The sequence below is a fragment of the Carya illinoinensis genome, chromosome 16 (genome assembly GCF_018687715.1).
Source record: "Carya illinoinensis cultivar Pawnee chromosome 16, C.illinoinensisPawnee_v1, whole genome shotgun sequence".
NCBI lineage: Eukaryota > Viridiplantae > Streptophyta > Magnoliopsida > Fagales > Juglandaceae > Carya > Carya illinoinensis.
The window spans coordinates 21,622,661-21,766,269 of NC_056767.1; the positions used below are offsets into that span (position 1 = coordinate 21,622,661).

General features: G+C 34.6%; 10 protein-coding genes across 33 annotated transcripts; 5 read left to right on the plus strand and 5 right to left on the minus strand.

Moving 5' to 3' along the window:
* The first annotated feature begins 19,997 nt into the window (after nucleotides 1–19,997).
* LOC122298906 lies at nucleotides 19,998–20,474 on the plus strand. The gene has a single exon (XM_043108749.1). It carries the CDS (start codon nucleotides 19,998–20,000, stop codon nucleotides 20,472–20,474), a length of 477 nt encoding a protein of 158 aa, XP_042964683.1.
* An 8,844-nt stretch (nucleotides 20,475–29,318) lies between these two features.
* LOC122298585 lies at nucleotides 29,319–34,975 on the minus strand. 8 transcript variants are annotated; one of them, XM_043108402.1, is made up of 11 exons: nucleotides 34,822–34,927; nucleotides 33,213–33,219; nucleotides 32,609–33,021; nucleotides 31,841–32,044; nucleotides 31,490–31,728; nucleotides 31,093–31,302; nucleotides 30,876–30,968; nucleotides 30,687–30,782; nucleotides 29,967–30,575; nucleotides 29,813–29,855; nucleotides 29,319–29,520 (listed from the first exon to the last, which is right to left on the minus strand). In XM_043108402.1, the coding sequence occupies exons 3-9, from the start codon at nucleotides 33,015–33,017 to the stop codon at nucleotides 30,222–30,224; spliced, it is 1,605 nt and encodes a 534-aa protein (XP_042964336.1). In that variant the 5' UTR covers nucleotides 33,018–33,021; nucleotides 33,213–33,219; nucleotides 34,822–34,927; the 3' UTR covers nucleotides 29,319–29,520; nucleotides 29,813–29,855; nucleotides 29,967–30,221. The 8 variants fall into 8 exon arrangements, with proteins under 8 accessions (XP_042964336.1, XP_042964338.1, XP_042964334.1 ...); XM_043108404.1 differs by lacking the exon at nucleotides 33,213–33,219 and adding an exon at nucleotides 34,418–34,423 and having other exon boundaries at nucleotides 34,822–34,909; XM_043108400.1 differs by lacking the exon at nucleotides 33,213–33,219 and having other exon boundaries at nucleotides 34,822–34,975.
* Nucleotides 34,976–41,009: 6,034 nt separating this feature from the next.
* On the plus strand, nucleotides 41,010–41,474 carry LOC122298907 (pentatricopeptide repeat-containing protein At3g04760, chloroplastic-like). Its single transcript, XM_043108750.1, has one exon. The coding sequence runs from the start codon at nucleotides 41,010–41,012 to the stop codon at nucleotides 41,472–41,474; it is 465 nt and encodes a 154-aa protein (XP_042964684.1).
* Nucleotides 41,475–52,609: 11,135 nt separating this feature from the next.
* On the plus strand, nucleotides 52,610–58,810 carry LOC122299667. 2 transcript variants are annotated; one of them, XM_043110066.1, is made up of 11 exons: nucleotides 52,611–52,853; nucleotides 52,967–53,067; nucleotides 53,157–53,277; nucleotides 53,400–53,468; nucleotides 53,602–53,695; nucleotides 53,829–54,337; nucleotides 54,599–54,713; nucleotides 55,118–55,173; nucleotides 57,448–57,554; nucleotides 57,720–57,807; nucleotides 58,270–58,810. In XM_043110066.1, the coding sequence occupies exons 1-11, from the start codon at nucleotides 52,710–52,712 to the stop codon at nucleotides 58,528–58,530; spliced, it is 1,665 nt and encodes a 554-aa protein (XP_042966000.1). In that variant the 5' UTR covers nucleotides 52,611–52,709; the 3' UTR covers nucleotides 58,531–58,810. The 2 variants fall into 2 exon arrangements, with proteins under 2 accessions (XP_042966001.1, XP_042966000.1); XM_043110067.1 differs by lacking the exon at nucleotides 53,400–53,468 and having other exon boundaries at nucleotides 52,610–52,853.
* Nucleotides 58,811–60,125: 1,315 nt separating this feature from the next.
* Nucleotides 60,126–68,077, minus strand: LOC122299200 (leucine-rich repeat receptor protein kinase HPCA1-like). Its single transcript, XM_043109260.1, has 19 exons — nucleotides 67,572–68,077; nucleotides 67,085–67,208; nucleotides 66,855–66,926; nucleotides 65,779–65,853; nucleotides 65,594–65,665; nucleotides 65,345–65,506; nucleotides 65,138–65,212; nucleotides 64,972–65,043; nucleotides 64,787–64,858; nucleotides 64,619–64,687; nucleotides 64,443–64,517; nucleotides 64,242–64,313; nucleotides 64,014–64,148; nucleotides 63,452–63,924; nucleotides 63,194–63,346; nucleotides 62,928–63,067; nucleotides 62,628–62,847; nucleotides 62,172–62,407; nucleotides 60,126–60,903 (listed from the first exon to the last, which is right to left on the minus strand). Exons 1-19 carry the CDS (start codon nucleotides 67,654–67,656, stop codon nucleotides 60,394–60,396), a joined length of 2,892 nt encoding a protein of 963 aa, XP_042965194.1. The 5' UTR covers nucleotides 67,657–68,077; the 3' UTR covers nucleotides 60,126–60,393.
* A 5,213-nt stretch (nucleotides 68,078–73,290) lies between these two features.
* LOC122299202 lies at nucleotides 73,291–78,522 on the plus strand. Of its 7 annotated transcripts, XR_006239620.1 has the most exons (9): nucleotides 73,809–74,032; nucleotides 74,124–74,217; nucleotides 74,346–74,439; nucleotides 74,522–75,102; nucleotides 75,863–75,918; nucleotides 77,032–77,201; nucleotides 77,293–77,399; nucleotides 77,563–77,649; nucleotides 78,469–78,522. XR_006239620.1 is itself a non-coding variant. In XM_043109264.1 (5 exons), the coding sequence occupies exons 2-5, from the start codon at nucleotides 73,989–73,991 to the stop codon at nucleotides 75,145–75,147; spliced, it is 858 nt and encodes a 285-aa protein (XP_042965198.1). In that variant the 5' UTR covers nucleotides 73,291–73,741; nucleotides 73,915–73,988; the 3' UTR covers nucleotides 75,148–76,148. The 7 variants fall into 7 exon arrangements, 5 of the variants coding, with proteins under 5 accessions (XP_042965198.1, XP_042965197.1, XP_042965199.1 ...); XR_006239621.1 differs by lacking the exon at nucleotides 77,032–77,201 and having other exon boundaries at nucleotides 73,808–74,032; XM_043109264.1 differs by lacking the exons at nucleotides 77,032–77,201; nucleotides 77,293–77,399; nucleotides 77,563–77,649; nucleotides 78,469–78,522 and adding an exon at nucleotides 73,291–73,741 and having other exon boundaries at nucleotides 73,915–74,032; nucleotides 74,522–76,148.
* Nucleotides 78,125–85,794, minus strand: LOC122299199 (leucine-rich repeat receptor protein kinase HPCA1-like). Its single transcript, XM_043109259.1, has 20 exons — nucleotides 85,479–85,794; nucleotides 84,810–84,933; nucleotides 84,580–84,651; nucleotides 83,581–83,655; nucleotides 83,389–83,460; nucleotides 83,138–83,299; nucleotides 82,903–82,977; nucleotides 82,741–82,812; nucleotides 82,396–82,467; nucleotides 82,228–82,296; nucleotides 82,052–82,126; nucleotides 81,862–81,933; nucleotides 81,631–81,768; nucleotides 81,069–81,541; nucleotides 80,810–80,962; nucleotides 80,543–80,682; nucleotides 80,243–80,462; nucleotides 79,791–80,026; nucleotides 78,845–79,267; nucleotides 78,125–78,358 (listed from the first exon to the last, which is right to left on the minus strand). The coding sequence occupies exons 1-20, from the start codon at nucleotides 85,561–85,563 to the stop codon at nucleotides 78,272–78,274; spliced, it is 2,895 nt and encodes a 964-aa protein (XP_042965193.1). The 5' UTR covers nucleotides 85,564–85,794; the 3' UTR covers nucleotides 78,125–78,271.
* Nucleotides 85,795–113,479: 27,685 nt separating this feature from the next.
* On the minus strand, nucleotides 113,480–118,124 carry LOC122298908 (60S ribosomal protein L7-1-like). Its single transcript, XM_043108751.1, is given in 8 exon segments — nucleotides 113,480–113,567; nucleotides 113,665–113,719; nucleotides 114,175–114,277; nucleotides 114,753–114,855; nucleotides 115,393–115,491; nucleotides 116,936–116,938; nucleotides 117,920–117,955; nucleotides 118,033–118,124. Coding segments are annotated over 8 exon segments (579 nt in total).
* LOC122299203 (polyadenylate-binding protein 3-like) lies at nucleotides 115,419–135,484 on the plus strand. 10 transcript variants are annotated; one of them, XM_043109275.1, is made up of 10 exons: nucleotides 115,419–116,104; nucleotides 116,474–116,543; nucleotides 121,385–123,987; nucleotides 126,049–126,166; nucleotides 126,258–126,351; nucleotides 126,474–126,567; nucleotides 127,971–128,026; nucleotides 129,402–129,508; nucleotides 129,672–129,759; nucleotides 130,095–133,813. In XM_043109275.1, exons 4-10 carry the CDS (start codon nucleotides 126,123–126,125, stop codon nucleotides 130,122–130,124), a joined length of 513 nt encoding a protein of 170 aa, XP_042965209.1. In that variant the 5' UTR covers nucleotides 115,419–116,104; nucleotides 116,474–116,543; nucleotides 121,385–123,987; nucleotides 126,049–126,122; the 3' UTR covers nucleotides 130,125–133,813. The 10 variants fall into 10 exon arrangements, 9 of the variants coding, with proteins under 9 accessions (XP_042965209.1, XP_042965211.1, XP_042965203.1 ...); XM_043109277.1 differs by lacking the exon at nucleotides 130,095–133,813 and adding an exon at nucleotides 134,750–135,484 and having other exon boundaries at nucleotides 115,421–116,104; XM_043109271.1 differs by lacking the exon at nucleotides 130,095–133,813 and having other exon boundaries at nucleotides 115,428–116,104; nucleotides 121,385–121,569; nucleotides 121,673–123,987; nucleotides 129,672–129,911.
* On the minus strand, nucleotides 130,166–137,234 carry LOC122299201 (leucine-rich repeat receptor protein kinase HPCA1-like). Its single transcript, XM_043109261.1, has 19 exons — nucleotides 136,869–137,234; nucleotides 136,374–136,494; nucleotides 136,144–136,215; nucleotides 135,216–135,290; nucleotides 135,031–135,102; nucleotides 134,780–134,941; nucleotides 134,573–134,647; nucleotides 134,393–134,464; nucleotides 134,049–134,120; nucleotides 133,881–133,949; nucleotides 133,705–133,779; nucleotides 133,516–133,587; nucleotides 133,285–133,422; nucleotides 132,726–133,195; nucleotides 132,467–132,619; nucleotides 132,200–132,339; nucleotides 131,900–132,119; nucleotides 131,448–131,683; nucleotides 130,166–130,891 (listed from the first exon to the last, which is right to left on the minus strand). The coding sequence occupies exons 1-19, from the start codon at nucleotides 136,951–136,953 to the stop codon at nucleotides 130,394–130,396; spliced, it is 2,877 nt and encodes a 958-aa protein (XP_042965195.1). The 5' UTR covers nucleotides 136,954–137,234; the 3' UTR covers nucleotides 130,166–130,393.
* Nucleotides 137,235–143,609: the final 6,375 nt, after the last annotated feature.

The following is a 143,609-nucleotide window of genomic DNA, read 5'->3' on the forward strand; positions in this document are numbered from 1 at the left end:
TGTCATGTGTCATTCTTCTTTAGATCTAAAATCAAAGAAGTTAGTCTTGTCTCCCGTCATGTGTCTTGAACATCCACTATCTAAAAACCATTTATTTTTGCTTGTGAATAACTTCATGCATACCTATAAAAACAATTAAAATGATTTTTCTTGGTACTCAAATTCTTTGGGTCCTTTATTTATTAGTATTAGAAGAAACAAGATTTTTACGTACCCATATGGCCCTAATAATCATTGTATGATTTCTTCTAATAGGACAAGTATGATAATTATGACCATTTTTATTACAGAAATTACAAATAACATGTGACATATATGAAGAACTTGAATGATTATAATAGTATCATTTTTTGACAAAATTATTTTTATAAAAAGAATTTTGAATAGTGGACTTTGATGTAGAAGGATTATCAAAGAAGTTTTTATAAGGCTTGTATTTTTGTTTTGGCATATATAACAAACTTGCTTTGTCAAAAATACATCTTTGACTACCAAGAAATTTTTCAAAATTTCTTTTTCCATCTTTAAAGTTTTCAGCAATAGTTTCTAAATCAATTTTTTTCTTCTTCAATTCAAAATTTTCATCTTTCAAAACGATATTTTCTCTTCTTAAATTATCAATTTCATTTGTTAAAGAAGAATTTTTCTTTTTCAAAGCAGTATACTTGATACCCAATTTTTTAAATTCCTCGTATACCTCTTCTAAAACATTTTGTAATTCTTCATATGAAAGATTTTCAATATTATCAAGATTTGTTACCTCAATGTCATCTTTAGCTATAAGACAAAGATGTGCTGATTCTCTATTGCTTGCTTCACTATTTGAGCTACTTGAATCATCATCTCATGTAGTTTTAATTGCTTTATTGCTCTTGTTTCGATCTTTCTTTAGCAGGGGACAATCTGGCTTGATATGACTTATTGCATTTCTAACAAATTAAAGTATCATTTTTACCTGAATCTTTCTTGGAAAACTTTTTGAAGGATTTCCTCGGAGAAGTTCTATTTTTCTTCAAGAACCTCTTAATTCTTCTTGTTATCATCGCAATTTCTTCATCTTTATCGTCATTTTCCTCATCTTCATCACTTTCACTTTCATGAGGAACAGCTTTAAGTGCTAAGCTGTTCTTTGGCTTTCCTTGTTCTTCTCCTCTTTTCAATGTGTACTCATGGGTGATAAGTGACCCGATGAGTTCATTGACTTCGAGCTTCTTGAGGCCTCTAGTTTCAAGAATCGCTGTAACTTTTGATTCCCAACGTTTTGGTAAAGAGTTGAGAATTTTTCTTACTATCTCCACCTTAAAATAAACTTTGCCAAGAGCTGTCAAGCTGTTTATGATATTAGTATAACGAGTGTGCATACTAGAAATAGATTTATCATCATCCATCTTAAACATTTCATATTCATGAGTAAGAATATAAATTTTTGATTCCTTGACTTGCGAAGTTCCTTCATAAGTTACTTCCAAGTTATCCCAAATTTCCTTTGAGGTAACGCAATTCATTATTCTATTAAAATCATTTCCATTAAGAGTATTATATAATAAATTCATAGCAATTAAATTTAAAATATAAAGTCTATCGTCTTCACAATCAAACTCTTCTTCTTCCTTTTTGACCTTTACTCCATCAACCACTTTTGTTGGAATATAAGGTCCATTTACAAAACATTTCCAGATTTCTCTACCTTGAGCCTAAAGAAATATTCTCATTCTAACTTTCCAGAATGAGTAATTATCTCCACAAAAGAGTGGAGGCCGACGCTAGACTGACCTTCACCAAATAAAGCTGCAATGTTAGCCATAAGATCTTAACTCAAAAGATAGTTAATCTTATAATAGGCCTCTTAGCTCTGATACCAATTGTTGCCCAGATGACTAACACAAGAGGGGGGTGAATTGAGTTATATTTAAAAAATAATAATTATAAATCAAATATACAATATAAAATATAAACAAAATATGAAACAATAATAAATATAAAGAGTAAGGTTAAAAGAGAAGCAAACTCAGTATGTTAACGAGGTTCGGCCTCACTGTCTACGTCCTCGCCTCAAGCTACCCCTTGAGGATCTCCAAATTCACTATGCAACCTCCTTCAGGTGGAGATAGAAACCTATTACACGTTTGAACAACACCGCTACAAAGGATCCGTGTAGAACACCCTCTACACTTACAATCACCTTACACGTGGTAATTTAACTATTCCCTGTGTAGAACACTTTCTACACGCACAAGGGTTATATACACATTTTTACTGATACAAGAGCTGATAGTGGGTAGGTTATCATAAAACACTCTTCAATGAGTGAAATAAGAATAATACAGCGCAAACTATATCTCTCAAAATGATCAAGGATTAAGGCTCAATACTTAGAGAAGAGAGAATGAAAGCTTTGAATGAATGTTGTATGCTCTTGGTGTTGTGAATGTGAAGCTCTCAAATGATCTATTTATAGGCATATGAGACTTCATATTCAAATTTAAAAAGATTCACATGTCAAAGACAATATCATTCACTTTTTCAAAAAAATTCAAACCTAATCTTTTACTTTTGGCATATGACAAAAGGAACACACTTTCCTTTTAAAAAAAAAATTCAAATCTAATCTTTTACTTTTTGCATATGACAAAAGGAGCACACTTTCCTTTTCAAAAAATTCAAACCTAATCTTTTACTTTTTGTATATGACAAAAGGAGCACACTTTACTTTTCAAAAATTTCAAACAAAATCATCTACCTTTTGTATAAGTCTAAAAAAGCATCAATCACTTTTGAAAATATTCAAATAAAGTATGCACATGTGAAAGATGACAATCAATCATCTTTAATATTGTCAAAGTTCAACCCTTTAATCAAGGTATGCACATGCGAAATATGACAATCAATTATCTTTCAAAATTTTCAAAAAATTCATGCACATGTGGAAAATTTATTTTAATGCTTTATGATAAAATATTAATTTTGAGCCTTAATCCTAATTTCAAATTTTTAAGAGATTTACAACATTACTCTATAATTTTAATATGAACTTGTTCCTTTCTTGCTCATGCTTGTTTCCTTAATGTGCTTGCTTCCATTGTGTAGACAACTTGAGCTTGAGACTTCTTTATTCTTTGAATTCATTTTTTATCATCAAAATCCATGTGTAAATATATAATTACACAAATCTTGAAATCTTGGGTTCAACAATCTCCCCCTTTTTGATGATGACAAATACTTGATAGAACCTGAAGTCTGTAGTAATACTTAAGCTCCCCCTGAGAATGTGCATTAGTTTTTCAAGCAAAAATATAAATATAATTCGAATCATATATAATAAATTTAGCAATTCAAACAATGTAAATATTCTAGTCTAACACTTCTCCCCCTTTTGGTATCATTAAAAAGGATCCGCAACAAGTAAACAAATTGGAGAAAACGGTGCGTGAGTAGACACTGTAGATAGTTGAAAAAAAAATTGGAACCTTCCGTGACCCGACAAGTGTGGCTGGAGATTTGAAAAAATCGCCTGATGTTGTTGACAAACAAGATTGAAGGCTCCGAGTTTCTAAAAAATGTCATTTTCACCAATCGGGAAAAAAAAAACATTGCTCTTTGACTTAGATGATAGCTGGTCTGGTTCATCAAGTTTTCTTCTCATTTCTATAACTCATCTGCATTCCTTCAACATTCTTGTTTTAAGCCTTCTATTCTTTTCTCAATGGCTCATTCTTCTAACATTTCTCTAGATCCATCCATGAGGCATTCTACACCTCAACCTCCTGTCCTTTCTGTAGCTGCCATTGGTGCCATGTTGCAACAAGAAAATAATAATCTGACTAATAAGTCAGATTCTGATGCTATCTATGACTTGATGAGTCTTGGGACTCACTACTCTTCCTTTATTGTTGTTTTTTCCGAGCGGCTACAAGCCAAAAATCATGAAGTTGAAAAGTTCAAAGAACAAATTGTTGTACTTCAACAAATTGTTCAAGAGTCTCACACAAGGGAAGGAATTATTCGGCAGAAGAATAAACAGTTGAAATCTTTATTAGATTCTTAATTCCGCTTGCCAATTCCCATAGATAAAAATGACATGATATTGTATGAAGAGAATGAGCGTCTCAAGCATGAGGCTAAGAATCTCAAGTTTATGTAAAAGTATTTAAAAAAATCTATCTCTATTTTTATTGACTCTAGTCTATCTTTTAAGAGATATTCATAACATGCATCATACCTATTTCTCTTCTGATCATACATAATCTATCTTCTGGTAAAGGTTTTATGAAAATATCTGCTAACTGATCATGTGTGTTTGTGAACTCTAGTATTATATCGCCTTTCTACACATGATCTCGAAGAAAATGATATCTTATTTCAATATGCTTAGTTCTAGAATGTTGTATTGGGTTCTTTGAAAGATTTATAACACTTGTATTATCACATTTGATTGGAATGTGATTATACATGAGTTTAAAATCTTAAAGTTGTTGCTTCATGTAGAGAACTTGAGCACAACTGTGATAACCCTCTTTTACGTGTATTTTCACTGAAGGGTTGTTTTTAATTTAATTAATATATTGGTTTAGTTATTTTAAATTATTACATTTTAAATTGATTTTAATTTATTTAATGATGTGTTTTATTTATTTAGTCATTTTACGGTTTTTAATGTCTTTTTCGGCGGATCTGTTTTGGTTTCCGGAGTGAGGACTGGACCTCATTTCTTTTCCATCATCTTTTCTTTTTCTCTTTTCTTTTTCTCTTTTCTTTTTTTCTTCTTTCTCTATTTTCTTCTTTTTCTTTCTTTTTTTTCTTTCTTTTTCTCCTCCCCGGTTTTCTCTCCCGCGCGAACCCCTCTCCCGTCCATCTCTCTCTCTCTCTCTCTCTCTCTCTCTCTCTCTCTCTCTCTCTCTCTCTCTCTCTCTCTCTCTCTCTCTCTCTCTCTCTCTCTCTCTCTCTCTCTCTCTCTCTCTCTCTCTCTCTCTCTCTCTCTCTCTCTCTCCTTCACTCTGAACACACCAACTGCCCAGACCCGCCGCCGCCGGCCACCGTGAAGCATACCACCCCCACCATTTTCTTCCCCTCCCTCAAGTGAACCACCCCACAAATTTCCACCGCCAACAGAGCCGCCGTTTAGCCGGAAAAAGCCCATCAAGCCACACGATTTTTGCTCCGATCTGCCGCTGTCGCTCTACCTCCGGCCACCACCTCTTCACCACTTCATCACTGACTCCTTGCCGTCCTAACCCACCCATTTCCGGCCTCTAACAGTCGCCAGAACAGCGCCCACGAGCTAGTTTCCGATTTGGGCATTTCATCCCTTCAACCACCATTTTCGCTGCCACCCACGGCCAAACTCCACTTCCACTAGCTTCATAAACATTCTTAGACCATTCCCTATCAATCCCGAGTATTGGTTTGTCCCCGTTCAAAAGTGGGTATTTTACAACCCACGACCACAGTGAAATCTCACTGTTACGTTGCTTTTCTTCGGCCGTTTGTAACGCCGCGAGCTTTCTAAAAATACCATATAGCGTTGTAAGTATTTTTCAAACCCTACTTTTAGATTTAAATCTTTTTTGCTCATTCAATAATTATTTGTTGTTGGTTGGCTGATTCCAGACTGAGTCCGAGGAGTTCGGGGGTCGAATGAATGGAGGATGGAGTTGCTTGATTTATTGATTTATGGTTGGTTGATCGTTTTGTGCATTGAAATCGCATTTACATGGTGCATGCACGTGCGTTTTATTTAATTTGAGAAAATCCTGTTTTATTGGCGTAAGTGGATTTTCGGGTGCGTGTGTATCACGACCCCAAGCTGGGATGGGATATTATCCCGGTGGAGCTCCTCTGGTCACTCAGGAGCATAATAAACTGAGTGACGTCCCCTGAGTTGTCGCTGGGCGACGACGGGAGCGGGGGCTAGAGGATGCTTGGCTACAAACGTGCCGGGCGCGAAATCGGGCATCGCTCTATGCACCGAGTCCGTGGCCCTTCACTAGCGAGGGTAGAGGATGCTTGGCTATGAATGCGCAGGGCGCGGAACTAGGCATCACTCGTTTAGGTGACATATGCGTGGTCGTTACCTGCGGTGTGGCACTGGAGCCAGGGTATGCGGATGACCCCTAGGGGAGTTCATGGTGCATACGGATTAACTGGTTAATGATTTGAGTTTGATATGGGACAAATGTGACTTTTGGTGTGATAATTGGAAAGGATATGTTTTGGGCCAAATAGAATTTTTGGCGTGCGTGAAAAAATATGGTTTTATGGGTTTTGTGCATTGGCATCCTTTCATGCATATTGTTTGAGTTTTATATGTTTTTATCTGGTGGTGTTTGGATTTTACTTACCTGCGGCATCATTTTTTATACCGTAGATTTTGGTGCAGAGATCGAGAACGAGGAGGAGGAGGCTGAGCCCAAGGTTGCGGCTCCGCCGGGGTGCCGAAGTTAAAGTTAAAGTTTTGTTATTTGGTTTAAAACTATATTTGTGTTTTGTAATATTTTATTATGTATGTTTTAAACAGCGTTGTATTAAACTAAGAAAATTCTGGTACTTAGTTATTGACTTTGCTTTTCGCTGCGTATTTCTCGTGCACATTTGTTGCTTATACACACACTTGGCACACGTCGATAGGGTGGTGACCCGTGATGTCATCATCCGGACATCTCGATTTCCCTGTGTCTGTGCGTGGGGATTTGAGGGCGTCACAGGTGGTATCAGAGCGATTTGGCTCTGGGTAAAATCACATGTCCCGTAGGTAGTACCAGAATGTTTTTAAAGTTGTGTTTTAAAAATTATGTTAAGTAAAGTTGTTATTTGATTTGTTTTAATTGTTTGAACTTGGTTGCTTGTTTTTATTTATTTAGTTATGTTTTTGCAAGCTGATTTCTTTTTATTTCTTGTTATGTGGTGGTGTTTTTTTTTGGTTTTGTTTTTTTTTTTTTTTTGGTTTTATTTGTTTTTATTTTCTTAAAAGGGGTCAAAGGTTGTGGTGACAAGAAAAATAGTGAGACCAAGGAAATCTACTCAGGAGCTACGGGACGATACATCAAGAGATGACTCCATAGCCCAAGTAATACGGCAGATGATGGAGTTTATGCAGCAGAATTTTAGGCCACAACGGACAGGGCTTGGCCACAACAAGGAGGACCTTGGCCACAACAAAGGGGTCCCTGGCCGCAACAAGGAGGCCCTTGTCCACAAGAAGGAGGGCTTTGGCCACAACCAGGAGGTCCTTGGCCACATCAGGGAGGGCCTTGGCTATACCCAAGAGGACCTAGTAGCATGGTACAAGCCGGATGCACCTATGAGCGCTTTCTGGCGCATAGAACTCCACACTTCACTAGAGAAGAGGATCCACTTCAAGCTGGAAAGTGGATCAAAGACTTGGAAAGAACTTTTGAGGTGTGTGGTTGCGCCGAGGCGCAACAAGTACTCTACGCCAGCTATCTGTTGCAAGGCACCGCTTCTGATTAGTGGGATACCAAGAGGGTGATGCTGGAATCAAAATTGGGATCTTTCGCCTCTGTGACCTGGCAACCCTTCAAGAAAGAGTTTAATGATCGCTTCTTTCCTACTTCTGTAAGGAAGCAAAAGGCAAGAGAGTTCTCAAATTTGGTCCAAGGGAGCACGACAGTGGAACAGTACGCCCAAAGATTTATAGAACTTGGGCGACTTGCTCCCCACCTCATCGCCACAAAGGAGATGCGAGCTGAGCGTTTCCAGGAGGGACTATGCCCCGATATACGTCGTATGGTGGTCAGTCATCGGATATCTACTTTTCAAGACTTAGTGGATGTGGCCACCCTTGTGGAGCGAGAGAATAATCTGAGTATGGACTCCCCTCCGGGTCATAAGAGGTGGAGTTTTTCTGGTAAAGGAAGCAGCTCGGGTTCACCTCAGAAATTTATTCAGTGGACCAAAACTCGACCTCAAGCGTCCTCAGGTGTTGATATGGGAGGACGGGTGCCAATTTGTAGAGCATGTAATAGAGCTCATGGGGGCGAGTGTCGGCTGAGTGGTAGACCCCAGTGTTACCGATGCGGCCAAGTGGGACATATTGCTCGTGAGTGCCCCGTCAAAGTTCAAGGAAGTCGTGAAGGTAGACGTGGTGGAAGAACAAATCCAAGACAATCAGTGCAAGCCCAGGTTTATGCTGTCACGTCCAGAGATGTAGATGATGAGGCGCCAGCAACCCATGATGCTGGAGTAATTACAGGTATGGATTTAATTTAATTTTATGTTGGATTTGATTTTTTTTGTTGTGCTTTGATTTCTTTGTGTATTTGGATTTCATGGGTTATGTGTTTGGTTCAGGGAGAGTCCGTTTATATGAGTTTTATACTTGCACTTTGTTTGATTCGGGTGCGTCACAGTCATTGTATCTTCCACGTTTGTGCGGAGGTGTAATTTGGTCACGGAACCTTTGCCAAAGTCATTGGTAGTGGCTCTACCCGATGGTGAAATGGTGTGGTGTTCCAAGGTTGCTTTGGGATGCCCGTTAAATTTTGATGGAAGGTTCTTGGATGCTGATTTTGTGGTGTTTAAGCTGTTGGGTTTTGATATCATCCTCGGGATGGATTGGCTATACCGATATTCTGCGAGTATTAATTGCAGAAGTCAGGTAATTACCTGTCAGCTTCCAGTGGTGATTGTCTGGAATTTGTGGGAAGTAAGTTAAAAGAAAAACCGGTAATTATATCGGCAATTCAAGCAAGAAGAGAGATTGCATGGGGAGCGGATGCATTCTTAGTCCAGATGGTGTCCACGCCGTCTGAGAAGAAGTCTTTGGTAGACATTCCAGTTGTGGAAGAATTCTCCGATGTGTTTGTAGATGACTTGTCTGGACTACCCCCTATTCGAGAAATGGAGTTTGTTATAGACTTGGAACCTGGAGCGGCTCCTGTACATAAAGCTCCTTATTGCATGGCACCGGCTGAATTAAAAGAGTTGAAGATTCAGTTGCAAGAGCTGGTAGATAAGGGGTTCATTCAGCCTAGTACTTCATCGTGGGGTGCGCCAGTTCTGTTTGTTAAAAAGAAAGATGGAACCCTCCGTATGTACATTGATTATCAGGAATTAAATATGGTGACCATAAAAAATAAATATCCTTCTGCGGATAGATGATTTATTTGATCAACTTCAAGGAGCAGTTGTATTCTCGAAGATTGATTTGAAGTCGGGATACTACCAGTTAAGGATCAGGGACAAGGATGTGCCCAAAACTGCTTTCAGGTCGAGATATGGGCATTATGAATTTAAGGTGATGTCGTTTGGGTTAGCTAATGCCCCTGCTGCTTTTATGGATTTAATGAATCGAGTATTTCGATCTTATCTGGATTCCTTTGTGGTAGTATTCATTGATGATATTCTGATTTATTCCTGAGATATTGAAGAGCATGTGTATCATCTTCGTCTGGTACTTGGGAAATTGAGAGAACACCAGTTATATGCCAAGCTCAGCAAGTGTGAATTCTGGTTGGAGGAAGTCAGATTTCTTGGGCATGTGATTTCCCGAGATGGAGTGGCTGTTGATCCTAGTAAAGAGGAAGCCATTTTATCATGGCAGTGTCCGACTACAGTGCTCGAGATCCAGAGTTTCTTGGGGTTGCCAGATATTACCGAAGATTTGTGGAGGGATTTGCTCACCTATCCGGTTCTCTCACAGCGTTGATGCGGAAGAATGCAGAATTTGTTTGGTCAGATAAGTGTGAGAGAAGCTTCCAAGAATTGAAGAACAGGTTGACGACGGCACCAGTGTTAGCACTTCCAGAACCACACAAGCCATTTGTAGTCTTCAGTGATGCGTCTAAATTTGGATTGGGTTGTGTCCTTATGCACGAAGGACGGGTTGTTGCTTATGCATCTCGTCAACTAAAGGACCATGAGAAGAATTATCCGACGCATGATTTGGAATTGGCTGCGAATGTTTTTGCTCTCAAGATCTAGCAGCACTTTTTGTATGAGGAAGCATGTAAAGTATACACTGATCACAAGAGCTTGAGGCATTTGTTTTCCAAAAAAATCTGAACATGAGGCAGAGGCGATGGCTAGAGCTAATCAGTGACTACCAGTGCGAGATCAAGTACCATCCGGGGAAGGCTAATATAGTTGCTGATGCTTTGAGCCGAAAATTGCACTTAGAAGATGAAGCCGAGCCGTCAGAATTGGATTCTTTGATTTGTGGGATGAGAAGGCTCCTTATTGAAAGTTCACAGCAAGAAGAGATTTTATCTTCAGTTCTTGATATTCGGGTAACTGATTTTGAAGAATTGAAGACTCTTCAAAGGAAGGATCCGAAGCTACTGAATATCAAAAAAAGAGTCAGAAAATCTCGAGGGCCGTTGCACTATAGTATGGATAAAGATGGAATATTTCGGTTCCGAGATCGCATAGTGGTCCCCAAAGATTCAGAATTCAAGGAGTGGATCATGGCAGAAGCTCATGCGGCCCCTTATTCAGTTCATCCTGGCAGTACAAAGATGTACTGGGACTTGAAGAAAAATTATTGGTGGGATAGAATGAAGAGGGATATTGCCTTTTATGTTGAGAAATGCCACACATGCCGTCAAGTGAAAGCCGAGCATCAAAGACCCGTAGGTATGCTCTAACCCCTCCCTATTCCTGAATGGAAATGGGATGACATCACGATGGACTTTGTAGTGGGCTTGCTGAGGGCGCCTAGTGGGAAAAATTATGTTTGGGTGATTGTTGACCGGTTAACGAAGAGTGCTCATTTCTTGCCTGTTAATAACATTGATTCCTTGGGTAAGTTGACACACTTGTACATGAAAGAAATAGTGTGGCTGCATGGCATACCAAAGAGTATAGTGTCTGATCGAGACCCAAGGTTCACGTTGCAGTTCTGGAAGAGTTTGCAGGCAGCTTTGGGTACTAAGTTGAAGTTCAGTACTGCATATCACCCGCAGACAGACAGCCAATCAGAGCGCACCATTCAGACCCTTGAAGACATGTTGTGAGCATGTGTCATGGAATTTCAAGGGAGTTGGGAAAACCATTTGCCGTTCATAGAGTTTGCATATAATAATAGCTTCCATGCGACCATTCAAATGGCTCCCTATGAAACTCTTTACGGGAGGAAGTGCAAATCGCCCTTGTGTTGGGATGAAGTCGGGGAGAGTAAGATTATTGGACCCGAAATAATTCAAGAGATGCAAAGCCAAGTTTGGATCATTAGAGATAAAATGGCGGCAGCTCAGAGTCACCAGAAAAGCTACGCTGATACCAAGATGAGAGAGTTATCTTTTGAAGAAGGTGATTGGGTTTATCTCAAAGTCTCTCCCATGAGAGGAGTTAAGCGTTTTGGTAAGAAGAGGAAACTAGATCCGAGGTATGTCGGCCCTTTTCAGATTCTGGAGAAGGTATGGTCCGTCGCCTATAGAGTTGCTTTGCCAGAATATTTTGGGAATATTCATGATGTCTTTCACGTATCATCCCTGAAGAAGAGCTTTGAACAACAAGAGCCACGCTTTGTCGACCCAGAGAGTATTCAGTTGCAACCGGACCTTACTTATGAGGTTGTTCTGTCGCAGATCATGGATTGGAAGGAGCAACAGTTGAGGTCCAAGCGATACCTTTGGTTAAAGTGGCATGGGGAGATCCGTTAGCTCAAGATTTCTCTTGGGAGCGAGTAGCGGACATGAGGGAGCAGTACCCATACTTGTTTTAGTAATGAAGGTACGTATCTTAATCTTTGTCACAGGTGGTTTATGTGATATTATGTGACTTTTTTTAAGTTGGTGGTTGATCCTACAAATTTCGAGGACGAAATTTGTTTTAAGGGGAGAGGATGTGATGACCCGCTTTTACGTGTATTTTCACTGAAGGATTATTTTTATTTTAATTAATATATTGATTTATTTATTTTAAATTATTACGTTTTAAATTGGGTTTTAATTTATTTAATGTTGTGTTTTATTTATTTAGTCATTTTACGGTTTTTAATGTCGTTTTCGGCGGATCTGTTTTGGTTTCCGGAGTGAGGACTGGACCTCATTTCTTTTCCATCATTTTTTCTTTTTCTCTTTTCTTTTTCTCTTTTCTTTTTCTCTTTTCTTTTTTTCCTCTTTCTCCTTTTTCTTCTTTTTCTTTCTTTTTCTCCTCCCCGGTTTTCTCTCCCGCGCGAACCCCTCCCCCGTCCGTCTCTCTCTCTCTCTCTCTCTCTCTCTCTCTCTCTCTCTCTCTCTCTCTCTCTCTCTCTCTCTCTCTCTCTCTCTCTCTCTCTCTCTCTCTCTCTCTCTCTCTCTCTTTCTCTCTCTCTCTCTCTCTCTCTCTCTCTCTCTTTCTCTCTCTCTCTCTCTCTCTCTCCTTCATGCCAAACACACCAGCTGCCCAAACCCACCGTCGCCGGCCACTGTGCGGCACACCACCCCCAACATTTTCTTCCCCTCCCTCCAGTGAGTCACCCCACAAATTTTCACCGCCAACGGAGCCACCGTTTAGCCGGAAAAAGCCCATCAAGCCACACGATTTTTGCTCCGATCTGCCACCGTCGCTCCACCTCCGGCCACCACCTCTTCACCACTTCATCACCGACTCCTTGCCTTCCTAACCCATCCATTTCCGGCCTCTAACAGTCACCGGAACAGCTCCTACGAGCTAGTTTCTGATTTGGGCATTTCAGCCCTTTAACCACCATTTTCGCTGCCACCCACGGCCAAACTCCACTTCCACTAGCTTCATAAACATCCTTAGACCATTCCCTATCAATCCCGAGCTTTGGTTTGTCCCCGTTCAAAAGTGAGTATTTTACAACCCACGGCCACAGTGAAATTTCATTGTTACGTTGCTTTTCTTCCGCCTTTGGCAACGCCGCGAGCTTTCTAAAAATACCATATAGCACTGTAAGTATTTTCCAAACCCTACTTTTAGATTTAAATATTTTTTGCTCATTCAATAATTATTTGTTGTTGGTTGGCTGATTCCGAACTGAGTCCGAGGAGTTCGGGGGTCGGATGGATGGAGGATGGAGTTGCTTGATTTATTGATTTATGGTTCGTTGATCGTTTTATGCATTGAAATCGCATTTACATGGTGCATGCACGTGCGTTTTATTTAATTTGAGAAAATCCTGTTTTATTGGCGTAAGTAGATTTTTGGGTGCGTGTGTATCATGACCCCAAGTCGGGATGGGGTATTATCCCAGTGGAGCTCCTCTGGTCACTCGGGAGCGTAATAAACTGAGTGACGTCCCCTAAGTCATCGCTGGGCGACAACGGGAGCGGGGGCTAGAGGATGCTTGACTACGAACGCGCCGAGCGTGAAACCGGGCATCGCTCTACGCACCGAGTCCGTGGTCCTTCACTGGCGAGGGCTAGAGGATGCTTGGCTACGAACGCGCGGGGCGCAAATCTGGGCATCGCTCGTTTAGGTGACACATGCTTGGTCGTTACCTGCGGTGTGGCACTGGAGTTAGGGTGTGCAAATGACCCCTTGGGGAGGTCATGGTGCATATGGATTAACTGGTTAATGGTTTGAGTTTGATATGGGCCAAATGTGACTTTTGGCATGATAATTGGAAAGGATATGTTTTGGGCCAAATGGGATTTTTGGCGTGCGTGGAAAAATATGGTTTTATGGGTTTTGTGCATTGGCATCCTTTCATGCATATTGTTTGAGTTTTATATGTTTTCATCTGGTGGTGTTTGGATTTTACTTACCTGTAGCACCATTTTTTGTACCGTAGATTTTAGTGCAGAGATCGAGGACGAGGAGGAGGAGGCTGAACCCGAGGATGCGGCTCCGCCGGGGTGTTGAAGTTAAAGTTAGAGTTTTGTTATTTGGTTTAAAACTATATTTGTGTTTTGTAATATTTTATTATGTATATTTTAAACAGTTTTGTATTAAACTAAGAAAATTCTGGTACTTAGTTATTGACTTTGCTTTTCGCTGTGTATTTCTCGTGCACATTCGTTACTTATACACACACTTTGCACACGTCGATAGGGTGGGGACCCGTGATGTCATCATCCGGACGTCTCGATTTTCCCGTGTCCGTGCGTGGGGATTTGGGGGCGTCACAACAACAACTACCTGCAGCAACATATTCTGCCTCAGCAGTACATAGTGCAACAGAATTTTATTTTTTACTAAACCAGAAACCTAGTGCATGACCAAAGAAATGGCATGCTCCACTAGTGCTTTTTCGATCTATTTTACAGCCAGCATAATCTGTATCTGTGTAGCTGAGTAGATCGAAATATGTGTGCTTAGGGTACCATAACCTTAGGCTAATTGTACCACTAAGATATCTAAGAATGCGCTTAACTGCAATTAAATGTGATTCTTTTGGAGATGATTGAAAGCGTCCACATAAGCACACACTAAACATAATAGCTGGTCTACTGGCTGTTAAATATAATAAGCTACCAATCATACCTCAATATATTTTCGAGTCAACTGGCTTACCGGATTCATCTTTATCAAGTTTAGTTGATGGGCTCATTGGTGTTCCAATTTCCTTAGCACTTTCCATCCCAAGCTTCTTCAGTAATTTCTTAATATATTTTGATTGATTGATAAGTATCCCACTTTTTGCTTGCTTAATTTGCAATCCGAGAAAGAATGTAAGTTCTCCCATCATGCTCATCTCAAATTCTTCCTGCATAGTCTTAACAAAAACTTGACACATATTTTCATTAGTAGCACCGAATATTATATCATCAACATAAATCTAAATTAAAAAAATATCATCATTTTCATATTTAATGAAAAGAGTTGTGTCGATTTTTCCTCTTGAAAAACCTTTTTCAATCAAGAAACCACTGAGTCTCTCGTACCAAACTCTAGGAGCTTGTTTAAGTCCATATGATGCTTTTGTTAGTTTGAAAATATGATTTGGGGAAATATGATTTTCCAAATCTGGAGGTTGCTCAACATATACCTCTTCATTTATAAAACCATTTAAGAAAGCACTTTTAACATCCATTTGAAAAAGTTTGAAATCTTTATAACAAACATATGCAAGTAGCATTCAAATAGTTTCTAATCTTGCAACTAGTGCATATGTCTCATCATAATCGATTCCTTCTTCTTGATTAAAACCTTGGGCTACAAGTCGAGCCTTATTTCTAGTAATGACTCCGGACTCATCTTTCTTGTTTCTAAAAACCCATTTTGTTCCAATAATAGTATGATTTTTGGGTCTAGGAATAAGTGTCCAAACATCATTTCTTCCAAATTGATTCAACTCTTCTTGCATAGCTAGAATCTAAGATTCATCAAGAAGTGCGTCATCAATCTTTTTGGGTTCAATCTGGGATAGAAAAGCAGTATGATTGCAAATATTTCTAAGAGATGATCGAGTACTTACACCTCGTGAAGGTTCTCCTAAAATTTGTTCCACTGGATGATCTTTCACAAATTTTCACTGTTTTGTTATATCTTGTATTAAATTTTGATGACCTTTCCTGATGGTTCCATGTTGAACTTCTTCTATTGTGTTCTCTTTGTTGAGATTGAGACTTTCCGTTTTATTTATACTTCCTGTTTCTTCATCAATAGATTTCTTGTAGAGTAAAAAATTAGATTCATCAAATACTACATGCATAGATTCTTGTATAGTTAAAGTCTTTTTATTGAATACTCTATAAGCTTTACTATTAGTAGAATACCCGAGAAAGATACGTTCATCAGATTTTGCATCAAACTTGCCTAAATTATCTCTGTCATTCAAAATAAAATATTTGCATCCAAATACACGAAAGTAACCAATGTTGGGCTTTTTCTCATTCCAAAGCTCATAGGGGGTTTTATCTAATTTAGACCTTAGCATAACTCTATTTATAACATAACATGCAGTACTTACTGCTTCGGCCCAAAAATAACTAGGCAAGTTGTTCTCATTGAGCATTATTCTTGCCATCTCTTGAAGAGATCTATTTTTCCTCTCTACTACCCCATTTTGTTGAAGAGTTCGAGGAGCAGAAAAATTATGTACAAAACCGTTTTCATCACAAAATGTTTCAATATTTTTATTAACAAACTCTTTTCTCCTATCACTTCGGATACTTGAAATAGTATAGCCTTTTTCATTTTGAATTCTCTTGCATAACTTGGTAAAGGCATTATGTGCCTTATCTTTATGAGTAAGAAAGATGACCCAAGTATATCTAGAGAAATCATCAACAATAACAAATGCATAATATTTTTCTCCTAGACTTGCAACTCTATTTAGTCTAAAAAGATCAATGTGTATCAGTTGCAATGGTCTACTAGTGAAAATATATTTCTTGATTTTAAAAGAAGTTTTTGTTTGTTTACCAAATTGGCATGCATCACAAATTTTATCTTTAAGAAAATATGTTTTTGGTAAACCTCTCACAAGATCATTTTTTGAAAGTTTGGAAATAAGTTCCATGTTGGCATGACCTAGTCTTCTATACTATAACTAACGAGTTTCATTTTGAGCTAAAAAACAAATTGCATTTTGTGAAGTAATTTCTTCAAAATCGATTATATAAACATTGTTACTTCTAAAAGTAATAAAATAAATATTACAATTATGATCATTTAAAATAATACATTTATCCATTTTGAAAGTAACTGTAAATCCTTTATCACATAATTGACTTATGCTCAAAAGATTATGTTTTAGACCTTCAACAAGTAGAACATTTTCAATTATGAGAGAAGATTCATTACCAATTTTACCTATTCCCACGATCTTCCCTTTCGAGTTATCTCCAAATGTCACATGTCCTTCTTCTTTAGATCTAAAATCAAAGAACTTATTCTTGTCTCCAGTCATGTGTCTTGAACATCCACTATCTAAAAACTATTTGTTTTTGCTTGTGGATGACTTCATGCATATCTATAAAAACAATTAAAATGATTTTTCTTGGTACCCAAGTTCTTTGGGTCCTTTATTTATTAGTATTAGAAGAAACAAGATTTTTAGGTACCTATATGGCCCTAATAATCATTGTATGATTTCTTCTAATAGGACAAGTATGATAATTATGATCATTTTTATTACAGAAATTACAAATAACATGTGACATATATGAAGAACTTGAATGATTATAATAGTATCCTTTTTTGATAAAATTATTTTTATAAAAAGAATTTTGAATATTGGACTTTGATGTAGAAGGATTATCAAAGAAGTTTTTATAAGGCTTGTATTTTTATTTTGGCATATATCCCAAACCTGCTTTGTCAAAAACACATCTTTGACTACCAAGAAGTTTTTCAAAATTTCTTTTTCCATCTGTAAAGTTTTCAACAATATTTTCTAAATCAATTTCCTTTTTCCTCAATTCAAGGTTTTTATCTTTCAAAACGATATTTTCTTTTCTTAAAATATCAATTTCATTTGTTAAAGAAGAATTTTTCTTTTTCAAAGTAGTATACTTGATACCCAATTTTTTAAGTTCCTCGTATACCTCTTCTAAAATATTTTGTAATTCTTCATATGAAAGATTTTCAATATTATCAAGATTTGTTACCTCAATGTCATCTTTAGCCATAAGACAAAGATGTGTTGATTCTCCATTACTTGCTTCATTATCTGAGCTACTTGAATCATCATCTCATGTAGCTTTCATTGTTTTCTTGCCCTTGTTTCGATCTTTCTTTAGCAGAGGACAATCTGGCTTGATATGACCAGGCTTTTTGCATTTATAACAAATTAAAGTGTCATTTTTACCTGAATTTTTATTGGAAAACTTTTTGAATGATTTCCTCGGAGAAGTTCTATTTTTTTTTTCAAGAACCTCTGAATTCTTCTTGTTATCATTGCAACTTCTTCATCTTTATCGTCATTTTCCTCATCTTCATCATTTTTACTTTCATAAGAAACAGCTTTAAGTGCTAAGCTCTTCTTTGGCTTTCCTTCTTCTTCTCCTTTTTTCAATGTGTACTCATGGGTGATAAGTGACCCGATGAGTTCATTGACTTCGAGCTTCTTGAGGTCTCTAACTTCAAGAATCGCTGTAACTTTTGATTTCCAACGTTTTGGTAAAGAGTTGAGAATTTTTCTTACTATCTCCACCTTAGAATAAACTTTGCCAAGAACTGTCAAACTGTTTATGATGTTAGTATAACGAGTGTGCATATGAATTATCATTCATCTTAAACATTTCATATTCATGAGTAAGAATATAAATTTTTGATTCCTTGACTTGCAAAGTTCCTTCATAAGTTACTTCCAAGTTATCCCAAATTTCCTTTGCCGTAGCGCAATTCATTATTCTATTAAACTCATTTCCATTAAGAGTATTATATAATAAATTCATAGCAGTTAAATTTAAAGTATAAAGTCTATCATCTTCACGATCAAACTCTTCTTCTTCATTTTTGACTTTTACTCCATCAACCACTTTTGTTGGAATATAAGATCCATTTACAATACATTTCCAGATTTCTCTACCTCGAACCTAAAGAAATATTCTCATTCTAACTTTCCAGAATGAGTAATTATCTCCAGAAAAGAGTGGAGGCCGACTACTAGATTGACCTTCACCAAATGAAGCTGTAATGTTAGCCATAAGATTTTAACTCAAAAGATAGTTAATCTTATAATAGAGCTCTTTGCTCTAATACCAATTGTTACCCAGATGACTAACACAAGAGAGGGGTGAATTGAGTTGTATTTAAAAAAAATAACAATTATAAATCAAATATACAATATAAAATATAAACAAAATATGAAACAGTAATAAATATAAAGAGTAAAGTTAAGAGAGAAACAAACTCAGTATGTTAACGAGGTTCGGCCCCACTGCCTACGTCCTTGCCTCAAGCTACCCCTTGAGAATCCTCAAATTCACTATTCAACCTCTTTCAGGTGGAGATAGAAACCTATTACACCTTTGAACAACACTGCTACAAAGGATCCGTGTAGAACACCCTCTACACTTGCAATCACGTTACACGTGGTGATTTAACTATTCCCTGTGTAGAACACTTTTTACACGCACAAGGGTTATATACACAATTTTACTAATACAAGAGCTAATAGTGGGTAGGTTATCAGAAAACACTCCTCAATTAGTGAAATAAGAACTATACAGCGTAAACTATATCTCTCAAAATGAACAAGGATTAAGGCTCAATGCCTAAAGAAGAGAGAATGAAAGTTTTGAATGAATGTTGTATGCTCTTGGTGTTATGAATGTGAAACTCTCAAATGATCTATTTATAGGCATATGAGACTTCATATTCAAATTTAAAAAGATTCACATATCAAAGACAACATCATTCACTTTTTCAAAAAAATTCAAACCTAATCTTTTACTTTTGGCATATGATAAAAGGAGCACACTTTCCTTTTCAAAAAAAAATTCAAACCTAATCTTTTACTTTTTGTATATGACAAAAGGAGCACACTTTCCTTTTCAAAAAATTCAAACTTAATCTTTTACTTTTTGTATATGACAAAAAGAGCACACTTTACTTTTCAAAAATTTCAAACAAAATCATTTACCTTTTGTATAAGTCTAAAAAAGCATCAATCACTTTTGAAAATATTCAAATAAAATATGCACATGTGAAAGATGACAATCAATCATCTTTCAAAATTTTCAAATTTAATTTTCAAAAAATTCATGCACATATGGAAAATGTATTTTAATGCTTTATGATAAAATATTAATTTTGAGCCTTAATCCTTATTTCTAATTTTTAAGAGATTTACAACATTATTCTATAATTTTAATGTGAACTTTTTCCCTTCTTGCTCATGCTTGTTTCCTTGATGTGCTTGACTCCATTGTATAGACAACTTGAGTTTGAGACTTCTTTATTCTTTGAATTCATTTGTTATCATCAAAATCCATGTGTAAATATATAATTACACAAATCTTGAAATCTTGGGTTCAACAGTTGTAGTGGCATGGAAGCTTTGGAAGAGAAGAAATGAAATGGTCTTCCAAAAGGTATTTACCAGCCCCTCAACCCTATGGAAATAGATACAGCAAACACTCCAAGACCTCAGATTGATCCACAACACCAATTCAGAACCTACAAGGGACATGCTAATCCACATGAATCAGTGGAAAACACCACCAATTGATCACTACAAGATAAACTGGGATGCTACCATTGACCATAAAAAGTGCAGGATAGGAATTGGCACCATCATCAGGAACTGGCAGTTGCAAGTTATGGACACCAGGAGAATGAACAAACCTTTTTTTCCTGATCCTCACCTTGCAAAAGTATATGCAGCCCTGCAATCAACACTACTGGGACTTGACATGGGATTGACGAAAATCGTTCTAGAAGGCGATACTCTTAATGTTGTGAACAAGATCAATGGAGCCAATGAAAACTTGTATAAGGCAGGAATGATCATCTTAGATGTTAAAAACTCTCTAACAAGGTTTAAAAGTTGGCAAGTAAAGCATGTCAACAAATCCTCAAACAAAGTAGCGCATTGTTTAGCTAAGGATGCACTTAGTAAAGACGATGCATGTGTGGAACTTGAGGAGTTCCCAAGTTGTATTGCTACTATGCTTTGATTTAATATGAGGAATTTAATATATGGTTTCAAAAAAGAAAGTATTGGATTAGCTATATCAAAAGTTAAAATTTGGCGAATATGTTATTTTTTGGCTTTTAGCTAACTATTCAAAATTTGAACTCCACATTGAATTAGCCATTGCACTCTTTATATAAAATAAATATATTTTATATTATTATTTTTAATGCAATTTTTTATTTTTTTAATAATTTTTTATTTTCATTTTGATAATGTGCTACAATATCCAATAATCATTTTCATTTTCACAATTCAACAATATAGTTGTTGTCCAAAATTATCACAAAGTACACATTTTTCCCATACAACATTCTGCCCATACTGCTACCAACATGGTTGCTGCTCGCATATTTTCGCAAAATACACATGAGCATATATTTTGCAACCCAGAATGTCCAAACAAAAATAGCTACATATATATCTCAAAGAAAACTGGTCGCCTTAATTCATCCAGTGGAGATTATAGGCATAGAGATTAACTCCTTCACTGTTGGAATAAATGAATTCCATCAAAAGTAAACAAACAAAACCAAGCCTAATTCAACCATTAAAGGTAAACAAACAAATCCAGCAACCTAGCTGGAAATAGTAGGACCAAAGTTCACATGCTTATTCATCTAAAACAACAGAGCAAAAAACATGCATTTATGACTCATGTGCATAACTGAATATCTGGAGCAAACAAATCTGGATTTTCCATACTTACAACCCAAAACATAACAACAGTAGTACCCATAGTTGCTAGTCAATACTTACATCACAAAATATAACAATGGCAGTACCCATACTTACAACCCAAAATAACAAAAAACCACAAAGTAGAATGGCAATAGTTGCAACCCAGCCCAATATCTATGTCAATACAATCATTCCTTTGCACATAGTTGTTGTCCAGCCACATGAATGGCATCCACATGTGGCTACCAAGCCACTAAAACCAAGACAATGTGTTCTATTATAATATTAAATAAATTAAAAAAAAAAAGCCGCAAAACATAAACAACAAATGACTACACACTCCCCAAAGGTTGAGATGTAGATGTAGATAAAAGCTGCTTCTTTGACTCCTTGAAAATTTCTTTGTAAAGATTTTGGAAATACTCTTGTTGCATTGCATTCATGGCAACAAGATCTAATCTCATAATCTCTATATCAATCTTCCTCTTCTTTTGGGCTAGCAATTCAAATCTATTAGAGTTCGCCTTGCTGACCACTTTTCTTCTCTCCACCATGCACGTGGTTCTATCACTACTCATGTGAGTTAAGGTAGCACGGAATTCAGAGTCTGAAGCTTCTCTAGCCTTCATCTTTCTCTCCTTTTCTTTCTCAACTTTCTTGCCTAGAGGTCTCTCATAAATGACCTTGACGTTGTCATCTATTGTGCCATCTCCTAGTGGATTCGAGTTCGTAATAGCTAAGCGTTTCCGGTGTGGCTTCCTTCTCGTTGACAACATAGACATATGTTGATGCCATTTTGGTTAGTGTCTCAAAGATACCAATAGTGTTCCATGGTATAAGTGGCCTTCTTAGTCTCTCTATACATACATAATTTTCACATTTTCAATCTAAATATGCCAAGTGAGAATGTGAGAAGAGAATTTCTCGAAAAAAAATTTCAAAATTAATGAAGTTGGAAATTTATACGTTGTCTTACTTCATTGCACCATTTGGATGTAATGACTCTACTTGGGCTACAGCAGCACAAAACTTATTTGTTCATTTTTTGATCACCGACCATCAATTTGTCAATGACACAATAGAACATTCTGGATTATTAGGTTTTTTATATTTATTGTAATAATTACTAATTCTTTCCCACATTTTTTTGGATCTCTTGTCAGTCCCCATTATAGCAAATGTTGATCCAAGCTGACATGAGGAGATTGTCCTCCTCTACAATGAAAGATACATCTCATTGAGTTTTCTTACTAGGTGGCCTTTTTTCACCATCCAATTGTGTTGTTTGGAGTACAATATTATGATATCTACTAGCCATTAGGCTTATGGAGATACCTTATTCACCACTTTGCAATATAGTGGTGAAAATGGGATATTTATCAAATGTGGTGTCCATCCTTGATTCAAGTATAATTGTACAAAATTAGATCTAGATTCATAATTTCAATATGCTAAGTAAACAAAGTCTCATACTACCATAAACAATTTTACATTTAAGATGAAATGCTCAGTAATGGAAACAAACACAATAATGACATTTAAGCTGCGAAAACACCTGCTATAAGTTGCAATGTGACAGTTAAGGCAATTAGATGGTGGAATGGGACAGTTTTTGTAGATAAGAGTAAGAAGTGTTCTTAAGCCAATAAATTTTTTTTGGCAAAATCTATAATCTATATGAAGTTATTTCCCTTCATGGTTCATGCCAAAAGAAAATATATTTATATATTGCTGCTTTTATCTCACTTATCTCAACTCAACTAATTGATATTTGAAAGTTGAAGACCCAGATAACTCATCACAAACTATTTATGATTTGTGGATTAGTTCCAACAATTCTCTCCTCATTAGAAAAGTTCAAATGCCTTGTACTATCAACTTGACATTACAATATCAAATCCATACTTTTAAGAAAGAAATAAAGCTGATATAAGCAAAGCTCACCACATTGTAAATATCATAGGTCCAAATTAAAGGGTTTTCTAGATAACCATCGCAATATAACCAAAACCTCCAACTAATACTCTTAAGAATAATGTCCTTGCCTACTTAAGAATATGGCAAAGCTTTAGAGAAAATTTTCAAATTTCTCACATTCAAGAAAGGAATTACTTTGCAGTAGAAGCTAAGTAAAAAAGAATTTGAAATATATGCATGGTTCATCACCTAAATAAACTTTTGATCTTCCTGAGAGGAAATAACTTATAAATTCCTAGCCAAAATTAACCTTGAATTGATACATCAAAAATTTAAGCACAAAAAAACTTAATTTTCACCCAAATTTCACTCAACGCAAATTTCACCCAAGAACACGAAATATAAGAGAAAGAAAGGAAGAGAAGATGAAACCTACTTCAGCCTATACGAGAATCATCCTACCAATACCTTTCCCCTTTTTTAAAACACATAACCATTACTGTGTTTCAGCCATGGACCATGACCCTTCTTTAATTCCCACCAACCCACTAGTTTCAACACGATGACATGTTAACCATCAAACTTAAATACTACCAACAAATTTCACCCAAATTTCACTAACGAATTTCACCCAAATTTCACACAGAGTTTCACTTAAGAACATAAATGAAACATTAAGAGAAAGAGAGTAAGAGAAAACCCACCTGTGAGAAGGCCTTCGGTTTGAGAATGTACAATTTTATGTTTGAGAAGGGGCTTCGGTGTGAGCAGTGCCAAGGAGGAGCTGGCGACAGGAATGAGCAAGCGATGGGGATGGGTTAGTGATAGAGTTGTCTATGGCAACGAGAACTTATCTTGGAAGGAGCTTTTTATGGCGACGTTGACGAGTTGGAGAGAAAAAACACAAAAGGAGGGAAGAACACATTGGCCTTTCCTTTCTTATCCTTGTGCACGACCTTGCAAGCCTTCAACTAGTGGATTTTGCATCTACCATGGCCATAGCCAATTATTGTACAGTTCCAAAAAGTAGCATATAGTCATTAGGTCTAGCATCGAGGCAAAAAACCAGTCATTGGCTAACAAGACTACCAAAACTCGTCTTGTTATAATCTCTTCTCCGTGAGCTTGGTGTTTCCTTGTCTCAAGCCCCCACACTATGGAGCAACATTAGTGCACTGAACTTGGGCTTAGGGGCATGTTGGTGATCACTCTCCAAGTTTCTTCACTTTCATTATTTAATATTCAACCATTTATGCCTCTTATATCTTCATAAATAATCAAATTCAATAGCTAAAGATTTGAGTCCAGACTAAATCAAAATAGAAACTCCAAACAACTTGGAGCTACAACTATATCAGAGAGGCATATTTGCTTGAATTCAATTGCACTTTTCATTACCTTTCTGTGTGTATTTATACACAACTTTACAAGATGCTAAGGCATCAAGGAGAGAATAAAAATAGTTACAAGAACTTGAGAGAATAACAAACAAAATTATCTACTGCTGGCAGCAGTATCCTCTATGCTAATACGCCCCCTCAAGTTCAATGGGGTATCAACAACATTGAGACTCGTCCTAAGTTTGAGAAGGTAATAGATTAATGAGATAAACAGTCGTGTCAAAGGCTTCGGCCTAAAAATGAAATGGAAGAGAAGCATGGGCCAAAAGGACAAGCTCAATTTCAAGGATATGCCTATGTTTTCTTTCAACAAGTCTATTTTGTTGATGTGTATGAGGGCATGAAAAAGGGTGATGGATACCAAGTTTTTGGCACAACGGAGTGAGAGGTTTGAATTCACCACCCCTATCGGTTTGTAGGGTGATCAGTTTGGTATTGAATAATCTTCCAATATAAGGAAAAAAATAGAAAATATGTTTATAACTTCAGATTTTAATTTCAAAGGGAAAAACCAAGTAAACCGGGTAAATTGATCAATAGAGGAAATATAGTACTTGTGTCCATTTCTAGAAACATTAGGGACTGGATCCAGAGGTAAGCACAAATTAATTCTAAGGGCTTAGTAGAGGAGGCCCAACTAGTGGAGAATAAGAGTTGATGACTTTTGGCTAGAGGACACTCGGTGCATTTGAAGATGATAGCTGTGGGAGAAAGCTTCAAACAGTTGGTGTGTAGAATGTGAGAGATAAGAGTGAGTGAGGGATGACCTAGCCGACGATGCCACTGAACAACTGAGGTTCTCTCCAAAGTTTTGAATACTATTTCGGTAGCTGTTTCGGTTAAAACATTGGAACAAAATATTTTGGTACCGATACCATTTTGGGATAGTCTATATATAACAAACTAATTATATATGTATAAATTATATTTCAAAATAATATCAATGCAAGTCTTAAAAATTTAAAACATATATTTATAAAACTCAATAATATTTCTAAGTTCTCAATCCAATTATTTTAAAAAAATAATTACTCATTTTTATCACAAAAATGGGAGTAGTGATTTGATTTTTAATCTTCAAGAAAAGGGAATTAAAAAAAAGTTATGAAAATAGTCTTTAGATGTGATAATTAGAGTGAAAGTTATTATAAAAAAAAATTAGAATTTTTACATTAATTATAAAAATTCACTAATTTCAGCTAGTACCGGTACCTGTACACCAAAAACTGGTTGGTATTGACTGAAATACACTGATACTGTTGATATTTGACCGAGTATGAAACAAATGCATTTTTTGTACCAGTCACTATTCCGATATGAAAAATACCAACTGGTATGGTACAACATTTAAAACTTTGGTTCTCTCCCATAGATAAGCAGGTGGAGAAGAGGAAGAGGCCAACGCAAAAGGAAAAATATAAAGTCCATCACGGATTGGTCCTCTCAGGAGGAGCTTTCCCATTGAGGTGTCCTTCACAGAAAGTGAAAGGCATGAAACTCGAAATAACAGGAATTATCACCACAGAATTTTGAAACCAAAATTAAATTTTTGGTAATGCTAGGGACATGAAGTAAGTTGGGAAGCAAGAAGGAAGAAGGGGGGAAGAAAGAGAGGAGTCACCAATATTTTGAATAGAGAGGCTCAAACCATCACCCATTCGAATCTTTTCACCACCATCATACTATTCAAATGAGAGGTTTAGGTGAGATCATGGGTTATCTGGTGCGTTGCAGCAGAGTTTGGGTACCATGTGAAGTCGGAGAAGATGCTTGGGCTTGTAAAATTTGCATAGAAAAAAGGAGACGCATATTGATAACTGAGATAAAACCGATGTCGACACTGTAGAGCTACATGGCAAGATTTGTGACACACTTGGCATGTTGGTTGTTGGTTTTATTGTTGATTTGGTTGGGCAACAGGAGTGAGATTTCTACCACCACGAGTAGAGTAGTTTGACCTGCCTCACCCACAACGGCCATTTCGACCGCCACGAGTAAAGCTTCTACCATGACCTCCAGTAGTGGTAAGAAGGACTGTAGGTTCAAGAGAGGTAGTACTCTATGCATTTTGTGAGAGTCTACTTTCATGAACAAGCAACAATTGATAAAGATCATTAGAAGAAATGGGCTCAGCCCATGTGTCTACAGATGTTATAAATGACTCATATGTAGAACGAAGTCCAATGAGAAGGTAAGTAACAAACTCTTGCTCGGGTAAGGGATCACCAATCGCAGCAAGTACATCTACGAGAGAACAAACCTTGCCAAAATAATCGGTGATGGTTTGATCACCTTGTTTGAGATTAGCAAGTTGAGACCTCACTTGAAACTAGTTGGCTTGTGAATGTGATGCAAACAGGGAAGCAGGTGAAAGCCAGACCTCACAGGAGGTGTTTGAAGAAAAAACATGGCCAATTATAGATTCTGAGAGGGAGGGGAACAAGATGTTGAGGACCATTTGATATGTACGTTTCCATGAGGAGAAGTTTGGGTTGGGTTGTGGAACAGAGTGGGATTGGATGGGTAGAAATTCAGCTAGACATGAAAGAGTGCCATCAACGTAGGGATAGAGGTCTTGGTCTCAAAGGTTAGCATTAATCTGCACTTTTCACAAAGGATAGTTTTTTGTGGTTAGTTTAGTGGTAACGATATGAGAGAAGGAAGAGACAATGGAATGATTTGGCGAGGGAAGAGGGGATGGTAACGCCTTGGATCAGTGGGACTATGAGTCACAACTCTCTGAGACCATATCAAAGAGGCATTTTTGCATGCCTGAATTCAATTGCATTTTTCATTACCTTCCTGTGTTTATTTATACACAACTTTACAAGATGCTAAGGCATCAAGGAGAGAATAAAAACAGTTACAAGAACTCTTAAGAGAATAACAAATAAAATTGTCTACGGTTGGCAGCAGTATCCTTTATGCTAATAAACTGAACCTGTGCAAGCTTTTACTTTTTATATCCTTTAGTTTTTACCCCAATTTCTTCAGTTTTCTGACGTAATTTTTCACCATTTAACCTCTTCATCTTCGCATAACTAAAACCAAAGAAAGAGCACAACTTAAAGCTCTAGAACTAAAAGCTAAAAAATTAAAAATATATATATATTGCACTGCATCAAGTAAGCACAAGTCAACACACTTCTAATCTACATCATTTACCCTATGTTTTCACTCATTTTCTCCTCAATTCAGAAGCCTCTATAAACTTATTCCTTCCTATTTAGACCATGGCAGGTGTTTGTCCATATGCATGAGCCAAATTGGATAAAATATTTAATTGAACAAAATGCACATTAGCACGGCAAATAGGGCGTAGTGACCTGTTTTGATTTAGAATTTTTGTTTTGTGTTCATCCCTTACATAACAGACCCTACCCCTTTCCTTGTGTCTATTTATTTTTTCTCTTCATTTCCCCAATATTAATTTGCCATAACATCCGTCATCACCTAACAAGCTCCAACAGTTTCACCCTTCACCTCTTTTAAGCTTCTCTTTGCAGATTTAGTTCCTCGATTGCTATGAAACTCTAAACACTTCTCTTCCTTCCTTGTCTCCCTTTCTAAATATTTATTTAGATTCCTCCGCCAAACGAAACTCCAAACTCCTTACAATGGGTCAAGATGATTTTATTCTTATATTACTACAAGAGATACTGCTTTTTGTGGCCAAATTTTTTTTTGCCTAGCAAATTATTTACTTATAAAAAGTCAAAAATCACTATTATAATGTACTATTTCTCATAATACATGGAATATGGTGATATATTATCGTCACGAAAATTATATCTATGCTTATTTTTTCATTGTTTCCCACTTTCACCGCAAAAAATATTTATAGCGATAATGCATATCATGACAAAATATTGTTAGAATATTATTTTTTAATATTATTACTATTTTAAGATTTAAAAAAATTAAACTGTTTATTATATTTTATGTAAAAATTTAAAAAATTGTAATAATAAAATAAAATAAGATAAAATATTTTTACTATCTAAACAGCGCTATTGACTTTAAATGTTTGTAATTACCAAGTTTATGACATTCATTAAGGAGTAAGATCCACGTCAATCGGTCGATATCACAGCTACATGGATAGTACATTCTATACATAATATCTTAAAGAGAAATTTTATAAAAGTCTTAATAACACACCTACGAACTAATGTCACACTAGTTGCCATGCACTTAAGATTGGGTTTAGGTGTTGAGAAATGTTAAAGTATATTTTGAATAATAGTAAAAAAGTAAATAAAAAGTAATAATTGAATATTGAATAGTAGTAAAAAGTAATAAATAGTAATAAACAAATATAGAAAAAATAATAATAAAATAATAAATAATAATAGAATATATTGAGAAATGTTGAGGTATTCTCAAAACCCACGCCAAATTCATTGAGTTGAAGGAAATTCATTGCCCCTTTCCTTGTCTCCAAGAAAAGAACGAAACAGATTCCTTAGACAAGAGAAGGAATTCACAAAACAAAACAAAAAAAATATTTATTTATAATTAAAGGTTTTAGCTCTTTTGCATCCTCTTCTTTTCCAAGTTTTTTTTTTTTTTTTATCAGTTATTCTTTTCTTTTTTTGGTGGATGTATTCACAAATCTGTGAACTTTCTTGTCCAATCTCAAATATTGTTGCTTCTATGAGTTTTGGAGTGATTTTCTCAAGTAAATTTTTGGTAGATACACGTCAAAGAGAGAAGCGTGGGACCAAATTGGGGGGACAATTTGGATATTTACGTTTTGCTTTTAGAAAAAATAAATTAATTAATTAAATTAAATAAAACTTGTGTGGGACCCAATCTACTACTAGGTGTACGATGTAAGACTTCCTTATAAAATTATATAAATATATATATATATATATAGGAGGTTCATACCAGCAGTCTTGTACAATGAGATGATATATATACATGTACAAGACAATCCTGTTGCTGTAAATTAAGGCTGACTGATATCCGTTCACATATCCAGCTTCATGGAATCCAGTAGTATGCTCTTCTGGAATCTGATCGTTCCTATTCAATAACAGCATTATGCGAAATTAGAAGCTCGTGGCCATAATTCCTACCAGATCTATGCATGAAATTATAATCACCTTGAGCATCCTACAATTTTTCTTATAGATTAATGATAACAAGAGGTAGAAAATTGGTTTTTCTGAGATTCAAACACAGTTCATTTATGCAGAAAATAAGCACGACCACCTCAATGGCTTGGTTTATGCTGTTAAATCATTTCAAGGTACAACTTAATTCCTTGTATAAAGTGGGCCAAGACTTGCATCCAGACCAGACCAAGGTAGCATACCTGATTCAACTATGGCACCTTTTCAAAAATCTATGTCAGCTTCCTACAAAAAAGTAGTTCATATCATTATATGGGAAAAAAAGAAAATCAAATCCAAACTGACTTGTGAAACACTACATATCATTAAGAATATCTAATAATAATTCCTAGTTACCATTAATGAAATCCCCCAGCACAATCTTGAGCATCAGGCTTGATCATTCACGTAGATATAATAGGGTTATCATCTTTGATTACTAAGTACCACCACAAAAAACCTTTTCCCTTTCTTTCTCATGACACCTGCCGTATTAAACAGAATTTTCGATGCTGACCAAAATCCATCTTGGTTCTTCCCATACTTTTCAGCTCATCTCCTCTTCAAAATAAGCAAAAAATCAAAAAAAGGCCTTGGCTCCCAAAATGTAGCCTAAACATCCCCCGGAGCATCTCGTTGAGACTCTCTGTGGGACTTCATTTTTGACATGTAGGAATTGATTCGTTGATCAAACTGTTTCATGCGGTTCCTAAGGGCTAGCAAATCACACTTCAATGTCTCAAACTGGTCCTTGTGGTATTCTGCATTGTTGAAATTTTTCTCATTTTTGGCAACAATGCGGTGGAATTCAAGGCTGTTACACACAGATGGAGGTGCTCCAGGTTTAACGGAGTGTCCCAAACCTCGCACATAGCCCGATCCCGGCCCCTCTCTGAATGCAGCTGCTGCAGCATCATTTATATTTTCATTCTGTTCCATCTCATTCAGTGTTTCAACCACTTGATTCTGGGTCTCATGCAAGTTATAAGAATATAATTTATTAATTGTGCCAGTAGCAGGGAAAAATAATCTGTATTCCATGGATACTTTTTCAATGTTGAGCACATGTTTACTCACATGACTGTGTTCAGTTGTAGCATCAACAAATGTAGACTTCTTCCTCGAGCAGTGTATTTCCTTGTAAGATGCTCCCAGGTTTGGACAGCCCTGACGCTAGTAAAAAATATTCAACAATGGACTCATTGTTAGTAATGACATTGATTCATTACAAGATCACGACCATGTCACCAACAATAAAACTATTACCTTCTCTTCCATCATCCTAACAAATGATTTTCTCCCACAAGTGTGCTTCACCTTTTGCTTCTGCCTATTAGCAGTGTTTTGCAAAGACACCTTCTGCAACCATCTCTCATAAACTTTCAAAAATGATTACTCGTGCAAATGGGAAAGAATATTGCTGCAGTAAAAGATATTGAACCATCACAGGCTCTTATAAACCTCATCTTCCAAACTTAATTACCTTGAATCCTTCGCTGTTCCACCTATCACATAACCATTCCCAGACTGGCTGTTTTACCAGTGTTGTCCCACTAGACAGTGCAATTTCATGTGAGCCATACTCCAAATATTTTTGGCGCAACTGATAATGGAAAGCATTATACTGCCGCGAAAGTGCCCTTATCACTGTTTGACGATGATTGGCTTTTGTCCAATCTAATATAAAATCATCCTAATTAAAGAAAACATTTTACCAATCAGATTGCCAATAAATGAGCAACAGATAACATTAGAAATTATTAAATGACTATATATATTTTTTATAAGGATTTTTTTTTTAATTTATTAAGCGAAGCTCTGTATGAAGTATTTTTAACGACTATATAGATGTAAAAATCATAAATTAAATCACTATTTACCCGGACACGATCAATTAATTCCTCTTTCTCATTTTCGGGTACATGAGTCCAGCTAGCTCGCCTCATTTCCGCATGCAACTTCACAATCCATGTCACTCGCCCAGCGAAGATTGTGGCATTTTCACACGATGGAGCTGTTTGGCCCTCCTTAATTTTCAGCGGTATCTTACCTAGCTTGCGAAGGCGATCAAACCAAGTGCTCTTGGCTGCACCACGACCACGTTTCCTTGTGGGTGGAACTATAGAATATGCAATCAATTTCTTATAGTCAATTTAATTAGAATCAGAGTCCACCCGAATTTCAGTGTTTCTAAATCCTTAATTGGGGAAATCGATTACAGTAAACCTTACCATTCACTTCCACATTCGGCTGTGCCTCGGTTGCATCATTGGACCCCTCAATCTTCTTTTCAGGTGCTTGCGCTGAGTCATCAGAGCCTATGCCAACCTCATCTCCTAGATGGCCTATGGGCTGTTGTGATTGTTGGGACATGCTTCTGGCTGCAGACACTTGGGTACCTTTCCTTCTCACTTTCGAGATATGCACCATTTTTCCTACAGACAAGATAGGGTTAGGCGCCATCCACACACCTATAGTGAAAAAAGAAAGTTACAGCAAGGTAAAAGAGAAATCAAGAGAATTGCTAGGTTGTTCCATCTGTAATGCCAGAAGTTTCTACACTTGATACAGCGTTGGGCAGAACAAATGATTTTCTCTTTCACCGATAGTTTTATCAGCTAGCACATCCAGCTATCATGCATGAGCCTTTGTAATTTATTTTACTTCACAATCCCAAACTGCGGTTAACTTGACTAAATAAGGACTAGAATTTCTGTGGTTAAAGTTCATGAACTGTGCAGCTATGGTTCCATCACTTCCTGATAATTTCAAATTTTCACATCTAACCTTTCGGACACTGCTAGAGTTTCTTTCTCCTGTGCAAACAGACCCAATAGACTGGACATGTTTTTATATCTAATCTTTCTGGCGCCACAAGCAATGGATTGCAAATTTGCTAAAATTTACTGAGTGTAGGGATTAGAAAACTAAGGAAAGTGCTTATGAAAATTGCATTGTGTGAAAACGCTTCAACAATTGTTGAAAAGTTGAAGATTCACCAGTTTGGAATGTTGGATCTTGAGTACCTCCACGATGCCTTGCAGAATTATCCATAAATGCTCCAGCTTGAAGGCCTTTTGACATATCATCCATGTCGTCAATGACATCTTCACTATCATCTTCACTGTCATTGACATCTTTACTATCATCTGAAAAAGTAGTATTCAATAATTCTTCCTCCCCATGAAATATCCATTTTGTATAACGGGGATCAATCCCAATTATGAACAAATGATCCTCCACAGTCGCTATTGGCTGGAAGTAGTAATTACGGCATCGACGACATGGACACCTTATCCTATCACTTCCACGTGCATTGGCCAATGCCATAGCCATGAATGTCCTGACCCCTTCATCATATTCATTGGATCTAAGCCGATCAGAGATATGCATCCAAGATTTGTCCATCTTCCTGTCACATTAACAAGAAGCAAAATTGAGGAATGCAAGAAAGAACCAAAGTCCAAAACCCCTTACTAATACACTTACATATGTTCTACCTAAAATTAGAAGCAGTTCTATCATGCAAATGATAGATATCAGAATTTTAAGTGTTAACAGTCCATATATTGCGATTGTTCAGCTAAAGAAGTGAAACCTAAACTCTTATCTTCCTCAAGTATTCCAAACTCAAATAGCCAGTGAAAGTCAACAATCACTCAAATATGAAGATGCAAGGAAAAACTCAAAGTATTATAAGATGTAGATGGTGAATAAAAAACAGTGAACCTAATAGTGCTAGTTGCATACTCAGTTATTAAAAAAAAAAAACAATGAGTGGGCCTCATGAAAAATCATACTCACTCTGGGCATGGCTGCCTTCGCATTGAACACGTGGTGGAGAACATATGTAGTCAGCAATTGCTAGATTTTAACTTCTCCAGGGTGACTTAAAAAAACTTCTCTACCATGACAGAAACTTTCAATACCATTTAAAAACAAGTTCTATTGATGGTAAATGACGAAAAGTCAAGTTTCAGCCAAAGGGGGTCCCGAATTAGTCATCATGTTTCTAGGGGAACACGGCCACATTGGGAACAATTGAACCATATTGCTTAGGAAGAATAAGTTCTTGCTCTTTATAAGGTTCCACTGGAACTCCAATTGTATCATTGACTAATCCTTTTGGAGCATAAGTCATGTCTAGGCCTTCCATTGGTTAAAGCAGGAAATATGAAATCATATCTTCCAAAATAAATTAGGGAATGAAGCATTATCCAGAAATGCTATTCTCACTTTTTATTATTACATAGGTGTTTTTGCTGAAGCATTGTCCAAAATTTAGGAAATGAAGCATTATCACATAAAAGTTTTTTTTTTCTTTTTTTGCCCATGGGAGAGAGAGAGAGAGAGAGAGAGAAGAGGCGCGCCCGCGGGGGGGGGGGGGCGGGGGGGAAGACGATGACTAATACTACAGGTTTGCACCTGTGGATTTTGAGTGGCAAGACCCCCAATCGCATCCCTTTTAGCAGATGTATTCCACCCCTAGCAGATACTTTGGAATCACCCTAATAAAATTCATAGTTCACCAACCATGTAATTCCTAATCTTATAAGAGGTACGTAAACGTTGGGAAAACTATGGGCCCGTCTGGTTATGTTTTCAAGAACCATAATTTGATTACTATTTTAAAGATACAAAAACAAAACTTACAAATATGATGTTTTCAAATGTTTTTTTTTTAATTATTATTTTTATTATTATCTGAAACTGGTAAAAGAAACAGTTTCGAACAACAGCATTAGTTGACTCACAAAGTGAACTAAATCGAGTGAATTTACATTAGGGATAAAAGTGGACTCGCTTACCTCTATCTGTGAAACCACGAACATCCCAATGTAATCAAGAAAAAAAAAATTGTTAGAACAGATTAACAGGAATAGGACCTATACCAAGAGTTAATATGAAAAATGATTCATACTAATGCTCCATTTTTTCCCATAAGCTACTAATATTCATACATGGAAACAACAGAGAACAAGATTTTAGAGTACAGTTTTCAAAAATCTGGACACACAACAGATGATGGCTCCAGGACATTGAGCCCAATGAAAATCAGATGGCCGAAATAAATCGGGCGCCCGATCGGTTATAAAAGAAATGAACGTTAAACCTAAATTTGAAAGTGTTATCCTATTCACGTTTCCTCACCAAACGAGTATGTCGACAGTAACTAAAGAAGAACAATAATCAAATGCGGAAAGTTGATGACCTCTCTGTATACTCCTCAAACCCTAACGTTGCCATTGCCCACAACAAATCATTGCCATTAATGATCTTCCTCTTCTCCTTCTGGCACTTATCGCTGGCAACCCAACAAGTTACAGAAACGCCAAATAGTATATAAACTCCAGTTCAGAAATTTCTTTTTGGCGCGCATTTTCGTTGTTTTGAGCGCTAAAATCTGAATCAGTATTTTTCCTTTACCCGTTCGGAATTTTAAGTCTAATTTTAAACTTAATCCAAAATTTAAGTCTAATTTCCTTTATCCTTTCGGAATTTTAAGTCTAATATCTAAATATTCAATTCTCAAATTAATAAATTCATCTCAATTTCTCTTTATATTTAGGACTTATAATTTTTTTTAACTTAACACCTCTTTACAAGCGGGATCCAGAATATTTTTCAACTTCTCATAAATATATCTGAACTTAATATAACATCTAAACTCACTACTATTTATAAGGATTTCACTACTTAGGTGGATCCCATAAAACTCACTTTACGATCTCAACTCATTATTATTTATAAATAATTTAATTCATCTTAACATGTAAACGGGACTTAAAACTAGCAATTTTAGATATTTTTTTATCTTGAAATGCTATTTATCATCACAAATCACATATTATTTTTTATTTTTCTAGTTAAATATATATATATATTTACATATTACTATGTATATGTTTTAATATAATGACAATAGCTATACTAATAGTCTACTATTAATACTAATATGCTATTATATAATTTATATAGTTATACTAATCATAATAAGTTAATAACTAAATCACTATAAGTATAACTATATATATTTAGTATGAATATATTATTTATATTCTTTAATGTATAACTCTCATATATAGTAATAGTATATATTAATATTTAACATATTATAAGAGTTATAGTATAAATTATAATATAGAAATTATAATATACTAAATCACTATAACAGTATAACTAATATTAATATATAGCTAATACTAATATATAACTATACTAATAGTCTACTATTAATACTATTAAATAGTTATACTAATCACTATAATTAATACTAATATATAGCTATATATATAGTATATTTATACAGTTGTACTAATACTATTAATCTATTATATAATCTAAGACTCTCAGGCTATATAGCTATAACTAATATTAATATTTATATTAATACTAATAATATAGAATATAGTTATACTAGCTGACTAATTCAACATAACTAATATTACTAATATAATATAACTATACTAAATTACTAATAGTCTAATACTAATACAATTATATAGTTATACTAATAATAAACTCATAATAACTAAATCATTATAGTCTATAACTATATATATATATTTAGTATCAATGTATTATTATCTTCTTTAATGTATAACTATTAACTATAATATATAGTACTAGTATATATTAATATATTAACATATTATAAGAATTATATTATAAATGATAATATATAATATATTTATAAATTTATAATGGTATTAGTATAGTTAAATTAATATGTAATATGTTAGTATTTAATCGCTATAACTATATAGAGTATTACTAATATAGTATTTAGTAAGAGTATTATTATTATTTAATATAGTATTACATAGAGTATTAATAAATGCGTGGGGTTTAAAAAGATATAGTAATACTAATATATTACGTATAGTATTATTATTACTACATATAGTTATTAGTTATAGTATTATTATTAGTGTATTATTAGTTATAGTAAATAAGTTAATAACTATTACTAATTTACTATATACTAATAGACTAATAATATTAGCATATTACTAATATATATATATAAATAATAGTATAATATATGTATATATATTAAATATATCACAATATAATTATATAAGTATTAAACAAAATGTCCTTAGATTAAAAAAAGATGGTGGACCGACCGGACTAGACTGGCCCAGTCCTTAGGGAGTTCGGTCCAGTCCAAGGTGGGAAAACCCTGTACTGAATAGGTTTGGGCCGGTCCACAAAATCTTCTAGGATCGAATTAGACCGAACCGAACTGCCTCTAAAAAAAAATTGTTGATTTGGAAGTATGGAAATATTCTATTTGGAAGCCGGTCAAATCATACCTACTATTTTATTGACATGATAAGACCTGATTCGTTAGAAAATTTTAAAATTAAAAAATAATGTTAGATATGGTCTTAGAGTGTACAAACTCAGCATATTTCTTTTGAAAAAAAGGTGAGGTTTATCATTAAAAATTAACTTTTTCATATAGATTTCCGATTTGTTCATTTTTTTTAAAAATGAATGCATGAGACTTGCCTATCCTAAAACTGCAATTTTTTTTTTTCAAAACTTTGAACTTTCAAACTTCTTGTAATATTGACTATGTGCACATGTTTATGCTATTTTGGAATTAATTGCGGGAAGTAGTGCCAAATTTGAAAGTTAAATAGTTTGGAATATGTTTAAGGGAAATGATGTTTCCACCGAGGAATATTATCGACAAAAGCTACCGATTGGGTTTTTTTTTTTTTTTTACTTAATATTTAAGAAAATATTTTTTAATGAATTTGTAATTTTTTTTAAAAATATTTAAGGGATTTAAAAAAAATGTCTGAAAAAAATGGCCTTTCGGTGGGAATTATAGGTGGAGGAGCCTCGGTAGGTGTAGTAACCAAAATTTTAAAAACCATTCTGTTATAGTCAGAAGTGTCGAAATTTTTCGTGCCGGAACAGTAACCAGCGCAATGTAGGTATATGTTCTGTTTTGAGATCAAATTCTGGCCGTTCTAGCCAATTTCGGCCGAATTCCAGTATTCTAGCCTGAATGGTAATTCTGGTTCGAAATTAAGTTAATGTTGAAACAATGACTCTTTTATAAATAAGTTGAAGAATGAGGAACAAAATTGTATTTTTATAATCCAGTCAATTATCCCAGCTTCTAATCTCCCCTCCCTGTGCGAGACTTCTTCCACAAATCCTTGCCAAAACACTTTTCACCCTTGACTTGTCACCCAATGTCTGACACTGAATGGACCAACTCCATCTTGTCTAGTAAAAATTTATATATGTGTGTTTTTGAATTTTGCAACACCCCAACTTCAAATTGCCACAAAATTTAAATTTATAATACTTTATACCCATTATAAAAATTCTATACCGTGCAAGTCAACTTGGTGTGTTTACTATAGTTCTAAAAATAAAATAAATATATCAATAAATATGTGTTTTACATATATGTGTTATTTCAAGATTTGTATTAAAAATTATTATTAAGTTTCTCAGTATATATATTTTTAAGATTTATATTAATGTTATTTTGAAATATAGTTTATATATATAATTTATCCATTTAATATCTATCCCGAAAGGTACCAGTACCAAAATATTTTTTTCCAATGCCTCAACTAGAATGGTAAACGTAATGGATTTCAAAACTTTGGTAGCAATACCCTATGTTTAAAATACTTATGAATTTATTAATGTGAAATATACATTTTCAAAAATCATTATGTGAGCATGTTATTTATTATTAAGCCTATGATGTAGGTATCTTTGTGACTTATTTCATGCTTGTCATGACATTATATCTCTATGGTATTGTATATTCATCCACCCATGATATCATGTCTTTTTATGGCACGATATCTTTGTGATATATTAGTGATTTTTTGTTATCATGTGTCTTTGGATAACATGTTTGGTTGAAATTTGTTGTTAAGATAACAAATTGTATTGCTCACAGTATTCTTGATTTGGAATCTACAAATATTTTATTTAAGAAATTATATTTACAGTTCATGAGTGTGCAGTCTCCGCCTACTCCATTTGAAAAAAGTGAATAAATTTAAGATCCAAAAACTGTATATTCTAAAACTATATATAGCATTACTGATAGTTGATGTTGGAAAATAGTTTGGACACTTGTCATTGAAATTTTGTGAACTGGGTAAAAGTCCAAATTGTAATGGAAACTTGTCCATTTTCTCAATTAAGTTGTCAAATTGTTTCCTAATGTGTTTAAGGGTCTTTTGTGAACAAAATTTGTGTGCTTTTTTGGACACTATTATTTTGACCTAAAGTTTTTCAAGCCACTTCAAGTTCACATCCTTCATAAATTGAGGGGAAAAAAAAAACCAGCAGAGTTCCACTAGAGAAAACCAACGTTGAAGAAATCATTCATAAGCTCTAGAGTTATTGAGAAAAAGATGTAAATTACATCAGTTTGTGAGTTTACTTTTATAAAATCTATATATAGTGGTAATGCTTCTCTTTTGAACTTATGTACGTTTTATTCTTGTAGTTAATTGGCTTTTTAAATTTGGCTGCCTTGAAGATTTCTTTTATAAATTGAAGAGTTTTTTCATCTTTTTAACGAATTCTTGCATATGCTTGATTTAATATATTGTTTGCATAATGGTGATTTATGAGTTATAATAATTTTAACGGGGCATAATAACAAAAATATGGTCAAAACCCTTCAACACTTATTCAACATACTTGGCCCCGTTTGGATATGCAATTAAACTTATCTCATCACGTCTCATTTTCTCATCTTAACATCTAAATATTACTCAAATATAAATATTTTTCAATTTGTCTTTCAAACTTGTCATCTAATCATTGTAACTTTCTCAAACTTCTATATAAAACACAAAAAACAATTCAATTTTTTTCAAATCAGAAAATAAAAATAATATTCTAACAATATTTTAACGTCATAATATTTTTATTCAACTTTTTTCTCTTATTTTTCAAAACTCAATTAAAATATTAACTTAAACTATTTCACTACTATTTATAAACTATCTTACTACTATTTACAGATAGGGGTGTAAACGGTCTGGTTCAGTCCATTTTTCAAAACTGATTACGCACCAGTTACCCTCCTAAACCGGTACTCTAGTTTGGTTCAGTCTGATTTTTCAATTTTAATGTACTATATTATATATTATACAATATAATATATTATAGTATATAATACTTTAGTAATAATATATTGTAGTATATTATAATATATATTATAATTGTACTATATACTATAATGAAATATTATAATATATAATATAGTGATATATTATAGTATATATAATATATAATAATATAGTATTAGTATAACTATCAATATGCACTATATAATATTAGTATGACTATTAATACAATAAACAAAATTATATAAGATTTTAAAATTTAATATTATATTAATTAGTAATTTATCATATAATACAAAACTATTTTATATATAATTATATATTATATATAAAAATTATATACAATAGAAAAAATTAAAAAAAAATTATATATATGAACCGGTCTGATTTGGTCCGATTCGGTCCAGTTTTAGAAAAAGAAAAATCGAAACTGGACCCATTTTGAAAAATAAAACTGGTATTGGACCGAACCAAACTTGGGACAGGACCAATTCCACCGATTTGGTCCGGTCCGGTCCGGTCCGGTTCACATTTTTTTTACACCCCTATTTACAAATTTCTCATCTCATCTCACTATGGAAATGAGGCCTTATTGTTCTAACTTAAAGTCGTTGAGTAATTTTCAATGTTTCATAATATAAATAACTTCTTTGTCAATATTTTTTTTTTTTTTGGAACAACATGAACTTTTTTTATTTGAGAAAAGCTTCAAGTCGGAACTGATGTAAAACTTAAAATTACACCAGCCAATAAATAAGAGACACGTAAGAGTCTCATGTAAAGTATCATGATCCACATATGAGAGGATTGCTCTCAATTCCGCAGAAGTCTTCATTTCACAATTTATTTCACATGTCACTGTCATTTTACACTTCATTTCCACTTTATTTCACACGTCACTGTCATTTCATACTTCATTTCACAATTCATTTCACACTTGCACTCTCTCTTTTTTGTCCCTTACATACTATTTCTCTCCCTTTCGTTGGTTTCTCTCGAAATTATTGTAATAGGTACTTTTGTTGGTTTTCAGTTTTATCTGCGATAGAAACAATGAGTTCGAGTGAAAATGTAAAATCAGGAAAAATGGGTATTAATGGGATTAGACCGAATACGATTCGAAAGGAGTTCAAGTTGGATTCAATGAATCTAAGTTTATCTATTTCTTTAGTTACTAAGATTTTTCGAGTTTTGAGTTGCAAAAGAGTGTTCGCCTTGCATTTCTTTGCTTGGATTCTTACCCGTTTTCATTTCAAACAAGGATTCCATTATGCGTTCTGTAAGAAGAGTTGTAGAGATGCTGAATGAAGTCGGCGGGTCATGTCGAACCTCCAGGGTTCACTCGCTGATTGAAATGCTTAACAGTTTGGGTTCCTTTGAAATGACGAAGTTTGTGATAGAAATTACTGAGAGGAAAACCGGTTATTACAACATTTTGATTAAGTGTTGGAGATGTGATTTTGAAGGAGCCAAGGGAATATTTGATGAGATGAGGCAAATGGGTAGTGATCCAATTGTCAACACTTACAAGTACCTACTTAGTAGTTTATGTAGAAGTGACAAAATAGATGAAGCTTGTCAACTACTTGAAGAAATGCAAGAAAGGAATTGTCTTCCAAATCCATTAACCTTTGAGATTTTCATTTATCACTCGTGTAGACTTGGGAAGTTCGATCTTGCAATCGAGTTTCTTGATAGGATGATTTCAAATGGTCTTGATAGTAGAAATTGTTAATAAAATAAATAACAAAGTGCAAATAGAGATATGAGCATGTGAATATTTTCACAAGAATATAAATAGAGACACGAGCATGTGAATACTTTCACAATAATAAAGTAACAATTACTTTCACTTTAAAAAGGCCTGCAATACTTTGGTAACGATTAAAGTAGTAGAACTTGTTAATAAAATAAATAATTAAATGTAAATAGAGATACAAGCCTGTGAATACTTTCACAATGATAAAGTGACAAGTACTTTCATTTTAAAATGGCATGTGAATACTTTGGTTGAACTTAAAGTAGTAGCATTAACATTAACAAATGCAATGGCTTCTCAAAAGTTGTCATTAACAACAATCCAAAATATGTCAAACATTTCAAAATATATCAAAATGGTTTCTCAAAATATGTCATAATCCACAAAGCAACTCCAACAAAAGCATTTCATCCAAAGCTTGAACATGAATGAATTAACGATTTTGTGATGCGTGAAAATTCCACGAAGCACCAAAGTCTTGATCCTGTGACATGGTCAGATCTTGAGACATGTCAAAAGCAGTTGCATAACTTTCCGGCATATTCCTACAAACAAAAAAAGAAGTTCATATTAAAAGATGAATAAATAAAAAAATTAGAAATACAAATAAACCAAGTGGCATAGTATTCAAACATGTCAAATGCAGTTGAAATAGAGCCCGGTTGTGAATCTATGTGAAATATAGTTGAGCTTGGTTCCCCCATATGCCTACAAAAAAAAAAAAAAATTAGATTCCTTAATAAAGTAAAAAAACTAGATTTAAGTAATTAATTAGAAACATAATTGTCACATTCTAAGTACCTATTTGATGTACAATTAGTTCTAACATGGTCCTTTTGTTTACATATACTACATCGTCACTTCTTGGTTGGACCATTTTCCTTTGGGTTCTTTTGGCGTAACGATTTGGGCCTTCCTTTAGGCATAATATGTGGAGGATTTTGTAAGGTGAAATTTGAGAGTAATTGCCTATTGACCGGTTGTGCCTCCTCAACGTTCCTGTTATCAACATTCATTAATTGAAGTTCTTACTAAATATTCTCTATGCCCCTTGAGACATGCTCATATCTTTGAATAGACTGCGATCCCATTTCAACAACTTCATAAAACTGCCTTATCAAACGATGTTTCATGACAAATGTAGTTGGGATTGTGTCCACTGGCCCCTCATCGCCACATATGCCATGTATCACGCGACTCTTTGCATTGATTGTCTACCTCTCTAAGACATATGATTGCAGTATGATGTTCATCATAGACTTTTTTTTCCCAAAATATGTAGGCTGTGGCGGCATAAAAATCCAATAAATTCAAATTGACAACATGTACAAGAAACATTGAGCTTCTCCCTCCCAATTGTTACTTCATATGCAGGACTTTCTTTCCCATCATGTGTCACCAAATATATTTTCTTCCCATCTTCCTCACGTGTTTTAGAGGCCTTGTATCGTTGGCTTTGAAATAGCTCTTCTTGAAAGTGAATAAATGACCTTCTTGTATAGATCTTAGCTGCTTTCTCTTCCACTTTGAAACAAGTTCTCATAATTGGTTTCGTAGTTTTTGTCTTCACATCTTTTTCTTTCTCACTGAGATAATGAGTGTTCAATGCTTTATCATATTGATAGACAAAATCATGAACCATTGTACTTGAATGAACAAAGTCTTTAAAAAACTTGTTCATACTCTCACTGCATTGAGTTGTAGATATTCCAGCACAAAATATGCCTCTCAAATAAGCTGGCACCCACTAACTATGGTTTGTCCTGCAACTAACTATTGTCTTTCAATTTGTACTTTAATAATATTTTAGTCCATTCAAATTCAAATTCTTCAATTATGAGTGTTTTATGAATACAATGGTAAAAATCTTGCTGAAATTGTGGGTACTTATTATAGACACGAGCTAGATGTTTAGGAACTTTTTGTAATATATGCCATAAACACAATTTGTGAGTTGTATTGGGCAATACCTCCGCGATGGCCTTAGCCATTGCATTGTCATCATCAGTGATTATTGTTGTTGGAGCATGACCAAGCATCGCCTCTAGCCATGTTTTCAGCAGCCATTTATAAGACTCCACTGTCTCATTTATGAGTAAGGCACATCCAAACATCACAGATTGATGGTGATGATTAACTCCAGTGAACGAAACAAAAGGCATCTTGTAGCGATTGGTGAGGTACGTGGCATCAAAAGTCACAACGTTTCCAAAATATTGATATGCATCTCGTAATCTAGCATCTGCCCAAAAGCAGTTTCCTATCAATCCATTTTCATCAACTTGGATCGAATACATAAAGCCTAAACTATTACGTTCGCTTTCCAAAAAATAAGTGTACAGGCTTTGTACGTCTCCCTCTCCCAGAAACTGTCTCCTTCGATTGCTCAAATAATTTTGAACGTCTTTATTAATGCAGCCGATATTATAGTCACCACCAGACTCCTTACTCAAGAAGGACATTATTTTTTGTGTTGGTATCCCCGACTCATTTAGTGTGTCTATTAAATTTTTTTGCGTTGGTGTTACCTGTCTATGCCCGCGAAGAAAACTTGTACTCCTAAGTGTCAACAGCTCATGATTATGCTGGAGTACAAATTTGGATACAACTCATTTTTCTCCATCCTTCCTTATTGTCATCATTGCTTTACACCCAATCTTTGTTTCTGCAGTCTCAGGTCTTACTCTATCTTTCGATTTCAAATTCTGGCAACGGAACCCCCTTCCCTTGAACAAACATATTCTACCCCAATTAGTGATCTGTCTTCCTTTGCCAAAAGGGTATGGTTTGTCGAATGCTAAAACCAGTTCATCTAGAGAAGGCTTTATAGCAAGTATGTGCATCTTCTGCATCGTCAAATTGTAGCCCCACATACGGCTCCACATATGAAGATGACCCGATATTTGGTTCATTGGGCAAGCTCTTATCTTCTTCAACCTCAACATCCAAATCTTCAATTATTTCAATTTCATCGGCACTAGAATTTACAGAAGCAAATACCTCAACATTATCCCTAGAAATACTCATCTTTCAAATTTTTACTTCACCTAATATCATGAAAAATGTTTCATTTAGAGAACAAAAATTTCATGCACAATAGTTAATAATTTAATGGAATTGTACCCAAAAATAAGATTGGCTATAAACATCATTAATTAAAATAAGGTTGCACTACTGGGAACATACTTTTAGTTCCAATCATTATTATAGAGGAAACAAACAAGGAAAAAATTTGGTGGTTCTATACCTTAAAAAGTAATTTAAACATTATTATCATAATGCACTTTTTCAACTTAAACATATTTTATTCAATCATGCAGGTAATCTCAAAAGTTTCTGGTTTGGGATCATGTTCTTTACCATTTGAGTTTTATTAAATTTTTGGTGGGCCATTATGTTGCAGATCAGTAATTTGTAATAAATTTTTTATTTTTATTTTTCTTCATGTTAGTGGATATGGCTTCAACAACAATCCAAAAAAGTCATTTTCAAATATATAAAAACAAATTTTTTTGTCACAATGCTATGCTACATATTATTAAGTTACCGAGACATTTTTTTTTTGTCTTTTTTTTTTAAAAAAAAGGTTAATGATAAAAAAAACAAACTTTTTTTTTTTTTAAACTTGACAAACTGTTTTGTGAGACAGGTTAATGCTACAAACTAAACATATTATTTTGCAGTACTTATCAAAGTAGAAAAAGAAAGCTTAAAGCAAAATATATACATATATATATACTGGAGCACGTAAAAAATTTCAACACGTTTGAGCACGTACAAAATACCTCAGTTTGATCTGAAGAGAACAATAGCGTGTAAGGAATATGTCTGAGGAGAGCGACAGCGAGTGCGAGAGGGTAAAGTCTGAGAAAGGGTCCAGTAACTTCAGTTTATTCGAAGGAGCGAGATAGAGATATTTGGGAGGGGTGGGGGAGGGTAGGGGTGGGTGAGACTGGTGTAAAGAAAGATAAAAGGTGGAGAGAGAAAAAAAAAAGTAAAAGTTTGAAAGAGAACGTCAGAAAAGTGTAAGTCCCGAGAAAAACATTAATTGAAGTGTAAAAGATCTCCTACATCTAAGTTGTATTTTACTTTTAAAGAAATCATTATGTGTCATCTTGTGATTGGTGGGTGTAAAACATATTACACCAAAGCTGGCTGTCAGCGCACTCTTTTTATTTTATAGGAAGAGTTTATTATAAAACTGAGAATTATAATGAATTCTTATCCACCCAAACAACTTGGGAGATAGGAATAAGAGTAACATTTTCCCACTTGGCTACATCATCTACATGCTAAGCATAACGAGCCAACCTATGAGTAGCCTCATTACCTAATCTATGGACATGTTGGATAATACAAGCATTAAACCTTCTCATTAAACTCTTAGTTTCCTATAGCAAATGAAGTAAAATGAAGAAGGATACTGCTATTTCATCTTAAATAGCCTTGATTATCATCAAACAATCACTCTCCAAAATAAGTTGTATAATGCCATATTGCAGATAGAATTGTAGTCCTCTGAGCATTGCTAGAAGCTCCACTGCCTCAAGATCTGCAACATCTTGTTCTTTTTTACTAACAGCAAGCGGAACCTCACCCATTTGGTCTCTTAGAATTGCTCCCACCCCTGCCCTTTGTTGATTTGAAAACATAGCTCCATCAACATTTAGTTTGACACAACCAGATGTAGGGGGTTGCCAACTGTAGTGTGATTTCAGTTTGGATTGTGGAGTAGTCAATTGCTCTTGAGAATATTTTTGCATAAACAAGGCACGAGTTATTGTCTACTTAGAACTTAAAAATTTTTTATCATGCACCATCTTCTTTATCCTAAACTAGAAGCCCCAAGCCAACAAAAAGAACAACCCCACATCTTTGATTGAGCATTTTCCATGGATATCCAGTGCAGTTTCTAAGAAGCCTCTTTGAACCTCATTATCAAGCACAACGGACAAAACTGCTCCAAGTGGTTTGAGCAGAAGGGCAATGTAATAAGGCATGTGAGATACATTCTAGATCTTTTCTACACAAATTGCATATAGGGTCAACATTGACATGTTTTTGCTGTAAATTCTTTATAGTAGGTAGATAGTTCTTACAAGCTCTCCAAGTAAAAATCTTCACCTTATGAGGGATTTTGGGCTTCCATAGCCTTTTCCAAAGAGGTAGCAATTGCTGATGATAAGAGCTTCCAACATCTGACCCTATCTCTCTTTCTATCAATAGCTTGTAAGCACTTTTTACACTGAATCTTCCATCATTTTATTTCTTCCATATTCTTTTATCTCCCCCCCCCTCCCCCCATCTGGACTAAGTATAATATTTAAAATATTTGTAGCAATGCTTGAATTGAATAGAGCTATAATCTTTTGGACATCCCACCATTTTGTATTGCTGTCAATGAGTGTGTCAACCGTTTCATTCTTCATCTGCTCTAATGTTAAATTAAGATCTTAATTTAGTGAGCTATGACCAAGAATCCAGCAATCTTTCCATACATGAATCTTCCTTCCATCACCTACATGCCATTGACATCCCTTTAGCAAACAATTTTTAGCTTCCAATATTCCCCTCCAAGAATAAGAAGGGTTGTATCCCAGCTTTGAGTCAAAAAATCAGAGTGTGGGAAATATTTTGCCTTAAATTGCTTGTGCAAAAGAGTGTCCTTTTCTTTAAAATCATTCAACCTTGTTTTTCCAAAAGAGCTATGTTAAACTTCTTGAGGTCTTAGAATCCCATTCATTCATAAAATTTAGAAGCACATATCTTGCTCCAACTCACCCAATAGATTTTCCTTTCATTTTCTTTTTTGCCCCATCAGAAATGTGCCATCATTCCTTCCAATTCCTTACATAAGCATTCAGGCAACTTGAATCAACTCATAGCATAAGTTAGAATATATAAAGCAACAACTTCAATAAAAATCTCCTTGTCATCTTGTGATAGTTGTTGTTCTTTCCGAGTTTGTAGTTTTTGCCACACTCAATGCTTAATACCAGAGAAAGCATTAGCTTTTGCCTTGCCAATCATAGGTGGTAAACCCAGGTACTTTTATATTGTTGAACCATGCTACCCCCTATAGTGCCATGCTGTCCTCTTTGAGCTCAACCCTTGTGTTTCTACTAAATACCAAAGCAGTCTTCACTTTGTTGATTTTTTGACCTGAGGTTATCTCATACTTTTCTAGTAGCTCTTGAATTTGTATGTTTGCATTAATGTCAATTTTGCAAAAGATCACACTATCATCTGCAAACAATAGATGGTTTATTCTTGGTGTTCTTTAACAGATTGGTATGTTTGGTATTGATTGATTCCTGTCTGCTTCTCTCAGAAGATGGATAAGTCCTTTAGTACATAGAAGAAAAAGATAAAGGGATAAAGGATCCCCTTGTCTTAACATCTACTAAGAATTATATGTCCAGTTGCCAAACCATTGATTAAAACATAAAAAGAAATAGAAGTAACACACTTCATAATTATATGAATCAGTTTAGCATCCAACCCAAGATTCTCTATCATTTTTTGCAAAAAATCCAACTCAACCCTATCATAAGCCTTGCTCATATTCAGCTTAATGGACATATACCCTCTCTTCTCTACTCTTTTTTGTTGTAAGAAATAAATGAGCTCATATACAATGAGGACATTATCAATAATTAACCTACCTGATACAAAGACACTTTGTGAATCTGAAATAAAACTAGGTAGGACCTATTTCAACCTATTTGCCAACACTTTTGAAATGAGTTTATAAGTTACATTACAAAGGCCAATGGGTCTAAAATCAAAAACTCTCATAAGAGAGTATTTTTTGGGAATCAGGGCATTAAAAGTCTTGTTCAAAGCTGAAGGAAACTCACTACCATTAAGAACATGCAGTACAACCAGCTTTGGTCACAGAGTCTCCAACAATATGCTAGTAGTTTTGGAAAAAAATAGGTGACATGCCATTAGGTCCTGGTGCTTTAGTAGAGAGCATTTGTTGTAAGGCTTTGTAAACTTCTTCTACATTGAAACTGGCAGTCAACTACTCATTCATTTGGTCTATCACTTTCTTCCCAAAGTCTGATACAAAAGCCATCAAGCCTATTTGATATGCAAAAGTAAAGAGGGATTGAAAGTAATCCACAATAAGAATGTCCCTTTAGTCTCCTTCTTTTCTTATACCATTTTCATTCTGCAGCCACTTAATGTAGTTTTTTTTTTCTCCTATAGGATGCTTTAGTATGGAAATATTTGGAATTTTTATCTCCAACCTGTAACTACATAGCCTTTGATCTCTGGTGCCACATGATTTCTCCTTTACCAAGCCGTTTTTGTACTTCTTCTCGAGCCTGAGCATGTATTTCCAATCTGGATAAAGTGGGATTAGGTTCTAGAACTTTAGCAAGTTCTTTTTTGGCCAACTCTAGGTTCTTATGGACTATACCAAACTTGTGCTTATTCCATTGTTTTAGCTTCAAGCTGCACCCTTTGAGTTTCCTCATAACTTCTTCAAAAATCCCATCCCTCAAGCCACCATTCCACACATCTTTAATAATATGCTTACACCCTTCCTCTCCAACTCACATAGCTTTAAACCTAAAAGGCTTGCTTCCTCTCCTTATCTCACAGCCACCATCAGTTTCTAATCATAATGGAATATGGTCAGAATAGGCCACACTCTTATGAGTAACAGTAGCATAAGGGTAACATTAACACTAAGATGAATTTGCTAAAAACCTATCTAGCCTTTCACTAATATAAGCTCCTCTCCCTTTTGTCGCACCAGGTATAAGGAACCCCATTGTATTTTAAATCTCTCAGCTCACAATCATTTAGCATGTTTCTAAAGTCCCTCATCAACCCTCACTTCTCATTGAAGTCTCCAAATAGTAGCCAAGGAAGCCCACCCCTTGTATTCATGGATCTGATCAAATTCCATATAGCCATCCTTTAAGTCATATCAGGATGTCCATATACACTAGTTATGTGCCACCTAGTGTTGTTTGAAGCATTTGTAGTGATTAAGGCATCGATATGGTGTTTTGAATAACTAAGCACAAGCACCTTTACTTCATCCTTCCATATCAATGCAATACCACCACTTTTACCCTCACAATCTACTACAAGGCAGTTAGAGAAACTCAATCGAAACTTTCTTTCTATCATCACCTTAGCAAACAATTTTGTCTCTTGAAGAAACAAAACTTCGGGACCTTCATTTGAAATTAAATTCTGAAGAGCACGAAGCCCACGTGAATTCCAGCTTAGTATTTTCATGATGTCTGGTGGGGTTTGGAACTAGCCACCACGGATATCTCTTTGTGTTTTTTCATTGAGTCAACCCCAAGTTATGTAATACTCTTCTTTAAAAGCCTCGTATATTTCTCCTCCTCCTCAAGAGTTGTTCTTTTCCTTCTACTACTTTTACCCACCATATTGTTATCTCTAATCACCCCTTGTGCCATCTTCCTTTTACTCATTCTCAAGCGTTTCTTGACAATTGACATAATTTGATCTACTGGGCTCTTTTCATTTTGATCGATCCCCTGCATGACATTCAATTGTTCGTGGCCCACATTTGGATCCCTCAATGAATATGGCATCCACACTTGATTCCTTATGTAACACCCCAACTTCACCAACAAAGTCCATTGTTACCATCTTGAATTTAAAAGCTTCCCATAACCGTTGCACCCTTATTTCCAGTGATATTGTCGGCTTGGTTTTGATTATTCTCACCATAAGACATAGCAGTTTCCAAATCAGTTTCAACCCTGACTGTTGTTACTCCTTTCTGTCCCACAATTTTCTCCACCTGTCGCTCTTCATTTTGTTGAGATGAGGAGAGATGATTGTTTCAATGACTGCTTTTGGACTCGATTGGCAGCACCACAGCCACCTACAAACCCTACACTTAACCACTACCCATAAGTGAATCCTGTAACTACACAATCATCCTTGAAGGCCATCCATTTCTCACAATCCTCCATGTCCTAAGCAGCCATAGCAGTAGCAGAAGTCAGGTAATCTTTCATATGTAAAACGAACCCAACATACATGGTTAGAGCCTATTATAATTTTCTTCATTCTCAAGGAAGGTTTAGAGATGTCAAGATTAACTTGAAGCTACATGTATTCACCCCATGCCAATTCATCATTCTTCAAAACTACTTCCACAACCTCACCCAATGAATTCCCAACCAGATTGCCCACATACTAGTTTCTTGTCATAAGGGGAAGGTCATGGATCCTTATCTAAAAAGTTGCTTGTATAAATTGAATGCAATGGACCTGCTGCCTTTTTTTCAATTCTTGCATGAAAACAAGTTTTTATTTATTTATTTATTTTTACTTTTATTTTTATTTTTTTATTATTATCAAAAGATCATGGGCCTTCACATAAAACACGATCCTTGTCTCTTAAATATTCAAACTCCACCAGAATGAGGCTCAAATCCAAGTCTCAGAACTTCACCCTTTTAACTGGTCTCCAAACTTTCTCCATAGTCTATTTGAACATCTCCCTATGATAATACTTCTTCGTAAACAACTTCATGATAACATATTTGTTGCCTTTCGATATTGCATCTTCCAAAAAACTAGCTTCCACATGAATTTCTTATTGTTTCTTCTTAGTGATTGACATACATTCATATAGTGTACTAAGTTCCTCTACCATAACCACACCACCACCAAAGTCGCACTGGATTGAGGAGAAAAGAAACCTGTACAAAGACAGAAGAGGGCCTCACTGTGAGAGCCTAACTTCTTTTTCAAACTTAGAAAGCTAATAAATAAGTCAAAATCATTGAAAAAAAAAAAAAATGAATCGTGAATATAAAATATAACTTGATGATAAACTCGATCTTAAATTGTGTTTGGACGAAAATTAAATGACCAAAGACTGACAATGCATTAACGTTAAATTCAACTCATCTACACATATGCATACCATGCTTCATTGGTAACACCACAATCCGGGCATTTGAATAATGTTTGGACCTAAGATCATTATTAATTAATTAATTATTTATTTATTTATTTTAGTAGTGCTACATTTATCAAGGATGTAGAGATCGGTCTTAAGAAGAACAAGATTTTTTGATTTTTTTTTCATATATTTTTTTATATTCTTAAATATATATATATATATATATATATATTTTTTTTTTTTTTAAAAAAAATTCACAACATTACTAAAAAATATTTTCTTAATTATTAAGTAAAAAAAATTAATTGGGACCCATTTGTCGGAGAGTGTAGCATTTTTATTTTTTATTTTTTCAATTGGGAATCATTGATGATTGCTTGGCAACATTATTGATTTTTTAATTTTTCAAAGATATTATATTACTGACTTACATTCTTTTTATCTTCAGCACTTTTCTATCTTTCTGCCGTATGCGTCACTTATAAAATTAAATCCGCGATTTCAACTTTTATTTTTTATTTATATAAAATTTGACATCGTATTTGGGTGTTGATAATCTCTTAACACTTCTCAACATACTCTATTGCTATTTATTATTTTATTATTACATTTTACCTACTTGTTATTACTATTTATTATTTTTTACTATTATTTAATATTTTATTATTATTTTTTCACTACTATTCACAATATATCTCAATACTTCTCGACTTTCAAATCCAATCTGAAACTCCTTTGGGTGTTGATAATAAAAAAGGATTTTTTTTAAAGAAATAATACTTACAGCCATGAGTTTGCAAATGTCATGCAGTCATTTTGAAATAAATAAATAAATATAGAAAATACATGAAAAGAAGATTAATTTTTAATAATAAATTTTATTTTTTTTCAAAATGACTGTACGACACTTATACATTTACGATTATACATAGCATTATTTTTTTTTAATTTTATTATTATTATTATTATTATTATTATTATTATTTTATTTTTTATGCTTGTCCATTCACCATAAAATCAAACAAAAATTTTACTGCCTTAAAATTGGGTTTTTTACAAGTACTTTTTTTTTTTTTTTTTTTGGTTTTTTAACTCCCATGCGGCCATGCCATGTGTAGCTTTCGTTGCAATGCTACATGTCGTTACGATGGAAGTCGGCTGGTGTTTAACCGACCTCCAATTATTTCAGAACCCAGAAATGAAAGGCTTACAAGTTACAACAGAGTAAAGAGAGTGGAGTTGTGGGAAGAGCCGAAGCAGCAGTGCCAGAGAAAGAGAGTTGGGAGGATTCGGGAATGGGTGGCGGTATATCTTGGTGGTCGGAGAAGCCTGTATTTTTCAAGATTAACCGGAAATCGGAAGCCGATTCCCTTCTCAAGTCGTCCATCTCCTCCAAGCTCCATGACTTCCTCTCTGATTACTCCGACGACGTTCTTTCCGTAAGCGATTCCAGAGTTCCTTTTTTTGGTTTTTTAATGATTACCCACCCATCTGCCCCAATCCAAGACTCATTCGGAACCTGTTTTTGTTTATTCGACGATGAAACCAACAGGAGTATATAACGGTGCTTATTTGCAACGGAAAGCATCAATATCAGGCGAGGGATGATTTAGACGCATTTCTTGGCGAGAGGACTGCCGAATTCGTTACTTGGTACCCTCCCTCCCGCTCTCCCTGATTGATTTTCTTCTTTACTCTTTCTTCGGCCACTTCTTGGTTATGTGACTTGTCTTTCTTTGTAGGCTATGGGATTTCCTCTTGAGTCAGGCTCTTCAATCCGGTTCAGACCTTATTGCTTTATCAGATTCAATAGATGTCACCTCTGTCACCGCCAAACATGACCATGCTTATCCCTCATCCTTGGTATTTTCTCAGAGACTTGAGCGCTTTCTCTCGTTCTTTTTTGGGTCAGTGTATTATGTGATAGATGCATGCTTAATTTTTTCTGTGAATTTTTTCATAACGTGGGTTCGCCCCAATGGCAGACCAAAATGGATGAGGGTATCAATGCCGGACAAAAAAGCATTCAGTTTACTAATAAATCTAATAAGAAGGTTTGCAATAACTTAACTTTGAGTGATTAGTTATTGGAATGGGGTCTTTTCAGCGATTCCTTGACAATCGCATTTTATCCTTTTGTCGAAGTTGTTCATAAATTTTTGTTTTGCTCTTTTCATTGTAGAGCAGGTTCTTTTACACGAGTCCAATCGGTCACCTAAACAGGTTTTACAAGAAAAAATTGTAAAAGCTCCTTCTAGCCATTTTAAATCCTCCTCATCAGGTGAGATTTTTTTCCTACATGTTGAAATTAATGTTGATGATGGTTCATTCAAAATCCATAGCAATTTGTATGCAAGTTTGTGGTTGCTTATATGCCAACCACATTGAGCAGCACGTTCACTTCGTCCTTGCAGGAAATGCTCATCCCCGAAATTCTGCTAATAATGTGACTGGAACAAGCCTCTCTGCACATGCAACTGTTGTGGTATCCGAGTCTCACCACAATGAAAGGACACGGGGCAGTGTTTGGGATAGACTTGGCAAGCCATTGGACGATGCATCTGAAGGGAATGAGACTGTTGATGCGAGTGCTGTTGCTGATATTAATCAAGATGAGCAACTACTTAACTGGCGATCACCAATGCATACTGCACTGAATGGTGGACATAGTCGGACTGTGAGAGGGGAAGTTCCTGGTCTTAGTAAGAATGACCTTGTTGAGGGTAGAACATTACAGCACAAGCCTCATCCACAGCATGCTGCAAATAACATCAGACGGAAGAGACACTTTGGTGACATCAGTCTTGGCCTTGGTGCTGGTTCAGTTTCTTCTGTGGGTGGGAGGAAAACAGGTCTCAAAAGCAAAGAAAATTTACAGGATTTGAAAAAACCACATAAGACTAGTGCTCCAAACTTGGCTTCGGTATGTTCTGTACTGGCTAAACTATGCTCATTGACCAATGAATAAAAACAAAACTGCTAATCATATTATGAGAACATTGAGAGCAATGACATTATGTAATGGTGTTACTCTGTTAAAAAGAACTGATTTGTGTATTTTTACATGGAATTATCTTTTCTTTTTCATGCTAGAAACTTGATTTTGTTTCCTTCAAGGACATCCCATAGAGTTGGATTCGTACAGATGGAGGGTTTACTTAGTTCATTGTGTTCATTTATACAGGAAGTTTTAGATGTGAAACAAAAATTGCATCAAATCGAGACGGAAATGTCTAGGCTCCGATCAAGGCAGATGGAGATGGAAAAAGATGGAAAGCCAAATTTATTGTTAAATTTTGGTAAGGCCATCCCAGAAAATGCAGCAAGTTTTAAAGTTTCCTTCATATTTTCGAGCTGAAACAGTTTCTCCACCTTTTTTTCCTGTCCTTCACCTCCTCTATTGGGATATCACAGTTTTTATTTTTGTATCTTTTCTTCTTCTTCTTCTAATGTTAGAATAAATTTAATCATTGATCTTTCTCAAGATTTTGACATGAATTGATCAATTAGCTTCCTGTTAGGTCTTTAAGGATACTTTTCTTCTCCACCATTGAATAAAATGATCTGGCTTGTTGAACCCTCTTTCTCTGAAGTTCTTATCTGTAGTGAGCTTTAACTAGTTGGCCGTGAAGCTCATTGAATGTACTGTATAATACCAAATGCCCAACTTCATACTGAATTTTGTTCACTTGGGACTTTGCAGGTTCGTCGAAGCATCTGAAAGAAGATTCTGAATCAAGAACTGTAATTGTGACAAATGTAAACTCATAGAACCTTTTCTGGGTGCCTTTTATTTACTATGAGAATTGTTTCTTAGTTGTGCTTACAATTTATGTTGCAGTCTTCTGTACCTTTCCATCTTCACAATGCTTATTGATGCATACTGTATTGTTATCCAGATATTTCTAGGTCTTTTGTTTCTAGGCTGTTTCTAGAACATATATATTCAAATTTTTCTATAAATAGAATGGCATAAATGTTTATGAGAATAAATCATGTAATAATTACTTTAATGGCAACTAAAGTCACTTCAGAAATAGATTTCATATTCTTTACTATTAAGTGCAAGATCATATTAACTGCAAAGGGTTACTTATAAAAAAAATATTAACTGCAAAGGGTCATGAAGAAAGAAGAAAGAAGGCCCTAACTATTAGTTCTTGGGGCTGCTTAACTCTGCTGTATTGTGGTCTAAGGATGGGCTTGGGATGAGCCGTAGAGTTAGACATCCTGAGTTTGGTTCTGCACTAAGAGTTTCTATGGATTATCTAATACAAAATTCTGGTGGATGCGGTTGCATATCTGGGTTTCACTCCCCAACAGTGAGTCTGATGGGCCGTGAGATTCCACGCATCAAGAAGACTCTGTTGTCTTTTTGTCTGAACAACAGTAGTTGATAGCAATTTGTTAAACTATTGTGATTGTAGGGAGAAAATACTAAAATGAGAAACGGGAATTTGTGTGAAGGACATTGAAATTTTTATGAACTTCCAACCGTTTTCATATGAGATGTCTAGATTGTAAGTTGGGTTTTAAGCTTTTAGGATAATTACATGGAATCTAATGGCTATCTATATGCTTGTTGCCGGTGCTGATAGACAATGCTGTGAAACAGCCACCTTAGCACAATTTATTTATTTTTAGTAGCATTTTTCTTTTAGTCCAGTACCAAATTGACAAGGGATGGAAGCACCCCAAATGGACACTGGGCAGCAGAAGCAACATGGATATTGAGGTTTTAATTTTCTCGAGGTTGAGAAAGGGGAATAATGTTGGCAAAAAGCTATTGATTAAAACCTTATTACAAAAGTAAAGATTCTCGTGGATAGGGCTTGAATGATTATAATTGGGGTAAAAGGACTTAATGAGAAGGCTTTAGCAGCAAGAGTTACAACATAGACTAGCACCTGATGGTTTCATTAACACCCAATTCATGTCATGGATAACATGTTATAGGGATGGACTTATCTCACCACCAAGATAGACTGAACCAAGTATTGATTGGGAAGCTGCTCTTACAATTGATTAGTTATACTCCTGGCTATGAAGTCTGCAATATTGATGATCCTATTCTTTTCATTCCGCCAAAGACAGGGAGACACTGTATATTTTTGGAAATCCCATGCCTACACACGTATAGTAGGCTGCCTAGCGGTCATGTCTTCCCTTAAAACTACAAATTGTGAGGCCTGTCCTCCACATAAGAAAAAAGGTTAATTAATTCTAGGACATAACTGTAATCAACATCAGGCATCACTTTTAGACTTTCAGAAGTGTCACACCTAAGGTTTCCTCATTGCTGCCCTCATTTTGGGAAAGAGAGCATTACATTAATCTTTTTGATATATGGGTAAAAGGTGTGGATTGAGGGTAGTCTACCGAGAGCATTACGTTAATAAACACAGAATTCAAGAAGCTAATCTCTAGGCATGACACCCAGATTTCCTTAAGTATCATGGTATGGTTCTATTGTTCATACATGATTCTAAGAGTGCGCGAACCTCTTCTGGATGCCAAAAACTGCCCTCAATTCAATTATAAGACTTCAAATATTCCTCTCAAGAATATTGAATGTTAGCAGGGTCTTTCTCATCTATTAAGGAGAGTGACCAAAAATGGATGGGCTGATTCTAATATAATTAGTGATCCCAGGCCCTGCCTATAAACATATGTCCTTGAAAGAGGGATTAATTGATTGGAAGATAAACCCGATATTGCATTACTATCCAAAAAACAAAAGTTAAACCTGATTTTAGTAATCCTAGTTCTTTTAGGACATATACTCCAAGAGAGTCACCAGTGGAGGAACCTGATTAGGCCTTGCATTTAAGGTTCTATTTGTTGAATGTGTTTTTAATTGGGGGACCATAAATTATTCCTTAGAACTTCAATGTGAACCGTTATCAAAAGTAGAGCAAATTCCGTATACTAGTTTTGGACAAGTTTATCCTTTAGTTTTCTTTTTTTCTTTGTCAGCATCACTGTCGTCTAGTAACTAATGGACTTGTACATTGGTTGGTTTGGAAATATCAGGTACACTTTGCAGCCACTAAAGAGGCATTATCCTTGTATTTTGCCAAATGTGGGTCAGTTGTCAACGTGGTGATTCTGACTGATGAAGCAACTTCACGACGAAAAGGGTAATAACATTTTCTCAATTGTTTTATAATTCTTACTGTGTACATGTTCTATTTATATATGGTATATTTTTTCCTTTTAAAAGTAACAAAACATTATTAAAAACACAAAAAGCACTTCAAAGTATACAGGGTGTATACAATATAATGAAATTAATCTTCTTTTAGGTCTGCTTATGTTACTTTCGTTAGCAAGGAGTCTGTTGACAAAGCATTGGAATTGAGTGGAAGTCAGTTTTTTTCAAGGACCATAAAGGTAAACAATGTTCCTTTTGTTTTATCTCATATATTTCTATTTGATCATTGATTGGTATATGAGGATTAAGAAGTGACAAAGGACTGGACTGAAAGTCTTGTATGGATCAACCCTGTTGACTCTTTTCTTTTTTGTTTATGTAATATTTGTTTTAGTTGATTGAGCTTTAAGTGACAAAGGTCTTAAAGAAAACCTGATAGTTGCATGTCCCCTCAAACCCAGGAGGGTGGAAATGAATTAAACAATGAATATCCTCTTCCATCATAAGCTACTTTGTTCCTCAATCCTCCCCCTATTTATATAAAGTCTTTGCACTTTTTAAAAAAAAAAAAAAAAAAAGGTATTTGCAACTGCAGATAGGTTTAAATCCTTTGTTGTCCAAATGACCTTAATTGTTGTAGTAGAGATTAAAGATGCTTGATATTGAATTCATTTTTAATTACACTTGTGATTCCTGTGTAGGTGCTGAGGAAGGCTGAATCAGCCACTGCAACACCGGGACCAGCCCAACATGCTGGGATCCCATCCCAAGCACCTTTAACTCACATCAACAGAAATTTTACCACTAACAAACTACATTGTTCGAGCTCTCATTTACAGTGGCGAAGGGTGGACGTCTCTGTTCCATCAGACCCATCAGCTACAACAAATGTTAAATCGAGAGAAGCTGGATCCTCTGCCTCCCAACAACAGCTTCCCGGCTCACCTACATCAGTGAAATGAGATCTTTGTCTCGAGAGCACCCTGCGGCTTTCTAGTTCTGCTTATAGTCACATTTACTTGGCCTTTAATCTTTCTTTCTTCTTTTCTCTTTTTTTTCTCTTTTTTTTTTTTTGAATTTTGGGTTGGGGGATCGGAAGATTATTAGGGCTCTGTGTGTTCTAAGCAAATGCTGACCACGGCTGGCTAGTGTTTGGATGTATGGACTTGATGAGCATCAGTTGATATGAAAAATCTTGTTAACCTTTGAAATGCAGATAACAATGAATCAGATTCAAAATTATTTTCGTGCTTTCTTATTCATATATAGAGTTTGCACAGGATAAAGAAAATGATATACAGTTCAACGGGGCACGCCGAGGCGTTGCTCTTGTATATGTCCTGTACACTTTGGCATTTGCTTCCTTTTGATGGATAAAATTTTTTACCGATATATAAAAAAAAAAAAAAGAAAAAAAAAAAAAAGATACACAGTTCAGCAGGGCCATTTGGACAGGGACAACAATTTCAGTTCCAAAATTGTACCCTTGGTTTTCAGGGAAAGTTATTTAAGTAGTTCTGGAGTGCCGATGACGAGGTACTCTTAGAATAAAGATTACGTGGTAGTTTTATCACATCTCATTACATATTATGTAATTAAAATTTCTTATGTAAATACTAATTTTAATTGACATGACATTCTCTTTTTATTTCTCTTTTGGTACCAAGCTTGATTTCTCACAATTTTTATGTACTTACTAAAAAAGAGACCGTAGAACTTTCCCCCAAAAAAACCCCCGAGTTGTGTTTTTAAAAAGAGATTGTATAAAGGGAGTCACTGCTTGTGCTTACATTCCCTTGTAAGGGAGTATTTATCTGGATTAGTTTTAGGATCCTATGCATCTTTTGAGCTTGTCTATGGGATCCATTTCAGTAAATCCCAACTTTTGCTTTCAAATTCAATCAAAGTGATTTCAGAACATCACCATTTAACACTTCACAATTTGGGGATTAAAAGCGATTTCAAAGCATCAACAATTATTGTTACAAATTTAGGAATCACGATCGTCTAGATTTCTTAGCATACGTTATTAGGTAAATTGGTTTTTAAAACATGAAAACCGAGACCGAACCGATTGAAAACTGGTTTCGGTTCGTAGGAACGAAACCAACCAAACGGGTTGGGTCGGGTCGGGTCTCGGGTTTTTTCTTAAAGCTCTATTCTTTGTATGAATTTTCCCAAATTCATATTTTAACACTTTCAAACCTACTATGGTAAATACTAATGTATTAAATATTCGAGTTTCCAATGATAAGTGTTAATGTTGCAAAATTCCTACCGCAGAATTGGAAGGCAATGATAGAAAAATAAAGAAACCCACCTGGTAGACTTCCCTAAGAAATCTGCAATCATTGCTGTCAAATTTTCATACAAATTCAAATATTTATCACCCTTATTTTATCATACCAATTACCATGAATTAAAAATTCAAATATCCACCATCTTTTTATTTTTTTTTTTATTTTTTTTTTATTTTTTTTCATGTTTTGGAACTCAGCTCCATAGAATAACATACTGCTGCTGAAAGCTAGTCTACAATCAACTGTACTAATGAATATCTTTCCACACCAACTATATATTGAAATCATATTAATCGCAATGAAGTTGTATTTTGAATGTTAACTACCCTTTCCTTCTCGTTTCTCTAGAGCCAAACATGGCATTCTCAAGTAGTAAGTTTTGTCTTGCCAAATTTTTCTACATTCTAGACACATCAACCATTGGAACAAGTAACAGTTTTCTTTATACAAAACATTAATTTTCCCTAAAAAGCCAAAAATCAAACAGCAAAAAATTAAGCAAATGTAGATCATAGAGAGTATATGTTACTTGGGTTCGACTTTAGCAGAGAGGGTGTATCCACCACTGTAATCAAAGGCATCACTGTCAGTAACATCCTTTTTTGGTAAAGAGTCCTTGTAAGGATGCTTAGAAGCACCTTTTGATGCAACAAAATCAGTTGCAGAAGAGGATGCAGAAGTTGAGTTTGTGGCCATCCCATCATTCTGTAAAATAGTTTCAAGTGCCTTTACCACTTCACTCATTGTTGGACGGTCTGCAGCTGAATCTTCAACACATTGCATGGCCAACTCAAGAAACCTCCCAAACCCTATAAGATTTGTTATGTTTCTAATGGATGAATCAATCATGCTCCTCAAGCCATAGTACTCATCATCGTTCTTATTCATAGCCGTCAGCACCTCACGGACGACGTACTTTCCCTTCTCAATTGGTTGCTTGGCTGTTACCAGTTCAAGCATAACCACTCCAAAACTGTACACATCGCTTTTCTCGGTTAACTGTTGAGTCATGTAGTACTCAGGATCCAAATAACCCTGCCAGTAGAAGACATTTTAGAAAGAAAAAAAAAAAGAATTCAAGCGAGAACTCCAGTGAAAATAAATCATTCGAGCACTTTTACTTTCTGTATTAGGATGGGAAGGATCCAATGTATGTCTGATTTTCACATACATGAACAAGAAAAAAGTAACAAATAAACATTAAAAATGAATTGCAAATATTGTTGAGACATTCTAAGGTACCCTCCCTCCAGTAATCAATCTATCAGCACAATTATTATGCCGAAGAATCCCAATTCGTAAGGTACTTGCTTTGGTTGATCACAACACTACTAGTAACTGAACATGGAGAAATTAACTTTCAATTTATGAGATGATTTTGTAAAGAGTTTTCAAACAAACAATTTTCTGAGCGGAAGGAAAAATGAAAAAGAAAGAAGAATGAAGATCAAAAGTTCAGGCATTCCTTTAGCATGTGAATAAATTATAATACATGCATGCGTGTTTGTTTGTAGATATGTATGTGCATCAGCAACTCTGCATATATTTCTTTTGGCTTTCAAATATGTTCCATTCTCTGAGTTTTGAAAAGATTTAACCTTTAATGAGCTTTGGTCCTGTTAATACAGGTTAACACCTCTCATTTCTCTCCCATGATTTGGATGGAATTCATAGCATCAAACTGCTGCAACAATATCTAATACAAAACTTCTGCTTTTTTAAAATCATGACCTTTTAGTTTTGTAACTAGTGGGTTATCATAAAAATTATTGAATTTAGATGAAACTAAAGAGCTTAAAAATCTCAGCCGCTTTTTCATTCAAGCAAAGCTTCTAAAGCTTCGCATCACTGACATACAAGTATAAGGAGAGAGAGGAGAGAGAGTGTTCAACCAAATTTTGAATGTTTTATTAAAGGTTTGAGATTCTATTAAAGGTTTTATGTATCATGAAATGACTCAAGGTATGCTCACTTAATTACATATAATATTTTTTATTCACTACGTTTAACTACTTCCTGCATATTGGGTGGGTATGAGGGTAGTTCTAAATTAGTTTGAACTCATTTGCTGTAATTATGATGATGGGCCACATTAAATCAGATTATTTTTAGCAGGATGCGTTGTTGAGGAACTTGAGGATCAACATGAATTTAAGGAAGTAGCAGGAAACCTAGAGTATCAAGACAATAGAGAAAAGATTATTTTCGCTCCTCTGCATTAAATGCAGGAAAAAATAAACTGTTCACTACAGCTTGTCCGATTGAAAACCTTAATAGGCTAAGAGATTCTATAGATTACTTACCAGTGTGCCTTTCACTTGAGTTGAAACATGCCCTTTTGAACCGTCCGATACCAGCTTGGACAAGCCAAAATCTGCAACCTTTGCTGTCAAATTTTCATCCAACAGAATATTGGAGGACTTAACATCTCTGTGGATTATAGGAGGATTAGCAAGCTCATGTAGGTAAGCTAGCCCTCTGGCTGAGCCAAGAGCAATGCGGAGTCTTCTCTTCCAATCGAGATAAATGCCAGATTTCCCTACAGTTTATATTTCAACACAATTTCCAGTTAGACTTTGTAAATAGGTGCTAACAAGTATTTTCATTGTGGATTTGGTGTAGATTATTCATAAAACTTGAAATATTGCCAAGAAAAATGATTAATTTATTTTACAAAAAAAAGTTTTGATAAACTACTAAGCAAGAATAGCTGATGTGGGTGCTTGCCTTTTTGATTAACTAAAATAAAATGAATGTACCTGACAAGCTCTCCCTAAGCGTTCCATTAGGCAAAAATTCATAGACCAACATCTGTTCTCCTTGTTCAAAACAAAAACCCACAAGGCCAACAAGATTCTTGTGATGAACTCGTGAAAGCAACTCAATTTCAGTCTTGAACTCAAGTCCACCCTGCATTGATCCTTGCTGAGCTCTTTTGATAGCCACAACTAGCCCATCAGAAAGCATCCCTCTATAAACCTAAAAGAACATTAAAATGTCATAAAACAGTGCTTGGAAGCAAATTTTCACAATAATTGATTGAATAGTGAGACATGTACCTTGCCATACCCTCCAGAACCTATCTCATTGCTTTCAGTGAAATTATTGGTGCACTTTTTGAGTTCATCATAAGAAAACCATCTTGCTCCCTTTAACTGCGGTGCACCCCCACTATCATTACCACTTGGTGCCCAGGAAGCTGGAAACATAGAGTAAATTAGCGATATGGACAACAAATACATAATGTTTCATCTTACCTACATACAGATGCCTGAATCTTGGATTACAAAATCAAACACAACAAATTAGTTTCTATATTAATTACCAAATGGTCTACTTAATCCAATGGCTCTTTCTGCACGTTTCTTTTGCCGAACAGCATATATCCCTACTCCAACAAGGCCCAAAACCAAAATGGCACAACCAATTGCAATCCCAACTATTACAGGAGAGCTAATAGAAGTTGCCCCATGTGTGGCTGAAAAACATTTTCATTGTCAGTTGCCCATTTTAGTACCAGAATCCCATACAATGTGAAAAAAAATTTTCTCAATGAGAGAGAGAGAATAGATGTCATTTGAACCTGGGAAAGCATAAGGAGATGCAATAAAATAATAGGGCCCAAACTCTGGAGGTGGCTTGTATGTTTGATTACTCAAGTCGAACCCAATTCTCAGAACTTCTGACCTATTAAAATATTTTCCAATTGCTGGAAAGAGTGCTAGCTGCACTTGAAGATAGTCATCAGTATTGAAAAATGGGTTTTGAAGAGAGACTGAACCAGGAGTCAGGCCTAGTTTTACCCACAAGCTCATTTCCAATGAATGAAATATATTCACATTGGACAATTCCCTGAATTTGGGTCCTCTAAAATATAATGTTCCTGCATATGGATAGGCACATTCACAACTCTGAGGGCTGAGCTTTTGATCTGGAGGACATAATGTACTTCCACAATTAGCCAGGCTGGTAGAATAAGGCTTTGTAGGTTGTTGCTGAAGCTGGCAGAAGTTTGTATTTGATAGATCAGCAGTACACACTGGGTTTCCTATTAATCTGAAGTAAATAGAATAGACAAATAAGAATGCCGATTTTGAGAAAATACACTATCAAAACTGAAGATCAAAGGCCATGAGCTCTCTCACATTAAAATTTTTGTGTAGCCAGAAGTCAGTGTTATTGAGGAAATATCGTTGTTTTGCAAATCAACAAGCTGAAGTTGTGGGCCAATGTTTTCACCCATGTTCAATGTGTCATTAAATGCATTGTTTTTCAATTTCCTGAACATTAAAAGAAAAAATTGAATTGTCAAACTTAAAGTTTCTACATATATCGTCATGGTCTAATGGACTCTTATTCTGATCAGAACTTACACTTGTTGTATCTGCGGAAAGCTGAAGAGTTTTTGTGGCACAGCCCCTTCAAGTGACCCATATTCCATAATCCTGCACATCAATCACATAAGGTCATGCTATAATTCAAAGAACTAGATCTCTCATTGGCATGATTTTTTTTTTTTTTTTCTATGGAGAAAAGTTGGGAGAATTTTCCTTTGTTAAATACCAAAGACTTACAGAGTGGTGAGTGATGGCAAGGTTGAGAACCAAACTGGAGCTTCTGATGGGTCAAACGAGTTGTTACTAAGGTCCCTGGTTACAATAAGCAACAGAACAGGATTCCTTAGTATATGGAAAGAACATGTTAATTAGAAAATTAAACTTTCGATGGAAATTCCATGCCATCAACTTACACATAATTGAGGTCCGTCAATTGAGTTAAATCTGGTAAAGCGCCTACCAGATTATTATGGGCTAAATTCCTAACAAACACACAGCAGCAGGAAGGAGAAATCTAAGTACCCACCAAGAAGATTGTAATAAAAGAACTGACTACATATAGTAAAGAAACAAATACCCACAATTCATTGATGCTTGTAAGGTTGCCAAGATTAGACGGGACCTCTCCTGTAAGACCATTTCTGTCGAGTCGACTATTGCAAATATGAACAAATTTTACTCCAAATGTCAGAGAGAAGACATGTATATGAAAAATGGGTGTAGTTAAAAATGAAATAGAGATTAAATTAAGGTGGTTTTTACTCACAGAACCTCAACAGTCTGTACAAGCCCTAAGGTTGATGGGATACTTCCAGAAAGTTGATTTCCATCAAATAATCTGTGTTTCATTTTTTATTTTTTTGAAGAACCACAAGCATTAGAACTAGAAAATTGAAAAACATAAAAATAACTGATGGGTGTTATCAACTTACATGTGTATCAGTACCATCTCAGAGCTGAAAAGTTTGGCCGGAATGGAACCTGAAAGCTGGTTCTTGTTGAAATGGCTGCAAGTTCATAGAAATCAAACAATTGTTGGGCAACATTGTATTGCCTTAAAAAGCATATTAAAAAACCATAAACTCATCTAATATTTTGGCCGCATGAAAGTAAACAAATAAAAAAGAGCAAATACCCACAAATGTTTAGCCTTCAGAAGAAGGTCCAAGCCTGGGGTAGAGGAGGTTGATATGGGGAGGGATCCTATCAACTGGTTATTCGCGAGGTCCAGCCAGTAGAGTTTGGAGAGTTTACCCAAAGACGGGGGTATTTTACCAGTTAAGTTGTTTGAATTGAGAGCCCTGAAAGTGAGCAGAATAGAATATATCAGACATGAAATACCAGAGTACTCTTTCATGTAGTTATCTTATAACATTGGAAGATCTTACAGGAAGGAGAGCTCTGCAAGATTTCCCAATTCATCTGGAATATCACCACTGAAGCTGCAGCCTGCTAGGATTCTGAAAGATGACAAACAAAAACATGTATGCTTGTCTGAGTTATTTAATTGTAGCATAGATACAGAGTTTCTTGAATGGAAGATAGGAAAATTAGCTTGCTTATTGGATCTTACAAGATATTAAGCTTTTGCAGATCCCCTAGGCGTGGAGAGATAGAACCTGTCAGCCCTCGGTTAAATGACAGGTCCCTGGAAATGAATAATGTCAGTACTTCATTGAACAGACCAGAACATGCTGCTTAAGATTGCATTTGTCTCCTCAAATGATCAGGAAAACAGAATATGTTTGGTGATAGTTATATTTACTTTATACAAGAATGAAAAGATATACATTTTAAATCCAATTCAAGATGAAAATATATGGAACATTGTGTTTTTGAAGGACCCAAGATATTCAAGGCATCTATGGTAGCAAAATATCATGGCTTACAGATAATAACTTTTCCTCTGTAACTGAAAACTCATTTGATAAATTGTGATTGAGGGGAGGACAATGAAGAGAAGGGAAGAAAATGGTTTGAAGGGACAACAGAAGATGGAGGAAGGTCATGCAGAAGTTTCAATATTAAAACTCTGCTTTTTTTCTTCCCCAAAACTCAATTCTAGATTTAGATAACAAATGACATTAAATCTTCTATTTTACTAGAATCCATACATATATTTTTCAGGTTTCCGATAAAGTATGATTTTCTTTTAGCTTTTTTAGGGATACGGATTATTTCTAATTTTCCTTGTAGGGAAAGATATATTTAGATCATTTTTAAAGATGAGGGAGGAGTTTTTGTGGATATTTGAAAAGAAATAATATTTACAATAGTAGCATGTGCAAATTTCGCGCATTTCTTTTTAAAAAAAATTGGTAAATCTGGAACCTACATGAAAATGTCATGTTTTTAATTATGGACCTCACTTTTTTTTAAATGGAGTGCGTGGGAACTTGCACACCATAAGACTCTATGCATTACCCATTTATGAAACTATTGGGGTGTTTGGGGGTGGGGGGTATTTAAATGTTTTTTAGAGGTGGGATGCCAACTTTTGCAAAATAACTAGAACTATGAATAGATGCAGTTACCTATTCCTATTCCTATACATTCTGATTAAATCAATTCAATCAATAAAACTGGATAAATTCATACTGAAATAACATAATGGAATTCATACTAAAGTAAAAGAAAAAGAATACTCACAAGGATCTCAATTCAGTGAGTTCCCCAATGTCACCACTAAGTTTCCCTTCTAGCCCCATTGTGGATAATCCTCTGAAAAAGTTTGAAAGCAACACCAACTATAAATGATATTTGCAATTACAGAGTGCCCGTGTACGGCTTTAAAATAAGGATAATGTATAAGGAATTACCCAAAAAGTGGAGACAAAAATAAATCCACTAATTACTGCTTTGAAAAGAAGGATACTTACAATGCAGTAACCCTAGTATCGTTGCAAATTACTCCATCCCAGGGTGCTCCACAAGGATCTTCTGAATGTCCCCAGCTTGGTGGTGTATTTTTCCACATGTCCTTCAGGGATTGGAGTGCAGCGGCTGCACCAATCAAATGTTTAATCACTAACCAGTCTTGAAATTCTAATTAAATGAATAAAAATATTAAATAAATATATGCGTATTACAATATCCACACTATTGACATGACAGAATATGATCACCAACACAGATGACAACCACTGTTGAAATATACACACCCATAAGGCATACTACTACAGATCAAAGACGTGGGATCAAATTGAATATATATATATATATATATATATATATATATATATATATCCAGAGAAGAAAAAACCATATATGAATGAAGAATATATATAAATCAGCAACTACTGTATGTAGAGTACATGTATGAAGAATGAAACCAGATATATCAATGAAAACCGTTCTGATATTTACCATCATGAGAATCTGTAAGTGAGGAAATGACCAGAATTCTTGAAGAGAACAAAGCCAGAAAGATCAGCAAACAGATACCCGCCATTGGTGACTAGCTTTCTGCAGAACTCTCTCTCTCTCTCTCTCTCTACAGGCTATTATCAATGAATTAGCACTCAAAGCTATCACAAAAAAGAGAAGAAAATGCTTCTTCTTCGAATCGTCGTAAAGAACCACATAGCACTTGCTTGATTGGCAATCTAGGAAGATGACAGTGGCTATAAGAAAATGAGAGGTCAGCCGCAGGAAAGAGAGAAAAAAAAGGCACTTTTGGTCTTCTTGTAGGAATTGATTTTCCTTGTCTTTGAAGCCAAACTTGCCATTCCACTAGTCTCCAGTACTCACCCAATGCCACTAATACTTCACTGATCTCTCTGTCTCTCTCACACTCTTTTCTTAACAATACCATCTTAATAATTTCTATGGTAATGATGAACAATTTTGCATAGTTTTAACGTTTTCCTCAGCCAGCCTGCCAAACCACAATGACAAACACTATCATCATTCATTACTTAGTTAAGTTACTTGGTACCTTCCCTCCCGCTTTCGCTGATTGTTTTTCTTCGTTATTCTTTCTTCGGGTGCTTCTTGGTTATCTGACTTGTAGATCGAAGAGTTTGCCTACTCTACTCATTTCATCTTATCTAATCATTAAAATTTTTTAAAAGTCACACACAAAATATAATAAACAATTCAATTTTAATTTTTTCAAATTTTAAAATAAAACCAATATTAAAAAATTATATTATAACAATAGTTTATTCAACTTTTAACAAAACATCTTATCTCATCTTATCTGTACTGCATAACCAAACGAGTTTTAAGTTGATGAGTTTGAATAGTATTAGGTGACTAAGATGATAGAGTCTATCCTATCATTAAATTTGTATTTTGGATGAATATAAATTATTTGACTTTATTTATAATAATATTAAGTTTAACTATAAGTATTAGAGATTGTTTTAGATAAGTCATGTGTCTAAAAAAATATACACTTATCCAAAGAAGAGGTTGAATTAGAATCTATTACAGCAGACAGGACTTATCGCAAAGTGTTAGCATCCTGTTAGGAGAATTCTTCGCGACATATTCACTTCGTCAACAGATTCCTACCGAAACTAAAACTTCTTTTAGATTATTTATTTAAGGAATCCTATTGGTTAGGATCTGTAAAGATTCAGTTCTGTATATGTTTTAGAGCATTTTCCATTACATATTTTGGTGAGAAAATTCCTTGAAAGATTTTCATATTGTTTCTCTCAAAAAGTGATCGATGATCCGCGATAGCGTGGTTGTGTTTCAGCCACTGGAGTTCCAATGGAGAAGTCAATATTTGAAGATCGTCAAAGATTCTGACTGCTACTACGGTAGAGACAGATAGGTCGTTAGTTGAGTCAAGTAAGAGAGTCAATTAGTAAAGATTTTGTAATTGGAAACTTACTTATAACTTGATTTTCAAATAATAAAATTGACCTTTTTAAGTTTTGCTACCCCGTAGGATTTTACATTTAAAGAGTCTTTTAAAGGGTTTCCCTTTGTTACCAATCTTGATGTTATGCAATTTCTTTACTTTATGTTATTGTTTTATTATTAAATAATTGTATGATTGACGACTAACCAATTTGTTGAGTGAATTAGTATATCTTTGTGTTACGCTATAGGGACAATTGGGTAATTTCAATTGGCATTAAAGCGTTGTTCACTCATCCGAGTGTGATCCGTACCCTTATAGATTATGTCGTCATTGTTGTTATATGTCCCACCACATTTCGATGAAGAAAATTATGTTTATTGGAAGGTTCATATGAGGGTTTTCCTCAAGTCTTTGGATGAACGTATGTTGTATGCAGTTGAACGAGAATGGACTAGGCCCAAGACAACTCTTGATGCTTGGACTAGAGATGAAATCAACAACTATAACTGGAATAGTAAAAGATTTAATGCTATTTTCATGAATGTATCTCCCAAAAAATTTAAAAGAATCTTCATGTGTGAGATTGCTAAATAAGTTTGGAATATTTTGGAGGTTACACATGAAGGCACAAAAATAGTAAAAAATTCAAAATTGTAAATGTTAACCTTAGATTAAAATACTAGAAGATGAGAGTTTTAATGAGTTTTATACTAAACTTAATGATCTTGTGAATTTCAGGTTTAATTTTAGTGAAAAGGTGGAGGATTCAAGGGTTGTGAGAAAGATTTTAAGGTCCTTGCCTAAAAGATTTTGTCCAAAAGTTACAGCCATCGAGGAAATCAAGGATTTGGATGCTATTAAAGTGGAAGAACTGGTTGGCTCCTTGCAAACATATGAGTCATCATTTTTTTAAATAAGAAAATGTAAGTCCATTGTTTTAAACATTGTAAAAGAGGACCAAGATGATTTTTCTAATGAAAAAAATCTAAACAATGAGGATATAAATCCCATTGCAAGGAAATTCAGAAAAAGCTTTGTTGAGGGGATTTTTCTCGAGGCCTTAGGCCCAAGAACATAGGCTCAATCCAGGTAGTGGAAACGCTTCCCCCAGACTATTACAAGTCGGAGAGGCTGAACCCCTCTGATGGGCATCAAGGTGGACCGAGTTTTAAAGATCTTTTGTAAGTTCCAAACGGGCCAATTACAAAGTCAAGAGTTAAGAAGATTAGTAAAGTTATGCAATGATTGGTGCAATGTAAGTTGAATCTATCTTCTCTTGTTCTTTAATGAACTTTTGAACTTATCAAAGGTAAATCACAACCTTTGTAATGTTCATTTTTTGTAATGGGTTCTTGAGATAGGTTTTTCAACGGGTCTAGATTTTCATATAATTTAGGTTCTTGAAAAGAGTTCCTTAACGGGTTTAGGTTTTTCCATTGACTTGATCTTGACTTTCTTGAGTGAGTTTTCAAATTGACTGTAGGTTTAAGGGATTCCATTCCCGCGGGTTCATATCACCCTTGCTCCAGGACCTGTGCTCGATGGCCCACTCAAAAGTCCTCAACCCATACAAGACGGACACAGTTACCGGGTCAGGATGGATCATGGTTTGAGAAGAACAAGAAATCTTTCAGGCAGGGGAAAAGGGAACACTCCACCTCGATAAGACTACGCACTTAGGGGTCACTTGGAAGCCATGCCGCATTAATTGTTTTACTAGATAATCATGCTGCATTAAATGAGGTCTGCCAAAAGACACTCTTCCGCTCACTTGCAGGTCATGGGTCTCTGACCCTGAATGTAGATATAAAAGAAACCCTTAGGCATCGAAATAGGACCTCTCTTTTTTGGCTCTTCTTTTGCTCTCTTAACTCTATCAATAGGAATCCATGGTTTTTTCTCTTTGTCTCTCGTTGACTTAGGCATTGGAAGCTCCACTCGGCTACTGCCCTGGCCACTAGGCCCAGGAGTTATCTTGTACTCACAAGATTCGATTAAAGACCCGAGTCGCTGAGGGCTAGACCCAAAAGCTTACGAAACATGTCGTTAACATTTTGTTTAATAAGAAAGTTGGTGGAAAGAAAAAATGAGATAAGGAATTTCCTGCAAAGAAAAATGATTTTGAAAAATAGAATAAAGAAAAATATGAAAAAAATTATAAAGTAAAGTATTATGAATGCTCAAGATATGGTCATATAAGAGTGGAATGCCCAAACTTTAAGAAAAATAATGGTAAAGTACTAAATGTCACACTTTAGTGATATTTTAGAATCTGAAATTTCTAATTCATCATCTAATGATGAAGGTCTCTTTACTGTTTTTACAACTGTTGTTGGTGATTTTTTTGATATTTTACTAAAAAAAAAATCTAGAAGTGAATTTGATGATAATAACTTGGATATAGTTCTTGTTGATACTGACCATGAGTTAAGCATACAAGAGGCGTATAATGATTTATGTGAAGAATGTTTTAGCTGAAAAAGCTTAACAATAAGTTATACAACAAACTCACTATAGTGGAGAATGAAAAGAATAATCTTTTGAAGGTGGTAAAAATTTTTGAAATTGAGATCTCTAGATTAAGGACTCAAAAGGATGCGCTAGATAAGGAGTTGAAAAGTTTTGAAGAGAGTCAACAAAAATTAGCAACTCAAAAATTGGAAGAGATGCTAAGTATTCAAAAGTCTAACTGTGACCGTATTGGGTTGGAGTATTCAACCTTCCAAGGCAAAGATCCTACAATCATCATTCGCTACTACTACCTCTAAGGGTATTGTCTTTGTCAAAAGAAGCCAAGTTGTGGATGCTCCAAAAAAAGTTACTTCACAAGCAAATCATTTTGAAAAGCCACATGAAATATCAATCTCAAAGAAGCTGAACTTAGGTAAGGTTGAACGTAAGTTTATGCCTATTTTTCATTATTGTGATATTTTTGGTCATATAAGACCATATTGCTTTAATTTGAATAAAGTACAGAAAAATAGAGGTGAAAAAAAATCAAACAAAAAGGTAAAGACACTTAGAAATCAAGTTTAAGAGTTAAGCTAACAAATCAACACCGTAAGCGCCAAGGTATGTGAGTTGTCTAGATTTTGTCTTGGCAACAAGAATAAAACCACAAAAAGTTGTGTTGATGTAAAGTTGGCCTCAAAATTTAAAGCAACGTAGGTGGTCAAAGAAGATGCCGTGTCACATTAATTGATAGGACTACTTGCATATTCTTACATTTCTTGCATATAATTAGTTTAGAACATGCATTTCATATTCTTTTATTTGTTTGCGTCTCTTTTTATTTGATTTGTTTGAGTTGTTTTCTATTTTTCTAGTTTGAATCTCAGTTTTATTTTTAAGTTTAGGAAAGTTCATAGTTGGTGTGTCAAGGCTCGAGCACTTAAGTCCTTACATAGTCAATTCTTAAACTGATGCATCTTTCCATTTTGTGCAGTCAACTTTGTATATACTAATCCTATGATTCATCTTGATAAAGTTCAATTATAAGCATAGTGAGGAACTTACTTTTATGTTCTTTATAATTATATTCTATATTCATTTAAGAGCTGCTTATCAAAGAGGAAGTCCATACCTTAAATTGATTAATACTAGTAGAACTTAGTACAAACAATAAAAAATCTCCCATTGCCAAACATAAATGTTTGATCTATATAGAAAAAGTCGGTATTTAATAATTGTGGAAAAAAAAACACCCTACACAGATCTGTCCCTTAAGTCCTTATGTCCCTTAAGTCCTTATAAAAAAAATCGTTACTTTAATCATTGTGAAAAAAGATGAGTAATAAAAATAGACATATCAAAGGGTTGTGCAAACTTGTATTTAGAAGAGATACTCTGACAAGTATCTAGATCTTAACATAAAGTTTGACTTTTAATGTGAGAGACATCCTCTTGGCAGTATCTATGAAAAAGAAATAATATATATATATATATATATATATATATATAAAGATAAAAGTGGCGATAATAAAATGATGAAAAACAGAAAATATATATATTAAAATATAAAAGTGGCGATGATAAAATGATGAAAAACAGAAAATATATATTAAAATATATGCATATATATATATATATATTTTTGTAAATATTCTCACTTACACACTCACGTGAAGATTGATATTAGTAGTTACAAGGTGTGAACAACCATTGTGTCTGTGACAAATAAGTGTATATTGGGTTTTGGATTGGTGACTGGCTTTCTGCAAAACTCTCTCTACAGACTATTATCAATATTTTAGCACTGAAAGCCATCACAAAGAAGAGAAGAAAATGCTTCTTCTTCGAATCGTCGTAAAGAACCACATAGCACTTGCTTGATTGGCTGAGGAAGATGACAATGGATATAAGAAAATGACAGGTCAGCCGCAGGAAGGAGAGAAAAAAGGCACTTTTGGTCTTCTCGTAGGAATTGATTTTCCTTGTCTTTGAAGCTAAACTTTCCATCCCACTAGTCTCCAGTACTCACCCAATGCCATTAATACTTCACTGATCTCTCTGTCTCTCTCACACTCTTATCTTACCAATACCGTCTTAATAATTTCTATGGTAATGATGAACAATTTTGGATACTTTTAACGTTGTCCTCAGCCAGCCTGCCAAACCACAATGACAAACACCATCATCATTCATTACTTATTCAAGTAACTTAAAAGTCTGATAGTTGGGTGTTGGTGGGAGTGGTCCCATTTCCTGATGAATTTAGGTAAAGATTTTAAATCTTCAATGGTGTTATGTAACTTATTTACTTTATGTTATTATTTTATTATTAAATAAATTGATGATTCACGACTGACCAAGTTATTGAATGAATTGATAGATCCTTATATCACGCTACAGGAACAAATGGGTAATTTCATGACTTGTCTTTCTTTGTAGGCTATGGTATTTCCTCTTGAGTCATGATGCTCTTCAATCCAGTTGAGACATTATTGCTTTATCAGATTCAATAGATGTCGCTGCTGTCACCGCCAAACACGACCATGCTTATCCCTCGGTATTTTTCTCAGAAAATTGAGCCCTTTCTCTGGTTCTATTTTGGGTCAGTGTATTAAGTGATTGATGCATGCGTAATTTTTTCGGTGAAGTAACGGGGGTTTGGCCCAATGGCAGACCAAAATGGATGAAGGTATCAATGCTGGACAAAAAAGCATTCATTTTACTAATAAATCTAATAAGAAGGTTTGCAATAACTAAACTTTGATTGATTAGTTATTGAAATGGGGTTTTATCAGTGAATCCTTGAGAATCGCATTTCATCTTTTTGTCTAAGTTGTTCATAAATTTTTGCTCCTTTCATTGTAGAGCAGGTTCTTTTACACGAGTCCAATCGGTCACCTAAACAGGTTTTACAAGCAAAAATTGTAAAAGCTACTTCTACCCATTTTAAATCCTCCTCATCAGGTGAGATCTCTTTGCTTTTCCGAATATATGTATTCCTACTTTTTGAAATTAATGTTGATGATGGTTTATTCGAAATCCATAGCAATGTATATGCAAGTTTGTGGCTGCTTATATGCCAACCACATTGAGCAGCACGTTCACTTCGTCCTTGCGGGAAATGCTCATCCCAGAAATTCTGCTAATAATGTGACTGGAACAAGCCTCTCTGCACATGCAAGTGGTGTGGTATCCGAGTCTCACTACAATGGAAGGCCACAGGGGAGTGGTTGGGATAGACTTGGCAAGCCATTGGACGATGCATCTGAAGGGAGTGAGACTGTTGATGTGAGTGCTGTTGCTCATATTAATCAAGATGAGCAACTACTTAACTGGAAATCACCAATGCATACTGCACTGAATGGTGGACATAGTCGGACTGTGAGAGGGGAAGTTCCTGGTCTTTGTAAGAATGACCTTGCTGAGGGTAGAACATTAGATCATGAGCCTCATCCACAGCATTCGGCGAATAACATCAGAAGAAAGAGACACTTTGGTGACATCAGTCTTGGCCTTGGTGCTGGTTCAGTTTCTTCAGTGGGTGAGAGGAAGACAGGTCTCCAAAGCAAAGAAAATTTACAGGATTTGAAAAAACCACATAAGACAACTGCTCCAAACTTGGCTTCGGTAGGTTCTGTACCGGCTAAACTATGCTCATTGACCAATGAATAAAAACGAAGCTGCTAATCATATTATAAGAACATTGAGAGCAATAACATTATGTAATGGTGTTACTCTGTTAAAAAGAAATGATTTGTGTATTTTTATTCTCCAAGGAATAATCTTTGCTTTTTCATGCTAGAAAGTAGAAACTTTATTTTGTTTCCTTCAAGGACATCCCATAAAGTTGGATTCGTACAGGCAGAGGGTTTACTTGGTTCATTGTGTTGATGTATACTGGAAGTTTTAGATGCGAAACAAAAATTGCATCAAATCGAGACGGAAATGTCTAGGCTCCGATCAAGGCAGATGGAGATGGAAAAATATGGAAAGCCAAATTTCTTGTTAAGTTTTGGTAAAGGCCATCCCAGAAAATGCAGCAATTTTTATGTCCTCATAATTATTCTTGGTTTTAAAGTTTTTCAGTTTCCTTCATATTTTCGAGCTGAAACAGTTTATTCTTCTTCGCCATCTTCTTCTTATAGATTTTGACATGTCTTACAGTCAAATTGATCGATTAGCTTCCTGTTAGGTCTTTTAGGATACTTTTCTTCTCCGCCATTGAATAAAAAGATCTGTCTCTTTGATTAAGCTTGTTGAACCCTCTTTCTCTGAAGTTCTTATCTGTAGGGAGCTTTAACTAGTTGGCCGTGAAGCTCATTGAATGTACTATATTATACCAAATGCCCAACTTCACACTGGATTTTGTTCACTTGGGACTTTGCAGGTTCGTCAAAGTGCCTGGAAGAAGATTCTGAATCAAGAACTATAATTGTGACAAATGTAAACTCATAGAACCTTTGCTAGATGCCTTTTCTACGCTATCCGAATTGTTTCTTAGTTGTGCTTACAATTTCTGTTGTAGTCTTCTGTAGCTTTCCATTTTGGTAAGGCTTGTTGATGCATACTGTATTGTTATCCAGATATTTCTAGGTCTTTTGTTTCTAGGTTGTTTCTAGAACATATATCTTAAATTTTTTCTCTAAATAGAATGGCATAAATGTTTATGAGAATTAATCATATAATAATTACTTTAATGGCAACTAAAGTCACTTCGGAAATAGATTTCATATTCTTTACTATTAAGTGCAAGATCATATTAACTGCAAATGGTCATGAAGAAAGAAGAAATAAGGCCTTAACTATTAGTTCTTGGGGCTGCTTAACTCTGCTGTATTGTGGTCTAAGGACAGGCTTGGAATGAGCCGTAGAGTTAGACATCCTGAGTTTGGTTCTGCACCAGAGTTTCCATGGATTCTAATACAAAATTCTGGTGGATTTGGCTGCATATCTGGAGTTCACTCCCCAACAGTGAGTTTGATGGGCCTTGAGGTTCCACGCATCATGAAAACTCTGTTGTCTTTTGGTCTCAACAAAAATACTTGTTATCAATTTGTTAAACTATTGAGATTGAAATTTTTATGAACTTCCAACCGTTGCCATATGAGATGTCAAGATTGTAAGAAGGGCTTTAAGCTTTTAGGATAAGTACATGGAATCTAATGGCCATCTATATGCTTGTTGCCAGTGCTGATAGACAATGCTGTGAAACAGCCACCTTGGCACAATTTAATTTTTTAGTAGCATTGCTCTTTTAGTCCAGTACCAAATTGACAGGGGATGGATGCTCCCCAAATGGACACTGGGCAGCAGAAGCAACATAGATTTTGAGGTTCTAATTTTCTTGTGGTTGAGAAAGGGGAATAATGGTGGCAAAAAGCTATTGCTTAAAACCTTAGTACAAAAGTAAAGATTCTCGTGGATAGGGCTTCAATGATTATAATTGGGGTAAAAGGACATAATGAGAAGGGTTTAGCACCAGTAGGAGTTGCAACATAGAGTAGCACCTGTTGGTTTCATTAACACCTAATTCATGTCATGGATAACATGTCATAGGGATGGACTTATCTCACCACCAAGGTAGACTGAAGCAAGTGTTGATTTTGAAGCTGCTCTTACGATTGACGTGTTATACTTCTGGCTTGAAGTCTGCAATCTTGATGATCCTAAGAGTGCGAGAACCTCTTCTGGGTGCCAAAAACTGCACTCAATTCAATGATCCTAAGGTTATATTTATCGAGTGTGTTTTCAATTAGGGGACCATAAATTATTCCGTAGACTAATGGACTTGTACATTGGTTGGTTTGGAAATATCAGGTACATTTTGCAGCCACTAAAGGAGCATTATCCTTGTATTTTGCCAAATGTGGGTCAGTTGTCAACATGGTGACTCTGACTGATGAAGCAACTTCATGACGAAAAGGGTAATAACATTCTGTCAATTGTTTTATAACTCTTACTGTGTACATGTCCTATTTAAATATGGTATCTTTTCCTTTTAGAAGTAACAAAACATTATTAAAATTACAAAAATTGCATCGAAGTATACAGGGTGTATACAATATAATGAAATTAATCTTCTTTTAGGTCTGCTTATGTTACTTTCGTTAGCAAGGAGTCTGTTGACAAAGCATTGGAATTGAGTGGAAGTCAGTTTTTTTCAAGGACTATAAAGTAAACAATGTTCCTTTTGTTTTATCTCATATATTTCTATTTGATCATTGATTGGTATATGAGGATTAAGAAGTGACAAAGGACTGGACTGAAAGTCTTGTATGGATCGACCCTGTTCACTCTTTTCTTTTTTGTTTATGTAATATTTGTTTTAGTTGATTGAGCTTTAAGTGACAAAAGTCTTGAAGAAAAGCTGATAGTTGCATACCCCCTCAAACCCAGAGGGTGGAAATGAATTAAACAACGAATATCCTCTTCCATCATAAACTATTTTGTTCCTCAATCCTCCCCCTATATATATAAAGTATGTACAACTTCAGATGGATTTCAATCCTTCGTTGTCCAAAGGCTGAATCAGCCGTTGCAACACCGGGACCAGCCCAACAGCCCAATATTTTACAGAAATATTTTGAATTTTAACTACCCTTTTCTTCTCGTTTCTCTAGAGCCAAACAGGGCATTCTCAAGTAGTAAGTTTTGTCTTGCCAAATTTTTCTACATTATAGACACATCAACCATAGGAACAAGTAACAGTTTTCTATATACAAATTATTAATTTTCCCTAGAAGCCAAAAAACAAACAGCAACAAATTAAGCAAACGTAGATCATAGAGAATATATGCTACTTGGGTTCGACTTTTGCAGAGATGGTGTAGCCACCACTGTAATCAAAGGAATCACTGTCAGTAGCATCCTTTTTTGGTAAAGATGCTTTTTGGGTTTAAATCCTTCTGTCCAAATGATCTTAATTGTTGTAGTTGAGATTAAAGATGCTTCATATTGAATTCATTTTTAATTACGCTTATGATTCCTGTGTAGGTGCTGAGGAAGGCTGAATCAGCCGCTGCAACACCGGGACCAGCCCAACAGCCCAAAATTTCAAGGGAATATTTTTGAATTTTAACTACCCCTTTCTTCTCGTTTCTCAAGAGCCAAACGTGGCATTCTCAAGTAGTAAGTTTTGTCTAGCCAAATTTTTCTACATTCTAGACACATCAACCATTGGAACAAGTGACAGTTTTCTTCATACAAATTATTAATTTTCCCTAAAAGCCAAAAAAAAAAAAAAAAAAAAAAAACAGCAACAAATTAAGCAAATGTAGATCAGAGAGAGTATATACTACTTGGGTTCGACTTTTGCAGAGATGGTGTAGCCACCACTGTAATGAAAGGAATCACTGTCGTTTGGTAAAGAGTCCTTGTAAGGATGCTTAGAAGCACCTTTTGATGCAACAAAGTCAGTTGCAGAAGAGGATGCAGATGTTGCGTTGGTGGCCAATCCATCATCCTGTAAAATAGTTTCAAGTGTCTTTACCACTTCACTCATTGTTGGACGGTCTGCAGCTGACTCGTCAACACATTGCATGGCCAACTCAAGGAACCTCCCAAACCCTATAAGATTTGTTATGTTTCTAATGGATGAATCAATCAAGTTCCTCAAGCCATAGTACTCGTCATCATTCTTTTTCATAGCTGTCAGCACCTCACGGACGATGTACTTTCCCTTCTCAATTGGTTGCTTGGCTGTTACCAGTTCAAGCATAACCACTCCAAAACTGTACACATCACTCTTCTCGGTTAATTGTTGAGTCATGTAGTACTCAGGATCCAAATAACCCTGCCAGTAGAAGACATTTTAAAAATAAAAATAAGAATTCAAGCAAGAACTGCAGTGAAGATAAATCATTCGAGCACTTTTACTTTCTGTATTAGGATGGGAAGGTTCTGATTTATGTCTGATTTTCACGAAATCATACAAGAAAAAAGAAACCAATAAACATTAAAAACGAGTTGCAAATATTGTTGAGATATTCGTAAGGTACTTGCTTTGATTGATCACAACACTACCAGTAACTGAACATGGAGAAATTAACTTACAATTTATGAGATGATTTTGTAAAGAGTTTTCAAACAAACAATTTGCTGAGAGAAAGGAAAAATGAGAAAGAAAGTAGAATGAAGATCAAAATGAGAAACAAATACATGCATGCGTGTTTGTTTGCAGATATGTATGTGCATCAGCAACTCTGCATATATTTCTTTTGGCTCCTCTGCATTAAATGCAGGAAAAAATAAACTATTCACTACAGTTTGTCCGATTGAAAACCTTAATAGGCTAAGTGGTTCTATAGATTACTTACCATTGTGCCTTTCACTTGAGTTGAGACATGCCCTTTTGAACTGTCCGATACCAGCTTGGACAAGCCAAAATCTGCAACCTTTGCTGTCAAATTTTCATCCAACAGAATATTGGCGGACTTAACATCTCTGTGGATTATAGGAGGATTAGCAAGCTCATGTAGGTAAGCTAGCCCTCTGGCTGAGCCAAGAGCAATGCGGAGTCTTCTCTTCCAATCGAGATATATGCCAGATTTCCCTAAAGTTCATATTTTGACACAATTTCTGTTAGACTTTGAAAATAGGTTACAAGTATTTTCAATGCAGATTTGGTGTAGATTATTCATAAAACTTGAAATATTTTCGAGAAAAATGATTAATTTATTTTGCAAAAACAAGTTTTGATAACCTACTAAGCAAGAATAGCTGATGTGGGTGCTTGCCTTTTGGTTTAACTAAAATAAAATGAATGTACCTGACAAGCTCTCCCTAAGCGTTCCATTAGGCAAAAATTCATAGACCAACATCTGTTCTCCTTGTTCAAAACAAAAACCCACTAGGCCAACGAGATTCTTGTGATGAACTCGTGAAAGCAACTCAATTTCAGTCTTGAACTCAAGTCCACCCTGCATTGATCCTTGCTCAGCTCTTTTGATAGCCACAACTTGTCCATCAGAAAGCATCCCTCTATAAACCTAAAAGAACATTAAAATGTCATAAAACAGTGCTTGGAAGCAAATTTTCACAGTAATTGATTGAATAGTGAGACATGTACCTTGCCATACCCTCCAGAACCTATCCCATTGCTTTCAGTGAAATTATTGGTGCACTTTTTGAGTTCATCATAAGAAAACCATCTTGCTCCCTTTAACTGCGGTGCACCCCCACTGTCATTACCACTTGGTGCCCAGGAAGCTGGAAACATAGAGTAAATTAGCGATATAGGACAATGAATACATAATGTTTCATCTTAACTACATACAGATGCCTGAATCTTGGATTACAAAATCAAACACAACAAATGAGTTTCCATATTAATTACCGAATGGTCTACTTGATTCAATGGCTCTTTCTGCACGTTTCTTTTGCCGAACAGCATATATCCCTACTCCAACAAGGCCCAAAACCAAAATGGCACAACAAATTGCAATCCCAACTATTACAGGAGAGCTAATAGAAGTTGCCCCATTTGTGGCTGAAAAACATTTTCATTGTCAGTTGCCCATTTTAGTACCAGAATCCCATGCAATGTGAAAAATAATTTTTCTCAGTGAGAGAGAGAGAATAAATGTCATTTGAACCTGGGAAAGCGTAAGGATATGCAATGAAAAAATAGGGCCCAAACTCTGGAGGTGGCTTGTATGTTTGATTACTCAAGTCGAACCCAATTCTCAGAACTTCTGACCTATTAAAATATTTTCCAGTTGCTGGAAAGAGTGCTAGCTGCACTTCAAGATAGTCATCAGTATTGAAAAATGGGTTTTGAAGAGAGACTGAACCAGGGGTCAGGCTTAGGTTTAACCACAAGCTCATTTCCAATGAATGAAATATATTCACATTGGACAATTCCCTGAATGTGGGTCCTCTAAAATATAATTTTCCTGCATATGGATAGGCACATTCACAACTCTGAGGGCTGAGCTTCTGATCAGGAGGACATGATGATCTACTTCCACACTTCGACAGGCTGGTAGAATAAGGCTGTTGTTTCTCATGAAGCTGGCAGGAGTTTGTATTCGATACATCAGCAGCACACACTGGGTTTCCTGTTAATCTGAAGTACATAAAATAGACAAATAAGAATGCTGATTTTGAGAAAATACACTATCAAAACTGAAGGTCAAGGGCCATGAGCTCTCTCACATTAATTCTTTTGTGTAGCCATGAGTCGTCACTATTCTTGAGGAAATATTGTTGTTTTGCAAATCAACAAGCTGAAGTTGTGGGCTGATGTTTTCACCCATGTTCAATGTGTCATTAAATGTATTGTTTTTCAAATTCCTGAACATTAAAGAAAAAAATTGAATTGTCAAACTTAAAGTTTCTACATATATCGTCATGGTCTAATGGACTCTTATTTTAATCAGAACTTACACTTGTTGTATCTGTGGCAAGCTGAAGAGTTTTTGTGGCACAGCCCCTTCAAGTGACCCATATTCCATAATCCTGCACATCAATCACATAAGGTCATGCTACAATTCAAAGAACTAGATCTCTCATTGGCATGGATTTTTTTTTTCTATGGAGAAATGTTGGGAGAATTTTCCTTTTTAAAATGACTTACAGAGTGGTGAGTGATGGCAAGGTTGAGAACCAAACTGGAGCTTCTGATGGGTCAAACGAGTTGTTACTAAGGTCCCTGGTTACAATAAGCAACAGAACAGGATTCCTTAGTACATGGAAAGAACATGTTAATTAGAAAATTAAACTTTCGATGGAAATTCCATGCCATCAACTTACACATAATTGAGGTCCGTCAATTGAGTTAAATCTGGTAAAGCGCCTACCAGATTATTATGGGCTAAATTCCTAACAAACACACAGCAGCAGGAAGGAGAAATCTAAGTACCCACCAAGAAGATTGTAATAAAAGAACTGATTACATATGGTAAAGAAACAAATACCCACAAGTCATTGACCCTTGTAAGGTTGCTGAGATTAGACGGGACCTCTCCTGTAAGAGCATTTCTGTCGAGTCGCCTGTTGCAAATGTGAATAAATTTTACTCCAAATGTCAGAGAGAAGACATGTATATGAAAAGAAGGTGTGGTAGAATTACATAGAGTCATTTTTACGTACTCATTGCGCACTTCACTGATATGATTGATTAAAGCAGTTATTTTATATTAAACAAAAAGTAACGCAGTCAATCACATTAGTGGAATGCGCAAAGAATATGCAAAAGTGATTGGGAATAGAATTTTTAGTTGTTAAAAATGAAATAGAGATTAAATTAAGTTGGTTTTTACTCACAGAACCTCGAGAGTCTTTACAAGCCCTAAGGTTGATGGGATACTTCCAGAAAGTTGATTTCCATCAAATAATCTGTGCTTTTTTTTTTTTTTCAAGAAACGCAAGCATTAGAACCAGAAAATTGAAAAACATAAAAATAACTGATTGGTGGTATTAACTTACATGTGTATCAGTACCATCTCAGAGCTGAAAAGTTCAGGCGGAATGGTACCTGAAAGCTGGTTCTTGTTGAAATGGCTGCAAGTTCATAGAAATCAAATAATTGTTGGGCAACATTGTATTGCCTTAAAAAGCATATTAAAAAACCGTTGCCTTAAAAAGCATATTAAAAAACCATAAACTCATCTAATATTTTGGCCCCCTGAAGGAAAACAAATAAAAAAGAGCAAATACGCACAAATGTTTAGCCTTAAGAAGGCGGTCCAAGCCTGCGGTAGAGGAGGTTGATATGGGGAGGGGTCCTGTCAACTGGTTCTCCGCGAGGTCCAGCCAGTAGAGTTTGGAGAGTTTACCCAAAGACGGGGGTATTTTACCACTTAATTTGTTTGAATTGAGAGCCCTGAAAGTGAGAGCAGAATAGAATATATCAGACATGAAATACCAGAGTAATCTTTCATGCAGTTATCGTGTAACATTGGAAGATCTTACAGGAAGGAAAGCTCTGCAAGATTGCCCAACTCATCTGGAATATCACCACTGAAGTTGCAGCCTAATAGGATTCTGAAAGATGAAAACACAAACATGTATGCTTGTCTGAGTCAAATAATTGTAGCTTAGAATCATATATACAGAGTTTCTTGAATGGAACATTGAAAAATTAGCTTGCTTATTGGATCTTACAAGATAGTAAGCTTTCGCAGATCCCCTAGGCTTGGAGGGATAGAACCTGTCAGCCCTCCGTTAGATGACAGGTCCCTGTAAATGAATAATGTCAGTACTTCATTGAACAGACCACAACATGCTGTTTAAGATTGCATTTGTCTCATCAAAGTATCAGGAAACCAGAATATGTTTGATTATAGTTAAGTTTTGTTTATACAAGAATAAAAGATATACATTTTAAATCCAATTCAAGATGAAAACACATGGAACATTGTGTTTTTGAAGGACCCAAGATATTCAACGCATCTATGGTAGCGAAATATCACGGCTAGCAGATAATAACTTTTCCTCTGCAACTGAAAAACTCCTATTTGATAAATTGCGATCGAGGGAAGGAGAATGAAGATGAGAGAAGAAATGGTTTGAAGGGACAACAGAAGATGGAGGAAGGTCATGCAGAAGTTTCAACAGTAAAGCTTTGCTTTTTTCTTCCCCAAAACTCAATTCTAGATTTAGAATCCATACATATATATTTGGGTTTCTGATAAGGTACGATTTTCTTTTAGCTTTTTTAGGGATATGGATTATTAATAATTTTCCTTGGAGGGAAAGATATATTTAGATCATTTTTAAAGATGAGCGAGGAGTATTTGTGGATATCTGAAGAGAAATAAGATTTACAGTCTTCGAGTTTGCAAGTCACGCACACTTTTTTTCAAAAAAAAATTAGTAAATCTAAAACCTACATGAAAAGTCATGCTTTTGATGATAGACCTCACTTTTTATCAAAGGGAGTGCGCGGGGACTTAATACCCTAAGACCGTATTAGCATTACTCCCAAAACTAATTTTTATTTTAGAGATGGGAATGTCAACTTTTGCAAAATAACTAGAACTATGAATAGATGCAGTTACCTATTCCTATTCCTATGCATTCTGATTATATCAATAAAACTGGAATTCATACTGAAATAACTTAGTGGAATTCATACTAAATTAAAAGAAAAAGAATACTCACAAGGATATCAATTCAGTGAGTCCCCCAATGTCACCACCAAGTTCCCCTACTAGACCCATTGAGGATAATTTCCTGAAAAAATTTGAAAGTAGTACGAATAATAAATGATATTTACAGTTATAGAGTGCATGAATATGGTGTTAAAATAAGGACAATGTACAAGAAATTACCCAAAAAGTGGAGATAAAAATAAATCCAGTAATTACTGTTTTGAAAAGAAGGATACTTACAACGCAGTAACCCTAGAATCGTTGCATGTTACTCCATCCCAGGGTGCTCCACAAGGATCTTCTGAACGTCCCCAGCTTGGTGGTGTATTTTTCCACACGTTCTTCAGGCCTTGGAGTGCAGCGGCTGCACCAATCAAATGTTTAATCACCAACCCGTCTTGAAATTGTAATTAAATGAATAAAAATATTATAAACTAAAAATACAGTAATAAATATTAATTATATGATTAAATTCACATTTTCTTATAGTTTGAAGATTTTTGGATGATGGTTGATTTAATATATATGGTATGAAAATCTTGAATTGAAATCCTAATACCACTACTTCCTTTTATCTCAATTAATATTACAAAAATCCAATAGAAGATCAAGTGAAATGAAGGATTGGTACTAAAAATCCAACAGATGACAACCACTGTTGAAATATACATACCCATAAGGCATACTACTACAGATCAAAGACGTGGGATCAAATTGAATATATAAATATATATATACACACACACACACACATATATATATATATATGTATCTATACACACATACAGAGAAGGAAAGGCCATATATGAATGAAGAATATATATATATAGCAGCAACTACTGTATGTAGATCAGTACATGTATGAAGAATGAAACCAGATATATCAATCAAAACTGTTCTAATACTTACCATCATTAGAATCTGTAAGTGAGGAAATAACCAGAATTCCTGAAGAGAATAAAGCCAGAAAGAGCAGCAACCGGATACCCGCCATTGGTGACTAGCCTTCTGTAAAACTCTCTCTCTCTCTCTACCGAAGTATTTAAGCACTCAAAAGTCATAACTTTGACAAAAAAGAGAGGAGAATGCTTCTTCTTGGAATCGTCGTAAAGGACCATAAACACTTGCTTGATTGGCTGAGGAAGATGACAATGGCTGTAAGAAAATGAGAAAAAAAAAAAAAATGCACTTTTGGTCTTCTAGTACGAATTGATTTTTCTGTGTCTTTGAAGCCAAACTTGTCCCATTCGTCTCCAGTACTCACCCAATGCCATAAATACGTCACTAATATCTCCCTCTCTATGGTAATTTCTATGGTAACGATAAATAATTTGGATAGTTTTAGAGCTGATTTGGTAATATAAAATTAAATAATTTCACCACATTTTATTTTATTATTATAATTTTTTTAAATTTTTATATAAGATATATAATAATCAATTCAATTTTATTTAATTTTTAAATAAAATTAATATTAAAAATTATATTATAATAAAATTTTATTAATTTTTAAAACATGATCTTTTATCTCCTTTGGTTACAACCAAAGGAGTCCTCGACCTGCATCATTCATTACCTAAAGTACTTAAAAGTCTAGTAGACAGGTGTTGGTGGGAGTGGTCCATTTCCTCATACATTCTAGAAAAAGAGCATTTACTCTTCTCTGCGGTCTGCGCCATAAACTCTCTCTCTCTCTCTCCCCTTCCTGACAACTATGTTATTTTATAATATTATTTCTGTTTTAAAATTTAAAAAAATTAAATTAAAATTAAAAAAAATTAAATTATTTATTATATTTTATATAAAAATTTAAAAAAATTATAATAAGAAAATTAGATTAGATAAAATAGAATAAGATGTTTTTCAAGTTTAAACCGACAATATAAGTAGTGTAATTTTTAAGTTACAAAGTATGTGTTACCATTCCTTTAGTAGATAATAATGACAATATCAGTATAAATATCGTTGAAGCAGTTGATTAAGCAATCTAATCCATAATTGTTTGCCTAAAAATAGAGAAAAAATAAATTAAAATAAAACTAAATAATATATTTTTTTAAAATAATAGTTACAATTATGAATACATAGTAATCATTTAAAATATAATAAATAAAAAATTTATATTAAAAAATAATTTTTAAAAGTAATATCACTTTATAAAAATATTTATATTTTAAAATATAATTATAAAAAGTTATAAAAATATTTATATTTTAAAATATAATTATAAAAAAGTTATTTTTTTTTGCGTGTATCATTACTTAACATCACATACTACAAATGTTTGATTTTTTTTTTAATTTTATTTCTATTAAACTAATTAAGTTTTTCTACTTATCATCCAAACACCACGTACTTATTAAAAAAATATATAAAAAGATAAAAAATAAAATAGGTGTGTATTGTAAAGATGATGAGTTGAATTATTTTACATATATTTTATACATATATATATTGAGAAATATATTTGCCACAAATAAATTACGTAAAAGTAAATCTACAAATTGATATGATTTTATATAATACGTTAGATTATAAAGTTAATTTTTATTATACAATAGATTTAAATGATCATATGAAGTCACGTCAATTTACAAACTTACTTCTGTGTAGTTTCTTTTTGGTTACGTTTGGATGTTGAGTTAAGCTGAGATAAGTTGAGTTCTTTATGAATAGTAGTGAGTTGAGACGATAGAGTGGGTTTTGTGGGGCCAATATAAGATGAGTTTAAATGTGTATGAATGTTAAGATAATTTTAGATATATTTATGAAAAGTTAAAAAATATATGGGTCACACCAATGATTGAATAATTAATTTATTAAATCTTTTAGTAATAAATAACAAAAATTAAACATAAATTCCTTACATGCATGAAAAAAATAAATTTTCACTACTTTTTGTATGCAAATTTTTTCTTACTCGAAATTTCTAAAAAAATTTAAAATATATTTTAATTTTAACCAAGCCCTGGAGAAGAGCAATAATATTTTAATTAAAATAATATTTTATTTCATTTATAGAACATTTGGAGAGAGATAGAGGTATTTCTATCATCACAAAAGATGAGAAAGAGAGAGAAAGTTAGAGATCATGAGGTTTGTCATGACATGTTCTGTGTAAACCTGGTTAATGTTTGTATGTCTGAAATGAGTTTATTTATTTGAATATTAGGATGGATCTAAAACGGAAGTCAACGAAAATGAATTGAGCTCATTAAAGATGAATTGACCCGGTATGTTGTTGATAATTCTTTGTTGAGAACACGCACGTGGTCTAATAGAAAGTTGAAGTTGGATTCTAGGTTACGGAAGAGAAACAGAGAAAAGTGCTCTGTATATTGAAGTTCTCGAGTTACAAGTAAAGTAAAAGGTAGTTTCCTGTACATAAAAGATCTAACTTATATACTTGGCTAGAGACTGTACACATATATATTACATAAATATTAAGACTCCCCCTCAAGCTAGACTATACAAACTCAGGAGTCAAAGCTTGCTAACAAGAAAATTAAATCTATCATGAGTAAGAGATTTAGTAGAAATGTCAGCTAACTGAAGCTGTGTAGATACATGCAAAGTTTTGATAAAACCAGCTTGAAGCATGTCTCGAATTAAGTGGCAATCTATCTCAATATGCTTTGTTCGCTCATGAAAAATAGGGTTTTCAGAATCAAGGAAGTACTTGAGGGCAGAAACTGAAGAGGAGTCATTGCTAGCAATAACAATATCGTCCACATAGAACAAGAGAGCCATAAAGGAAGAACCCGAGATCATAGTGAAGAGAGAACAGTCTGACTTTGATTGAACAAATCCTTAAGTAATTAAGGTAGTGGAAAATTTGAAAAACCACTGCCTAGAAGCTTGTTTTAACCCATATAGGGACTTATTAACCTTGCAAACCCGTGCATCATTGGGTTTGGCAAAACCAAGGGGCATCACCATATACACTTCTTCATGTAGTTCTCCATGAAGAAATGCATTATTAACATCAAGTTGCTACAAACACCAATTTCGAGAAGTAGTAAGAGCAAGTAAACATCTAATAGTAGTGAGTTTTGCTACAGGGGAAAAAGTATCAAAATAATCAATTCCCTCTTGTTGAGTGTAACCCTTGGCTACTAATCTAGCCTTGTATCTCTCCAAAGTACCATCTGACCTAAGTTTGCACTTATAGACCCACTTACAACCGATAGGATGTTTTCCAGGAGGAAGTGTAGTTAAGGTTCAAGTGTTATTTGCTTTAAGAGCAGAAATCTCAACTTGCATAGCTTCTTTCCAATGAGGAATTTTAATGGCTTGAGAAAATGATTTAGGCTCAGAATGAGATGAAGTAGCTAAAGTAAAAGCTAAGTGAGGTGGAGAAAGTTTAGAACAAGAGATACAAGAAGAAAGAGGATATTTAATACCTTTTTGTGAAGAAACAGTACCATCATCCAAGGAAGATTGATGAAGTGGATGCTGTAATGAAGCCTAGTTACAATGGTAATCTTGCAAGTAATGTGGTTGCTTATGAGACCTTGATGACCTTCAAAGAGTATGGGATGGGGCTGGAATTTGAGGATCTAAGGAATTATTTTGATGGGAATTAAAATCTGTAGATGGAGTAAAATCTGTAGAAACAGATAGAGGAAGGGAAAATGGAATTGGAAGAACAGGATTAGGTATGGAAGGTGCAGAAGGAACAGAAATAAATGAGAATTTTGAAGTAGTGGATTTAAAGGAAAATGTGTTTTAATGAAAAATCACATCTCTGGAAATATGGACAGCATGGTGAAGAAGGTTATAAACTTTATAACATTTTACACCAATGGGATAACCAAGAAAGATGCAAGGCTGAGCTCTAGCATCAAACTTGGTTTTATGACTAAGAATTGAAGCATAGCAGAGGCAACCAAATGTTTTCAAGTATTGATAACTTGGTTTAACAGAGAATAAAATTTCATGAGGAGATTTGTGATTTGGTAACAAAGGTGTAGGGATGATATTAATAAGATGGACTGCAGTTAGTATACTGCCACTCCATAATTTTAATGGTAAAGAAGATTGAAACATGATAGCTCGAGCAATATTAAGAATATGCTGATGTTTTCTCTCTACAACAGCATCTTGTTGAGGAGAATAAGGACAACTCTTTTGATGTAAAACACCTTGAGTACTAAAGAATTGTTTCATGTCAAACTTAGGTCCATTGTCAGATCTAAGGACCTTGATGGTGCATTGATATTGAGTTTGAACAAATTGGAAGAAGGATTGAATGTAATTTCTAGCTTCTGACTTAGACTTCATGAGATAAACCCATGTACATCGACTAAAATCATCCACTAGAGTGTGGAAATAATTGAAACCATTATATGAAGTTATTGAATAAGGTCCCCAAATATCACAATGCACCAAATCAAATATAGAGGAAGATGTTGAACTACTAATAGGAAAAAGTAATCTTTTCTATTTCGCAAGAGGACAGATTTTACAAGAACAGTGACTTGAAACTGAAATGAAAGATTCCTTGGACAATTCCTTAGGAAACTCACGGAGTAAAAAATTCATTCGAGAATGAGATACATGTCCTAGTCTACGATGCCATATTTCAAAGGCATTATTATTGATAGTAGAACTGAAATTACAAGAAGAACACAAATTGAAGAATCATCAATAGTCTTTTGTGAACCTTGCAGTAAATGATAAAGGCCTCGAGTTTCTTTACCCACTCCAATCGTCTTCCAGCTGGAAAGGTCCTGTAGAAAACAAAAACGATGAAGAAATATGAGACAATAAGGAATTTGAGAAACTAATTTGCTTACTGAAATGAGATTACAATGAAAGGAAGGAACATAGAGAACATCTTTAAGTAAAAAAGATGTAGAGAGTTGAACATTACCAATATGAGTGACTGGAACAAATTTACCATTTGGCAAATGAACTGAAATATTAATGGAAGAAGAAACAGAAGTAAACAAATGAAGGGAGCTGATCATATGATCAGTTGCACCCGTGTCAAAAATCCAAGAATGAATAGAAGATTCCTTAGAAAAATCTTTATTCACAGAATAGACAGATGAATAGGAAAGAAGAGAAGAATTTTTACCTGAAATGATGGAATGTTGGAACTTGAAGTATTGTTAGATGATGAAACAATACCTACATGATTAGCAGATGGTTGATTTTGTGGATTAAAGGATGAATTATGAGAAAGAGATTGAGATTGAAGCATGGAGATAAGCTCTTGACACTGCTCCTGAGAAAAAGGTATGACTGGACCAGAACTAGGTGTAAGAGCATCAGTGCAAACTTGATTGGCTGAAGGAGGTCCAGATGCTTGTTTGTTCTTGGTGAATTTGAAGCCAGGTGGAAAGCCATGAATCCGATAACATTTCTCAACTGTGTTGTAACAGCCCGCTAGAAATTCAATTGTGAAATTTCTATTAACTTTAGGAACCTCGTGAAAACCTCATAAGTTTTCACGAATCCATTAATCGTATAGGTTTTTGTCTAACTATATAGTTAGTGTTATTATTTACTATGGTATCATAAGTGTATTTTTGATTATTGGAGATAGTTAGAAGTGTCAAAATGTATTATGGTTTGTGCCATTAGACTCGGAGGATTATTTAAAGTCTTATGGCGCAATAACATTTTTTCATATTTTCGGACAAAACGTATGTTCAAAACTGTAGATATTATTGGATAAAAAGAAATATCTTGAGGTAAATTTCGTGAATATTATTGGGTAAAAATATTTTGAGTTGATAGATATTATTAGATAAAAATATCTTAAGTTGATGTTTTTTTTAGATATTATTGGATAGAATATTATAAGATAATCATTTATAAATTTTTTTTGGGTAGGAGAAAACTACACTCAACTCTCAAGTCCAGCCTCATCTCTTCCATATCTTATCCACAAATATCTCCAGCCATCCCTCCCCATGAAATTACTTCATTTATGCTTTCCATTGAAAGAATACCAAACACTCTCTCTCGGACAGCTTTTAGGAGTTCTTTTGCACACCCATTTTGAAGCTTTTGTAAGTGTTGTATCATAAAGTCTCCTTCATATAAGTTGTTCCTCTTTGAGTCTAGTTTCCGTAGATATATTTTTCGTATCATTCCATGGTCATTTGGTCGGTCAAAAGTATTTTTAACCATAGAAAGGTCATTCTGGGCGTGAATCTGGAGAGTATGTTATAGTTTGGAGTTTTTGACCAAGCTAATGGATAGATATTGGTCCGAAATTTTTATGGAGTATTGTTAACATGTATATATGACTATTGGTTGAGGATTTTTGCATGATTAAAGGTTTTGATGAAAGATTTTCTTAGATTTAGAAACTTAGAAACTGGAAGAGGAAAAACAGTTTCTGTTTTGAGAAAGTTTAACTCTTTGGTGGTCTAAACCTATTCTAATGACTTTGATAATTTTATTGGAGGATCCTAAACATCTTATATACATGTTATATTATTATTTTGAAGATATTTGATGTTAGTTTTAAAGATATGAAATTTTATGCAAAGAGATATTCAGATAAGCCAAAGTGTGGATATTCTTGGCTAAATTTATGTTTTGGTTAATTTCTAACCATGTGATCTTGAATTAGAAGCTTGTATATGTTTTAGGACATCTTTTTAAACCATGTAATGGTTTGGTTTGAAGATCATATATTTATAAGTCATAGATCAAGAGATTTATCAAAACTAGTTGAGGAAAAAGTTTCTGTTTTTGGACTAAGTGTAAAACCAAAAACTCCAAATATTATTTTGTGATTTTGGTGACTTTAGTTTGATGATTTAAAAGCATGGTTGATGTTAGGATGATATTATGAATATGTTAGAAGTAAGATTTGATTTTTTGAAATTCTTGGAGATGTTTTGATTTAAGGTCAAAACTTGTGATTCAAGTGCTTGGATCTTTTTACAAAAAAGTTTGGTGTTGATTATTAGCTTTTTCTATATGGATGTTTTAAGTATGGTTTTGAACTTAGGATTGGAAGATGTTTGTTGCAAAATTTTGGTTTAAGCATGAGTTTTGAAGTTGGAAGGAATTGCAACAAAAATAAAGGGAAATGACCTGTGGATGTTTCGACCATAGTGTGTTCTTCATAGTTGTGTTTTATTTTAAATTTTTCTGAGTTGATAAAAAAGTTTAGGACAAGATTTACATGAGGAATGTAAATTTTGGAAACTTTTGGAGTTAGTATGCAAAATCCTTAAGTTATGGGTAAAACGGTCATTTTCCCACATGTAGAGAGTAAAATGAAAATTTTACTCTTTAAGTTAGTATTTTCCATATTTCAAATTATTAGTGATTTAGTTCTAACTTTTAGAATCACTAATTACAGTTCCTCGTGATCGCACTTGAAGTTTTATAAGAAACGCGGAGATCGAGGTAAGTTAGCTTTTAACTTACTAGCAGTCTACTGTGTATGTGTGCTAAGTAAAAGAACTACAGTGTATGTATGTATGTTATCATATGTGTCATGCCATGTCAAGTTATCATGTAATTGTCTATTATACAGAATTTATTCTGTCATCAATTTTTATCTGTTACATAATATATTCTGTTATGTATTACTGTACATTACAAGTACGTCATGCTAAGTATGTCATCTATTACATGTAAGTCAAGTCATGTAATATTCACTGTTGCAAGTATGTCATGTTAAATATGTTGTCTATTATATGTTATGCCATGTTACGAAATGTTTCTATCTCAAGTTGGTCATGTATTCTAAGTTATGTTCAAGTCACGTTATGTTACGTCAGGACTTCAGTCCTTTCGTATTCCAGTCACATTTAATCTTGAGTACATTATGATGTGTAGAATACATGGGACCACAACAACTGTGGAGTATGTATTTAACTACAATTGTGATGCGTAAAATACATGGGGCCACAACAACTGTGGAGTATGTATTTTTCATGTTAAGTCAAGTTTTTGTAGAATACATGGGGCCACAACAACTGTGGAGTATGTATTTTTAATGTTAAGTCAAGTTTGTGTAGAATACATGGGGCCACAACAACTGTGGAGTATGTATTTACACGTAAAATACATGGGGCCACAACAACTGTGGAGTATGTATTTTTCATGTTAAGTCAAGTTTGTGTAGAATACATGGGGCCACAACAACTGTGGAGTATGTATTTTTAATGTTAAGTCAAGTTTGTGTAGAATACATGGGGCCACAACAATTGTGGAGTATGTATTTACACGTAGAATACATGGGGCCACAACAACTGTGGAGTATGTATTTTTCATGTTAATTCAAGTTTCAAAGCAAGTTCATGCTAAGTCAAGTTCAGTTCATGATTCAATTTAAGCTATGTCAATTATGTTATGTTGTACGCTAAGTTATGCTTTAATTACTTATGAATTTGATTATGCATTTATGCTTTTACTGTCATACATGCATCATTAGTCTGTATGGAAGTTTTTTGTTAACTTGCTGAGATTTGTAATCAAATCTCATCGTGGTAGTCCCAACTACCATTCCCCCCGAATGGTAGATCTTGTTACAGGACCTGAAGGAGGATCAGGAGCTGACCAACTAGACACAGTCGACTGAACGACGGTGCGTCGTTAATGTTAATATAGTAGTTAAATTACTACTTGTACGATGGAGTTGCATCTCCAGTACTATTGGATCATAACTATTTTGGAATAGTGCTGTGATCTTAGTTATTCAATGGATCTTTATGTATGAAGTATGTTTCAAGTATTGGGATATTTTCAGTTTGGTGCATAGTATTGCTAAAGAAAAAAATTATCCGCTGCGAATATTGCATAATGTTAGATGCATGTTAGGATTATTGCATCTTATATGTCATGAACGGGGGCAGGTAACCTTGTGTTGCATGTCTCGACGCTTCAAATGTTCGTCCGATCCCAAACGGAATTTGGGGGCGTCACATGTGTGACCTTGAATCCCATAATGGCTGCAATAAGGCTTATCCTTGAGTGAACTATATTGTTTTCCAATGAACTTGTGCTGAAATTTAACTGGCTGAGATTGAGTAACCATAGCAACAGGTTCAGAAGCAAAGTTACTAGGAAGGGATTGGCTGATCTGACGTTGTCTTTCTTCTTGAAGGACAAGTGAGAAAACTTTGTTGATAGGGGGGAGAGGATCAGATAACAAGATCTGACCTCGAATATGAGCAAAAGAGTCATTAAGAATTTAAGACCCATTAGAAATTGTAAAACATATTCTTGATGATGAAACTCCACTATAGTTTTCATAGCACCACAAGAGCAGGTCGGTAATGGACGACAATTCTGCATTTCATCCCATAGTGCCTTCAAATGAGTAAAATACGCACTGACGGACAACTATTCTTGACTCAGACTAGAAATAGCCTTTCGGATTTGAAAAATATGAGGGCCATTGCTATGAGAAAAACGTTCTTGAAGATCTTTCCATACATCAGCAGCAGATTCAATGAAAATAACACTAGTAGCAATATCTTTGTTCAGAGAATTTAAGATCCATGAAAGGACCATTGTATTACAACGAATCCAAGAATTGAAGAGAGGATTATCCTCAGAAGGTTTAAGCAAAGTACCATTGACAAAACCAAATTTATTTTTAGCAATCAAAGCCATAGTCATTGATCGATTCCATGTATGATAATTTTCATCATAAAGGGGTTGAGAAACGAGTTGAGCACCTGGAGTATCACCATTGTGTAAAAAGTAGAAACTGGAGGCATCTTGATCTAGAGGAAGAGGTGGAGTGGAAGATCCAGAATTCTCTTATGATACCATACTAGAAAGTTGAAGTTGGATTCTAGGTTACGGAAGAGAAAGACAGCAGAGAGAAAAGTGCTCTGCATATTGAAGTCTCGAGTTACAAGTAAAGTAAAAATTAGTTTCCTGTACATAAAAGATCTAACTTATATACTTGGCTAGAGATTGTACACGTGTACATTACATAAATATTAAGAGTCAAGTTGTAGGTACTATACAACTTGTCTAGCTAGTTGAGTTGGGTTTTAAGGAAAATGATAAACACACGTTATATTTTACAACATTTTACACAACAATGTTTAAAAGGAGGGGTATTTTTGTAAACTATCTTATAAAATTAACATCACTTTACAAAAATACCCTTATTTTATAACATGTGTTGTGAAATATATTGTGTGTCTATCATTTCATTGGAAGCATCATCATGGCAGGACCTTCACCTTTGGACAACTCCAGAAGCGACAAAGTTAACATCTGAAATAATTCTGATTGGAAGGTTAGTAGCTGATAAACCTCTAAACAAATTTGCTATACACTCCTGCATAAAAGCTTCTTGGAAATTTATTCAGAACTTTTTGATTGATGATATGGATGTAAACAAATTCATCTTTACATTTATAACTCCTCAAGAAAAACTTAGAGTTCTAAACCAAGGCCCCTGGAATTTTAAAGGTCATTTGATGATTTTAAAACAATGGTCCCCTGGTGCTACCATAGAGGAAATAAGTTTGAATGAGGTTACTTTCAACGTTCAATTGCATGGATTACCTCTGGATCATTTTAATATGGAAAATGCAGTGGAAATTGGAAAAGTGATAGGAAGTCTTATAAAAGTTGAAGTGGATTCAATTTATGGATTGGCTTTTCGAAAATTCATCCGCATCAAGGTGGCAATTGATGTAACTAAGCCATTGAAGAAAGGCTTTCCATTAACGAGATTAGGGAATAAAGTAGTTTGGAAATACGAGAAACTAGCAGACTTCTGTTATGCCTGTGGTAGACTTGGATATTCCCAAATTTTCTGTGGATTTCCCCTTTCATCTCATACAAAAATTAGATTTGGCCTAGCATTAAGAGTTGAATACAACCCTCCTCAAAGCACCCCTTCATCGCATCAACCAGCAGAAGAAATTGGGAATGTGGAAGTAGAAGAACCTATGCTTTCACAAAGCAACATGCCAAACGTTGACATGGAAATTGAAATGTGGAGAAAACCAGAGGAAGTCAGCAGCCAAACCTAGAAAAGCCATGGTAGCTCTTCATCAAAAGTAAATCTGTAGTCGTATAGCTGTGAGGAAGAAGATCACAGCTTGTCTGAAGAATACCTAGAACTGAGGAACTTTTTTTCCATCCTCTCCGCTGCATAGGAAAATCGACACCAATATTCTCACAAGCGCTCCATCTTCGAATGCATAGTCCAGCTACAATGAGCAATCCTCATTCATAACTCCACCAACCAGAGTTATACCATTCACTATTATCCCAACTACCAAGTCTGAAAATCCATGCACTTACCGAAGCAACGACCCCCTACTGACTCAAAGAGTAATGTCGAAGCCTCTGATCAAATCTCAATAATTGTACTCCGTCAATCCTCTCCCATCAAAGTCTCTATGAACTAGGAAGAACACCCCATGGAGAGCATAGTGGAAGCAAATATATTCGGCTATGCATGGGTATAAAGAAGATCAAGTTCAACAAAAAATTCGAGTCCTCGTCGGCCCATGAAGGAGCTTCTTCCCTGACCCAACCCAACCAAATAGAAACCCACCCACTCTTCATGGACAGTCCTGAAATAAAGTCCAAAAGCAATTTCTCCATAACTCCTCATCTTCCATATCACAGCAATAGTAATTCTCTTGAGTCAATACAACAACGAATGAAGATGAAGACTGCAACACTGCTTTCGAAAGAAAAGGAATAGCCCATTTCAAGGGAGAGTATTTCAAGTGAGAAGCAGAGCCGATCAAATATAAATCAAAGTCAACAAGCTCAAGTGCAGGCAAATGTTATCACAAGTATGGTGCTGTAACTCTGTGAATCAATTTCTACTTTGACAGAAAATCCACCAGCTCTACTAAAAAATTTCACTCCTAAAAAAGCTCAAAAGCGGTATACAAAGGATTTCTCTACACTCAATGCCGAAGAGGTTATAATAATAGAGCCCGATTCATCACGTACACCTCCATCACTGGATTAGATCAACCACATCCTCCCATTGAAAATGCAACAAAAGTTGGAGGATCATGAAGCCCCAAAGCGCAAGTCACAATGTTTGATAAAAATGGAGAAAATAGAGTCAAACAAAAAAGAAGCTCATGTAGCTCAGTCTCAGTCTGAGGAAGCAAATATGGCACTCACTCTAATAGCTATGTAATCAAGTTCGGGTGGGAAGGAAAAAAAGTCAAAAGGAAAAGAAAAAATGAACCCGTACTCTAGGCCAGTGATTCAGTCCCAGAAAAAATCCAATTCAGCTCTTAAGGCAAACTTCAACATGCCTCCAAAACATCCATGAGGACTTTGGCATGGAATTGCCGAGGGCTCGCCCACCCCAAGGTGATTAGAAACTTAAGGGCTAATATTAGGATACATAACCCGGATGTCGTCTTTTTATCGGAAACCTTAGTGTCGGATGACCGAACCACTTTTTTTTGTAAATAGTCTAGGTTTTCATCATTTTGTGCATCTTCCAGTTGCTTGTAAAAAAAGAGGTGTTTTGTTGCTCTGGTGTTCGAGAGTAGAGCTGGAACCTGTAAATATTAATGTTAATGCAATTTCAGTTCTTGTTTACTTTGATCCTTCACACCATCCATGGTTGGTTACTTATGTTTATAGTTCGGCTCAATTGAATCAAAAGAAAAATATTGGAATCACCTTGACTCTATTCATCAAGCCTTCTCGGGTCCTTGGGTTTGTATGGGGGACTTCAATGATTTGATAGATCAAACAAAGAAATTTGGGGGTCGACCGGTTCATATCAATCTAAATTGAGGTTTAAAAACACTCATGGATCACAATGGGCTCATAGATATCAAATTCATGGGATCTAAATTCACATGGACAAATAAAAGACAAGGGGCTGCTCTTATTAGAGAAAGGCTAGACAGAGTCATTGTTAATAAAGAATGGAGACTACTTTTTCTAGATGCATCTCTGCAACACTTAGCTTCCTTAGCGTCAGATCATCTTCCTATTCTTCTCAATACCACAACTAATTTGCAAAATGCTCCATCTTTCAAGTTTGAAGAATTCTGGATTCGAGAGCCTTTGAGCCACCTTATAATCCAAGAAGCTTGGAGTATAAATTTTTAGGGAAATCCGGCTTTCATTCTACGCAAGAAAATCAGCTCAACAAAAGAAGCATTCAAAAAGTGGAACAAAAATCACTTCGGATGCATTCAGAACAATATCCAACAAACAGAAAAGGATTTATTGGAACTCCAAAGTAGCATGTCAACATCAAGCAATCAAGAATTAGAGATAGAGTTGCAGAACAAACTCTATAAACTGAGAGAAAATGAGAAGATACCATGGAAGCAAAAATCTCAAATTACTTGGCTCACCTCAATGGATCTAAATACGAAGTTCTACCATTTGACAACCACAATTCATCGGAGGAGGAATGCAATCGAATCAATCAAATTAGGGCCAGGTAATTGGTCAATGGACCCTTTAATTATTTTTATCAGCTTTCACAAATCATTTCAAATCTATTTACACTTCTTCAAAGCCTCAAATACCGGATCAACTGGGCCTTTTATTTGACAAGCAAATTACAGGAGAAGATAACAATATGCTTAACAAAATTCCGGATGAAACAGAAATTTTCAATGCTCTCAGGTAAATTCTAAACAATAAAGCCCCATGCTCGGATGGCATGACAACTCTCTTCTTCAAGCATTATTGGAAAATTATTAAAGTAGAGGTTACACTTGTGCAATCCAAAATTTTTTCCTGAGTGGAAAGCCTCTAAAGTAGATGAACCATACAAACATTGGGCTCATCCCAAAATCACAAAGCCCAAATTCCCAAAGCCATGTCCTATAAGCCTCACAAATGTCAACTATAAAATCATTACCAAAATCATGGCGAACCAACTTAAAAGGCTACTTCCCAAAATAATCTCTCATCTACAAACAGCCTCTGTCCTAGGGAGGAACATAAAAGAAAACACAATGATTGCTCATGAACTTTTTCATCTCCTAAAAAAGAAATCTGGGAAAAAATGATTGATGGCTTTAAAGCTAGATATGGAAAAGGCCTTCAACCGAATGGAATGGGACTTCCTTTTTGCAGTAATGAACAGCTTGGGCTTCAACTTAAACTGGATTAATTTGGTTAAAGAGTGCATAACAATGGCAACCTTTTCAGTCACAATCAATGGCTCACCAAGAGGTTTCTTCAAAGCAGAAAGAGGAATTAGACAAGGAGATTCAATATCGCCATTTCTGTTTATTTTAGCCACATAAGCCTTATCAAGATTAATATCACGAGCTAAAGCGCAACAAAAAATTGAAGGGATTAAATTAAGCAGAAGCAGTTTGCCAGTATCTCACTTACTCTTTGCAGACGATACAATCATTTTCGCTAAAGCCTCAGAGCAAAATGTACAAGCAATAGCAGAATGTCTAGAAAAATATCAAAGCTGGTCGGGTCAAAAAATTAACCTCTCTAAGTCATCAATCTTTATCACAAGAAATGCAAATAATCAAGACAAAGCTGCTATCTTAAATTGGCTTCCTTATAAAGCTTCCTAGGCAAAAATGAAATACTTGGGCCTCCTGACTTCTTTCAATAGGAGGAAAAGAGAAAATTATGCTGATCTGTTGAATAAAGTGACAAAAAAATTAGAAGGATGGAAAGCAAAACTTTTAGCACAAGCAGGGTGCACAATGTTGATTAAATCAGTGGCAAGTACTATTCATTCTTATTATATGAACACTTTCTAGATTCCAAAATTAGTATGCAAGTCTCTTGATCAAAGTCAAAAAATTTTTTGATGGGGCTTCCCGAAAGATAAAACACACAATCTCACTCTGAAATCATGGAAGTCGATCTGTCTACCTAAAATAATTGGAGGATTGGGTATCAGGCTGATGGAAAATATAAACAAAGCTCTCTTAGCAAAGATAGGTTGGGAACTAAGCGGATCAAAAAATGGTTTATGGCACTCTATACTATTTTCCAAATACCTCAAGAACACCACATTCTGGATGGCAATCCCAGGATTTTCAGACTCTCCAATGTGGAAAGACATTCTCAAGACTAAAGATCTACTTTCCAAAGGTAGGTGTTTCCAAATCTTCAATGGTCAATTGGTTAATATTTGGTCAAACCCATGGATCCCAACTTTAAAAGATTTCAAGCCAACACCAAATTCGAAATATGGACTCCACCCACCCATTTATCAAAGTTTCTGATCTCATCCAAAATAATCCGAAATCATGGGATATCTGGAAAATGCAAAACCTCTTTGATCAACCTAGCATAAAGGAAATTCTAAAGATCCTGTTGACTTTAGTAGCTCAAGGCAAAGATAAAGAGATATGGGCACTTAATCATAATGGGAAATACTCGGTCAAGACAACTTATCATGCACAAGTAGATTACCACGAATCAGTTTTTCAGAATCAAAATCCCCTCTTTAAGCCACTGTGGAGCCTTCAAATTTATGACCATCACAAGATGCTATTATGGAAGATACTTTGGAATATTTTACCAACAAAAGTGAAAATCAATGAAAGAATTTCTCAGCAAGTTAATTCAGAATGTATTCTTTGCAACCAAGAAGAAGAGACAGTACTTTATCTATTTATGGAATGTCCAATTGTCAGAATTCTATGTCAATAAGTAGCTAGCCTTTAAATATAGCGAGACTGCCCATCCATTCAATTACAGATTGGATAAAAGTGATTATCTAAATTCTTAGGTCTACAGGGACAAGATAGTCATTATTTCAAACTCTATCCAGTCATTTTGTTGGATCTATTATGGAGAAATCGAAACGAGATAGTTCACAACCAATCAACTTTCTCTTTGGAAGAGGCAAAGAAACAACTATATACAGTTTATGAAAGCTACAAAAAAGCTTGGTTTGAAAGCACATTGATTATAGCCCCAATTCTCAAATGGACCCCTCCTCCAATCAAAACTCATAGTATCTCCTTTCATGCTGCGGTAAAAGAAAACTTTTCAGTAGCTTCAGCAATTCGAAGGAACCACTTAGGTGAAATACTGGAGATCTTCACAGAAAAAATCAACTCTTCAATCCCTTTGGTAGCGGAAGCTAAAGCGGTGTTGCTAGCAGTTTGTATGGCAAACAATTCAAGGAAAATAGCAATAGAAGGTGATGCTCAATCAGTCTTCTTAGCAATTGAATGCAATGATTCTACCCCTTTCTGGTTGATCTCCCCTATCATAGAAGACATCCGATCATATGCAAAAGATCATCTAGACTGAAAATTTATCAAATCCATCAATCTCATAATCGATGTGCGCACAATGTGGCACAATAGGCAGCTACAAACCATGTGTTTGGAAACCTACCCCTAGTTTCAATTCCTCAATGCTTCTTGTATTTGGATAGTGGGAAGGATCCACCCCTAACTCTGTAATTTTCTCTTAATATATATATTAAGCTTGATAAGGAAAAAAGAAGAAGCTAGCTATCTTGTCCTCTAGCCCTATAATTCATAACCTTAATTAGTAGCCATGGTCTCAACATCACCAACCAAGTAGTAGAGGCCTTAATCCACCTACATCAGCAGGTCAACATCAGTAGGTCAAAGTTGTGATAATATTGTATCTAACAATAGCGGCTTGAACACAAAGAATGTTTCATTTTATCTCCTATCATAATTACAATTTTTTTAAATTCTTACATAAAATATAATAAATAATTTAAGTTTTCCAAATTCTAAAATAATAATAATATTAAAAAATAATATTCTAACAATATTTTATTTAACTTTCAATTTTCATTTACAACTATTGTATCTCATCTCACTATCCAACTACACCTTAAAGTTTATCATATTCATTTGACAGAGGGGATGTCGTCTTTGATCATATGCGATCGAGTAATCGCATAAAATCTCAAAAATCATGGATAGGCATGCAAGTTTAAAAATCCAGCACCAAAATCAAAGCTAGGGTTTCTATGAGCTAGCTATAATAAAATTTTCTCAACCCTTATGTATGAAGAGAAATGATATTTGCAGTCTTAGAGTGTGCAAGTTTCGTGTACTCATTTTAAAAAAAGTGTATAAATATGAGACTCACATAAAAAAATTATTTTTTTAATAATGGATCCTACTTTTTTTTTTAAATGAGTACGTGGGGCTTGCATATCCTAGAATTGTATGTAACATTAATCATTTATGAATAGTGCCTTTTGTTTGGTAGGCTTCATCACTGCTTTGCCTTGTATTTTAGTCCCTTAATTTTGTCTTTGATTATCATTGCTTGTCCTTTATTAAAAAAAGTTGGTTTAATTTTTAGTTCTATTTTTTATTTTAATTTTTTTTAAAAGATATATTTAAAATTCATTATAATTTAAACTAAAAATATCCAAGTTTAAAATTAGAGACTGTCACTTGTTTTTCCTTGACTCAGATGCATGAAATTAGTAACATATGAGCAAATATCAAGTTTTTTTTTTTTTTTTCATAAACACAGAAGGTTATTTATTAAATAAATGCATAGGAGATGAATCTCAGTTGGGACAAAGCACATGGGATTATTGACCAAATGTTCCTTAAAATTATTTACCTATTTAGAAAAAATAGACAATTTACAAAATAAAACTTTCTTCCTCAAAGCATTAAAAAAAAAAAAAAATGTCCTTTGTTGCTCATCGAAATGCCAATTCAAATTATGAATATGATAGTATGATTTAAAGTTCATATTTTACATGGAAAAGATGATAATCATAGAAACAGTCTATTGTTACCATAATCAAGGATAATAGTAATTGTGGTAGAGAAATACTAGATGAAAGTTTATGGAGTGCTCATGCAACTCCTTTGAAAAATAGTAGGTCTTACCATTATTGTTTCCAAGTACGTCTAGCATAAGGTCATATAACGTGATGACCCATACTAGGCCACTCATTGACTGTCGAACCCACATGGTTCAGCCATCAATGGCATGACCTAGGAAACCAAGAGATAGCGGAGTCTGGCCAAATTCGGTACCGCATGGAGGCTTGGCTGGAAGGGGACGTCTTGTGTAGAACGCCTGAAGCTCAAGGAGACATACCATTAATGGATTTGAGTGGAAAGAAAGTTGAGGAATACTACATTGGTTTGATGAAAAATAAGTGTGGGTCGTGAGTCTGTCGAAGAGGTTATGACTTAGTAGGTCATATCACTTGAACCTAGAGGTAAGGCCCAATGCCATGTATGAGCTCCTCATTTGAGGAAGGACTGAGGATTGGGCATGCAGACCATGCCCTTGCCATATGCCTTTATCATCCTATAGTATGACAATTGAGGATAAAGGACACCTATCAAAGCATACCTATAGTTAAAGGTATGTCAGAAAGACGTTTGACAGTCTCGCCTATAAAAGGGATTTGTACATGGGACAAAATCTTATTTTGGAGATCCCTGAAATATTATGGAGCCAGATTCTTTAGAGAAAGCAATGAAGGAGTAGCACAATGATGAAGCACTCCCAACACCGAAAAGTAGGTTAGCTACTAAGACAGAGGCATATGGATATTCCATAACCTTTTCCCCTCATGATCATGAATAAATCTAATTTTCATCATTTTTTTTATTCTTATATTTACTCCCTGATTTCCAAGACTTTGAATGTGTTTACTATTTTCATGAATTCACATCTCTATGTGAGAAATCACTATCTCTCTATAAGAAACCATTATCTCTGTGTGAGAAACTATTATTTCTATATGAGAAATTATTATCTCTATGCGAGAAACTCATAATGTGTGCCTATCATCATGAGACAAGTTGGAGAATTTTCCGAACCGTTCTTGCTAAACGTTGCCACAAGGTTCATACAAAAAGGAGAATTCTCCATGATGATTAGGGTGGAGTGATATTGTATTGACCTCACCTGTTAGACGGGAAGGAGAATCCCCTGGACATATCACGTGTGGTGTCTTCGAGTTGGTTGGCTGGGTATACGTTCTCCAGTGCAGCATGTTATCTCTACTGTTGGGGGGATTTTCCTTGGAGCATGGGCCCAGCTCGAGGGATAAAAACACTTCCTCCGAAACATAGACAGGCTTGAGGATGCAACCCATCACTTTAAGGGCAGAGCTCGTCTGACTTCTTGAGAGCCCCTGATCTAGGCAAAACGGACAGAGATGCTAGGTCGGGGTGGACCACAAATAGTGGATTGCAGGGAATCTATCAAACAGGGGGAAAGGAACACACCATTTTGATGGGACTCCACACTCAAGCGTCTCCAGGAAGCCACGCCACATTAATTGCTTCCCTAGAGGACCACGCTGCATTAAATAAGGTCTGCCAAGGGATGCTCCTCCTTGGAGTCGCAGGTCATGGGTCTCTGACCTCGGACACAGGTATAAAAGAAGCTCCCTAAGCACTGAAGGGGGGACTTCAGACTCTCTTTCTCTCTTTCTGGATACGGTTGGCTTTGGTTCTTTGTAATCTTCTCTCTTTACCCCCGTTTTTACTAACTTAGGTATCAGAGGCTTTGTTCAACCACCACCACGGTCATTGGATCTGAGAGTTGCCTTGTGTTTGTAGGAACCAAGTTGAAGACTCGAGCTGCTGAGGGCTTGGCCCAAGAGCGTACGAAACACGTTGTTAGCATCTGTGCGAGGAGCATTGTATCTATGTGATGACATTTCTGCCTTTGAAATCAATATAATTTTATGAACTTTATGTATTGGAGCAAAGGTAGATTCATCTCCTTGGTAATATTTATACTTTAAAATACATTGCATAGAGGGTAACTACTTAGAGGGTGATTTCTTTCCATGCTTATGGAGGTGTTTCACAAAAAGGATAATTATTCACCATGTTTGCAGATCCACGTATCTATGCCAGGGAGGGTGATTCCTCACCATAAATACATATGTGTGTCTTTCCACTATTTACATGAAATTATTCATTGCATATTTAGGAGCATTATCTCTCATTAGTAGATTTTTCATAGCTACCTAATGTACCTATGGTTTCATTTTCGAAACCATAGACTTTGATACAAAGTTAAATCCAGGAATGATGCTTGGGAAAGAAGAGTCAATCCCCCCTGAACTAGTTGTAGGAACAATGTATCATCTTCAACTGTACATATTCCTTTCAAAGGGGTGACCATTTGTATTCGCTCAGCAGCCTCTCGGCGATGAATAAAGTATTTGGCTTGTAGGTATTTCTAAGAATGGGTTTAATGAGGAATGATAGTACTTGTTTCTATGAAGTGATTTAGACTTCTGGTACCATAAGGCCTTAGTTTAACAACTAAACCTCTATCTTTTCCAGTACGATTTTACATTTATAGCGTTGCATGTATACTTCCATCTGGGTGTTGATTGATAGATTGGCACCACATATCCTCGCTAGGTCCCTTGTGGGGGAACGGGGCGCGACATGTCTCTCCACCCATCCTCCCATTTTTTATGTTGAGTTTAGCCTTTTGAAATAAAAATGTTTTGCATATTTTAAGATTTACAAACAAATATTCTCCACATGATGTTAAGTTAAATGAAAATGATAACGGAGTGGGCAATATCAAGTTTGTCATAGCACAAAGGTTATTTCTAAAAAATCACAATGGATTAAACTCAATCAAGCCAAAGCACAATGGGTCGATTAATAACCAAAATTTTCTCATTTTAGTCTTCATATATTTCTTCTCTTTTTTCTTTGTTAAGCGAAGTTTTAAAAAACTTAGTTCAACATTTGCTGGGAATGCTTTGATCTTCTATACATTTGGTTCATAATTTGTTTTATTTTTTTATTGGCATTGAGTGTTTGAGACAAAGTCTCATCTATTCCCGAAGCGCATATGCTCTCAACAAGAAATTTTCAATAAGTGTAGATTAGTTAATTCAAGGAGAAATCCTCCAATCTGATTACCCCAAAAGTATAAATGCAGAGTTTCAAACCTAAGAGTTTATAGCTCACCCCTAGACCCCTTACAACACTTCTTAGTGTTTATAGTTTGTTCTCATTTGATATATAGAATGGTCACATAATTTATATCGCCATTTTGTGTAAATGATCCTTTTTAATTACATCTTGTATTAATATTTAAAACTTGGATATTCAACTGCAACACATTGTTCTTGAGAAATGTTTGGTTTACAAAATAAATCTAATGTATCACATCTACCTACCTAGGCATTACAAGGGCACGAACTACTTGAGTTGTCCCACATATTGTTAGGCACAATCTAGGGGTTGCCCGATTCTTCTTGGGTTACAACCTAGGCATCTATTTGATACTGATGTGACATTTTAACAAATTATTAACATGTTAATGGAAAAATGAATTAGATCAAAGTTAAAGCACATAAATTTAAAGTTAAAAATTAAATTATGTATAAAAATCTATGTAATAAATAAAATCACATAACTAAATTTAGACTTAAAGACAAAGTATATACAGACTCCTAGACCACAAATCGTTTGGAGGATAGTGGCAATTTTGCTGAAATCATCGCTCGTGGTCCTCATAACAATTGCGCGTGGTCCTCATGCGCCGGATCATCGGTATTGCCCCCACTAGATCTTTCAAATTTGACTTTTGTGGTTGAAAAGAGACAAACTTGTTGTCTTCACATGCCGTCAAAGTCTACCGGAGTTGATCCAAACTATAATCCATCCTTTTTCGTTCTTGTTTTCCTTATTGTATAGTAAAAATAAAAAAAGGAGTTTGTCTCTTAGACGGTTTGTTTGTAGAGGCTGAGTCCTCCCTTTCTATGAAGGGTGAGATTGAATCTCTGTTTAAGTAGAGTGTTGTCTCTTAGATGTTTGTCTTTAGAGAGTATCAGAACTAGTAAAGTCTAGACCAGTCCAGTAGTGTACTGTGGAGCTCCAAATGGTTGATATAGGGATATCCATACATGTATCTGGTTATGGATGTAAGTTTTTCTTGATGAATGAATGAATGATGACATTTCCCTTAAAAAGAAAAGAATTTCATTATTCAAACCGAAAAAGTCACCTAAATTAATTTAGAAATCCAAACAATATGAAAAACTCCACCAACATCATAATTCTCTGATTGGACAATACAAAGAAAAAATTAGGCTCTTGTTAAGAATCATATGGCATGGACAAGTCTTAGGTTTTGTTTGGACACAAGACCAAACATAAAATTCTAAGATGGTCTTGTGTGGCCAAGAACTACTCGTATCCAAATATCGACCAAGAAATTTAGGAAAGGTAGTTCAGAAGTTTTACTTGCACATCAGCTTCCAACTCTGAGCACCAACGCTCCACATATAAACCGATAACCGCGGAGCCGAAGATATGGTCAATCTGGGTAAGCATAAATGACCTCCCATTTTACTCCATTGAGTTTGATGTTTGTTCAAATTGAGTTTGGTGCACTAACCTTGATATTTGTGAATTGAGTTATGAAACCATAGCCTATTTAGAACTATTACTTATTTTGTTTGTTGTATTTTAAATTTTGTAGCTTAGGATTACACACCAGGCTGATTTTTTTAATATTACTTGATTCTCATGGGTTTATTGTGTTACCATGGCAGATGGAAATAGGGGTTGAAATTTGATAATTGGTTCTCATTGAAATTTGTTTGCGTTTGTTGTTACCATGAGAGGCAACTCTTTCTATTCACCTATTTTATGCTCAGAGTCTATTCTTACATTTTTAATCTACAAAAAGATTTCAAGTTGCAAATTTGTTTAGCTTTCAATATACCATTTAGACCTTAAAGTTGCCATTGTTATTCTCTTTATTAAACATAAGAACAAAGGAAAAAGTAAAAACATGACCATACAAGAAATTTGGTGTTCATAAATTCACAAGGCTTACTCAACAGTAATTAATGAAGGCTAATGAAGTTTTTGGATGCCCTTTCTATTAAATAGGAAGAATAATAACTGATCCCATCCTTAAACAAGGTCATAAGAGTAATACCTAAACCTCTCTCATATATGGTAATCCAGAGTTATTGATGGAAGAGAACTGTCAAAGTGAAAAGACATTGCGTACTAATGCAACTGGTAGTGAAGACAAATTCGTTATTTAAACTGGCAATGATGATGTGTTATTTCAAGAACTGATTGTTATTGCTCTAATATTGTTTGCATCTTCCCATAGATGAGCAAACAAACCAAAGCTGAAATACAATATAGGATTACGTGGGGATGCTTATAACATTAATCTTGTCTGGTAATCCTCTGATTGTAAGAATTTGTTTCAAATTGAAGTGGACGTATTTTCACACTTTATTCAACACGTTACGATGAGATGATGTGATGCAATCCACTCAAATAGAGGAGGAATGAGTGGTAATGTTTTGCCTCGTGGTGGGCCATGTGCATAGTCAACAAGTAGCGGGAGACCGGCTTCAACATTCTAGTAAAACCATAAAAGACAAAGTGAAAATAGTGGTGCACACACTCTATAATCTTGAGAGGTGGCTCATAGTACTGACATACATGCCTAGGGTGCATCTTTATATTGTAGGCAAATGCATGCATTATCCATGGTTTGAGGTAATTATTTTGTTTTCTATTTATTTCATTCGCAATTTGTTTCTTGTTTTCAGGGCCTAATTATTATCATATATGAGCTATGCTCGACAATTCAATTGTAGAAATGTCCTTGTCGCGATAGACGGCTCTTTCATTGACATTTGGGCACCAACTGATTTAAGTAATGTATATTGAAATCGTATTCACTGTATTCCATGACATGTCTTGGCATCATGTGACTTCAATATGAAGTTCTCAATTGTCTACAAGGAGTGGAAGGGAATTTTCCATGATGCTCGTCTCTTTTTCAATCCCTTAAGTAGGAGGGGGAATCATTCCCATGGTCAAACGAAAGATTATTATATATTATTTATATGGGACATATCAAGTTTTTTGTATTAATTGCATAATTTATTTACATAGTAATTAATTATCTATGTTTTAAATGTATTCAAGTTACTATTATCTATTTGATTTTGCTTTTGCTTGCACTATTGGATTTACTATTGGATTTATGTCTCCATATTTAAGGAAAATGTGTCACAAGTTATTGTATAGTTGTAATTATTCATTCAGAGGATACAAAGTGTGCTTCAATTATTGACTTTTTTCATTTCTAAATGTTATCAAACACACATTTGGTATATTTATTGGCCATCCCCCCGGCCCCCCGATGAGGAAAACTTAAAAAATTAACTATTTTTTTATAATTTAGTAGGGATGACATTAATTTCATCTTGTGATGGTGGGGCTCTACAAAATTATCTTGATCCTATAGACTAATTATTTATAAGCCCAACTTAAAAAAAAAATTCCCAACCTGAAAATAAAATAACAGGGTGGGGGAAAGTCTGTCCCATAGAGTATTTTCATATTTAAGTCTAAATAATAACAATCAACACCACCAAAATAACAGACTAGACTTGCCTTTTTGTAGGCATACAGAATGAAGAAATTGAAATAAAAGCAAATCTTTCAACTAACCCTAACCTAAATTAAAGCCTAAACTATTTAAGTTTTAAACTCATAAATAAGATTATTGCATTTGTAATAGTCCTAATTAATTATCTAAAGTACTGTTTACACCTTAACTTGATTTAAACCTCTATCTAAAATTTGAAACTATTCAAATATATACAACCATGTTTGCTCAACTGAGCCTCAAGTAAACTTTTTATGTGACTCTTGCTTGATTGAATCTCGAGTGAGGGTTTAGCGGACTCTCGGATTGTGCCTTTGTTGTATGATTTCTTTCACTTTCAAGCTAGCCATCTTGTCCTCTATGCCCTTTAATTCATATCCTTAATTAGTAGCCAATGTCCCTGCATCACCAACCAAGTAGTAGAGCACTTAATGCACCTACATCTTGCTTTTTCTCATTTAACACCTAATGGTTGGAGCTTATATTGTTGGCCTGCGATACAGATGATCTCTACCTTCTGTTATTGGAAGTGAGCATCATTTAAGAGTACATAAGTTCCCATTCCATTATCTGATGGATGCATATGAATAGAGTGCAATTATCATGACTCTCCGAGAAACCTTTTACATAAAAAATGCATCATGTCCAACAAAGGGTTGAAAGCAATGATTTTCTTTGTCTCAAAAGAGCGATGAGAGTTTTGTCACTAGGATGGAGACGAATGGGCTGGGGCATCTCCAGCCTAGAGGGAGTTTGGTTATTTTTATTGTCCTTAACTTATTATTTTTTATTTTATTTTATTCTTGTTAAACTAATTGAGTGCTTTAACTTATCATCCATATACCTCATATTTTTTATAAGAAAAATGAAAAAAAAAAATTAGAATATGTGTGGTGTGTAGTGTTTGGAAATAATAAGTAGAATTATTCAATTTCTAGTCCCAATCAAAATAGTTTTGACCAAGTTTGAGCTAGTTCGAGTAGATCGAGTTCGAATGGAAGTGAGAGGGAGCTATTTAACTAATGGATGGTGCTTATCCTACATAGAAAAGCCACCAATGGTAGCCATAAATGCTTTTATTTTTACTTAGTGATTAAGGAAGTGTTTTTAAATGATGTTATGATTTTTTTTAAATATTTAAAGATATAAAAAATATATATGAAAAAAAAAGAAAAAACAAAAGAAAAGAAAAGCATATTCGGTAGCCATCTTTGATGACTTTTCTCTATGGATGTAGCAGGCTTCTTAATTAATTTGTAACCTAACTAGCTAGGTTATCCCATGAAGATGGGCAAGTATTTACTCTTTTGCTTCCCAATGTAATAGGACAGTGATCAAGCTCAACTAGTACTGGACAGTTAGGCCCCGCTTGGTTACACAGATGAGATGAGATGAGATGAGATGTTTTAAATAGTAATAAATAAAATATTGTTATAATATAATTTTTGAATATTAATTTTGTATTGGGATTTGAAAAAGTTAGATTATTTATTATATTTTGTATTGGAATTTGAAAAAGGTGTAATGATGAGTTGAGATGAGATTTTTGGTTTTGGCTAAACAAACGAGGCCTTAAAGACTTTATGCTAAGCCTTAACGAATGGCCTAACAAGACAAGAACTAGAGGACATGTCAATATCAATAGCTCAAAGTTAAAATATTGCATCAATAATTACAATTATTTTTTATTACTATTTATTACGATTTTATTTTTTTTTTAATTTTTTATAGATAAGTTAAACTCATCTCAATATCTAAATATAGCCTTAACGTTAATCATGTTCATTTGATTGAGGGGATATTGTCTTTGATCATATGCGATCGTGATGGCAACAAATCCCAAAAATCACGGATGGTCATGCAAGTGCAAAAATCCAGCAGCCAAAATCAAAGCTAGGGTTTCTACGAGCTAAATATAATAAAAGTTTCAAAACCCTTATGTATGAATAGTGCATTTTGTCCAAAAAAATGCCACTAATTAATACTACAAAAAAAGACAAAATTGCCAACGTTGGTTATGAATTGGCAACTATTCAAAAAAAGGCCACTAATTAATTCGCGGTTATTTTTTGCCGGTGTAACCATCCTCGAGTATTGGGGGGTCGCTATTTCCATGTACCGGCATAACCTTTATGTATGAATAGTGCATCTTAAATAGTAATCCTTCTGTATGAATAGTACAAATCGATTGTAACCCTTTGTATGAATACTACAACCCTTATGTTTGAGCAAACACTAGTATTTGTAAATCTCATTAGCGGCATTTGTATACAATTTAGCGGCAGTTCTTGAAATGCCACCATAGTACCTATATTAACAGCATTTCTCAAAATGCCACCACTTTATTATTGCCATCCCCTTTATCGTTGCCACTAATTGTACATTGGCGGCAACACATTGAATTTATATGATAAGATTGAGGGTATGTAGTGTATGGGATCCCACATTGCTTGGGAAGGAAAAGTTCTTGCTCTTTTTAAGGTTCTCATGAGACTCCAATTGTATCATTGATTAGTCCTTTAGAGTATAGGTCATGTAATTTGGGCCTTCTAGTGGGGCGTTACAAATGGTATCAGAGCCCATCCCAACTAGAAATGTTGGATTTGAGCCGTGCCACCTACAACGGACATGCTAGACGAGGACGTCCACAACGTTTATCTGACTGTTGCCACTTTTTAAAATAGCCGCGTTACGATAAATGCCGTTGTTAGTAATTTGACAACGCATCATATAAATTGGCGGTATTTATTTAAATTCCACTAATTGTACATCGGCAGTGGTACATTGAATTTATTTAATGGCGTATATTTAAATGCCGCCAATGATCTAATTTAACGTCGGTTATATAAACGCATCCACTAGTACACTGCCGGCTCATCATATAATTTGACAGCATTTATTTAATGCCACTAATAGTACTTTGGTGAATTTATTAACGTCGTTTATCTAAACGATGCCAATTTTTAAAATTGTGGTGTTAACATAAACGCCGTCACATTATACTGTTAGCACATCATATAAATTAGTGGCATTTATTTAAATACTACTAATAGTACGTTGGCGGCACGTTAAATTTCTTAACGGCATTTATCGAAACACCACCATGAGTTTGTTCTTTCTGTATTGCAGCTTATTGTAAATGCCACCACTAATTTGTTACTGGCACATTTTTTAAATTAACGACACTAATTTAAATGCTGCACGAATATGTTACCGGCACATTGCATTAATTAACGGCATTTAAAATGCACCAATAATATGGTATCCCATAATAAAAAAAAGAAAGATAATATATCAATTAATAATAAATATAATATAATGGGTCATTATTCATATAATAAAAAAAATTACAAATCAAAGCACATGAAGTTCTTCTTCATGGATAATTCTTCTTCTTCACATTGTGTTTGTCATTAGCTTTAGGACCATTTCTTTCAGGGATAGTTCTTCACATTTATCCAATAATTCTTTGAAATTGTTATGAAATCGTTGAGCTTGGAAAAATAAAAAAAGTTATACTAAATTAATAGAGAGAGTAACAGAAATCGGTAGCTGAAGCTTCTAATCAATAACAAAAACAGTTATGCAATCATTGAGCCTACAAAATGTTTCTTTGGGTCATACTCAATATCATACAATCCTAAAGCTGGAGAGCTTCTAATATAGTAGCTGAAAGCATAATAATCTAGATTCAAACAATGGGGAAGATTAAAATGATATGCACATGTATATATCCTACTCAAAATACCAAAAAACAAGAGCATACCTGGACAGGGCATCTGAAAAATGATCTGCAGGGCATCTGAAAAATGTCATGGCATCTGAAAAATGTAAATCTGGTTAAGTACATAGAATTAGATCAACTTTTCATATATTTCAGAAAACATAGAGACCCAACAATCTAGACTATTGGATAAATAATCCAACCACAAGGACGTTAAGAATAAAGCTTCTAAATGAGGCTGTACAGCTAATTTTATAATCAGAACCAGAAAAAGAAACACCTCCAAAATTTTATAGGGGTATAAATCCATACCAAAAACATCAGAAAAACTCATTATCATACTCAATATGTTTACAGAAGAAAAACTTCAACGATTCACAAAACAAAGAACATGATCCAAAATCTTGACATTCACAATGCAAGATCATTCCCCTACTCTGGCTTTGTGCACCAAAATAGGTCAAATTCATAATTTTGGCAAAAGATTCATGCTCATCAACTATATAAAAAGGCTAGATTAGAATTACTACCTTTGAGTCATCCAAGCGGTACCATGCCTCTGGAGAGGACCGAATAAAGCAGAAGTAATGCCCAGAAGTAGATGAGAACCCAATACGTACAATAATTGCATACAGGTTATATACTTCAGTTCCACCTATCAAAAACAGATGTTATATTTCAATCCCACCAGTCTGGAAGGAAACAAAGGCAAAATAAGCACTTCAGTAGTCCATGCAAACCCAAGGAAAAACAGTCTCCATGTATACAAAGACAGCGGCATAAGCCATAAACAGACCCAAAAATAGTATATAACAAATTTGTATATACTTCAAAAACTTTTTGCTAAACCATTCAGTTCATAAACTATAACCAGCCTATCTCCAAATTAGGTGACAAGATTTTCCTTCTTTATGCTTTCATATCAATGATGAGTGTCATACTGTCAAATTCATAAAATTATGTAAAACACATTATCATATGTTAACAAATCTGGCAGCCTTCAGAGAACATATTTTAACCAAAATTGACGGATTATCTGCAACTCACACTGTTGTTTTGGCTTCCAGTGCTGTATGGCTGCAAATCCAACTCCAAGGGGAATTCCACATGCTTGTCAACTTTATCTACACCTGTTCGATGATGTTATTGTCTGTGAGGGGAACCCGCTACTTGTCTATCTTTGCTCAACCCTTCTTGTAAATCAGCTCCTTAATGCTCTTTAGATTTGGGTATCTTCACAAACAAGCAAATCTCATTAGAATAACAAAACACTATAAGGGCACATCAAGCAAGGGCATCATAAGAATAATCTTCCTCATTTGAATTTCAAAATGCAAGGAAATTCACGTATCAAGGGAGAAAATCAACTTAAAAGAGCCTGGTGCTCAGATTTCTGTGGCTTATTAGCATCCCCGATCCAAGAAAGTGGTCACATAGAGCTTAAATAAATAAAGTAGAAACCCCCAAGGTAATGTTGATGATCTGATCCAAAATTCTAAATATAAAGTTGTCGATGCTATCTGGAAAAGGATTAGTTACTTCAGGAAAAGTACTACGGAATAATAGTCTATAGAAAGAACCCAAAAGACAGAAAAACAAGTAAACAACAGGAACACAAAGCTAGTTACTCCCAGTCCTTAATGTAAAGCTAAAAGCTTTATTTGAATTATTGTTCAAGTGCCCTCTAGATATTGTACATTTATCCAACAGCTTATTCGGTACATTATATTTATTGTATCAGAATTAGAAAAAGAAGGTTGTGTATCCTACCCATATGTGACGAATGGCTCCACTCTTTGTAGCTTTTCCATAATCCCTTCATTTCCCTTCACAAATATACCACTGAACGTTGACCTCAAGCTCATGTCACTACAAGAAATCGTATTTTTCCCAGCGATTTTATAATCGTTGCAAAAGAAAACGCTGCAATATATATACATTTGGCGTCGATTACAAAATCGCCAAGGTGTTCTAAAAATAAGCCGGCGCCTTCTAATTAAAAGCTTTTTTGTGACGATTATAATGAATTTTACAACGAAAATCCACACCGCAACTTTTATTATTTTCACAACCCTTTGATTTAGGTCGGGATAGGAGCGAAGGGGCGCCAAAATCAGTCATAAGTTTCCCCCCAACTTATTTCCCCCACCCTCATCTATGCATGACCACCTTCTTCACTTCGAACCATTGCATCAACATACTCCATTCTCGTCGCTTGCAAGCTCCAATGACTGAAGCCTCGCCTCATTTTTGCCCATTTTCCACGTCTCATTTCCCCACACCGGCCTTCTCCTTTCTATTCTTTGTAATCCCTGTTTCACAGTCTCTTCAAATCCTACAAGCACCTACTCTCGTTTGCACACAACCTTCGCACAAGGAGAATTCCAGTCGTTTCTCGTCGACGCAGCACCACTCAAGGAAAAGAGAAGCCATTGAAGCTGCTCAGAGATGGAGGCGCCTTAATGCAGCCGAGGCCAAACTCGTAAGTCCCTCCTACTCACTTATTGTTAAAACCCACAAAATTAACATTTACAGTCCTCTCCCGTTGACCTCCCAACCCCAAAGCTCCCACTTTTCTTCCTCAAATCGCTCCCATGGAAGCGATTTTTCACTTACCCATCTCTATCGGATTTTTCGTGACCCCCTTTGTGGGATTTTAATTTTATTTTGCTAGTCTTGAGTGGTGGTTATGTAATTGGTTTGTCATTAATTTTTCATGATAATCAGATTGATTGTATGGATCAGAAAATTTATTTTTCATCTGGTTTATTAGGAATTCATAAATTATTCTATGTTTCTTTCTTGGAAATAAAATCGCCCCATTTCACTTTGCATTTGGTTTTCATTGCAGCAGTTGAAGATTGAGGAATTGTAGCCCTTTGCAGCAGCACGCACATCCTGCCGTGATTCTGGAAAAATAGGTAAGTATGTTTGAAATTTGTTTTACTGTGATGTTGGTTGAATTTGTATATTTTTCTCAATTCTGTCATCAAACACTTAGGCTCAAAACTTTAAAGTATTTTCATTAACTATTGAATAAGACATATACAATCACAGAACCTATTTTAGGTAACTAATACATATGTATGGTTTGCTGTAATTTGGCAATAATACAATTTACAATTGTTTGGAAAAATTTATTGTAAGAGCTAGGATTCTAAACTTGGCATTAAAGAATTTTGAACTTGGACTTTGTGTAGTTGACTTGACATGATTGTATGATTTCATGGCAAAAATATATCGCTAGCTGAACACTAAATGAACTTGATCAGACTTAGAGATGTACAATAAATCAAGCACGTGCACAATAAACTATCTAACCGCAAATTTAATTTTCCAACATAAAGAAAAGACCTGCAATGCTAACTGGCATTAACAATTAGGTCCAATAATCTCAAGGAGCCTAGAAGCCATCTATTTTCTTGACAAGGCTGGAAAGCAAAAAATTGATATTACACAACCCCAAAAAAGAACATAGAATCACTGTCAATGAGAATACATCAAACATTAAAACAAGAGAGAAAGACCTAACTGAGAAACTCAAGCAATTAATAAAACAAAGTGAGAAAATAAGTTAAAGACCAAAATGAGACCCAGTAAGAATACTGGGTTATTAAAATTCAATTTTTTAGGTTTTTCCAGTGATTTTTCAATCGCTGTCAATAAGTTTGAAAAACCAAAAATTAAATGGCTATGATTAGAAAATCACTGCCATTATGTTTAATAACAAAAGATTCTTTGCTAGCGATTACGAAATCGCTGCTAAATCATTTTCCAGCGATTTCTTAATCGTTGGAAAATAATTTCATTGCCATGAAATAATTTGCAAGTGATTAAAAAATCGCTGCTAAATAATTTGCCAGCGATTTCCTAATTGTCGGTGATTAGGAAATCGCTGCCAAAAGAGTTGGCAGCGATTAAGAAATCGCTGGCAAATTATTTAGTAGCGATTTTATAATCGCTGGCAAATGATTTCATGGCACTCAAATTTTTTGCCAGCAATTAAAAAATGGCTGCCAACTCTTTTGCCATGATTTCCTAATCATCAGCAAAGAATTTTTTCTTTTTTGAAATTCAATTGTGGCGATGAGGAAATCGCTGCCATATCATTTACTTTTAGCGAAGATTTTTAATTTCCGCCGTAGTATGTCAAAAGTGGAGGTATAATACCGGCAAACCTTCAGCGAGTAGGAAATCACCGGCATTCATAATTGGCGGCGCTTTTTTTTTTTTTTTTTTACTTTTACTAGCAATTTATAATCGCGGGAAAAGCGCTTTACATTGTAGTGTGTTGTACAAGACCTTCCTCGTTTTTTGATGGATTTCTCTTTTCCTGGGATACAGAAGGAGATATCAGGAAAAAAAGGCACACAGACCACACAAAATCACCACAAAACATCAGAATCCCACCCATGTATGCGAATGACAAAAATCAATTTCGATTTGGTTGGCACTGATGCCAGTCGTTTCCTCTTTACCCTATGTTTCAAAACAAAAAACATAGATCCTCAGATCTGAAGGCTGACAAATGTTATTTTACCTGAATGCAAAAAAAAAAAAAAAAATCTATGCTTGTGACTCTGCCACTCGCCCCATGACAATTAGCTTCCTTGCAATCATCCTTGTCGTCTCATGCTTCCTTGCGAGCTTCACGGACACGGTGAATAAATAGAAGATGGAATGAGGTATAAGGTGTTGCAGCGTGTGTATAAGAGGCGCTAAGATGGAATGACTCGAATGAATTTGAGGGGAGAGTAGAGGGAAATTTGAGGGAATAAATTTTCATCAGTTTTTGTTTAGTCTTCTTCTTTCCTAATTTTTCTTTTCGCCGCCTCTTTTATTTCTAATTTCTTGACTTCTTATCACCGCCTCTTTCTTTTTTATATTCTTTCCTTATTTTCTTTTCCTTGGTTTTCTTCTTCTTTGATCCAATCCAAATGTACTAATATAATTTTTTTTTATATTATATATAAGATAATGTTATTATAATGTTATGTTAATATAAAAAATATATATAATAATGTTATTCTAATCTTAAACATTAATATTTATTGGATCTATGCTTTAAATATAATATATATTAATAACATTTTACATCTCAATAAATTCTCAATATATTCATTTTGATAATTATATTAATAAATTAGTAATACTAATATACATTAGTATATAATGTATATTAATTATAATTTATACTTTATGGCCTTAGAGCACTAGTAGTGGACTCAACAAATTTAAATTTTGGCCGAAGAATAACTAAAGTGCAACAATGGGTTTAACAAATGAACAGTAATTTTAGTCACAGACTATATCGCTAGCCAAATTTGTTAAGCCGAAGGGCCTAACCAAATATTATTTTTGAACTAAAAAATTATCTTCCCGCTGCCTAGCTCAGAAAAACCCATGCAAAAAGAAACGCCTCCTGGGTTTCTTTTTAACTTTGATTTCATGCCTTTTTTTTTCTCTTTTAACTTTGATTCTGGGAAATTACTTGTTTTTTTCTTGATTCCGTGTATTTTTTCTCTTGCGATTTTCTTGGTACTCTGTTTCTGGAATCCACATGAGTTTTTGTTTAAAACCGTTACTCCGTTTGAAACTACCATCATCGGACATGCCTTCCTTTTACCATGATGGTCCCTCTATTAGATATAGTGGGATCTCACTCCTACACTTTCATTTCAAAGGATTAAATGACCTAATTTGAAAATATGTTTTTTTTAATATTAATTTAATTATTAATAATATTAAATTGGTAGAATTATAAAATGTGATAATAAACACTGTAGGAGCATATGAAAATTTAGGTCACTACAATACTTGTAAATTGCATCAAATTATACTGCATTAAAATGGGTTCCTCATTCTCTACACCAAACCGCACTCACCTTATCATTTGCCTTGGACTTCCATGATAAAATAACTCTAACAAAAACCTTAAAAAAGATTCTACAAAACCACTTTCATAAATACCATTGAATGAAATATATGGGTTTCCATGTAGAATCTCTGGTTTTTCTTTTCTTTTTGTTTTTCTTCTCCATGGGCTGTTATGATATTTCTGAATATAAATATATATATTTATATTAGTCAATAAATAACTATGATTTCAAATATTAAAAATGTTTAATGTCCCCTTTTTGGTCAATAGAGCAATATAATGTGATTGATTAGATTAAAGAGTCTTTTATCTGACTCGTAGATCGAAGAGTTTGGCTACGACTACTCATTTCATCTTATCTAATCATTATAATTTTTTAAAATTCACACACAAAATATATTAAATAATTCAATTTTAATTTTTCAAATTTTAAAACAAAACCAATATTAAAAAATTAGACTATAACAATAGTTTATTCAACTTTTAACAAAATATCTTATCTCATCTCATCCGTACTGCGTAACCAAACGAGTTTTTAGTTGATGAGTTTGGATAGTGTTAGGTGACTAAGATGATAGAGTCTATCATATCATTAAATTTGTATTTTGAATGAATGTAAATTATTTGACTTTATCTATAATAATATTAAGTTTATCTAGAAGTATTAGAGATTGCTTTAGATAAGTCATATGTGTGAAAATAGAGTTTAAAAAATATACATTTATCCAAAGAAGAGGTTGAATTAGAATCTATTACTGTAGAGAGGACTTATCGCAAAGTGTTAGCATCTTGTTAGAAGAATTCTTCGCGACATATTCACTCCTTCAACAGATTCCTACAGAAACTAAAACTTCTTTTAGATTGTTTATTTAAGGAATCCTATTGGTTAAGATCTGTAAAGATTCAGTTCTACATATTTTTTAGAACACTTTTCATTGCATATTTTGGTGAGAAAATTCCTTGAAAGATTTTCATATTGTTTCTCTCAAAGAGTGATCGAGGATCCAAGATTGCGATAGCGTGGTTGTGTTTCAGCCATTGGAGTTCCAATGGAGAAGTTAATATTTGAAGATCGTCAAAGGTTCTGACTGCTACTACGGTAGAGACAGATAGGTCGTTAGTCAAGTCAAGTAAGAGAGTCAATTAGTAAATGTTTTGTGATTGAAAACTTACTTATAACTTGATTTTCAAATAATAAAATTGACTTTTTTATGTTTTGCTGTCCCGTAGGATTTTACATTTAAAAAGTCTTTTAAAGGGTTTCTCTTTGTTACCAATCTTGATGTTATGTGATTTCTTTACTTTATGTTATTGTTTTATTATTAAATAATTGTATAATTGACGACTAACCAATTTGTTGAGTGAATTGGTATATCTTTGTGTTACGCTATAGGGACAATTGGGTAATTTCAATTGGCATTAGAGCGTTGTTAACTCATCCGAGTGTGATCCGTACCCTTATAGATTATGTCGTCATTGTTGTTATATGTCCCACCACACTTCAATGAGGAAAACTATATTTATTGGAAGGTTCATATGAGGACTTTTCTCAAGTCTTTGGATGAACGTATATCGTATGCAGTTGACCGAGAATGGACTAAGCCCGAGACAACTCTTGATGCTTGGACTAGAGATGAGATCAACAACTGTAACTGGAATAGTAAAGGATTTAATGCTATTTTCATGAATGTATCTCCTAAAAAATTTAAAAGAATCTCCATGTGTGAGATTGCTAAATAAGCTTAGAATATTTTGGAAGTTACACATGAAAGCACAAGAATAGTAAAAAATTTAAAATTGTAAATGTTAACCTGAGATTAAAATACTAGACAATGAGAGTTTTAATGAGTTTTATACTAAACTTAATGATCTTGTGAATTTCAGGTTTAATCTTAGTGAAAAGGTGGAGGATTTAAGGGTTGTGAGAAAGATTTTAAGGTCCTTGCCTAAAAGATTTTGCCCAAAAGTTACAGCCATTGAGGAAATCAAGGATTTGGATGCTATTAAGGTGGAAGAACTAGTTGGCTTCTTGCAAACATATGAGTCATCACTTTTTCAAACAAGAAAATGTAAGTCCATTGTTTTAAACATTGTAAAAGAGGACCAAAATGATTTTTCTAATGAAAAAAATCTAAACACTGAGGATATAAATCTCATTGCAAGGAAATTCAGAAAAAGCTTTGTTGAGGGGATTTTTCCCGAGGCCTTAGGCCCAAGAACATAGGCTCAGCCCAGGTAGTGGAAACGCTTCCCCCAGACCATTACAAGTCGGAGAGCCCGAGTCCCTTTGATGGGCATCAATGTGGACCGTGTTTTAAAGATCTTTTGCAAGTTCCAAACGAGCCAATTACAAGGTCAAGAGCTAAGAAGATCAGTAAAGTTATGCAATGATTGGTGCAATCCACTTGGGACGAAGCTAGCAAGACTCCAACATTCAAGATGAGCTTGAAAAAAATGAGAACTAGTTTTGATTTATGTCATACAAGCTATGGAAAAGGGCAGCATGATTTAGGGTTTATTATTTGAGCTTATTATTATGTTTATGAGGTTGAGGTTTTGGACCTTGTTCAATTTATTAAAAGGATTTATTTTATTAGTTATATGAATTAGTTTAGAATAGTTGGGTTTAAAAATGCTTGGTCCACATATATTTTATTGTATTGAACTAGGGTTTCGAAAGGCTTTTTAAGTTACTATAGCTAAGTTACTATAGCTGCGGTACTATTTACTTAAGGGTATTTTTGGAAAGAATGGGCCTTATTTTAGCTAGGGTTATGTTTTGGGAAAGACTATTTAAACTCCTTGTAGCCACATTTTAAGAAGCTTATGAAAGTTTATGAAATTTAATAAATTTTATTCATTGTAAGTTGAATCTATCTTCTCTTGTTCTTTAATAAACTTTTGAACTTATCAAAGGTAAATCACAACTTTTGTAACGTTTCTTTTTTGTAATGGGTTCTTGAGACAGGCTTTTTAATGGGTCTAGATTTTCATATAATTTAGGTTCTTGAAACGTGTTCTTTAACGGGTCTAGGTTTTTCTATTGACTTGATCTTGGCTTTTTTGAGTGAGTTTTCAAATTGACTGTGGGTTTAAAAGATTCCATTCCTGCAAGTTCATATCACCCTTGCTCTAGGACCTGTGCCTGATGGCCCACTCAAAAGTCCTCGACCCATACAAGACGGACACAGTTACCGGGTCAGGATGGATCACGGTTTGAGAAGAACAGGAAATCCTTCAGGCAGGGGAAAAGGGAACACGCCACCTTGATAGGACTCTGCACTTAGGGGTTGCTTGGAAGCCATGCCGCATTAATTGTTTCACTAGATAATCATGCTGCATTAAATGAGGTCTGCCAGAAGACACTCTTCCGCTCACCCGCAGATCATGGGTCTCTAACCCTGAATGTAGATATAAAAGCAACCATTTGGAATCAAAACTGGACCTCTCTTTTTTGGCTCTTCTTTTGCTCTCCTAACTCTATCAATAGGAATCCATGGTTTTTTCTCTTTGTCTCTTGTTGACTTAGGCATTGGAAGCTCCACTCGGCTACTACCCTGGCCTCTAGGCCCAGGAGTTATCTTGTGCTCACAAGATCCGGTTGAAGACCCGAGTCGCTGAGGGCCAGGCCCAAGAGCGTACAAAACATGTCTTTAACATTTTGTTTAATAAGAAAGTTGGTGGAAAGAAAAAACGAGATAAGGAATTTCCTGCAAAGAAAAATGATTTTGAAAAATAGAATAAAGAAAAATATGAGAAAAATTATAAAGTCAAGTATTATGAATGCTCAAGATATGGTCATATAAGAGTGGAATGCCCAAACTTTAAGAAAAACAAGGGTAAAGTACTAAATGTCACACTTTAGTGATATTTTAGAATCTGAAATTTCTAATTCATCATCTAATGATGAAGGTCCGTTTTTACAACTGTTGTTGGTGATTTTTTTTGATATTTTATTAAAAAAAATTTAGAAGTGAATTTGATGATAGTAACTTGGATATAGTTCTTGTTGATACTGGCCATGAGCTAAGCATACAAGAGGCGTATAATAATTTATGTGAAGAATGTTTTAGCTGAAAAAGCTTAACAATAAGTTATACAACAAACTCACTATAGCGGAGAATGAAAAGAATAATCGTTTGAAGGTAGTAAAAATTTTTGAAATTGAGATCTCCAGATTAAGGACTCAAAAGGATACACTAGTCAAGGAGTTGAAATGTTTTGAAGAGAGTCAACAAAAATCAGCAACTCAAAAATTGGAAGAGATGCTAAGTATTCAAAAGTCTAACTGTGACTGTATTGGGTTGGAGTATTCAACCTTGCAAGGCAAAGATCTGACAATCATCATTCGCTGCCACTACCTCTAAGAGTATTGTCTTTGTCAAAGGAAGCCAAGTTGTGGATGCTCCAAAAAAAGTCGCTTCACAAGTAAATCATTTTGAAAAGCCAGAAGAAATATCAACCTCAAATTAAGAAGCTGAACTTAGGTAAGGTTGGAGGTAAGTTTATGCCTATTTTTCATTATTGTGATATTTTTAGTCATATAACGCCATATTGCTTTAATTTGAGTAAAGTACATAAAAATAGAGGTGAAAAAAATCAAACAAAAAGGTAAAGATACTTAGAAACCAAGTTTAAGAGTTAAGCTAACAAATAAACACCGTAAGCACCAAGGTGTGTGAGTTGTCTAAATTTTATCTTGGCAACAAGAATAAAACCACAAAAAGTTGTGTTGATGTAAAGTTGGCCTCAAAATTTAAAGCAACGTAGGTGGTCAAAGAAGATGCCGTGTCACATTAATTGATAGGACTACTTGCATATTCTTACATTTCTTGCATATAATTAGTTTAGAACATGCATTTCATATTCTTTTATTTATTTGCGTCTCTTTTTATTTGATTTGTTTGAGTTGTTTTCTATTTTTCTAGTTTGAATCTCAGTTTTATTTTTAAGTTTAGGAAAGTTCATACTTGGTGTGTCAATGCTCGAGCACTTAAGTCCTCACATAGTCAATTCTTAAACTAATGCATCTTTCCATTTTGTGCAATCAACTTTGTATATACTAATCCTATAATTCATCTTGATAAAGTTCAATTATTAGCATAGTGAGGAACTTACTTTTATGTTCTTTATAATTATATTCTATATTTATTTAAGAGCTGCTTACCAAAGAGGAAGTCCATACCTTAAATTGACTAATACTAGTAGAACTTAGTACAAAAAATAAAAAATCTCCCATTGCCAAACATAAATGTTTGATCTATATAGAAAAAGTCGGCGTTTAATAATTGTGGAAAAAGACACTCTACACGGATATGTCCCTTAAGTCCTTATAGAAAAATCGTTACTTTAATTATTGTGAAAAAAGATGAGCAATAAAAATAGACATATCAAAGGGTTGTGCAAACTTATATTTAGAGGAGATACTCTCACAAATATCTAGACCTTAACATAAAGTTTGATTTTTAACGTGAGAGACAATCTCTTGGCAGTATCTATGAAAAAGATATAATATATATATATATATATATAGATAAAAGTGGTGATAATAAAAATGATGGAAAACAGAAAATATATATTAAAATATATGCATATATATTTTTTTTATAAATATTCTCACTTACACAGTCACGTGAAGATTGATATTAGTAGAGTTACAAGGTGTGAACAACCATTGTGTCTGTGAAAAATAAGAGTGTATATTGGGTTTTGGATTGGTGACTGGCTTTCTGCAAAACTCTCTCTCTACAGACTATTATCAATATTTTAGCACTGAAAGCTATCACAAAAAAGAGAAGAAAATGCTACTTCTTCGAATCGTCGTAAAGAACCACATAGCACTTGCTTGATTGGCTGAGGAAGATGACAATGGATATAAGAAAATGACAGGTCAGCCGCAGTAAGGAGAGAAAAAAGGCACTTTTGGTCTTCTCGTAGGAATTGATTTTCCTTGTCTTTGAAGCCAAACTTTCCATCCCACTAGTCTCCAGTACTCACCCAATGCCATTAATACTTCACTGATCTCTCTGTCTCTCTCACACTCTTATCTTAACAATACCGTCTTAATAATTTCTATGGTAATGATGAACAATTTTGGATACTTTTAACGTTGTCCTCAGCCAGCCTGCCAAACCACAATGACAAACACCATCATCATTCATTACTTATTCAAGTAACTTAAAAGTCTGATAGTTGGGTGTTGGTGGGAGTGGTCCTATTTCCTGATGAATTTAGATAAAGATTTTAAAGGGTTTTCTTCAATGGTGTTATCTAACTTATTTACTTTATGTTATTATTTTATTATTAAATAAATGGATGATTTATGACTGACCAAGTTATTGAATGAACAGAAAATATACACAGCAGCCTCACACTTTTCACACTATTAAAAAATATGAATTTATTATTTTATCCTCTTTTATTTTACACTTAAAAAATGATGGTGTGTTGAGTGCGAGTCTGCTCAGTTCTCATTGAATTAATTGATAGATCCTTATATCACGCTACAGGAACAAATGGGTAATTTCATGACTTGTCTTTCTTTGTAGGCTATGGTATTTCCTCTTGAGTCATGATGCTCTTCAATCCAGTTGAGACATTATTGCTTTATCAGATTCAATAGATGTCGCTGCCGTCACCGCCAAACACGACCATGCTTATCCCTCGGTATTTTTCTCAGAAAATTGAGCCCTTTCTCTCGTTCTATTTTGGGTCAGTGTATTAAGTGATTGATGCATGCGTAATTTTTTCGGTGAAGTAACGTGGGTTTGCCCCAATGGCAGACCAAAATGGATGAGGGTATCAATGCTGGACAAAAAAGCATTCATTTTACTAATAAATCTAATAAGAAGGTTTGCAATAACTAGATTGATTAGTTATTGGAATGGGGTTTTATCAGTGAGTCCTTGAGAATCGCATTTCATCTTTTTGTCTGAGTTGTTCATAAATTTTTGCTCCTTTCATTGTAGGGCAGGTTCTTTTACACGAGTCCAATCGGTCACCTAAACAGGTTTTACAAGCAAAAATTGTAAAAGCTACTTCTACCCATTTGAAATCCTCCTCATCAGGTGAGATCTCTTTGCTTTTCCGAATATATGTATTCCTACTTGTTGAATGTTGATGATGGTTTATTCGAAATCCATAGCAATGTATGTGCAAGTTTGTGGCTGCTTATATTCCAACCACATTGAGCAGCACGTTCACTTCGTCCTTGCGGGAAATGCTCATCCCAGAAATTCTGCTAATAATGTGACTGGAACAAGCCTCTCTGCACATGCAAGTGGTGTGGTATCCGAGTCTCACTACAATGGAAGGCCACGGGGTAGTGGTTGGGATAGACTTGGCAAGCCATTGGACGATGGGGGAGTGAGACTGTTGATGTGAGTGCTGTTGCTCAAGATGAGCAACTACTTAACTGGAAATCACCAATGCATACTGCACTGAATGGTGGACATAGTCGGACTGTGAGAGGGGAAGTTCCTGGTCTTTGTAAGAATGACCTTGCCGAGGGTAGAACATTAGATCATGAGCCTCATCCACAGCATTCCGCGAATAACATCAGAAGAAAGAGACACTTTGGTGACATCAGTCTTGGCCTTGGTGCTGGTTCAGTTTCTTCAGTGGGTGAGAGGAAAACAGGTCTCCAAAGCAAAGAAAATTTACAGGATTTGAAAAAACCACATAAGACAACTGCTCCAAACTTGGCTTCGGTATGTTCTGTACCGGCTAAACTATGCTCGTTGACCAATGAATAAAAACGAAGCTGCTAATCATATTATAAGAACATTGAGAGCAATAACATTATGTAAATGTTGTCACTCTGTTAAAAAGAACTGATCTGTGTATTTTTATTCTCCCAAGGAATAATCTTTGCTTTTTCATGCTAGAAACTTTATTTTGTTTCCTTCAAGGACATCCCATAAAGTTGGATTCGTACAGGCAGAGGGTTTACTTGGTTCATTGCGTTCATGTATACTGGAAGTTTTAGATGTGAAACAAAATTTGCATCAAATCGAGACGGAAATGTCTAGGCTCTGATCAAGGCAGATGGAGATGGAAAAAGATGGAAAGCCAAATTTCTTGTTAAGTTTTAGTTTTGGTAAAGGCCATCCCAGAAAATGCTGCAATATTTATGTCCTCATAATTATTCTTGGTTTTAAAGTTTTTCAGTTTCCTTCATATTTTCGAGCTGAAACAGTTTATTCTTCTTCGCCATCTTCTTCTTATAGATTTTGACATGTCTTACAGTCAATTTGATCGATTAGCTTCCTGTTAGGTCTTTTAGGATACTTTTCTTCTCCGCCATTGAATAAAAAGATCTGTCTCTTTGATTAAGCTTGTTGAACCCTCTTTCTCTTAAGTTCTTATCTGTAGGGAGCTTTAACTAGTTGGCCATGAAGCTCATTGAATGTACTATATTATACCAAATGCCCAACTTCATGCTGGATTTTGTTCACTTGGGACTTTGCAGGTTCGTCGATGTGCCTGGAAGAAGATTCTGAATCAAGAACTATAATTGTGACAAATGTAAACTCATGAAACCTTTGGTAGATGCCTTTTCTATACTATGAGAATTGTTTCTTAGTTGTGCTTACATTTTCTGTTGTAGTCTTCTGTAGCTTTCCATCTTGGTAAGGCTTGTCCATGCATAATGTATTGTTATCCAGATATTTCTAGATCTTTTGTTTCTAGGTTGTTTCTAGAACATATATCTTCAAATTTTTCTATAAATAGAATGGCATAAATGTTTATGAGAATTAATCATGTAATAATCACTTTAATGGCATCTAAAGTCACTTCAGAAATAGATTTCATATTCTTTACTATTAAGTGCAAGATCATATTAAGTGCAAAGGGTCATGAAGAATCAAGAAATAAGGCCTTAACTATTAGTTCTTGGGGCTGCTTAACTCTGCTGTATTGTGGTCTAAGGACAGGCTTGGAATGAGCCGTAGAGTTAGACATCCTGAGTTTGGTTCTGCACTAAGAGTTTCCATGGATTCTAATACAAAATTCTGGTGGATTTGGCTGCATATCTGGAGTTCACTCCCCAACAGTGAGTGTGATGGGCCTTGAGGTTCACGCATCAAGAAAACTCTGTTGTCTTTTGGTCTCAACAAAAATACTTGTTATCAATTTGTTAAACTATTGTGATTGAAATTTTTATGAACTTCCAACTGTTGCCATATGAGATGACAAGATTGTAAGAAGGGCTTTAAGCTTTTAGGATAAGTACATGCAATCTAATGGCCATCTATATGCTTGTTGCCAGTGCTGATAGACAATGCTGTGAAACAGCCACCTTGGCACAATTTAATTTTTTAGTATCATTGTTCTTTTAGTCCAGTACCAAATTGACAGGGGATGGATGCTCCCCAAATGGACACTGGGCAGCAGAAGCAACATAGATTTTGAGGTTTTAATTTTCTTGTGGTTGAGAAAGGGGAATAATGGTGGCAAAAAGCTATTGCTTAAAACCTTAGTACAAAAGTAAAGATTCTCGTGGATAGGGCTTCAATGATTATAATTGGGGTAAAGGGACTTAATGAGAAGGCTTTAGCACCAGTAGGAGTTACAACATAGACTAGCACCTGATGGTTTCATTAACACCTAGTTCATGTCATGGATAACATGTCATAGGGATGGACTTATCTCACCACCAAGATAGACTGAAGCAAGTGTTGATTTTGAAGCTGCTCTTACAATTGATGTGTTATACTTCTGGCTATGAAGTCTGCAATCTTGATGATCCTAAGAGTGCGAGAACCTCTTCTGGGTGCCAAAAACTGCACTCAATTCAATGATCCTAAGGTTATACTTGTCGAGTGCGTTTTCAATTAGGGGACCATAAATTATTCCGTAGACTAATGGACTTGTACATTGGTTGGTTTGGAAATATCAGGTACATTTTGCAGCCACTAAAGGAGCATTAGCCTTGTATTTTGCCAAATGTGGGTCAGTTGTCAACATGGTGATTCTGACTGATGAAGCAACTTCACGACGAAAAGGGTAATAACATTCTCTCAATTGTTTTATAATTCTTACTGTGTACATGTCCTATTTATATATGGTATCTTTTCCTTTTAAAAGTAACAAAACATTATTAAAATTACAAAAACTGCATCAAAGTATACAGGGTGTATACAATATAATGAAATTAATCTTCTTTTAGGTCTGCTTATGTTACTTTCGTTAGCAAGGAGTCTGTTGAGAAAGCATTAGAATTGAGTGGAAGTCAGTTTTCTTCAAGGACTATAAAGGTAAACAATGTTCCTTTTGTTTTATCTCGTATTTTTCTATTTGATCATTGATTGGTATTTGAGGATTAAGAAATGACAAAGACTGAAAGTCTTGTATGGGATCGACCCTGTTGACTCTTTTCTTTTTTGTTTATGTAATATTTGTTTTAGTTGATTGAGCTTTAAGTGACAAAGGTCTTAAAGAAAACCTGATAGTTGCATGTCCCGTCAAACCCAGGAGGGTGGAAATGAATTAAACAATGAATATCCTCTTCCATCATAAACTATTTATATAAAGTATTTGCAACTTCAGATGGGTTTAAATCCTTCTGTCCAAATGATTTTAATTGTTGTAGTTGAGATTAAAGATGCTTCAGGAAGGCTGAATTAGCCGCTGCAACAACGGGACCAGCCCAAAAGCCCAAAATTTCAAGGAAATATTTTGAATTTTAACTACCCCTTTCTTCTCGTTTCTCAAGAGCCAAACTTGGCATTCTCAAGTAGTAAGTTTTGTCTAGCCAAATTTTTCTACATTCTAGACACATCAACCATTGTAACAAGTGACAGTTTTCTTCATACAAATTATTAATTTTCCCTAAAAGCCAAAAAAAAAAAAAAAAAAAAAACAGCAAATGTAGATCATAGAGAGTATATGCTATTTGGGTTCGACTTTTGCAGAGATGGTGTAGCCACCACTGTAATCAAAGGAATCATTGTCTTTTGGTAAAGAGTCCTTGTAAGGATGCTTAGAAGCACCTTTTGATGCAACAAAGTCAGTTGCAGAAGAGGATGCAGATGTTGCGTTGGTGGCCAATCCATCATTCTGTAAAATAGTTTCAAGTGCCTTTACCACTTCACTCATTGTTGGACGGTCTGCAGCTGACTCGTCAACACATTGCATGGCCAACTCAAGGAACCTCCCAAACCCTATAAGATTTGTTATGTTTCTAATGGATGAATCAATCAAGTTCCCCAAGCCATAGTACTCGTCATCATTCTTTTTCATAGCTGTCAGCACCTCACGGACGATGTACTTTCCCTTCTCAATTGGTTGCTTGGCTGTTACCAGTTCAAGCATAACCACTCCAAAACTGTACACATCGCTCTTCTCGGTTAACTGTTGAGTCATGTAGTACTCAGGATCCAAATAACCCTGCCAGTAGAAGACATTTTAGAAACAAAAATAAGAATTCAAGCGAGAACTGCAGTGAAGATAAATCTTGCGAGCACTTTTACTTCCTGTATTAGGATGGGAAGGATCCGGTTTATGTCTGATTTTCACGAAATCATACTAGAACAAGAAAAAAGAAACCAATAAACATTAAAAACGAGTTGCAAATATTGTTGAGGTATTCATGAGGTACTTGCTTTGATTGATCACAACACTACCAGTAACTGAACATGGAGAAATTAACTTACAATTTAGGAGATGATTTTGTAAAGAGTTTTCAAACAAACAATTTTCTGAGAGAAAGGAAAAATGAGAAAGAAAGTAGAATGAAGATTAAAGGTTAAGGCATTGTTCGTTAGCATGTTAATAAATTATAATACATGCATGCGTGTTTGTTTGCAGATATGTATGTGCATCAGCAACTTTGCATATATTTCTTTTGGCTCCCCTGCATTAAATGCAGGAAAAAATAAACTGTTCACTACAGTGTGTCTGATTGAAAACCTTAATAGGCTAAGAGGTTCTATAGATTACTTACCATTGTGCCTTTCACTTGAGTTGAAACATGCCCTTTTGAACCGTTCGATACCAGCTTGGACAAGCCAAAATCTGCAACCTTTGCTGTCAAATTTTCATCCAACAGAATATTGGCAGACTTAACATCTCTGTGGATTATAGGAGGATTAGCAAGCTCATGTAGGTAAGCTAGCCCTCTGGCTGAGCCAAGAGCAATGCGGAGTCTTCTCTTCCAATCGAGATATATGCCAGATTTCCCTATAGCTCATATTTCAACACAATTTCTGTTAGACTTTGAAAATAGGTTACAAGTATTTTCAATGCAGATTTGGTGTAGATTATTCATAAAACTTGAAATATTTTCGAGAAAAATGATTAATTTATTCTGAAAAAACAAGTTTTGATAACCTACTAAGCAAGAATAGCTGATGTGGGTGCTTGCCTTCTGGTTTAACTAAAATAAAATGAATGTACCTGACAAGCTCTCCCTAAGCGATCCATTAGGCAAAAATTCATAGACCAACATCTGTTCTCCTTGTTCAAAACAAAAACCCATTAGGCCAACGAGATTCTTGTGATGAACTCGTGAAAGCAACTCAATTTCAGTCTTGAATTCAAGTCCACCCTGCATTGATCCTTGCTGAGCCCTTTTGATAGCCACTACTTGTCCATCAGAAAGCACCCCTCTATAAACCTAGAAGAACATTAAAATGTCATAAAACAGTGCTTGGAAGCAAATTTTCACAATAATTGATTGAATAGTGAGACATGTACCTTGCCAAACCCTCCAGAACCTATCCCATTGCTTTCAGTGAAATTATTGGTGCACTTTTTGAGTTCATCATAAGAAAACCATCTTGCTCCCTTTAACTGCGGTGCACCCCCACTATCATTACCACTTGGTGCCCAGGAAGCTGGAAACATAGAGTAAATTAGCGATATAGGACAACAAATACATAATGTTTCATCTTACCTACATACAGATGCCTGAATCATGGATTACAAAATCAAACACAACAAATTAGTTTCTATGTTAATTACCAAATGGTCTACTTAATCCAATGGCTCTTTCTGCACGTTTCTTTTGCCGAACAGCATATATCCCTACTCCAACAAGGCCCAAAACCAAAATGGCACAACCAATTGCAATCCCAACTATTACAGGAGAGCTAATAGAAGTTGCCCCATCTGTGGCTGAAAAACATTTTCATTGTCAGTTGCCCATTTTAGTAACTGAATCCCATGCAATGTGAAAAATAATTTTTCTCAGTGAGAGAGAGAGAATAGATGTCATTTGAACCTGGGAAAGCGTAAGGAGATGCAATAAAAAAATAGGGCCCAAACTCTCGAGGTGGCTTGTATGTTTGATGACTCAAGTCGAACCCAATTCTCATAATTTCTGACCTATTAAAATATTTTCCAATTGCTGGAAAGAGTGCTAACTGCACTAGAAGATGGTCATCTTTATTGAAATAGAGGTTTTGAAGAGAGACTGAATCAGGAGTCAGGCTTAGGTTTACCCACAAGGTCATTTCCAATGAATGAAATATAGTCTCATTGGACAATTCCCTGAATGTGGGTCCTCTAAAATTTAATGTTCCTGCATATGGATAGGCACATTCACAACGAGGGCTGAGCATTTGATCAGGAGGACATGATGTACTTCCACACTTAGCTAGGCTGGTAGAATAAGGATTTGTAGGTTGTTGCTTAAGCGGGCAGAACTTTGCATTTGGTAGATCAGCAGTACACACCGGGTTTCCTGTTAATCTGAAGTACATAAAATAGACAAATAAGAATGCTGATTCTGAGAAAATACACTATCAGAACTGAAGATCAAGGGCCATAAGCTCTCTCACATTAATATTTTTGTGTAGCCATGAGTCGTCACTGTTATTGAGGAAATATTGTTGTTTTGCAAATCAACAAGCTGAAGTTGTGGGCTGATGTTTTCACCCATGTTCAATGTGTCATTAAATGTATTGTTTTTCAAATTCCTGAACATTAAAGAAAAAAACTGAATTGTCAAACTTAAAGTTTCTACATATATCGTCATGGTCTAATGGACTCTTATTCTAATCAGAACTTACACTTGTTGTATCTGTGGCAAGCTGAAGAGTTTTTGTGGCACAGCCCCTTCAAGTGACCCAATTTCCATAATCCTGCACATCAATCACATAAGGTCATGCTACAATTCAAAGAACTAGATCTCTCATTGGCATGAACTTTTTTTTCTATGGAGAAATGTTGGGAGAATTTTCCTTTTTAAAATGACTTACAGAGTGGTGAGTGATGGCAAGGTTGAGAACCAATCTGGAGCTTCTGATGGGTCAAACAAGTTGTTACTAAGGTCCCTGGTTAAAATAAGCAAGAGAACAAGATTCCTTAGTGCATGGAAAGAGTATGTTAATTAGAAAATTAAACTTTCGATGGAAACTCCATGCCATCCACTTACACATAATTGAGGCGCGTCAATTGAGTTAAATCTGGTAAAGCGCCTGTCAGATGATTATGGGCTAAATTCCTAACAAGGACATAGCAGCAGGAAGGAGAAATCTAAGTACCCACCAAGAAGATTGTAATAAAAGAACTGACTACATATAGTAAAGAAACAAATACCCACAAGTCATTGACATTTATAAGGTTGCTGAGATTAGATGGGACCTCTCCTGTAAGAGCATTTCTGTCGAGTCGCCTGTTGCAAATGTGAATAAATTTTACTCCAAATGTCAGAGAGAAGACATGTGCATGAAAAGAAGGTGTGGTAGAATTACATACAGTCATTTTTACGTATTTATTGCGTACTTCACTGATATGATTGACCAAAACAGTTATTTTATATTAAACAAAAAGTAACACAGCCAATCACATAGTGGAGTGCGCAAAGAGTATGCAAAAGTGACTGAAAATAGAATTTTTGGTTGTTAAAAATGAAATAGAGATTAAATTAAGTTGGTTTTTACTCACAGAACCTCGAGAGTCTTTACAAGCCCTAAGGTTGATGGGATACTTCCAGAAAGTTGATTTCCATCAAATAATCTGTGTTTTGTTTTGTTTTTTTTTTTTTTTTTTTTTTCCAAGAAACGCAAGCATTAGAACTAGAAAATTGAAAAACATAAAAATAACTGATTGGTGGTATTAACTTACATGTGTATCAGTACCATCTCAGAGCTGAAAAGTTCGGTCGGAATGGTACCTGAAAGCCGGTTCTTGTTGAAATGGCTGCAAGTTCATAGAAATCAAATAATTGTTGGGCAACATTGTATAGCCTTAAAAAGAATATTAAAAAACCATAAACTCATCTAATATTTTGTTCTCTTGAAGGTAAACAAATGAAAAAGAGCAAATACCCACAAATGTTTAGCCTTCAGAAGGCGGTCCAAGCCCGGGGTAGAGGAGGTTGATATGGGGAGGCCTCCTTTCAACTGGTTCTCCGCGAGGTCCAGCCAGTAGAGTTTGGAGAGTTTACCCAAAGACGGGGGTATTGTACCAGTTAAGTTGTTCGAATTGAGAGCCCTAAAAGTGAGAGCAGAATAGAATATATCAGACATGAAATACCAGAGTACTCCTTCATGTAGTTATCGTATAACATTGGAAGATCTTACAGGAAGGAAAGCTCTGTAAGATTGCCCAGCTCATCTGGAATATCACCACTGAAGCTGCAGCCTGCTAGGATTCTGAAAGATGAAAAACAAGAACATGTATGCTTGTTTGAGTCATACAATTGTAGCTTAGATACAGAGTTTCTTGAATGGAACATAGGAAAATTAGCTTGCTTATTGGATCTTACAAGATATTAAGCTTTTGCAGATCCCCTAGGCTTGGAGAGATAGAACCTTTCAGCCCTCGGTTATATGACAGGTCCCTGGAAATGAATAATGTCAGTACTTCATTGAAAAGACCAAATATGCTGTTTAAGATTGCATTTGTCTCATCAAAGTAATAGGAAAACAGAATATGTTTGGTGATAGTTAAATTTTGTTTATACAAGAATGAAAAGATATACATTTTAAATCCAATTCAAGATGAAAACATATGGAACATTGTGTTTTTGAATGACCCAAGATATTCAAGGCATCTATGGTAGCGAAATATCATGGCTTACAGACAATAACTTCTTCTCGGCAACTGAAAACTCTTATTTGATAAATTGTGATTGAGGAGAGGAGAATGAAGGGGAGAGAAGAAATGGTGGTTTGAAGGGACAGCAGAAGATGGAGGAAAGTCATGCAGAAGCTTCTATAGTAAAACTTTGCTTTTTTCTTCCCCCCAAAACTCAATTCTAGATTTAGAATCCGTACATATATATTTCAGGTTTCTGCTAAAGTATGATTTTCTTTTAGCTTTTTTAGGGATAATATGGATTATTAATAATTTTCCTTGGAGGGAAAGATATATTTAGATCATTTTTAAAGATGAGGGAGGAGTATTTGTGGAAATCTGAAGAGAAATAAGATTTATAGTCTTCGAGTTTGCAAGGAACTTAATACCCTAAGACTATATTAGCATTACTCCCAAAACTAATTTTTTATTTTTATTTTTTAGAGGTGGGAATGTCAACTTTTGCAAAATAACTAGAACTATGAATAGATGCAGTTACCTATTCCTATTCCTATTCCTATGCATTCAGATTAAATCAATTCAATCAATAAAACTGGAATTCATACTGAAATAACTTAGTGGAATTCATACTAAATTAAAAGAAAAAGAATACTCACAAGGATCTCAATTCAGTGAGTCCCCCAATGTCACCACCAAGTTCCCCTTCTAGACCCATTGTGGATAATTTCCTGAAAAAATTTGAAAACAGTACTAATAATAAATGATATTTACAGTCATAGAGTGCATAAATACGGTGTTAAAATAAGGACAATGTACAAGAAATTACCCAAAAAGTGGAGATAAAAATAAATCCACTAATTACTGTTTTGAAAAGAAGGATACTTACAATTCAGTAACCCTAGAATCGTTGCATGTTACTCCTTCCCAGGGTGCTCCACAAGGATCTGAATGCCCCCAGCTTGGTGGTAAATTTTTCCACACGTCCTTCAGGGATTGGAGTGCAGCGGCTGCACCAATCAAATGTTTAATCACTAATAACCAGTCTTGAAATTGTAATTAAATGAATAAAAATATTAAATTACCAAACATACAGTAATAAATATTAATTATATGATTAAATTCACATTTTCTTATAGTTTGAAGATTTTTGGATGATGATTGATTTTAATATATATGGTATGAAAATCTTGAATTGAAATCCTAGTACCACTACTTCCTTTTATCTCAATTAATATTACAAAAATCCAATAGAATATCAATTGAAATGAAGGATTGGTACTAAAAATCCAACAGATGACAACTACGAACTGTTGAAATATACAGAGAAGGAAAAATTATACATGAATGAAGAATGTATATATAGCATGCAGCAACTACTTACCATCACCAGGATCTGTAAGTGAGGAAATAACCAGATATCCTGAAGAGAACAAAGCCAGAAAGAGCAGCAACCGGATACCCGCCATTGGTGACTAGCTTTCTGCAAAACTCTCTCTCTCTCTCTCTCTACAGACTATTATCAATATTTTAGCACTCAAAAGTCAAAACTATGACAAAAAAGAGAGGAGAAGGCATCTTCTTGGAATCGTCGTAAACAACCACATAGCACTTGCTTGATTGGCGGAGGAAGATGACAGTGGCTATAAGAAAATGAGAAAAAAAAAAAAAGGCACTGTTGGTCTTCTTGTAGGAATTGATTTTTCTTGTCTTTGAAGCCAAACTTGCCATCCCACTTGTCTCCAGTACTCACCCAATGCCATAAATACTTCACTAATATCTCTGTCTCTCTCACACTCTTATCTTAACAATACCATCCAGCCTGCAAAACGACAATGAGGAACACCTTCATCATTCATTACTTAGTCAAGTACTGATAGTTGGATTCGGTGGGAAGTGGTCCCATTTCCTCAAAAATTTAGGAAAAGAGCCTTTACTCTCCTCTGCGCCATAAACTCCCCCCCTCTTTCCTCCTCTCTCTCTCTCTCTTCGTGATAACTCTTATATTTTCTTTAAATTTTGCTACATACAAGCACAGTCGCGCACTAATCTGTGTACCAATACTGATTTATTCATACTTAAAATTTAAATTAACATTGTTTTCAATAAAATCTACTTTTTGATTAATCATATCACATTGATACACAAATTAGTATATAATTATACTTGCAACTATATTTTTCCATTTCTTTTTGTTTGTACGGTCTATCTACTTGCGAACACCCCAACGGATGCCTAATGGTTTTGCCATTTTGGTTTGATTTAAAGACGAGATAATTTTAGATAAAAAATAAAAATTTAATAAAATATTATTTTATAATATTATTTATATTTTAAAATTTTAAAAAGTTAAATTAAAATTTAAAAAATTAAATTATTTATTATATTTTATATAAAAATTTAAAAAAATTATAATGATGAGATGAGATGAGATGTTTTTCAAGTTTAATCCGACAATATAAGTATTGTAATTTTTAAGTTACAGAGTATGTGTTACCATTCCTTTAGTAGATAATAATGACAATATCAGTATAAATATTGTTGAAGCAGTTGATTAAGCAATCGAATCCATAATTGTTTGTCTAAAAATAGAGAGAAAATAAATTAAATTAAAATAAAACTAAAACCAGGATAAATACAAGTATGTTTATGTGTTTTTAATGTAAATAATCTATTTTTTCATACTAATCATTTTTAAAAAAATAAAAAATAAAAAGTTTATATTAAAAATTTAATTTTTTAATAAAAAATTTACTTATTTACAAAACGACTGCATTCTCAACTATATCTAGAATTACTTTATTTTTTTATTTTTTTATTATTTTGCCGTGTCCAGCACGGGGAATCGACTCAACGACGAACTTTCTGATGTTTTTGCTAGCAAGTGGAGTTTGAGATTTTCCAAGTCAACAGTCAACTCTCGGCCGTAAAATTTGAGATATTTTGAGAGTGGATGCAATTAATTCATAAATCTTGTATAGCTTGTAAACTTTGTGTGGCTTAAGAATATTTATATATGTTTATATATATATATATATATATATATGAAAATTTATCTCTTTATATAATTATGATTTAAATTAAGAATATTTATTTAAAATAATTTTTTAAAATAATATCACTTTATAAAAAAATTTATATTTTAAAATATAATTATAAAAAGTTTTAATTTTTTTAATTTTTTTATTTTTTGCATGTATAATTACTTAACACCACATACTACAAATGTTTGATATTTTTTTTAAAATTTTATTCCTATTAAACTAATTGAAATTTTCTACTTATCATCCACACACCACATATTTATTAAAAAAATAATTAAAAGATTAAAAATAAAATTAGTGTGTAGTATAAAGTTGATGAGTAGAATTATTTTACATATATTTTATATATATATATATTGAGAAATATATTAGCCACGGAGAAATTACGCAAAAGTAAATCTATAAATTGATATGATTTTATATAGTACGTTAGATTATAAAATTAATTTTTATTACACAGTAGATCTAAATGATCACATAAAGTCATGTCAATTTACATACTTATTTCTGTGTAGTTCATTTTTTATTGCGTTTGGATCTTGAATTAAGTTGAGATAAGTTGAGTTCTTTCTAAATAATAGTGAGTTGATATGGTGGAGTGAGTTTTGTGGGCCAACGTAAGATGAGTTTAAATGTGTTTGAATGTTAAGATAATTTTAGATATATATATATAAAAAGTTAAAAAATATATGTGTCACACTAATAATTGAATAATTAATTTACTAAATCTTTTAGTATTAAATAACATAAATTAAACATAAATTCCTTCCATGCAAGAAAAAAATAATTTTTCACTATTTTTTGTATGCAAATTTTTTCTTACTCGAAATTTCTAAACAAAATTTAAAATATATTTTAATTTTAATAATATTTTATTATTATTTATAAAACGTTTGGAGAGAGAGAGAGAGAGAGGTGTTTCTATCATCACTAAAGACGAGAAAGAGAGAGGAAGTTAGAGATGAGGTTTGTCAGTGACATGTTTCGTGTAAGCGAGAGAGAGAGAGAGAGAGAGGTGTTTCTATCATCACTAAAGACGAGAAAGAGAGAGGAAGTTAGAGATGAGGTTTGTCAGTGACATGTTTCGTGTAAGCCTGGCTGATATTGTAGATCTAAAATGAATTTGAGTACTCGAATATTAAGATAGATCTAAAATAAAACTCAATAAAAATAAATTGAGCTCATTAAAAGATGAATTGAAAACCATGTTGATGGCAATTCTTTGTTGAGAACACGCACGTGGTCAAGTTGTAGGTACTAGACAACTTGTCTAGCTAGTTGAGTTGGGTTTTAATGCTTGTCCGCCGGCCCCCTCTACTTCAGCTACATACATCTCTCCATCTCTCTCCCAAGCCATCCATCCTTTCCTTCAAAACGGGGTGGGTCGGGCACCTGCAGGTACTTCAAGCGATCGAGAGGACTGTCATTTACCTTAGAATTTGAAAGTCCACGTTCAGGCTATGTTTGTATATTGAAATTAATTGAGTTGAGATATAAATAGTAATATTTTATATAAAAATTTGATGTGCGGTCATTTTTATGTATTATTTGTACATTCTATTAATGTGATTGATTACATCATTTTTTTAATATAAAATAATTGATTTGATCAATCACATTAATAAAATGTGCAATGAGTACGCAAATGTAATTATATGTAACATAACTCTATTTTGTAAATCTCATTGAAATGATTTTAACTTTTTTAGGTCGAGATCGGTTTAACCTTTTTAAATTAAAAAATATGAAGTAGGTTGAGATGAATTTAACTTCTTTTATAAAAAGTTGAAAAAGTAATGAGTCTCGTCAATAATTAGTTTGAGATGAATTGAATTTGATTCAACAACCAAACACATGATCCTTAAATTATAAAGACCTTTGGCATCATTTTGCTCTGCTCCTCTCTCTCTCTCTCTCTCTCTCTCTCTCTCTCTCTCTTTCTTTTTAAAATTATAATTTACTGATTAAGAAAATATTGTTTAATAATATTATAAAATTTTTTTAAAATATATTTAAAAGTGTTAAAAAATTATATGAAAAAAAAATTAAACGCCTATTGGGAGCCCCCATCAGTGGGTGTAGACCAAGGTTTTTGGTACCGTACCGTACCAGCCGGTACATTCTGTACCGGTCACCAGGCCGGTACAGGTAAGGTACTTGTTTCGTACCGGCCGATATTTCAGTATTTCAGCCTTTATGTTTTTTTTTTTTTTCATTTTTTTAAGTTATAATCTCATTTTTTGACTCCAATTCATATTAGACTATTTATAATTTATATATACATATGTATTCATGTATAATTTATTCATATATAGATTATTATTTTGAAATATAATTTATATATATATCGATTATCCCGAAACAGTACACGAAATGGTACCGGTACCGAAATATTTCGTTCCAGTACCTTGACCAGTACGCCATCCGATTCGGTATTCAAAATATTGGTGCAGACCCACCCTTTGTTAAGGCTTAAGCATAAAGCCTTTAACTGTTAGTACTCGTTGATCTTGATCATTGTCCTATTACATTGGAAAGTAAAAGAGTAATTACTTGTCCATGTTCATGGGGGTAACTTACCTAGCTAGGTTACAAACTAGTTACAAATTAATTAAGGGGCTTGCTACATCTATAAGAAAAGTCATTGAAGGTGGCTACCAAAGAGGCTAATTTTTTTCTTTTTTCTTTTTTTTTTTTTCATATTTTTTCTATATCTTTAAATATTTCTTTTAAAACCAAATTTATAATATTATTTAAAAATACTTCTTTAATCATTAAGTAAAAAAAAAACATATAGAGGAATTGGAATTAAAATCCTGAGAAGTCAAACAAAAATCTGCTTCATCTACTGAAAGTTGAAAGTTAAGTTAGTTAATCATATATGAAGCTTTGTATAGTCACGATAGTAAATATCAAGTGTATAAATAGACCCATTGTATAGCTTTTATATTCAAGTTAATGATAATGAGATGTACATCATAATTCTTTCTTCAAGTCCTTTGTTTTTCAAGTTTACGGTTTTAATAATTTTACATGATATCATCATGTATAAAGATTCCACTGCTTTCTTGATTCCTTTCTTGATTTCTTTATTTTGCTTCTATGGCCAATTCTTCAACTTCTATGGCAAATTCCTTTGCTTCTTTGGTGATTCTGATAATTTCTCGAGTCCTTATTTTATGCATCCATCTGATAACCCTAAAGTTCTCCTGATTTCAGAAATCTTCACTAGCAAGAATTATGTTGCACGGAATCGTTCTATTTCCATTACCCTCATGTGAAGAATAAGATTACCTTCATTGATGGAAGCTTGACTCAAGCTAGTCTTCAATCAGCTATGGCCCAATTCCAATTTGTCGATGTGGAAATCTTGGTAGATGTCCTTTTGACGTATACTTTATTATTATTATTTTTTGTTTGCGCCGTGTCCAGCACGGGGAATTGACTCAACGACGAACTTTATGATGTTTTTGCTAGCAAGTGGAGTTTAGTTAGCCCGACATTTCTACGAGCGAATAGGAGATTTTCCAAGTCAACAGTCAACTCGCGTGCGTCGACTTTGAGATATTTTGAGAGTGGATGCAATTAATTCATAAATCTTGTATAGCTTGTAAACTTTGTGTGGCTTAAGAATATTTATATATGTTTATATATATATATATATATATGAAAATTTATCTCTTTATATAATTATGATTTAAATTAAGAATATTTATGTAAAATAATTTTTAAAAATAATATCACTTTATAAAAAAATTTATATTTTAAAATATAATTATAAAATGTTATAATTTTTTTATTTTTTTATTTTTTGCGTGTATAATTACTTAACACCACATGCTACAAATGTTTGAATTTTTTTAAAAAATTTTATTCCTATTAAACTAATTGAAATTTTCTACTTATCATCCACATACCACATGCTTATTAAAAAAATTAAAAGATAAAAAATAAAATAGGTGTATAGTGTAAAGTTGATGAGTAGAATTATTTTACATATATTTTAAATATATAAATTGATATGATTTTATGTAATACGTTAGATTATAAAGTTAATTTTTATTATAAAATAGATTTAAAGAATTACATAAAGTCACGTCAATTTACATACTTATTTTTGTGTAGTTCCTTTTTTGTTACGTTTGGATATTGAGTTAAGCTGAGATAAGTTGAGTTTTTTATGAATAGTTGTGAATTGAGATGATTGAGTGGATTTTGTAGAGCCAATGTAAGATGAGTTTAGATGTGTATGAATGTTAAGATAATTTTAGATATATTTATGAAAAATTAAAAAATGTGTGAGTCACACAAATGATTGAATAATTAATTTATTAAATTTTTTTGTAATAAATGACATAAATTAAACATAAATTCCTTCCATGCATGAAAAAAATATTTTTCCACTACTTTTTGTATGCATATTTTTTCTTACTCGAAATTTTTAAACAAAATTTAAAATATATTTTAATTTTAACCAAGCCCTGGAGAAGAGTAAAAATATTTTAATTAAAATAATATTTTATTATTATTTATAAAACGTTTGGGGAGAGAGAGAGAGAGAGAGAGAGAGAGAGGTGTTTCTATCATCACTAAAGACGAGAAAGAGAGAGGAAGTTAGGGATGAGGTTTGTCAGTGACATGTTTCGTGTAAGCCTGGCTGATGTTTGTATATCTAAAATGAATTTGAGTATTTGAATATTAAGATAGATCCAAAATAAAACTCAATAAAAATGAATTGAGCTCATTAAAAGATGAATTGAAACCCATGTTGATGATAATTCTTTGTTGAGAACACGACCGTGGTCAAGTTGTAGGTACTAGACAACTTGTCTAGCTAGTTGAGTTGGGTTTTAATGCTTGTCCGCCGGCCCCATCTTCTTCAGCTACATACATCTATCCATCTCTCTCCCAAGCCATCCATTCTTTCCTTCGAAGCGGGTCGGGCACTAGCAGGGACTGCAAGCGAGAGGACAGTCATTTACCTTAGAATTTGAAAGTCCATGTTAGACTATGTTTGTATATTGGAATTAATTAAGTTGAGATGTAAATAGTAATATTTTATACAAAAATTTGATGTGCGA

What these genes read in the sequence shown, in the direction of transcription:
- LOC122298906 (XM_043108749.1), top strand. Translation starts at nt 19,998, where the DNA reads ATGAATCAGTGGAAAACACCACCAATTGATCACTACAAGATAAACTGG.
- LOC122299201 (XM_043109261.1), bottom strand. Translation starts at nt 136,953, where the DNA reads ATGGCGGGTATCCGGTTGCTGCTCTTTCTGGCTTTGTTCTCTTCAGGA. An exon ending in CTCACTGAATTGAGATCCTT is followed by an intron (nt 135,291 to 136,143) that starts GTGAGTATTCTT and finishes ATTCATTTCCAG; the next exon opens with GGACCTGTCATATAACCGAG. An exon ending in TTGCCATCACTCACCACTCT is followed by an intron (nt 133,588 to 133,704) that starts GTAAGTCATTTT and finishes ATTGATGTGCAG; the next exon opens with GATTATGGAAATTGGGTCAC.
- LOC122299200 (XM_043109260.1), bottom strand. Translation starts at nt 67,656, where the DNA reads ATGGCGGGTATCTGTTTGCTGATCTTTCTGGCTTTGTTCTCTTCAAGA. An exon ending in GATACTAGGGTTACTGCATT is followed by an intron (nt 66,927 to 67,084) that starts GTAAGTATCCTT and finishes AAACTTTTTCAG; the next exon opens with AGGATTATCCACAATGGGGC. An exon ending in TTGCCATCACTCACCACTCT is followed by an intron (nt 64,314 to 64,442) that starts GTAAGTCTTTGG and finishes ATTGATGTGCAG; the next exon opens with GATTATGGAATATGGGTCAC.
- LOC122298907 (XM_043108750.1), top strand. Translation starts at nt 41,010, where the DNA reads ATGCGTTCTGTAAGAAGAGTTGTAGAGATGCTGAATGAAGTCGGCGGG.
- LOC122299667 (XM_043110066.1), top strand. Translation starts at nt 52,710, where the DNA reads ATGGGTGGCGGTATATCTTGGTGGTCGGAGAAGCCTGTATTTTTCAAG. An exon ending in ACTCCGACGACGTTCTTTCC is followed by an intron (nt 52,854 to 52,966) that starts GTAAGCGATTCC and finishes TGAAACCAACAG; the next exon opens with GAGTATATAACGGTGCTTAT. An exon ending in ATGCTTATCCCTCATCCTTG is followed by an intron (nt 53,278 to 53,399) that starts GTATTTTCTCAG and finishes CCCCAATGGCAG; the next exon opens with ACCAAAATGGATGAGGGTAT.
- LOC122299199 (XM_043109259.1), bottom strand. Translation starts at nt 85,563, where the DNA reads ATGGCGGGTATCCGGTTGCTGCTCTTTCTGGCTTTATTCTCTTCAGGA. An exon ending in TTGCCATCACTCACCACTCT is followed by an intron (nt 81,934 to 82,051) that starts GTAAGTCATTTT and finishes ATTGATGTGCAG; the next exon opens with GATTATGGAATATGGGTCAC. An exon ending in ATATCCTTACGCTTTCCCAG is followed by an intron (nt 80,963 to 81,068) that starts GTTCAAATGACA and finishes AATGTTTTTCAG; the next exon opens with CCACAAATGGGGCAACTTCT.
- LOC122298585 (XM_043108397.1), bottom strand. Translation starts at nt 33,457, where the DNA reads ATGTTCTCCACCACGTGTTCAATGCGAAGGCAGCCATGCCCAGA. An exon ending in GCCGAATGTGGAAGTGAATG is followed by an intron (nt 31,729 to 31,840) that starts GTAAGGTTTACT and finishes CATATTCTATAG; the next exon opens with TTCCACCCACAAGGAAACGT. An exon ending in CTACAACTGAACACAGTCAT is followed by an intron (nt 30,576 to 30,686) that starts GTGAGTAAACAT and finishes CATGAGACCCAG; the next exon opens with AATCAAGTGGTTGAAACACT.
- LOC122299202 (XM_043109264.1), top strand. Translation starts at nt 73,989, where the DNA reads ATGTCGCTGCTGTCACCGCCAAACACGACCATGCTTATCCCTCG. An exon ending in ACGACCATGCTTATCCCTCG is followed by an intron (nt 74,033 to 74,123) that starts GTATTTTTCTCA and finishes TTTTCGGTGAAG; the next exon opens with TAACGGGGGTTTGGCCCAAT. An exon ending in TTTTAAATCCTCCTCATCAG is followed by an intron (nt 74,440 to 74,521) that starts GTGAGATCTCTT and finishes CGAAATCCATAG; the next exon opens with CAATGTATATGCAAGTTTGT.
- LOC122299203 (XM_043109269.1), top strand. Translation starts at nt 126,123, where the DNA reads ATGTCGCTGCCGTCACCGCCAAACACGACCATGCTTATCCCTCG. An exon ending in ACGACCATGCTTATCCCTCG is followed by an intron (nt 126,167 to 126,257) that starts GTATTTTTCTCA and finishes TTTTCGGTGAAG; the next exon opens with TAACGTGGGTTTGCCCCAAT. An exon ending in CTAATAAATCTAATAAGAAG is followed by an intron (nt 126,352 to 126,473) that starts GTTTGCAATAAC and finishes ATTGTAGGGCAG; the next exon opens with GTTCTTTTACACGAGTCCAA.